This window comes from Dreissena polymorpha, chromosome 12, assembly GCF_020536995.1.
Source record: "Dreissena polymorpha isolate Duluth1 chromosome 12, UMN_Dpol_1.0, whole genome shotgun sequence".
Classification (NCBI taxonomy): Eukaryota; Metazoa; Mollusca; class Bivalvia; order Myida; family Dreissenidae; genus Dreissena; species Dreissena polymorpha.
Window position 1 is genome coordinate 43291229 of NC_068366.1, and position 144179 is coordinate 43435407.

General features: G+C 35.0%; 3 protein-coding genes and 1 long non-coding RNA gene across 9 annotated transcripts; 3 read left to right on the forward strand and 1 right to left on the reverse strand.

Annotated features, from left to right (window-relative positions):
* Positions 1–2290: 2290 nt before the first annotated feature.
* LOC127853250 (uncharacterized) lies at positions 2291–5570 on the reverse strand. Its single transcript, XR_008036541.1, has 3 exons — positions 5491–5570; positions 4721–4825; positions 2291–4152 (listed from the first exon to the last, which is right to left on the reverse strand). It is a non-coding gene; the product is annotated as an uncharacterized LOC127853250 (long non-coding RNA).
* Positions 5571–5770: 200 nt separating this feature from the next.
* Positions 5771–55596, forward strand: LOC127853234 (epidermal growth factor receptor kinase substrate 8-like protein 2). Of its 6 annotated transcripts, none has more exons than XM_052387555.1 (19): positions 5772–5946; positions 6364–7224; positions 13164–13328; positions 14675–14923; positions 15936–16111; positions 16883–17018; positions 18245–18333; positions 20393–20631; positions 21572–21704; positions 22023–22429; positions 22681–22710; positions 25013–25111; positions 39614–39689; positions 40843–40953; positions 42456–43323; positions 43469–43533; positions 45247–45299; positions 53920–54006; positions 54508–55596. In XM_052387555.1, the coding sequence occupies exons 2-15, from the start codon at positions 7170–7172 to the stop codon at positions 42573–42575; spliced, it is 2085 nt and encodes a 694-aa protein (XP_052243515.1). In that variant the 5' UTR covers positions 5772–5946; positions 6364–7169; the 3' UTR covers positions 42576–43323; positions 43469–43533; positions 45247–45299; positions 53920–54006; positions 54508–55596. The 6 variants fall into 6 exon arrangements, with proteins under 6 accessions (XP_052243520.1, XP_052243515.1, XP_052243516.1 ...); XM_052387556.1 differs by having other exon boundaries at positions 42456–42899; XM_052387560.1 differs by lacking the exon at positions 42456–43323 and having other exon boundaries at positions 5771–5946.
* An 853-nt stretch (positions 55597–56449) lies between these two features.
* Positions 56450–59658, forward strand: LOC127852554 (uncharacterized). The gene is made up of 4 exons (XM_052386508.1): positions 56450–56486; positions 56735–57280; positions 57566–57699; positions 57875–59658. The coding sequence occupies exons 1-4, from the start codon at positions 56450–56452 to the stop codon at positions 58877–58879; spliced, it is 1722 nt and encodes a 573-aa protein (XP_052242468.1). The 3' UTR covers positions 58880–59658.
* An 81259-nt stretch (positions 59659–140917) lies between these two features.
* LOC127852555 (uncharacterized) lies at positions 140918–141475 on the forward strand. The gene has a single exon (XM_052386509.1). It carries the CDS (start codon positions 140918–140920, stop codon positions 141473–141475), a length of 558 nt encoding a protein of 185 aa, XP_052242469.1.
* The last annotated feature ends 2704 nt before the right edge of the window (positions 141476–144179 follow it).

Here is a 144179-nt window from a genome sequence, read left to right on the forward strand (position 1 = left end):
TAAAGTCAGTATCAATTGGCTTTTTGTTTTTATTGCATTAATATAAATATGAAATATACGTGTTTACAGTGTGAGCAGTTTTACGTGTAGCCCCTTCTGTTAAAGCATACATAATGTTTTTTTAATAGTTAAAAGTGTTTGGTAAATAAAGTACTACAGGAGTTGCTATATACCCGATGGTATTTTCATACAAGAATATACAGCACCGTCTGAACAGGCAGCAACTGTAGTTGAAAATATAACGTGTACATACAGAGCAGATAGTTGACAATTATAATAAGGGATGTTGCAATACGTGACTTAGAGATTGCGCTGCTGATATGTCATTCGTATTTATTGATGTTTAAGATGCCATCCTATAAATACAAAAACATTGTAAATACATTTTGATAATAATCTTATCGGAAATACAGCGTTATACAGTTTGATACCATATAAAGAGTTTCTGACTTCCACTGATGTCCAATATCAGTGATAGTAAGACCACTTGGCATGTGTCTTATAGTATACGAAATCAACTCGTAACCGCCAATATGCATGCTTTGAAATATACTATGGTATGACAATGTGTATGGCAGGAACAAATATTTAATATATTTCGCAGTTTGTTTGTCCTCTAATTAAGTCAATACATTGTATACAAATCTTATATCGCCTGTTCTTTCAGTTTTCAGTTGTATACCATATTAATAGTCAGCAATAGAAGCGCCCTACGTATGTAAACTGTTTAACAATAACTGCGACATTTAATATTGATGTAGTTTCCTAGTTGCCCTGTTACAATACTATAAAACAACACAATACTTTGAATACTAAAATATGGCAAATTAAATGCATATGAATATGTTTTCATCATACTTACAAAACAGCTTATCTTGCCAGAAGGTATAACTAGCTATAACTAGCTATAACTAGCTATAACTAGCAAGAAAATATATCAAATAATTGATTGCTACACGATGAAACTTATGAGGAGTGCTTCACTCGGGGCAAAATACCCTATCATTTGGTACCATGGCATCTCGGGTCGTTCGTCGTACAAAAAACAGTACACACTGTACTTTAGTTTCAAACAATTACCAATAATAGTCAACAATGACCAAAACTGATATGACAAACTCATCCTAAAAGTCCCGAAATATAAATAAGTTTTCCAACAGATGTGTTAATAGATATGGGAACCGATTGTTAATATGTATTTTCGGAATCGAGTTTTAAATATCAATGAGTTGGATTAATTATTAAATAAACGTTATCAAATTAAAAAAAAGCAAACTGACCCGATATCAAAAGCGATATGTGCGTGTCATAATTCATGAAGTGAAAAAGAATCAATGGGGGAATCACGTGGTCAGAATTGAGAAAACATGGCCGCCGATGCCTCGCTTAGATTGAAAAATTGAGTGTTCAAACAGGTACATCTTCCTTATTACTTACTTGTTTTTAATCGGATTACGCCTATCATATGGCCAGCCGGAAGCGGTTTCATAGAGTATCAACCGTTTCCCTCTGGTTGGTCGGAGTGTGGAGATTTCTCATGGAATATTTTGCGATTTCTTGAACCGTCAATTACTGTTGTACACGCACTAACAATAATATCACTGTTTTTACAATAATTAGCACTGTTTAAGTACCAGTTGTGCATGTGGACGCATTGAAACTTACAAAAAATGGATACATCGATTGCTAATGGCGTTATTTTCAAGGTAAAATTGAGTTTCGATTGGTTTTAACGATTGCTGTTGAGCACGCACATGGCTGTTGTACACGGACAACATTGGCATGTTCTGATACATGTAGCGATACATATCTTATGCAAACGCACTGAAAATGTTAATTCGTATACGAAATTGGCAATGTGGATCATCAAATTTTTTATTTTCAATAGGAATTTTATAGCTAGCCTCTTTCGGTGTAGTTGCCTTTTGTAATGGCTTGCGAGTATTTGAAAATGTTGCTTTTCCTCCAGAGAGTTTTATTTATATTTGTTTTGGATTGCTGTTTTTTGCTTGAATAAATCAGTTTATGATATTCAGAACAATTTTTCATGCTAAAGGGACAAATACATATAAACTTTATAAAGACAGGATTACATTTTACCCTATTACTATACAGTTTGTGACCAGAACATTAAGGATGAATATGATTTGGAATTGGGCATGAATTTTAACAACTTGAAAATGTATTTTATTTCCTACAGATTGTGTGCTGTGTTTTACGCTTTCAGAGATCAATTTATCAAGTATTTTTGCCCAAAGCATATTTATTTCGAGTGAATATACTTAACACATTTGATGATTAGTAGCATTTTTTTCGTCCCAAGTTAGTATTATTAAGAATATTTTTTATTGAAATGATAGTCTTGCATTGGTCTCTTTTCAGTACTCGTTTTACATGAGCCGGATAGAGGACAGACTGTACATATAACCTCGAAGCGGACATGAAACCTTTTAGCTACAGACACCAACTCAGACACATTTCAATTTACAAGGTAACTAGTTTACAACAACAATCATCAATAAGCTTTGATCCTATAACTTCATTACAGTGGCAATATAAAGTTTAGGCCAGCGTGACCGCAGGTAAGTATTTCTGTAGAACTTTGCTAAAAATGCTATTAAATTATGAATAAGTACTGCAAATTAGCCATACCAGACATAGAATAACGTTTAATACGTATCAAATATGGTTTGGACACGACATTTATTGTCAAAATAGCAAGATGGATTATTATGGACTTGGAAGCTGCCATCGTTGGGAAAATCAAGAGTGGGGTACAATTATTTAATCTACGAAACAAATGGTTAAAAAGTTATGTTTGAAATTACCGTTGTTAAACAAGTCTGTCATACAGTCTTAAGCCATTATCTGATCGAGCTGTTATTGTGGTAACAATCAGAAAATTGTATTGGTTTGACTGTTCATTAATTTGTCAAGATTTGGCAATATAACACTTAAGCCTCCCGCCAGAGGTGTGAATACATACTGAATGAACACAATGGGCTCATTCCGTGTGCATATCCAACCCTCTGGCGGGGGGCAAAAGTGGTATTTTGCCCAAGATTTTATTATGTTTAGACTAAACTGCGATTATTGACGATTTTAACAGTGTAAGAATCAGTTTCCAAGATTATATCTCTACTGTACCGCATGTATAAACAAATAAAAACTTCAAAATATCTCTTGCTTTAACAAAGTTGACTCAATGGAACAAATAATATCTTAACATAATAGATCTATAACTGTGTTCTATAATGTATGTTCATCAGAGATCAGGCAAGATGTGCATCAGCAGATACAGATGAACACCCAAGTTGCAACAGTAACAAGATAGAGCCTCAGACTAAGTATGTATATATGTATGTATATAACTAATCTTGGACCTTGTTTCATTTATATAAGTTAAAAATTCAACTTTAAACTATATAATGACAATGTCATATTCTTTAAATTGAAATTATTTGCTAACAATGAAACGGACATACTGAACCAATAGAATCAGATCATTGTTTAACAATAACCATAATAAAATAGCTGATGGCTCTCAATAATCAAAATCATTCAGAACAATGCTTATCATTTGTGTAAGTAGTTAATAGAGTAAACCAAGAAAAACAAAAATATTTAAACATATACAGGTCACTGAGTGAGATGCAGATGGTGTACTATGCCAAACAGAACAGCTTGGCACAAACATGAAAAGTTCTACGAAAGAATCACAGTACAGACTGATATTCTCATTTAAAAAATTCCAAAGATGAGTGAGTACAAATGAGGTTATTACCTAAACATTGTTTCAAAAATATTATATAGGCATTGGAATAATATATTTTGTTTTGAATGGTTGTTCCAATGCTGTTAAACCCATATAAACAAACAAGGAACCAAACTATCAGTGTATGACTCCGAGATATACAAGCACAAATATAATGAAAACATTTATATTTAATCTGTTAATTTCCTAAGTAAAGTAATTTGCGACAATGGTATCTCTAACTCTTCTCCCATCCGATACAGCCTGAAACATATCTCACTTGGCAACCTCTTCTAAAAGCTCCGGATCCACTGCTGATTCCCCCACATCAACCGCAGATTATGAAGAACAGCACAGGCAATGATGATGCGGCTAACATTGGCAGGCTTCATTCTAATCTGTTATAAACAGAAATTGGAGGAATAACATTGAAAAATAATGTTACATCAAAAGTCATTGTTAAAAATGTTGTCAAATTTGTCCCCAATGCTTGATTGAGAGTAAACAGTAACAGCTACTTTTTTCCCGAGTGTAACAATTTACTAATATCTTATGTATTTCTTATGAGCTCTAACAGATACACAAAAACATATCTAAACATGTTTTAATTGTTTTAGCTGGCATTCAGTAATGTATCAGTACTTTACAGTAATACGAGAAAGTTGTGTATACTGCTGTTACATTGACTTGTTCAATATGTCAAAATCAGTTACATTTATTAATATTTAGAATATTCAGCATATTTTCCGTCTATAAGTAAGTTGAATTTAAGAACTGAAGTGTGTCTATAGCATGCAAAAATAACGTTAAGTTATTTATAACTTTTTTCCAACTCTTAGACTTGATATGCCTAGAAATATATGATGATGTCAATTTCGATTAACAATCTTTGTTGATTAAATACATTTTATTTTATAATCTTAAATAAATTTAATCATTAATAATATAAACAATGTCCTTACATACCTCACCATGAAGGACATGAAAGGTTCGCTTCCAAACCCCGAAGGCCCTTTCAATACTGTTTGGTGCCTATTTGAGCAGTTTTGTACTTTTCCTGAGCTTCTGACTCTGTGAAAACAGTTATAAATATGTTGATAGTTTTAATACTGAACTATTTTATTGGAAAAGTGTTGGTACTTGGAGAATCAAGGAAAATCTATTTCATAATTATATGTGTTGAGTATATGCTTAGCATACATGAGTGTCGTTTTGTGTGTTTCGTTTTGTTTTGCAGTTTATGGGGAAAAAAACACGGCAATTTTCAACCAAAATGTGTGTTTTGCCGGATACATAAGATATGTATCGCTACAGGTATTAGCGGAGAAAACGGTATTCCTTGACATGTGCGTGCTCAACAACAGTTGTTCTAGAAGTTGTCCGTGTACAACAGCCATGTGCGTGCTCAACAGCAATCGTTAAAACCAATCGAAACTCAACTTTACCTTGAAAATAACGCCATTAGCAATCGATGTATCCTTTTTTGTAAGTTTCAATGCGTCCACCTGCACAACTGGTACTTAAACAGTGCTAATTATTGTGAAAACAGTGATATTATTGTTAGTGCGTGTACAACAGCAATTGACGGTTCTAGAAATCGCAAAATATTCCATGAGTAATCTCCACACTCCGACCAACCAGAGGGAAACGGTTGATACTCTATGAAATCGCTTCCAGCAGGCCATATGATAGGAGTTATCCGAATAAAAAAAAAGTAAGTAATAAGGAAGATGTACCTGTTTGAACACACAATTTTTTAATCTAAGCGAGGCATCGGCGGCCATGTTTTCTCAATTCTGACCACGTGATTTCCCCCATTGATAGTGTTTCGTGAGTGATCCAAATTGTGCTATCATTTTATGTTTTAAGAATCATATCTTGTGTATCATGACTAGCTACTGCGTTCTTAAATAGCATATGCTATTAAAGCATTATGTTGTCTATCTGATCGAGTATCGATCGATACAAACTTTCGACCCATTAATTACACTTCCTGGTAGATTATGATTGGTTATTAACAAAGCGCCTATGTATCGAGCCGACGCGGAGCTTTATAAGAACCATATAAAACACACTTATCGTATCTAAATAGGCACGTCGTACATAGGCATGGCATTTAATATTTGGATGGTAGTCAGGTGCTAGTGACATTAGGCCTTTATACAGTGAAATAATCAAGAAAAAGATGTTAGGTAAGAGATCATGCATTTTATTTATTGTATATGTCTTAACTATTGTATATATTGTATTCAGCTATGTACGCGTTATAGTTAAATCTAAATAATTATGTGTACTTTGTAATTGATGTTTCCGTCCACCACATGCGCTTAAATCACTAAGCGTATACAAATGTGTCCAATTTAAACATAAAAGTCGCAATAGTACGCTGTTTTTAGGTCAACCTATAATCAGAATCAATAATCTTATATAGGTTTAAGGCCAATAGTTCAGTTATCTGAAATGGTATGTTCTTTTTCCCATTACCTGATCACAGACAAAGCTCGCGTTTCTTTTTAAATGCATGAACCTGTTCAAGAGTTGAATTGGGTCTGGATTACGCTTTGAAACTGCATTTGATTATTCCTATTCCCACAAACGTCTCAAACCAGGTCCGTACTGAGAACCAATACTACTTGCCTTCACCACCACCACCACCACCACCAACGACACCACCACCATGGGCAGCGGAAATAATGCAAGATATAAAAAGCATCAAGCTATCTGTTTCAAAATTAGACAAACTCGAGAAGCTTGTTGACAAAATAAATGCGCGCGTTGAAAAATTAGAAAATGATTCTAAAGCAAAAGACGTGAAAATGTCCGACTTCGAAAACGCAGTGCAATTCGCCAGTAGCGAAATTGAAGACACCAAAAATAAAATAAAGGAAACCAGTTCTGAAATAAAAGTGATCACTAATCAGTACTCAGACATCAAAACCGCTTTATCAGACATTAAAACCAAAACGGACGAATTAGAGGCAAAAACGAACGATTTAGAAAGCAGAAGCATGCGCGAAAACCTGTTATTTTATGGCCTCAGTGAATCAGAACAGGAAAATTGCCAACAAAAAGTCATACAAGTTATATCAGAGCGTCTGCAGTTAACAGACGATATCGTTCTGGATCGTGCTCACAGACTCGGAAAACCTACACATGGAAAATCGAGACCCATCGTTGCCAAGTTTCACTACTATTCACAACGAGAACTGGTCAGAACAACGGCAACATCGAAATACGACGTCCTAAGGAATGCAGGCCTTGGCATAGGCATTCAGCAAACCAAGGCAGTCCTAAACAAGCGGCGGCAACTGAACGACGTATTCAATCGGGAAAAATCAGCCGGGAAGTAAGTCAAGTGGGCTGGCTCCCGACTTATGGTGCGCAACAACAGCAGCGACCAATTCCGTGAAGTTACATGCTAGGACCAAAAGGAGGAACTAAGAACTCTCGTTTGGAACGTGAATGGACTAGTAAGAAAAATTAATGAGGAAGATTTTTTAAACTTTATTGCAGAACATGACTTGATTTTACTCTCTGAAACATGGACACACTCAAAACTGAATGTTAAGCTAGAAATAAATGAATACATCTGTTTCCATCTTTTCGGAAACAAAAGTCACGGAACAAAGAAAGGTCGTTATAGCGGCGGCCTTAGCGTTTATTTTCATAAAAAACTAAATAATAAAATATCAGTTATTGAACACAATAAAAATGGCATAATATGGATAAAGATAAGCAGTGAAATATTAACTACCGACCAAGATGTATTCATTTGTTTATGTTATATTCCACCAGTTACCTCGAAAGTGTTAATAGGCCATGACTTCGATTTTTTCGAGGAAATCGAAAAAGGTGTAGAACATTATGGGCCACTTGGGGCCACATGTATTGTTGGTGATTTCAATGCTAGGACTGGAAATTTATCAGATATTATTAGCAATGATATATACTTAAATGTGACGGGAGACCACGTGCAGGATAACAAAAATGTTGACAATCTAAACGTTCGCCTTAACGCTGATCGCATTATAGATAACTACGGACAAAAATTGATTTCACTATGCAAATCTACAGGTCACATTATAGCGAACGGACGATTTAAAAACGATAAAACGGGACAATATACTTTCTTATCAACACGAGGTCTCAGCGTCACAGACTACTTACTTATTAATATAGAACATACTCATATTTTCAATGACTTTAAAATTCTAAATTGGAATAACTTTTCAGATCATGCTGCATTGTATTTGTCATTAAAATTTAAAAATCGCATATTAGATACTGTTCAAGATAATAATGCGAAAAATGTAACGGAAACGAAATTAATATTTAACCAAGATTTAATTCACGTCTATCGAGAATCATTAAATGCAAATTTACATAAACTTCGTGATTTAAATAGCATGGGTACGGTCGATCAGGTAAATCTGCTCACGAACTTCATGCATGAGCAAGCAACGCGAGTTTTTAGTAAATCGTTTAAAGGGGGTAATCTGAATTCACATAATCGCAGTACACAGCAAAAACCACCGTGGTTTAACAAAGAGTGTCATGAATCGAAACGCGAATTCAATAATGCACGAAATGTATTCAACCGTTGTAAATCAGACGAAAACAGAATTCATTTTTCACAACGGAGAACTATGTATAATAAAATTAGAAATAGAGCCAAATATCTTTATAAAATCAACCAAGGCAAAAAACTCGAAAATATTGCTAAATCCCAGCCTAGAAAATTTTGGAAGACAGTTAAACAAAGCTACACAAATAAAAAGAAAAAGAAAAACAATCTGCAGATAACGGACCTATTTGAACATTTCAATAATCTATTAGGGGAAACGCAACCCACAAATGAAAATTTTAATAACGAAAATGCAGAAAATACATTAATTAACGATGCAGATTTAGACTGCGAAATAACCTTAAATGAAATACATCAAGCAGTGTTTAAACAACAAAACAACAAAGCGTGTGGACCAGATGAAATATCAGCAGAACTTATAAAAAACGCATTTGATATCATATCTCCGTACCTCTACACACTTTATAACAAATTGTTCAACAACGCCGAGTATCCAGAAAGCTGGGGACTAGGTTACATTGTACCTATATTTAAAGGGGGTGACTCGAATTCAGCTAAAAACTATAGAGGTATAACATTAAACAACATTCTTGCCAAGATATATTCGCAAATTATTTTCAACCGACTTACAAAATGGACAGAAAAAAACGAAACTATAATTAAAAATCAGTTTGGTTACCAAAAAGGAAAAAGCACTACTGACTGCATTTTCCTATTACATGCTATAATAGCAAAAGTCATTCATAGTGGACATAAATTATATAGTGCCTTTATCGATTATGAAAAATGCTACGATAAAATCAATCTTCCATTCTTATGGCAAAAACTCACTTCACAAAATATAAGCACGAAAATTATTAATGCTATTAAAGCGATGTATTCCACAGATCTGTAGTGAAAAACAATAATGAGCTATCGGATATCCTATACTCACACCAAGGAGTAAAACAAGGTGACTGCGGCTCATCGCTACTGTTTATGATGTTCGTGAACGATATATTAAACAATATCAATTCGAATATCGACAATGTATTTTCCATCAATGAAATAAAGTTATTTCTAATACTCTATGCAGACGATCAAGTTTTATTTGCGACTTCACCCGCCGCGTTACAATCTATGCTAAAGGACATTGAGATATACTGCAATACATGGAAATTAAAGATAAACACCTTAAAAACAAAAATCATGATATTTGAAAGAAGCACCAGATATACGAATATAGATTTCTTCTTAAACAACGAAAAGCTCGAAATTGTCAATTCCTTTAAATACTTAGGGGTCAATTTCTTTAAAAACGGAAACTGGAACAGAACTCAAAAGAACATCTCAGAACACGCATCAAAAGCTATGCATACATTATTTTCCGTGTTCAATCAATATGAATTTAAATTAAAAGAGAAACTCAAATTATTTGATGTATTAATATCCCCAATTCTCAATTATTCTGCTGAAGTTTGGGGTAATCATATGGCAAAAGACATAGAACTAATACATTCAAAATTTTTACGCAAATTATTGTGTGTAAAAACATCAACCAATCTTGTAGGATTATACGGAGAACTAGGTAGGATCCCGATGCATGAACACAGAAAAATTATTATGTTCCGATATTGGATAAAAATCTTAAATTTAAATGAAAATAGTATTATAAAACAAGTTTATCTCCTATTGAAAAACGACGCCGACAACGGAATCAACTATAACAAAAACAATTGGGCGTCACAAATAAAAGAAATGTTAGAACAATTAGGGTTAACAAATTTATGGATTAATCAAGAACGTATTACTATATCATTAGAGAGCATAAACATTAGAATATTAGATCAATTTAAACAAAATTGGTTAAGTAACATTAATCAATCTGGCAGACTTAGCACATATTGTATTTTTAAAACCAAATTTGAATTTGAACCGTATTTGCACATAATCAAACAAAATAAATATAGAATAGCACTAAGTAAATTCAGACTATCATCGCATAATCTAGAAATTGAACAAGGACGTTACTATAATATAGAGAGAGCAGAACGAAAATGCAAAATATGTTGTACAAATTTAATAGAAAACGAATATCACTTCATGTTAACATGCCCACTATACTCACATCTAAGAAGAAAATACTTCAAATCATATTACTGTAGATGGCCAACATTAACCAAATTTAAATCGCTCATGTCAACTACAAATAAATGTGAACTTCTTCAAATTGCAAAATATATTTACGATGCAAGTAGACTAAGAGAAGAACTCGTAAGCATGTAACTTTCTGACAAAAAAAAAATAATCATCATTGCTTCAAACGTCAATGAAAATTGAATTACTAATTGACTTAACTAATTGTCTGTATATATGTACATTATTCAACTTTTCGCATCGATAACATACATCATTTTATTTGTTGAGAGTGTATGTGAAATACTAGTTTTACTATGTTAATGTATATATATGTACATTAGTCAACATTTTTCATCGATAACATGTACCATTTATACTATGCTGTATATGTGAAATATTGGTACCATTAATACTACATTGTATATGTGAAATATTGGTTTTACTATATCGATAGTAAAAATAGTTTTCTCATTATGCCAAAAGCATGCACTATTGTAATATTTATATATTCTAAATAGTTTTCTCAATATACCAAAAAGCGATTTCTAAATAAATATTTAATGACCATCAAGCATTAACATTGCATTCACGATCTTTGACCTGTAATACTAATATCTTTCTTCCTCTGTATTCAACTAACAATCACAGCAATCTTTACCTGAAGAATTACCATTTGCTTTATCTAATTGTAGGCTAGAAGCTTATTTGTAGCTTAATTGCCGAAATAAATGTTGTTGTTGTTGTTGTTGTTGTTGTTGATTATATTAACAATTCAAAACATTTAAAAATGTGTTAACTAAAGAATCTAATTCATTAATACGTTTTAAAACTTACTATAAAATAACTATGACTAATGCGCAGACGGGTTAACGTTGGGTGTGATCAAATCTAAAGTATAAGTTGCATGATCTATAGTGCTATTCAACCTTTTTGTCGTCATATACCTTCATCTTAATATTAGCAATACCAAATATTATACAGCACACAATTATAATTCACTTTGACAAGTACGGGCGTATACTATTTATGAATAACTGACAGACGGAGACCATGTAATCAATCTACTTATTTACCTACTTATCGATTTACTTATCGACCGGTAAACCTACGTCTATTATCTCAACTGCGTTATGAACACCTTATGACATTTGACTCCAGTTAGTTTTTGATAACTTAAAGGGGCCTTTTCACAGATTTTGGCATGTATTGAAGTTTGTCATTAAATGCTTTATGTTGATTAATGTAACCACTCTGCCATTCGTGCTGATACAATGAGTGATGAATTGTATACTGTATATAAGCAATCCTCGTAGTATCACAAATTTAACGACAAAAACGGATCCTCCAAATTATTCAATTTTTTCGCGTTGCAACGCTTTATAATTGTCAGGTTTTTAAATCGTCAAATATGCAAATTATGGATATTTTAGAGCATGGGGAATGTTCAGTATTACTGTTTCCTCACAAATATCAAAACTACAACGAACATTTGCGAATCCGAAACAAGTTTGTTTAATTTTGTCAATTTACCAAAACGTTAAAAGGCCATTTAATTCATGAATAGTTTAATTAGTTATTTAATTGAACCTTGTTACGCACCTTTATTAGCAATCAATTCGTCGGAAGCAAAATATCATATTTTCTTTGTTTATAGAAAGAAAAATCGTGTGTAGACTTAAAAAGGCATCTATTCCAATATTTGAATATAGTATATATGTATATATTCACATGACGCATTTTAAGGGGGAAAAAACATATTCAGAAAATTTAGAATTTACTTTTTTGTCAGTTTATATTTTGCCTGATTTATTTCCTATTTGTTAACATTAGTGGCTTATATGCTCATCAGTATTGATTGTTCACATTGGGTAAAATCTCAATATGCTTCCATTTTTAACTTTGTAATACGAATGTGTTGCTGTCAGCAATCTCAACGTCAGTTTTATACCGAATAACATATTCAAGTTATCATGTTAAATATAAATTTACTGTATCTTTTCCGAAATATGTTGATATATTTTTTTCGAAAATGTATTAATTTTGGCACTGTTCCTCAATCAACAACTTATGAATAAAAACCTAATGACAATACTGAGACGTTTGAAAATAAAGGGGAAGAAAGGCTTTTCAATATTAAGATACTGAATATGTATCGTTTTCCGATATTTGTTGATATAAAACAAACTGATTGTGCTATGCTTCACAATCCGCACAGTGTGAATAAATCAATATTGACAATATTGACAAGGTTTTTAAAGGGAAGAGACAGCTTTATAGGAAAAAAAACGTTGAAGATGTCTTTGATTTTGTTTTAAAACATTTTATAATTCCACTTAGCATAATTCTAGACTCAGACACACAGAGATTAAAAGCTCAAAAGGCATTTTTAAGTTTTCGGGTTACTTCAAATCATTTACGAAAACAATATGTTAAAATATATCTTCCTTATCTTTTTGCAAACCAAGGCTGTTATTTAACAAATTCAGCATATTTTAACATGCGCGATTTTGTTCTTCCAAAATGAAAATTTAACAATATTTGAATGACATTTCAGAGACAAATGTGTTTTCAAACGGTTACACATTTTTTATATTAAATATACTTTCACTTTACATCTAATGCAAACAACTATGATAAAACAGAGATGAAACTGAGTTATTGAAAATAAAGAGTAACACATTTTACTTTTCCAAAACACTTTTTCAGGTGAAACAACACGTGGCAAATTTATCATAGTCAAATGGGAAAGTAAGCATGACATAGATGAAGAGCGGTTAAAGACATTTGTCGAAGTAAAAACGAGAGAATGTCCGACGATTGTGACAGGGAACATTAAACATGCGGCGCTCCTCGTGTTTAAAACAGAACAAGGTTTTCACCATAATATTATGCATGCTTTTTACAGTACATTTTATTAAATTGTTAACTACAGTTTTGGGTGTCGTATTTTCAATCAAAGTGCGCGCAACACTCTTACTTCATATTTAATTCACTTTAGTATAACCTTGAAACTGCAGTTAAATGCTCACAGTTTATCCCATTAAATATATCTTAACATATTGTTGATGAAGCCATAAAACACAAAAGAAAAATTGTGTTCGTTGTCCAATGTCAAATTAATTATTGAAACATATGTATTTATTTTGATGCACCAATAATAATAAATACAACGGCATGTAAATTCAACCATAATATTGTTGGGAAATGTGCCACCTGTCATAAAATACTGGGAAACCTTTATTATTCGCCAGGCATTAATTTCGCATATTTTTGTCAGTGGACCGATTGACGAATGTAAAATCCTAACGAATAATCATGTCCAACGTTGAAACAAAATTAAGACTGAATTACCGTTGGCACGAGGCATTAAAATCCAACGTAATCCACGCATACATACTCCGTCTGTTTTGTAATCAAGATAAATCCGGTTTCGACACAAAGGCGTGTAAATTATACTGTGTACTTATAATTGACACGTGACATTGCTGTAAAACGCGAATGCAGTAAAGCTTTATCGAATAAGTTGACTTCGTTTAGGTAGCATAGTAATGATAAGCGCTGATTGTTAACAAATTTATTACCCATTGTGTATTGTGTATTTCGAGGGTGTCGCAGATTATAAAGCCATCACGCAGCGGATCCGGATCAAAGACAATAAACGAAATAAAAAGATAACGATGTGTGATCAACACCTGACTTAAATTGATTCTGTGCATTTATTACAAAGCAATTCAGAACATATTGATTTGTATTTGGTTGTTTTCGTTTTTCTATGATAGTAATTGAACATAAGACTTATTGACGATTGGCTTCGTTAACGGTTATTCAGTCCCACTAATCCGCTAATCATAACAATGAACTAGTCAATTGCATAAAATAATAAGGGCCCATTACAAAATACTAATTAATAGGCATGTGACAAACAGGCCACACCTCCTGCAAGTGACTCCCAAGTGTCCTCCCCCTTTGTCGGACATGTATAACCAACAAATAGGATATTGACTGACGCATTTTTGTATTTATAAAAAAAAACTTAAAAAAAATTAAGTGCTGACGAAATAGTCAAATTTTTATTACGAAGTGTCGTGCTGACGAAAAATAATGGTTTCACAGTATTATGATAAAATTTCTCTTTTGCTGGAGTTTCACATTTTTATTTTATTTTAACTGAATGCATTTAAAGGCATCTCTAAGCGAACTCATGACATCATTCACAGGAACGGACATTCTTCAGTGCCAATTACTGGATCCGTACTTTTGGAAAGTACATAGCATTAGCGTTGTCGACGAATCCACATCCCTCTGGGTTACCAACATTCCGGTGAAGTGTGAGGAAAGGGATCTGTTCAAGTTTTTTACTAATTCAAAAAGTCTCGATAATCTGAAGCTAGACACACCAAGGGTCGATCGCAACTACTTTTCACCTGAAGACGGAGTGGCAGTGGTGCATCTGAAAACGTTAAAAGGTAACGACCTAATTATATAACTTTAAAGTTATAACTTATTCTCATATCAAAGAATAAGAACTGATTAAATAAAAAGTAGGAAGAGTAAAGTTTAGTTTATACGGCTTCACAAATTTAATCGTAAGCATCGGCGATCATTCATATTTACGTAATGTTAGAATAAAACAAATCTCAATTAAACAAATCTCTTATTATTCTCTTTATTTCCCAACAATTAACGCCTCTATTTCTAGGATTTATAAAATAAAAGAGGTTAAAACTGTGCAGTGATAAAGACATAAAAAAATGGGGGTTAGTCTCTATTCCGCGATGTGCTGAAAAGCTACGTATTTCCAACTAGTCAATCGTCCAAAATTACATGTTTTTATATCCATACATGCATTTTTATTGTGTTTAAATATAAAAACGCATGTGGTGGGCTTGATTCCTGTATAACATATAACAATATTTTAAACTTTATACACCCAACAAAAGTTATAACATGCAACGGACTTACTTGTCCTGTAATTTAAAAAAGGAATAAGAAACTAAATTTAAGTTCCTTATTGAATCGGTCGCCTGAACAACCATGTTGTTTTATAGTATCGTAGGTTTATTAGTGCTTAAGGGAGATGGCCGCAAACTCCGAATTACAAAAAAAATGATAAAAATCACAAGTTGCATATTCCTCATACTTCATAAAAAAACAAAAATTTATTAAATCTAACAATAATCAAAACACGTAATAATAATTTAAAAAACAAACATTTTCTTTTTTCAAATCAATATTTCTTGTTACATTAGGGTATGGGTTGTTATAGTCGAACAGAGTTATACTGATATGATAATAACTTATATACATGACATCTTTTATTTTCAATTTTACCATGTTCTACAAAAACAATTGATGAAATGATCTACTTGTGATGATGTTTAATATATATGTATGTACATGATAGTGAAGCTGAGAGACATTTTTGTCCACTGCACACAATATGTTTTGTTTAGTTTACACGTTTTTTTTAACTTTCAGACTTGAATGATGCCTGCAAAAAGCAGAAAAAATTCAAAAAGTTTAAAGATTGCCAGTTATTACTAACGCCGTTTTATAAAGATATCAACGGTGTTCAAAAACCAATTGATGAAACTCCATTCACGATGGATATAAAAGATGAAACAAAGCTGATGTACATGGTGGAATTCTGGAAAGTTTGTAGTTTTTTATTAAACCGGACCCAGGGGCGGGGCATTTTTCCTTATATGGCTATATATGGCTATAGTAAAACCTTGTTAACACTCTAGAGGCCACATTTATTGTCCAATTTTCATGAAATTTGGTCTGAAGGTTGGTCTTAATGATATCTTGGATGAGTTCGAAAATAATTATGTTTGCTTGAAAAAAAAATGGCTTCCAAGGGGCGGGGCATTTTTTCTTATATGGCTATAGTAAAATCTTGTCAACACTCTAGAAGCTACATTTACTGTCCTATCTTCATGAAACTTGGTCAAAAGATTCATCCCGATAATATCTTGGATGAGTTAAAAAAATGATGCCGGTTTGTTGAAAAACATGGCTGCCAGGGGGAGGGCATTTTTCCTTATATGGCTATAGTAAAACCTTGTTAACACTCTAAAGGCCACATTTATTTTCCGATCTTCGTGAAACTTGGTGAGAAGATTTGTCCCAATAATATCTTGTTATCTCAGGTGAGCGACTTTGGGCCTTTCAAGACCCCTTGTACTATATAGGTGTGGTCAGTTTTACAATTGATGTATGTTAATGTTGATAAATGTTGATACATAGCCATTGTTCTTAGCAAACAATGAAAATGTCATTGTTATCATTATAATTTTATTTATGTTCATCAGAATTGTTCAAAAAGATTATTATTGATTTTAACAAGTAATTTATTAACTGTTTTGGTGATGTTTGTGAAGTAACTTGCAAGCACTCCATGATTGTTATACCTGCCCTTTCAGCAATTACTGAACAACTGTTTTGACGACATAGAGAAGTTTGTGTCCCGCCTGCAGCAAGCGGCTGAGGCTTACAAGGAACTGGAGCGAAGACGTAATGAGAGAGGTGGGGGCAAGAAGAAGAAAGCCATTAGCGGAGGTGAACAAAGGATGACTGCATGTTGTTATTGTATGATTTTCGCATTTTTCTGGATTCACTCAGGACGCCTGTTTGTCTTTTTGTCCATAGATTCAAACAGGCCTGACTACTTATTCATAAACTTTAAACGACTTTATGAATTGTTCCTTATAATACATTTTTTTTCACTTTTAGGGGAATGGTGGCGGGGCCCGTCCAAAGGGGAAAAAATGCGTCGTTTTTTTAGGAAAAGGGGAAAATTAAAAATTCACTCTTTTATATGTAATGATATTTATTATATGAATACACATGCTTGAATGAATATAATATTCACTGCAGAATGTCTCTGTCCTTTTTCTGAAATATATATCAATGATTTTTTCAACATTTGTTTCAGACAGTTCAGCCTTCATGCACAGTCTCAGTTTTCTTAGCCATTTTGAGTCTAATTGAGTTCTTTTAAATCGATTAAATGGCAAATTTGAGCATTTTTTATCAATAAAATGGACCAAATTGGAATGTTTTTATCAACAAATATTGACACAATATAGATACATCAGGCCTTTTCCTGGCCATTTTGGGAGAAAAATGCAACTCATGTGAAAAGTCCACTGATTTGGGAAAAACTAACCTAATTTAATATAACACTTTACAATAATTAAAAATCATATAAATTATAGTTATTTACTTAGTAAGTTATTTATGAAATAAATTTGAGATATATTAATCATGATTATGAAACAGTTCTTTCTTAAAAAAAAAAATAAATATTATTTTTGTTTTTTTTTAAACTTCTGGAGGGGATTTTTTTTACAAAATGGGGGAAAAATAGATACTCTTTTTTGAGGGGAATGGGGCCGAATATCGGCCCTGAAATTGCCATTAAAAACACTGTAATATGAAGTGGTTCATATGTTACTTTCAGTTCACTTTTAAAATATTGAATTTCTATAATATTACTACAACTCGATATAGATTATGGCATTTTGGGCTATTTTTTCGTTAAGACAGACTCTCGTCTAAAAGCAAGACCTTGGTCATGCAAAAATGGGCCTTATGCCATATGTAGTCAGTCTAGCTATAGACATGTAGTCTGATCAGGATGTCTGCTTATACACCTGAAACCTTGCTTGACTTGACAGGGAATCTCCTGACCAGACTGTACCAATGTGCAGACTGTTCAGGAGCTGTGCTGGCTACATTCGGCGCAAGGCCCATTTTTGCAAGATGTATAACTTGTGTTTCAGATGGCATGCTAACGATGAGAGCCAGGCCTCCGCCAGCAGACGACTTTGTAGACATCTTCCAGAAATTTAAGTTTGCCTTCAATTTGCTGGTAGGTTAACAAATACATATATGTTCCTTTTTTAGCTCGACTATTATATATGAAATATATATAGTGGAGCTATCCTACTCACCCCGGCTTTGCCGTATCCGTTCCCGTGTCCGTTTGCGTGCAAATGTTAAAGTTTGCGTACTACCCCAAATATTTTCAATGTCCGTTGACATATTGCTTTCATATTTTGCATACTTGTTTACCATCATGACCCCAACCTATAAACAAGAGAAGACAACTGTATCAAGCATTTTGACAGAATAATTGCCCCTTTTGTACTTAGATAATTGAACATTTTGCTTAAATTGCCATAACTTCTTTATTTATGATCAGATTTCAATAATCCTTTGACAAAACAACACTTACCTGAATACCACAATGGATTCCACCCAAACAATACTCCACGCCCCAACCCAGAATCCCTGCCCCCCCATTCCCCCCCCCCATTTTTTTTTCTTATTTTTTTTCCTTTTTTTTTTTGAAAGATCGTCTAATAAATGACCACACCCCACATTATACCCCCCCCCTCTCACCCCCCTTTAACCCCCCCCCAAAAAAATTAAAATAATATTTTTTTTTCCTTTTTTTATTATTGAAAGATCGTCTTAAAAAATTATTGAACAATTTCCCCATCACGGTTTACGTTATACTGTCAAGCACTCGAATACTCGAGCGCGCTGTCCTCTGACAGCTCTTGTTTCTTTCAATTTTAAGTTGACTCAAAGCAAGTTAATCTACAGATATTCAATAATTCAATAATTTAAGTTGAAGTTTGTTGAAAGAACAAGTTTGTATCTCTTAATCTGCTACAGATATTCAATAATTTAAGTTAAACTTTGTTAAAAGAACATGTTTGTATCTCTAAAGAACATGTTTGTATCTCTTTATCTTCTACAGACATTCAATGATTCAAGTTGAAGTTTGTTGAAAGAACAAGTTTGTATCTCTTAATCTGCTACAGATATTCAATAGTTTAAGTTGAATCTTGTTAAAAGATCATGTTTGTATCTCTAAACAACATGTTTGTTTCTCTTTATTTGCCACAGATAATCAATGATTCAAGTTGAAGTCTGTTGAAAGAACAAGTTTGTATCTCTTTATCTGCTACAGATATTGAACTTAAACTTCACACAAATGAGGAATGTTTTCATGGTTATAGCATCGAAGGTTCCCATAACTTTAACCTGCATTTAGCCAAATTACAGTAATTTCTCAGTAAATATGTAAGTCATTTTTTACTCACCATGACTGTATTTCTTTTTTCCCTATTTTTTCTGTACTGATGTGACCGAAATCTCCTCTGTTTTTTTTTGTCTTTACACAACTAGCTGAAACCTCATTCACACCTACTCTTGAGTTGATTTACACATTTATACTATGCAGACAACAAACTGTTTCTTTGAATAAACTAGTAAATATCCTAACATTCATCCTAACATGTTTAACATTCATCTGGCAGCTCATTGGTTATTCAAAGGTGTTGACCATAAAATGGTTTAAAAAAAAACAACACGACTCCTTTGGGATACAATATTCTAGGAATGAATACCTTAATTTATGAATTACCATAGCTAAATTCTATAAACAATGCTTAAATATTAGTTGATGAAGTACAACCATAACTCATAACGCATTCCACAACAAAATTATTTTTGGTTGCATCAAGTTAATAATAGGAAAACGACGTATTTTGCTCTATTTAATTTTTCATTGAAAAACTTTCTTCTATTTGGATTTCATTTGTGTGTCATAGACCTAATGGTATCTTATGCTAGAGAAATTACAAAAGATCAGTTTTGTACTGGACAAAAAATGTCTTAAATATTTAAATCCATCTGTTTACACCTGCTACAGATAATCCTATTTAGTTACATTATGTAAACCAAGGCTAGTGACAAAGATGTTTGAATAATCAAGTGTGCCGGCATGAGAAAGCTCTTGTATCTTGGGCAACCAGAATTGTGTTCTTGAAATGTCAAAGCCTTAGCCAAATTCCTACCTTATACTTGGATATTATGAACTCATATGAATTTGAAAATATATATACATGTTATTTCAGGCTAAACTGAAGGCCCACATTCACGACCCAAACGCTCCCGAGCTTGTGCTCTTCCTGTTTACCCATCTGAGCCTCATCTACGAGGCAAGTCGTGACCCGATTCATGGAGGTCGTGACCTCGGTGTGGAGGCTGTGGCACCGTTACTTCTACCAGAGGCAAAACAACTCCTCACCAATTGCTTGACGTCTAAGGAGCTTAAACTGTGGACCAGACTTGGCAGGCCCTGGACACTGGTCAAGTATGACATACCCACACATTAATGGGATACAGACATTTGTAGCCCCATTTTTTAAGGATGATGGGGAATATAAATTATTAATGTTTATTCTTAGATTTTTCCAGGCAAACTTGTTGAAATATTTGTAATATACTCTTTATGCACGTTCCTTGTTTAGATAATCTGTAAAAATGCTATCCATTACAAAATGGCATTTCTATTCAGTAAACATGTTCAATGACATGTATCTGAATACTGATCAAACAGACATTAAATGGATTCAGCTATGCCAGAACAATTTTATGTGCGATCATGTAAATTGGAATAGTGGTTACATGGGAGGAAAAGAAGAAACAATCTGATTTTGAAGTCACCTGGTCAAAATTCATATGAACCTTCATCTAGAAATGGGTCTCTTCATGATATTAACAGAGTGCTTTGACCTAAAATTATCTTAAGTTTTATACTGGTTACTGGTAATTTGGGAGAAAAAAACCGAATCATACTGATTTTGAGATCAACAGGTCAAAGGTCAAGGTCATAAGGGCTTGTAAGGGGATATTTGTTTCCACCCAGAAATTTAAGAGCTATTTGATTTACGATCCTGAAGTCAAGTGGTTTGTTAGGTTACTTGGGTTGAAAGTAAAGCACCTAGTAAAATTGTGGTCATCACATCAAAGGTCAAGGTCACAGGGACATGTAACTTGAACATTTAAATCAGTATGCTGGTTAGTTTATATTTAGAATGACCCCAAATGATTTTCTATGTAATAAATATAAGGTAATTCATTTTTTTCAAACATCACTTGTCCTTTAAGAGTCGAAGAGCTCTATTGCTTCTATGTTAAGTAGCCTGCTTGACTCTAAAAGGAAAAGTCGTAACACACACAAATGTATAGGTAATATTTTGGTTTTATGAAAAGACATTGATTACAAATGAGCCATTCGTTGTCAATTTAAGAAATGAATGGAATGGACCAGTCCCCAACTATAATCCTCGATTTTACAACGGCTGGATGCCGTCGCCACAGCTTGTTGACGAGGTGAACGCTCCTGGTGGAGGCTTCAGGGAAGACCAGATCCTCAGAACAAGCGTAAGATTTGTGTTCCTGTTTTGGATGATGGTTCTTAGTGCCAAATGGTTGTATAAAGGCATGCAAAGAAGGTTGATAAGCCCCTTTGGCTCTCAAAGGATCTTGTAATATTTATTGAATAAATGTGAACTGAAGGAATCAAATATCTGTAAAATTACTGTTTTGATTGTTTCACCCATTCAAACAGTCTTTTTGTAGCAAATATGTATTTAACATCAAAGTGACGTCTATACCTGTCTTTGTTTGTACACCTCTATTTTTCCAGAATAATGCATTACAGATTCTTTTTGCAACACTACCTAATGTTAATAATAATAGGAACGAGTACCATACCTTGATGCCAGACGTGACGATACACGTAGAGATGACCCACGCAGAGATGACCCATACCGGGATACCCGCAGGGACGACCCATATAGCAGAAGAGAAGAGCCCTTAAGAGACACCCGTAGAGAGGACCCGTATAGGAGGGAGGACCCATACAGAGATACACGCAGGGACGACCCATACAGAGATACACGCAGGGACGACCCATATCGTGACACGCGTAGGAAAGAACCTTACCGTGACACTGCAAGGGATGACCCATACAGCAGGGACATTCGCAGGGAGGACCCGTATAGAGACACAAGAGAGCCTGCAGCATATTCCAAGTCCATTCCAAGGCGTGATGAACAGGAACATGACAATTACCCAACACCCACACCTGCTCCCTACAGAGTCGAGTAAGAAGGGATAATTTTTACATATGACAGATTTATCAGGAATATTTTGTTAATCAAATTAATGTTAAGGTTTGTTTATTGCATTTGGCTTTCTTGACAATATTGTGGGTAACTCCTTTCTGTATTTAAGACATCCATTTCTATGCTTGCATTCTACCTATGGACTCCCTGTACCTAATTTAAGTGCCCTCAGGTAAGGGTGCATATAAAATAAATTTTGAATTTAACAATTCTTTTTTCAAACTCTGCAGGGAATCGAAAGATTTCTATTCCACATTTTGGTGAGTAGTTCAGCTCCCTTTAAACAACAAACCCATCTTTGCCTCTTGTAGGATAGCATTTCCAAAAAAGTGTGATTTCCTTAGTGACCCAGTTTATTCTGGAAGTTCTGAAAACAAATAACAATCTAGAATTGACTTCATTAGGTACTGTGTGAAAGAACTAACACATAACTCAGATGAAGCAAGTTTTGAAAACTTTTTTCATTACATTTGACCTTTGGGATTTTCAGTCAAAACACTAAACAGTAAATCGCTATGCAACAAAATGATGGGATACAACCAATAAGGTTGTTCTGCATATTGTATACCAAACTAAAAAAGATAAGATGTAACAAAAGAGCATTTGAATAGAAAATGTGATTTAATGAATGTATTGCTTGGTCACTTTGTTTAATTACCAATTAAAAGTTATTGCAACGTTAGGAATAGGTTTGCAATCATGGCTTTTCACTCCGTTTTGAGAAGATATCCACAGCTGACCAAGATAGCTTTGTTTGACAGTTTGCTTCATCATTTTTGAGCATATGAAATACTATAAGATGTTTTGTGACAGTTGACTGGTTTTACTGTTGTAGAACAGTGTATTGTCTGTAAATTAATGTTTACGTGTTAATTCTAGTATAAGATGCGCCACTCTTGAAAATATTCGTTTTATGATCACTCGTGAAATATCCTCTATATATCCCTTGACTATTTTGCGTTTGGACTGTTGTTTATTTTATGAATAAAAATCATTTTGATCATTTTTGTTTAAAAAGTAAATTTGATACCTGGTTAGCTGTTATTTCTTGTTTGTTGGGAGACTGAACAAGTTTACACTGGTTTCAATTGGATTGAACTGGTTTCCTTTTACCAGTTGCTGATATTGTTTGTGCACTTGTTGTTTTTAATGTTGAAGCATTTAACTGTTCATGCATTCAATAGCAATAGTGTGTTAGAAAAATAATACTAATTAGCCTTACTATGTTTTTTATACATTTTTTTTCCAGACATTTCCAATAAATATGAACTTTTTCCATCATTCACCATAAGAACTTTAAGACACTGTTAAGTTGTCTTTGTTTTGCAAAGACAATCATGGTGTAAATATTTAGATTTTGAACGTTTAATCATTTCTTAACAATGTTGTTTACTAAGGCTAAGCTTTCCCTAAAATTGATTTGAGTTATTGTTCAATCATTTCATAAACACATGTGTCTTACTGAGGCTTAGCGTTTTCCTAAACTTGATTTGATTTTGATAAATCATTACTTTCTACAATTTTGTTCACTGAAGCTAAGCTTGCACTAAACTTGATAAAATGATGAGTTATTGTTCAATCATTTCATAAACAGATGTGTTTTGCTGATGCTTAGCTTTCCCTTAACTTGATTTGAGTTTGATAAATCATTGCATACAACAATAGTGTTCACTGAAGCTAAGCTTGCCCTAAACTTGATTTGAGTTATTGTTCAATCATTTCATAAACAGATGTGTTTGACTGACGCTTAGCTTTCCCTATAAAACTTGATTTGAGTTTTTGTTAAAGCAAAACTTACAATTATTTTGATCTCTGAAGTTTAGCTTGTCCTGAACTTGATTTGAGTTATTGTTTAACCCTTTGCATGCTGGGAAATTTATCGTCTGCTAAAATGTCGTCTGCTGAATATCTACAGTTAGCATTTCTTCGATTTGTTTTCAAAAAATACTATCAGAATAGTAAACAGTTTGGATCCAGATGAGACGCCACGTTCTGTGGCGTCTCATCTGGATCCGAACTGTTTGCAAAGGCCTTCAAAATTCGGTTCCCGCACTGAAAGGGTTAATCATTACATGACTAGTTAACATCTATTGCATCGCAATAAGGTTATTGTTCATTCACAATGTTATGTTAACATAAAGCATGCTTACTTAAGTTTAACGTGTTTTTGTCAGTTTATCATTAATGTAAAGGCATTTATATCACTATAATCTTGAGATCAAATAGAGAATTTACCGGACGTTAAACTATACCTTAATGATTGTTAATATCATGGAGATATTAAATGATCCTTGTTATCCAAAACAACAACAATTATCTTCACATGTAAGGTAGATGTTCCTTTTACAATTTTACTATTTTGATTAGAACGACTGACACATATTCCTTTCTACTGTCAAGTGTGTTAAAAGCAGTCAAAATGTTGTTGACGTTTCCAGGAATGTGATATATTATCCATCATTTCGGCATTAATAAGAAAAAGCAATGTATACAATAAATATTTCTTCAAAAAATGTAAGACAGTAAAATCTAAATACTTACATTTAATATTTCATGTTGTAGGGAGAAACGAACACCGCGGGATGTCGCGCCACCAGCACCAAAAACTCGTGCAGAACTGAACCTTGCCTTTGCGCAGGATCTTAAGCGCATGGGAGCTACGTAAGTGTTCACTCTTTTTGGATGTGTTTGAGTGTTCGAGAGCTGGCACCACGGTAATTGTTTACCCAGCATGAGTAGCTCGAGTAACAATAGTGTATTTGTAGATTTTCTCCATGCTTAATATTAAAATATAGCTTATGAACATGTATGCATATGTAAATGCGTGTCTTCATATAAGAACATCTGTAGTTAATAACATTAAATGATAAAGTCTTATAATCTAACATTGTTCAGATAATATACATTTGTTTCATTTAATTTTTATTGAAATCACATTGTATGGGTTTGCAAAATCTTGCATATTCATTTGATCTTAAATTTGTGGAATCATATTTTTTGGTCAAAATCTTGACAAGTAAATAGTCTTGTGAGTGGGTCTATTCTTACACCCCTTACGGCTTTCATACACTGAAAAAACATTGTGTCAGTTACAGTGTCTGATTCCTGTAGTCTTCATATCGCTATAACATGATCTTTAATGTCTATTGTAACATCCAGTTAGTGGAATAAACCAGTGGTACAATATTCCAGCATCTTTACAAACAGCCAAGGAATTATTTTGCTAAAACCATGGCCTAACATTAAAACTCTAGTATAATTCTAATAAAGAAATTATATTTTTGGCATAACCTTTCTTATTGATAAATTAGGATTGTAATAACACTTGGTCTCATTTTTGCATAAACAAATTATTTGTTTTATGTATGACACTGTTGTGCCCAAATGTTTCTCACATAACAGTTGTTACTTTCATGAATAATTCGATAAAGTGCACTTAAACATTTATGTTTTCTGACACCAGTATGTATAATAGTGGAGTATATAAAAACCCAGATTAGGTGTAGCTTTTGTATTTCTTGCAGTAGCTAATCCATATTAACATCCTGCATGTAGCCTGTGTCTTATTTTCACGCACTACCAAAGCATTTGGCCTCTGAAAATGGTTTTAAATTATTTGTGTTCTGAGAAAACTGGGTATAATGCATGTGCATAAAGTGTCGTCCCAGATTAGCCTGCGCAGTCCGCACAGGCTAATCAGGGACGACACTTTTCGCTTTTATGACATTTTTCGTTTAAATGCAGTCTCTTTTTAGCAAAAATCCAATAAAGGTGGAAAGTGTCGTCCCTGATAAACCTGTGCGGACTGCACATGCTTATCTGGGACGACACTTTACGCACATGCATTATGCCCAGTTTTCTCAGAACGCGACTCAAATTATTGAGATCCCAAGGCCAAACAAAGTGATTGCACCTGTGTCCGACTCACACACTAACAAAGCGTTGCTTCTTTGAAAATAATTAAAAGTCATTGATAACAGTTTGCGAATTTTATAGTGCCACAGTTTATAGTGCCTAAGTGAAGACGATGATGATTAATCTATGCATGTTGGGATCTTGTTTTATATCATTTCAAGTGTGCTTCCACAGTTTTTATGCCCCCTTTCAAAGAAAAGGGGGTATAAAGTTTTCGCACTGTCCGTCAATCTGTCACACTTTTCGTGTCCGCTCTCTAATTCAAATAGTTTTCATCAGATCTTTACCAAACTTGGTCAGAAGTTGTATCTAGACAATATCTGGGTCAAGTTCGAATATGGGTCATGCCGGGTCAAAAACTAGGTCACGGGGTCACTTAGTGCATTTCAAGGATTTAGCATGGTGTCCTGTCTCTAGTTTATGTGGCTTTCTGATTTATTTTGATATTCTAAGACATTTTTATGCCCCCGAACGAGGGCATATAGTGATCGACCGTCCATCCGTCTGTCTGTCCGTCACACTGCGTTTAGATTTCGAAAAATGCTTATAACTTCTATGTCGCTTCAGATAGCAATATCATATTTGGCATGCATGTGTATATGGACAAGGCCTTTCCATACGCACAAACATTTTGACCCCTGTGACCTTGACCTTGAGCTAAGGGTCCGCGTTTAGGTTTCGAAATCTGCGTTTAGGCTTCGAAAAAAGCTCATTACTTCTACCAAGCGTTTATAGGAGGCATAAGTCATCCAATGGTGACAGCTCTTGTTGTAACAATCATTGTCCAGATATAGTAATGTTTTGAAGACTTTTCTATCAGTTATTATTTAAGATTATTCCGTAGCATGCTAAACAGACTATATATAATGTGAGCATTAGTTGTTAAACTATAGATAATTTTAGCAGTTTTTTATGGCCCCGGATCGAAAGATTGGGGGTATATTGTTTTTGGCCTGTCTGTCTGTCTGTCATTCATTTATTGTGTGTGTCCCATAACTTTAACCAAAACTTAAATCTTCGTTAAAGTTTTGTCATAACTTTTTGAATTTTGAAAATAGCAACTTGATATTTGACATGCATGTGTATCTCATAAAGTTGAACATTTTGAGTGGTGAAAGGTCAAGGACAAGGTAATTCTTCAAGGTCAAAAGTCAAAAAATACAATCCAAGGGAAGTGATAAGCTTTAAAAGGAAGATTATTTGTAAACCTGCCAAATGATATATTGACATTTTATTTCAAAGTGGCGCAATAGGGGGCATTGTGTTTTGACAAACACATCTCTTGTTGTATAGAAAGTATGTCTCTATGAATTATTTTCTTAAAGACAGTAAGTCCCTTTTGTTGTTTTTTAGCTCACCTGAACACAACGTGCTCATGGTGAGCTTTTGTGATCGCCTTTTGTCCGTCATCCGTTGTCCGTCGTGCGTTGTGCGACGTCAACATTTGCCTTGTTCACTCTTTAGGGGCCACATTTATTGTCCAATCTTCATGAAATTTGGTCAGAAGATTGGTTTTAATCATATCTTGGATGAGTTCGAAAATGGTTACGTTTGCTTGAATAACATGGCTGCCAAGGGGCGGGGCATTTTTCCTTATATGGCTATAGCAAAATCTTGTTAACACTCTTGAGGCCACATTTATTGTCCGATCCTCATAAAACTTGGTCAGAAGATTCATCCCAATGATATCTTGGACGAGATCGAAAATGATGTCCGTTGGTTGAAAAACCTGGCCGCCAGGGGGCCGGGGCATTTTTTCTTATATGGTTTTAGAAAAACCTTGTTAACACTCTAGAGGCCACATTTATTTTTCGATCTTCATGAAACTTGCTCAGATGATTTGTCCCTATGATATCTTGGATGAGTTCAAAAATGGTAACCTTGGCTTGAAAAACATGGCTGCCAAGGGGCGGGGCATTTTTCCTTATATGGCTATATATGGCTTTAGTAAAATCTTGTTAACTTTTTAGTTTGCTCAATCTTCATGAAATTTGGTCAGAACATTGGTTTCCTTGTGTAGTAAAGTTTGGTTTTATTATGTCAATATTATGTGACATTAACTGTGTTATGTAATTTTTCATAACACAGAATTTTCATAGTTAACATAACTGTTTTAGTCATTAACACTTATGATAAGTCTTTCAACTAAGAGATAACTGAAAGATTTCTTCACAATTCGCAGATGATACAACACTACTGCTAGATGGAAGTGAGGACACAGTTAATAAAACCTTCGATATCCTTTATCACTTCTCTCAATTCTCAGGTTTAAAAATTAATTTCGATAAAACCCTTGTTATTTGGATAGGTTCCTTAAAATATAGCACCCGTTCGATAAAAACGAAATGGAAGTTGGATTGGGGAAACAACAATTTTAAACTACTGGGCATACAGTTTCATATTGACTTGGAAAAAATGGTGTCGTTAAATTTTAATGATAAAATACAAAGCATTGCAAATTGCATCAAATTATGGAACAGAAGAGCGCTAACGCCAATTGGTAGAATAACAGTTGTCAAATCTTTGTAATTATCGCTGCTAACAAATTTATTTTCTACATTACCAACCCCAAATCAACAAATATTAAATAAAATAAATGGCATGTTTTACGAATTTGTTTGGCAAGGTCAGCAAAGAAAAAAAGTAAAGTACTTATTAAAGATTATGACAATGGGGTTTTAAAATGGTTAATGTCTTTTCGTATGTTAAAAAGTTAAAAATTCTATGGTTAAACAGACTTATTACATCTTATAGTAGTACATGCTATGGATTTGCACTTCAAAATATACTTGTATTAGAAAAAATAGTTAACTTCGGAAAAAATTATATTGAGTTATGTGTAAGACAGATGTTAAATCCTTTTTGGAAAGACGTATAAGAATCATTTACAGATTTTATCAATTATTTTTCAATAGATGATATCATGAAATTTCAAGAACTTCCATTATAGTTTAACCATAAGTTTTCAATTGGACACGGACATTTTTATGTTCCTAGTTGGTATATTTAAGGAATACGATTTGTTCAAGATATCATGATATACTATGGAACATTTTTAACTAGAATGGAATTTGAACAAAAACTAGGCGCTAGTGTGAACTTTCTACAATTTGAAGGAATACTACAAGCAATTAAAAAATACTTAGGATTGCTTTAACTTGATAAAATCTCAACAATAAATAATGATTATTGTTTCCCAACCATCCCGGGATATATTAAGCCTATATTATTGCACAACAAAAATAACTCAAAAATATACCATATTAATACACAACAATGAAATTCCAACAGGCCAAGTAAAATGGAACAGCCTTTTCAGTATTGAAAGCTCAGAATGGAAAAGCCTTTATGCATGGGTATTTAAAACCACAAAAGACTAATACAACCAATGGTTCCAAGTGAGACTGTCTCACAACATACTAGCCACAAATAATTTGTTGAAGAAATAAAAATTAGTTACTCAGACAAATGTACTCTCTGTAAAACAGAAACAGAGACTCTCGTCCATTTATTTTGGAGTTGTAATGTCATACAAATGTTTCTACATCACATCACATCTGCTATTAAAAACATTGATAACAATTTTAGTTTTGATTGTAAAACATTTATACAAAAATGTACTGGGATCAGTTGGTAACCAATCTGAAAAGTATAACGTTTTATGCCTCGAAATAAAACGCTTTATTAATAACTGTAGACGAAGAATGGTAACACCTACAATTCATGGTCTTCGAAGTAGCTGAAAATAGCCTCTGCAGTTATACAAAACACGCATTTAGCCAATAGTTATAAAATTTCGTGGGAATTGGTCGAATCTCTTTGTAATACTAATTTACCTTCATAATTATCAGTATTTTTGTGTTTTATTTTTATAGAATTGGCTTACATTATTGTAACATGACTGATTGTACTTTAATTCAATTTATTACTATTCCATGTTTGTATTTAACGTACAATGCATATTGGCGAATAAATAAATAAATGGAAAAAAAAAGAAAAAAAAGAGATAACTGAAAGAAAGACAACGTGTACATGATTTTGCATTATTTATGCAGTATTTATCCCATTTGTAGGGTCCGGTTTAATAACAAACTACAAAACACGACTGTAGTCGCGCGACTGTGCGGTCGACCGACGGTTGTTGGCCGCCAACTGACAAATTGTCGCGTTCACGGAGAAATTTGCCGCGACTGTGGTCGCATGACTGTGTGGTCAGTCGACTGCGGTCGTTGTATTAGCTATTTTTAGAAAATTGTCACTTCCGCCATCAACATTTTTTTTTTATTGTGCGAAAACTTATATCACGAAAAGTAAATCTTAAATTTGTTAAAATAGTATGATATTATTTGTTTAAACAGAATTCGCTTGCGGATTCTTCGTCAAAGGTGTGTTTGTAATAATATTCATTAAGTGTTCAAAGTTCAAATACAAAATCTGACGCAATGAAATAAAATCTACTACTATGGTTCACGCGTCTCTGGACAATGTCCTTTCGCGTGTCAAAATTGCAGAACCTCAAACATACTTTCCAACGCAGTTTCAAGATGTTGGTACTAAAGACCGTACCTTTATATGAATATTAACCATATACCAATATGAATTAGTGCGCTCGACAAATCGGACGGAAGGACGGATCGAATGAATAATGCGCGTAGATCGAGGAAAACGCGTGCAAAAACTGCATTGTGGAGTCTGGATGTCTACGGAAGTCTTTAAAACCAAATAACGGGTTTGCAATCAGCTCTGGAATTCACTTATGATTATGGACATACTGCTGAGACATTTTTGTAAAAATGTTCTTTTATATCTGGCTTCTAAATCTGCACAATAATTATTGCACTTAAAGGTTTGATACATTGAATTATCATCTGCAAAATTCGTATTAATGAGAATCTATCTAAATAAGGTTGATATTTCTATTTTATAGGATTGAACTTATGATACTGTATCTGGGCAATGATCGTTTTGTTAATTATTCATATTCCATTGTAAATTTCACTTCAACTTGATACACATACTCGAATAATATGTATGGGACTTTTCTAAATAAATCTAGGTACATGGTGCTGAGAAAATTGTATTTCGGTGAGTTCGTTCCTGCATATTTCATAATACTGTAAACATATCTGAGATTTGCTTTATTGATACCATGCTGTTTTGTCTAAATTAAACGGTATTTTTATACAGGATATATTTCACATCTTATCTGAAAAAAAAACGTCATGATTCGTACTGTCGGCACTAGGAGATTAATCAAATGAATATTTGAAGCATCTGTCAGTATTACAAAAAAGTTTACTTACACTTATCTTGTCTGTATTTAAGATATTAGTCTGGTTATTGATGGCTCAAAACTGATCTAGTAATCCGAGTGTTTTTTAGCATTATTTTTGTGATTTAATTTTATTATTGATGTCTTTATCAATATATCATTTTTTATTTTTCAACCTACAAAAATGACGTAATGATTCATGAGGGAAAATACTTGTCCTTTATTTGTTGATATTTGTTTCTGTTTTTCCCTTCATTCGTTGTAACCACAAATTCCTTCTTCTAAAAGCCATTATTCATTATTAATATTGATGTAGGTTATATGACTCATGCAATATTGTTATTACAAAATTAAATTGGTACTGTTTCTTATATATAAACACGAAGTGATGTAACTAATTATTAACACCATTTTACTTTACACTTTACTGCATGTATAAATCATTTGAGCGTATGGTATAAGTATTGCCGTTTTTTATACCATGGTGTATTTTTACAATTTTAAAAGAATGCTATCAATATACATGTATGTTGTCATTCCATATAGTTCAGCATATATATGAGCCGTACTCTGTCAAAAGTGGGTTAAATGCATGTGCGTAAAGTGTCGTCCCAGATTAGCCTAGGCAGTCCGCACAGGCTAATTAGGGACGATATTTTCCGATTTTATGATATTGTTCGTTTAAAGAAAGTGCCTCCTTAACAAAAGTCTATTTTAGGCACACAGTGTCGTCCCTGATTAGCCTGTGCGGACTACACAGGCTAATAGTGGACGCTACTTTACGCACATGGATTAAACCCCCTTTTTACAGAGCAAGGACCATATGTAGAGTAATGCGTCAACGGGACACGTTGAATGTAAAATCAGTGCCTTCAACTGAATTCATCTCAACGTACGTGTACAATTTGCGAATTATAGGCCAAGATAAGTTCCAAAGAAAGTTGCCCTTAATGAGCAGTGTATTTAATGATATTGGTGCACATAAACCCGGGATTATTTGAGCATTGCCTTCCTGTGGGACTAACCTTTAACTTTCAGTGAACAGTTTGCACTCCTCTCTTGTATTAATACTACTCTTTATAAGCCGGGAGAAAAATAAATGACGCGACGTTTAGCATCATAAAACATATTTATCCCATTGTTATTAAGGTAAATCAATTAAGTGCATTTCTTCTAAACTACTGATATGTATTACTTTCCCTTGCTCGAGACATCCGTGTATTGGATGGGAAATACGCATATTGATGATACAATATTGTATAAATTTCGGAAACGTATTCTAGATCTACAGCAAAGGTGTCTATGAGCTCCAATAGCTCTCTCCTTGGTAAGCGAAATCGACGGAAAAGTTCATCATCATTGTACATGTCTAATGGATTCAACCTATCTCTAAAAACTCGCTCTCTTCGATAATGTCTTCGCATTCGATGAACAAGTCGCATTGAGGCCGCCATGATTAAACTCGAAACTATCCGCGTTCATTTTGCACGGGTTTTCAATGCCGACAAAGCGTCAAGCGACGAGCAGTCGTGGTGATAGGGGTAGACTGCGGTCGCTCGACAATATGTCGAACAACGCGCGGTCGATTGACGACCGTCGCTCTCCATTAAACACGGCTATCGTCGCACGACGATTATTCGCTGGTACAACCATAGTCGCCCGACCATGGTCGCTCTCATTAAACCGAACCCTGGTTCAGTAATCTATTTTAAGTTCTGCTCTGGAATTTGGGAAGATATTGATCATTGATAAATGCACTGTTCTGAGGGAAAATTGACTACTCTGCCATTGATCTCTTCTGAACTGTATAAAATAAGCTGTTTGGGCTGATTTTAACTCCTCTTGATGCTTTCTTGAAAAGTTAACAGCTCTTGAAAAAGGTTGGAATTTTGAAATAATTAAACTCTAAATTATTTTTAACACCAGCATCAAGACATTTTGGCATTATTTTCTAAATTATTTTTATTATTTAGATTATTTTTATTTGGCATTTTCTAAATTAGAAAGACTCTATTCTATTTCAATAACTGTAGTAATTTTTTCTTATTTTTACATTTGATTCACTGAAGTTTCCTAATCTCCATAAATATTGTTCTTTAGATTAAATTAGACCTTTTTTGTAAACTTGATTTTTGAAGCACTTTCTAGACTAACAGTAACGATACGTAGATTCTTTAGACTTGGCTTGTACCTGTTCTTAATTTTATGTCATTGTTCTTCATTTTCCGAGTTCTTGGAATAAAAATTAGTTATTTTTGTTAAAGCTGCCTTGGTTTTCACTTATAAATAAATTCTTTGAGTGAATTTAGGCGTCCCTGTCTGAACGCCTTTAGTTAATTGAATTACAACCAGTCAGTATATTCATCCTGACCGGATATAAGAGTTAGTCAAATATTTCCGCATTACATATATGCTAACAACGTTACAAAACTTGTAACCGTTCTGTGACCGGTTCATTTGCGTAAGCGAAGGAGACTGCACTACCACACCTGGATAGGACAGTTGAGTTCCATAATGGTTTGGATCGGTAAAAAATCAGGGCCGCCAGGGGGGGGGGTCTTTTTCCTTATATTTATATAGAAAAAGCTTCTGAACACTCTAGAAGTCACATGTTTTGCCTAATCATCATGAAATTTTGTCAAAACATTAGTTATGTGGATGTCTCGGACGAGTTTGAAAATGGTCGTGATCAGTGAAAAAACATGGCCGCCAGGGAGTGGGGCAGTTTTCTTTATATGTATATAGTGAGAACCTGTGAACAGTCTAGAAGACACATTTTTCCCCAAAATTTCATGAAATTTGGACATATCTTGGAAGAGTTAAAAAATGGTTCAGATCTGTTTAAAAAGCATGGCCGCCAAGGGGCCATTTGTTGTTCATTCTTCATGACACTTGGTTAGAACATTTGTTCCATTGATATCTTGGTCTGCAAAGAACATGTCATTTCTTTTTATCTCAGCTGAGCGACTTTGGGCTTTTCAGGCCCTCTTGTCTAATATATATGGTTTTCTACACTGAACATTCTGCTTTCCATACTAACAAATGCCTTTAAGAAAATGACTTGGATTAAGTGGTTTGCAAATTATATGTTCAAAATGCGCTATGAGTGTCCATCTGTGATGTTTGTATGGCTTTATACATAGTGCCATTTTGTATGTCAAGCATTGAAGGAAGTGATCAAAAGTAAGTTTTTAATTGGGCATATCATATTGAAAAATAATGACGAAGCAACGCTTATATGTATCCTTGTGATTACCCCATGCAACAACTTTAGTGTTTTAAATAAGAGTGGTTTATCAAATGAATAGGAGCTGTGCTCTGTGAAAAGGGGGTTTAATGCATGTGCATAAAGTGTCATCCCAGATTAGCCTGTGCAGTCCACACAGGCTAATCCGAGACAACACTTTTCTATTCCGGGACGACACTTTCCGTCTTAACTTGATTTTGCTTAAAAGATAATATGTTGAAACGAAATTAGCCTGAAGCCTGAAGCCTAAACTTCATTTTACGCACATGCATTAAACCCATTATTCACAGAGCACGGCCCATATAGAAATGAAATCATAAGCTTTATGCTTATATTTGTGGTTTACTTCATGCTTTTCAACATTTATATAACTTTGATGTAAATGAAGTTGAATGAGAATGATACATTTAACTTAAATGATGTAATGCGACACAATTGAGAGACTTTTCCCTTTGGCATGTAAATTTCCCATTGAAATAAAAAGTTATAATTAATAATACAACATTTCTGTATTGTATGCTTACAGACACCATTTAAAGTGATCCTTTACTGTTTGATTTAATCCTTTGTCTGTGATTAATATTTGAAGTGTTGTATTAATTTCATTTTTAGCTCATCTATTTTTTGAAGAAAAAAAAGAGCTATTGTCATCACCTTGGCGTCGGCGTCCGGTTAAGTGTTGCGTTTAGGTCCACTTTTCTCATAAAGTATCAATGCTATTGCATTCAAACTTGGTACACTTACTTAGTATCATGAGAGGACTGGGCAGGCAAAGTTAGGTAACTCTGACTTGCATTTTGACAGAATTATGTGCCCTTTTTATACTTAGAAAATTGAAAGTTTTGTGTTTAGGTCCATTTTATTCCTTAAGTATCAAAGCTATTGCTTTCATACTTGCAACACTTACTAACTATCATAAGGGGACTGTGCAGGCAAAGTTATGTAACTCTGACTGGCATTTTGACATAATTATGTGCCCTTTTTATACTTAGAAAATTGAAAATTTGGTTAAGTTTTGTGTTTAGGTCCACTTTTTTCCTAAAGTATCAAAGCTATTGCCTTCTTACTTGCAACACTTACTGACTATCGTAAGGGAACTGTGCAGGCAAAGTTATGTAACTCTGACTGGCATTTTGACGGAATGATGGGCCCTTTATACTTGAAAATTTGGTTAAGTTTTGTGTTTTGGTCCACTTTACCCCTAAAGTATCATAGATATTGCTTTCATTCTTTGAACACTCGCAAACTATCATAAGGAGACAGTAAAGGCCAAGTTGCATAACTCTGGTTTTCATTTTCACGGAATTATGGTCCTTTTTTGACTTATGAACTATGAATATATGGTTACATTTTGTGTTTAGATCCACTTTACATCTAAGGAATCAAGGCTATTGCTTTTAAACTTCAAATACTTTCATGCTATCATGAGGGTAATGTACGTGGCAAGTTGAATTTTACCTTGACCTTTGAATGACCTTGACTCGCAAGGTCAAATTATTAAATTTTGCTAAAATTGCCATAACTTCTTTATTTATGATTCGATTCGATTGATACTTTGACAAAACAACTCTTACCTGACATACCACAATAGACTCCACCCCAACAATCCCCCACGCCCCCGAATCCCCCCTCAATCGCCCCATTATTTTTTTAAATTAAAGATTATCTAATAAATGACCACCACATCCTCACACTATTCCCCCCTTCCACCCCCCAAAAATGCCCCCGGTAGGTTGGCATATAGCAGTTGAACTGTCCGTCAGTATGTCAGTCAGTCTGTCCGTCCGTCAAAAAAAAACTTTAACATTGGCCATAACTTTTTCACTTTTGAAGAAAGCAACTTGATATTTGGAATGCATGTGTATCTCATGCAGCTGCACATTTTGAGTGGTTAAAGGTCAAGGTCGTCCTTCAAGGTCAAATGTCAAATATATGTCGTCTGTCCGTCCGAAAACTTTAACATTGGCCATAACTTTTTCAATCTTGAAGATAGCAACTTGATTTTTGGCATGCATGTGTATCTCATGGAGCTGAACATTTTGAGTGGTGAAAGGTGAAGGTCAAGGTCATACATCAATGTCAAATGTCAAATATATAGCGTTTGTCCGTCCGAAAACTTTAACATTGGCCATAACTTTTTTAATATTGAAGATAGCAACTTGATATTTGGCATGCATGTGTATCTCATGAAGCTGCACATTTTGAGTGGTGGAAGTTCAAGGTCAAGGTCATCCTTCCAGGTAAAAAAAAAACGGCGTTCTCATGAAGCTGCACATTTTGAGTGTAGGAAGTTCAAGGGTAAGGTCATCCCTCGAGGTCAAAGGTTAAAAAAATATTGAAAAAATCAAGTGGCGTTATCATGAAGCTGCACATTTTGAGTGGTCTAATTTCAAGGTCAAGGTCATCCTTCAAGTTCAAGGTCATCCTTGAAGGTCAAAGGTCAAAAAAAATATTTAAAAATTCAAAGTGGCGTAATCATGTAGCTGCACATTTTGAGTGGTGGAAGTTCAAGGTCAAGGTCATCGTTCATGGTCAAAATAATAATTAAATAAACAATTTGAAGCGGCGTTCAAATGAAGCTGCACATTTCGAGTGGTGGAAGTTCAAGGTTCAAGATCAAGGTCATCCTTCAAGGTCAAAGGTATAAAAAATAATTAAAAGTGGCGTTATCGTGAAGCTGCACATTTTGAGCGCTGGAAGTTCAAGGTCAAGGTCATCCTTCAAGGTCAAGGTCATCCTTCAAGGTCAAAGGTAAAAATTTTTTTTTTGCATTTTTTTGCATTTTTGGACGATAATGTAATAAATGACCACATCCCCACACTATACACACCTCTCCACTCCACCCCTCCCTCCTTTGTGATTGAAATTGAGAATGGTCCCTACACCTTTTAAAAGAAAAATAGATGAGCGGTTTGCACCCGCAAGGTGGTGCTGTTGTTCTTACTTGATTATCACAATTATCTGTTGTTTTTTTAGTTTTTGCAAACTACTAAAGGAACAAGGCCACATTACCAATATGCCTTCCTTTGAATAAAACATCATAAAGCAGTCAGACCTTTTGTCTGCATATGCGAGCATGTGATGACAGTCCCAAAATTTCTGTCTAAGTCCTTACTTTGCCATATATTGATAGACTTAAAAATAATAAAGCACACATGTAAACCATCAAAAGGTCATAATGATGTGTCATGTGTGACACCCACCTCCTTTCTTGAAAGGTCAAGGTTATACCCAGAGATCAAAGGGTCCAATTTGGACATAAAACAGCTTGAAATTTTTTTTCTCAGTGATATTAAACTGTTTTTTCCATTTAGTGATGGACTATATATATTGAAGTATATTGGTGTAAATGAAGACCCAGAAAAAGAGAAGAGAAAGTGATGTTTATAACATGGGTCTCCCTCCTATGTCAAGGTCACACTTAAATTTCAAAGGTTAAATTTGGCCCAAAAACATATTTTCTAAACTGTTACATTGTCTTTCATCATGCTATTTTTAGCTCGACTATTATATATGAAATTTATATAGAGGAGCTATCCTACTCACGTCGGCGTTGCCGTTTCCGTTGGCGTTTGTGTGCAAATGTTAAAGTTTGCGTACTACCCCAAATATATCCAATGTCCCCTGACATATTGCTTTCATATTTTGCATTCTTGTTTACCATCATGACCCCAACCTATAAACACGAGCAGACAACTGTATCAAGCATTTTGACAGAATTATGGCCCCTTTTTTACTTAGAATATGCATATTATTGATAAATCTATGTTAAAGTTTGCGTACTACCCCAAATATATCCAATGTCCCTTGACATATTGCTTTCATATTTTGCATACTTGTTTACCATCATGACCCCAACCTATAAACAAGAGCAGACAACTGTATCAAGCATTTTGACAGAATTATGGCCCCTTTTATACTTAGAATATGCGTATTATTGATAAATCTATGTTAAAGTTTGACAAAACAACACTTACCTAACATACCACAATGCACTCCACCCAAACCATCCGCACGCCCCCCAGAACCCCCCCCCCCACAATTTTTTATTTTTTGTTTTCTCATTTTTCAAAGATCATCTATTAAATGATCACCCACCCACATTATACCCCCCTCTCTCCCCCCAACCCCCCCCCCTATTTTTTTCTTATTTTTCAAAGATCATCTATTGAATTATCACACCCCTCTCCATGATGGCTTACGTTATACTGTCAAGCACTCAAATAGTTGAGCGCGCTGTCCTCTGACAGCTCTTGTTCAATAACTTACCACCATGGGGAAACATCTGTCCCCTACCTGAAAGGGCATGGTCACTTTTTAAGGTCAAATATCAAATCTGGCCATTGAACAGCTGGACTTGGTAATTCATCGTGCTTTTTAAAAAGTTACCACAAATAACCATAATAAGGGGACTGAGTGTGGCATGTATCAGCTATCTCATAAGGTGAATGGTCAAAGGCACACAAAAAAGTTAAAAAATATTATGTTTCTATAATCAGCATGTTAGTGACATAAGTGGAGTTTAAGGACATCAGTGGAATGTTGGCGCACCTCTGGCCTATGGACATGTGTCTTGTTTTCAAATATCTCCACTGTAGTATTACAAGGACACATGAAATATTGTTTAAGTAGTTGGCACCAATATTAGGTTTAGGGTAACAGACTTGTCCTTCAATGTTACACTCCACTTTATGGCTGGTTTCAATGGAAGCACTGATGTCTTTTGCAGGATATACGAGGCACGCCATGAGAGGCAGGGCAAGAATCCCAAGGAGTTGACAGTGGAAAAGGGAGACATTCTGCAGGTTGGTCACCAGGATCAACTTGGTTGGTCTCTGGGATATACTGCATTTGTCACTGGAATATTCTGTTTGGTCACTGGAATATAATGGTTGGTCATTTGGATAAACAGGGTGGATCATTGGAATATACTGGTTGGTCATTGGGATAAACTAGGTTGGTCATTGGGATATTCTGGATTGGTCACTGGGATAGTCTGGATTAGTCACTTGGATAATCTGGGTTGATCACTGGGATAGTCTGGATTGGTCACTTGGATAGTCTGGTTTGGTCACTTGGATAGTCTTGGTTGGTCACTGGGATAGTCTGGATTGGTCACTTGGATAGTCTGGGTTGGTCACTGGGATAGTCTGGATTGGTCACTTGGATAGTCTGGATTGGTCATTGGGATAAACTAAGTTGGCCATTGGGATATTCTGGATTGGTCACTTGGATAGTCTAGATTGGTCACTTGGATAGTCTGGATAGGTCGTTGGGACGATAAACTAGGTTGGTCACTGGGATATTTTGGATTGGTCACTGGGATAGTCTGGATTGGTCACTTGGATAGTATGGGTTGGTCACTGGGATAGTCTGGGTTGGTCACTGAGATAGTCTGGGTTTGTCACTGGGATAGTCTGGGTTGGTCACTGCGATAGTCTGGGTTGGTCACTGGGATTGTCTGGATTTGTCACTGGGATAGTCTGGGTTGGTCACTGGGATCGTCTGAGTGAGTTAGTTACTGCGAAAGTCTGGGCTGGTCACTGGGATAATCTGGGTTGGTCAATGGGATATTCTGGTTTGGTCAATGGGTTTTGTATGTACTTGTGTAATTACTTAAATTTAAAAGGGATTAGTTGATGACGCTTGAATATTATTAAAACATGTTGCAATCTTGACTTTAGCGGATCAATAATGTTTTGTGCTATCTATTCTGTCATTCACTTTTGTAAATTTGATTGTGTTATTTTAACTTTCTATTATTTACATATTTAATATTTATTGGTGAATTTTGATATTAATTTGGTAATCAAATAAAATCTGATTGCTTTATTATAAGAGATATTGAGTGGTTCCAATAAACTCTGATTGTAATTGCTTGAATATTTTATATGTTGATATTGTATATTATATATGTTTCATTGATAATTTAATTCCTCTAGTCATTGTTTGATTCAGGTGTTAGACAAGTCCCGTAACTGGTGGAAGTTGAAGAACTTCAATGGAGAAAGTGGCTACGCACCATATACCATTCTCAAGGAGTTCCAGGGAGGTGATGCATATGACCATGTAAGTATACCACCATCCTGTGACCTTGACCCATGACCTTCTAGTGATCTTGAACCATGACCTGTCTTTGACCATAAGCCTTACTGTAACATTTACCCATGACCTTCCAATATTATTGAGTCTGGAATTCTGAATCATAGTTAAAGAAAACTCATTGTTATGGATTCACTTAAACATTTACAGTTTTTTTTCATGTTTTGTGTTTTTCAATAATGTTCTTTTGTGTAATGTGGCTGTTTTAATCTAGCAGGTTCTGAGAAAACTATAACAAAAATAAGTGTTCTTGTAAGCCTATAATACCTGGCTGTGGGTGACTGTTATATGTATTCCATCTTTGACAAAACTTTAATAGTTTCATTCAGTTAATGCTCAAAAATAGTTTAATCCAATTAATGCTAAAACCTTAGTATCTTGTAGATCATAAGTATGGGATACATAATAATTATGTTGTTAATCGTATAAACTGTGAAGACATTTTGTTGCAGTTTCTTTAAAAAAAATAATCTTTATAAATCATAATGAAGTGACAGCATTATGGCACACTTGTGATAGAGCACTTTACTTTTTATGCTTTTTGCTTGTGTGCTTTACCATGTCATAAAATTTGAGCACATATGAGGCAATAAATGGCGAATAGTGAACATTTAAATTATGAACAGGCGTAGATATATTTTAGTTCCTCAAACAATTAATTATGCTTTTTTTTAAGTAAAGTTCTGTTGATATATTACCCTGCTTCATATTTATAGAGAACAGAATAGAGGATAGCAGCTATTTTGAATTAAGTTCTGTTAATATATGACCATATTTATAGAAAACAGTGAAGTTACATTAGAACAGCTACATGTCTTGTCTGGTTAGAATCTATGTTACGTAATTGTTCCCCTTTTAGGATGTGTTCCGTCCCAACTAGTCGCAACCATTGACCTTATAGTGAGTAAGAAATATAGTTGTGACGTGACTCATTATTATCTGAAACTGAATAATTCCTGTATTGGTTGTAGTTTGAACACTGTAGTATGAGATTGCGAAAATGATATGCCAATTGCGGCCAGTGTAGCTCCAGACCACATCTGGTCAGGACAGGATTTGCCCAGTTGGCTATACAGTCAGGCAATGTTTAGTGAAGTTATTAGTTGGCAGCATTACTCCTGACCAGACAGCATGGCTGGCCGCATATGGCATACAACCAACTTTTGCACCAAGCATTTTTAATGATGAATATTAGTTATGCGCTGGGAAATCAATGCTTTATGCATCTGCGTAAAATATTGTCCCAAACTAGCCTCTGCAGTCTGCACATGCTTATCAGGGATGACAGTCTGCACATGCTTATCAGGGATGAAGTTAAAAAAAGGTTGGTATGGCAATAATTGGCTATTACTGTGATGTTGGGAAATGGTGTCAAGTTAAAAAAAATCTAGATCATTTAGACTCACTTTTGTAAACAATTTTTGTGTTATAAATTCATCATTTTATGACATGATGTTGGTGTTTTTCAGGCACACAACATTGTTGACGAGATCCTCAGAGCAAAGGGGGACAGTGCCGCTAGACGAAAGCCAGAGCACTTTACTTTTTATGCTTTTTGCTTGTGTGCTTTACCATGTCATAAAATTTGAGCACATATGAGGCAATAAATGGCGAATAGTGAACATTTAAATTATGAACAGGCGTAGATATATTTTAGTTCCTCAAACAATTAATTATGCTTTTTTTAAGTAAAGTTCTGTTGATATATTACACTGCTTCATATTTATAGAGAACAGAATAGAGGATAGCAGCTATTTTGAATTAAGTTCTGTTAATATATGACCATATTTATAGAAAACAGTGAAGTTACATTAGAACAGCTACATGTCTTGTCTGGTTAGAATCTATGTTACGTAATTGTTCCCCTTTTAGGATGTGTTCCGTCCCAACTAGTCGCAACCATTGACCTTATAGTGAGTAAGAAATATAGTTGTGACGTGACTCATTATTATCTGAAACTGAATAATTCCTGTATTGGTTGTAGTTTGAACACTGTAGTATGAGATTGCGAAAATGATATGCCAATTGCGGCCAGTGTAGCTCCAGACCACATCTGGTCAGGACAGGATTTGCCCAGTTGGCTATACAGTCAGGCAATGTTTAGTGAAGTTATTAGTTGGCAGCATTACTCCTGACCAGACAGCATGGCTGGCCGCATATGGCATACAACCAACTTTTGCACCAAGCATTTTTAATGATGAATATTAGTTATGCGCTGGGAAATCAATGCTTTATGCATCTGCGTAAAATATTGTCCCAAACTAGCCTCTGCAGTCTGCACATGCTTATCAGGGATGACAGTCTGCACATGCTTATCAGGGATGAAGTTAAAAAAAGGTTGGTATGGCAATAATTGGCTATTACTGTGATGTTGGGAAATGGTGTCAAGTTAAAAAAAATCTAGATCATTTAGACTCACTTTTGTAAACAATTTTTGTGTTATAAATTCATCATTTTATGACATGATGTTGGTGTTTTTCAGGCACACAACATTGTTGACGAGATCCTCAGAGCAAAGGGGGACAGTGCCGCTAGACGAAAGCCAGAGTGAGTTGTGTCCCTTGAATATTATCTGTTTTTATGCCCCCGAAGGAGGGCATATAGTGTTTGCACTGTTTGACTGTCCGTCCGTCTGTCCATCACACTTTAGGTCCGCGTTTAGGTTCCAAAATAAGCATTTATGTTTCGAAAAATGCTCATAACTTCTATGTCGCTTCAGATGTTGCCTTCATATTTGTTATGCATGTGTATAAATAAGGCCTTTCCATACGCATAACAATTTGACTCATTTGACCTTGACCTTGAACTAAGGGTCCGCGTTTAGGTTTCGAAATCATTAGTTGTGTTAAGGTTTCGAAAATTGCTCATTTAGTCATTGTCATCCCTGATAAGCATGTGCATATGCATATAGTGTTTGCACTGTTTGACTGTCCGTCCGTCTGTCCATGACACTTAAGGTCCGCGTTTAGGTTCCAAAGTAAGCATTTATGTTTCGAAAAATGCTCATAACTTCTATGTTGCTTCAGATGTTGCCTTCATATTTGGTATGCATGTGTATAAATAAGGCCTTTCCATACGCATAACAATTTGACTCATTTGACTTGACCTTGAACTAAGGGTCCGCGTTTAGGTTTCGAAATCATTAGTTGTGTTTAGGTTTCGAAAATTGCTCATTTAGTCATTGTCATCCCTGATAAGCATGTGCATGTGCATATAGTGTTTGCACTGTTTGACTGTCCGTCCGTCTGTCCATGACACTTTAGGTCCGCGTTTAGGTTCCAAAATAAGCATTTCTGTTTCGAAAAATGCTTATAACTTCTATGTCGCTTCAGATGTTGCCTTCATATTTGGTATGCATGTGTATAAATAAGGCCTTTCCATACGCATAACAATTTGACTCATTTGACCTTGATCTTGAACTAAGGGTCCGCGTTTAGGTTTCGAAATCATTATTTGTGTTTAGGTTTCGAAAATTGCTCATAACTTTTATCAAATCCTTTTTGGGGGGCATATGTCATCCTTAGGAGACAGCTTAAACAATCAGAAGATGAGAATGTGATAAAATTAGCATTTTGTCTTAGGAAAAAAATCAACTGGTATATGTTATGGTCAGAGACAAATAGGCAAAGGTAAATACAACATACATGTATCTGATTATTCTAATAGGAATTTGTACTATTACATAAATGCATGTTTAAAATAAAAATAATTTTTGAAGTGGAAATAATTTACAATTATGCAGATTAATTTTCAGAATAACAAAGAAATGCTGGACTCATGGCAGGACTGCCACATATCGAATTTGGGCTAGTTAACAGAAATGCGTATTCAAGTTCTAAATTACACATGTAAACAAAAGCTTGTAATTGCTGCAATTTTGCATTGACATTAAAAAAAAGCATTCACAGGAATGTTTTGCGCAACAAATTATTTCCTTATTTGCCAATTTCAAACACAATTTAGTTGATATCACAGGTTCTTGGTTATTTGCCCTCTTCAGCTATTGGTCCTCAACCAGTACAATGAAGTATACTTCTAAGTATATAGTTTCCAGTTCTATGTATCTGGGCTGGTGAAAAACAGTGTCTGTATTGCCCATACTGATACCTCACCACCCGTGAATGTGAATTTATTATGATTTTTCATTTGTGAAGTTTATTAAAAACTATGTGAAGTTTTTGTTTTAATGATATCATAAGTAACATCATTTATTTTAATATTAGTATTTATCACGCATAAAGCATTATCTGCCTGTTATAGAGCGTTCATACCACTGCCGCCATGAGTGCCTGCACCAGAGCCTCCATATATCGGTAACAGTGCACACAACTCTAGCTTTGGTGAGCCTTCCGGTCCTTATCCCGGGCCGGAGGTTCTTCCAATAGAGGCTAGCCTAAAAACAAACCCGTATAGGTGACAACAGTTTCAGTGAATCACGCAGATTCAACAATGGCTTGTAACATTATCATAACGGTCAATGCAGCTGTCTTTTCAACAACCAAGTTTGTTTTTTCTCTATGTTAATAATTGCTTGGATTTGGAATTTTCAAGTGTTTTGGCTTTGATAAAAGATTCTAAATTGATGCTTTGGTACATTTGATACTTTTCTGCTTTCAAAAGTGTGATACTGTGTGGCCTTTTGTTTTTTAAAAGTTTATGGTGTGCATTTGAAATAAAATAGTTGATTTCACACGAAGACCGTATAATGTTAAGAAGTCATTAAGGAAAAGTCAACAAAATGATTTGATTATGATTTTATTTTCAGAACATAAAATTTAATGTTAATCAAATTTAAGCTTATAGGATCAGTAATTGAAAATCTTTGTTGACTGGTCCTTCACTGAACATATAAAGAAGTGTGCAGCCTAGCCTTATCTGGTGTATCTAACATTTTTATATTTTCACTGTATCTCAATCTTTCAGGAATCTTTTAGTCTTCTCATGTAAATTGTTTAGTTTTTTTTTTATTTCTTGACCAAATGCTTGAATTGAGCTATTGTGATCACCCAATGTCTGGCTTTATGCCATTTAGTTGTTACTTCTCTAAAGGCCACATATTTGTATCAATCTTGACGCAACTTGTTCAGAATGTTTATTTGAACACTGTCTCAGGTTACTTGAAATCTTGGTCAAATGTGACCCAAAAATGAGGTCCCCAGGATAATCTTATACAAACGTAGTTACTGCTTTAGGGTAACATTTTTTTTTACGCAATCTTTATGAAACTTTGTCAGAATATTTTTCTCGACAACACAAGGGTTTAACTTCAAATCTGGATCATGTACCTTCACATACAAGATCCCCTGGTCAAATCTTAGATAACCCTTGTTTCCACTTTAGATGAAATGTGTTAGACTTTTTCTTTATGAGTTTTAATCTGTCATGTGTGTCCAAAAACTAGGTCCCCAGGTCAAATCTAAGAAAAATCTTGTTACCACTCTAGACAGGGGCGTCAATTGTCCTGATTATTCCAGAAATCTGTATTTGAACTGTTCAGTGTTGATGTTGAGACTTATGATAATCTGTGGGGGGGGGGGTGGCAAAGTTGTTCAATTTTTTATGCCCCCAGTAGGGTGGCATATAGCAGTTGAACTGTGAACTGTCCGTCAGTATGTCAGTCAGTCTGTCCGTCTGTCCGAAAAAAACTTTAACATTGGCCATAACTTTTTATATTTTCACTGTATCTCAATCTTTCAGGAATCTTTTAGTCTTCTAATGTAAATTGTTTTGTTTTTTTTATCTCTTGACCAAATGCTTGAATTGAGCTATTGTGATTAACACATCTCTTGTGTGCAGATCTTTTGAGAACGAATATTGTTATAGCTTCCTCTGCATTCCTGATATTGGTGCTTGGAACGGATTTTTTATTTATCAATTTCTGATTCTGGTTAGTGGATGTCAGTGATATGAATGGTAACTGACGCAAAATCTTTGCTTATTTCTGAAAAAACGTTGCAAATGTCAGCCATCTTAACATATTTTTAGTGATTGATTATCAAAGTAAAGCATTGAAATATCATATTGTATAGTTTGGCAGTACCTAGGCTTTATGTGAATCTGGGTTGCATGCATATAAACTCATGTTCTTATGGACAAATCTTAGAAAATGCTTGCAACCATTATAGAGGCCACATTTATTACTCGATCTTTATGAAAACTTGGTAAGCATGTTTACCTTTACAATTGGCCATGAATGAATCTGGATCACTTTTTTTCTGGAAACAGTGATCAACATTAATGACTCAGGCTTAGTGAAACTGGTATACTTTGACAATATCTAAGTTTGACTCTTGGTTAGAGGCTTCTATGTCATCAGGTCAAGTAAAAAGAAACTTGCTACACCTCATGGAACAGATTTATGACTCAGTCTTGAAGAAATTTTGTCAGAATGTTTATCTTGACGATGTGAAGACAATGTTATTATATGGGTCAATGGTGTTAAAAAAATTGACCACCTGATAAAAGTTTTCACTTTATGCTGTCCGTGAACTCTAGTGAGCTTTTAACAGCCATAATTGCACACTGTCATCTTTGAATAGAACAAAAAACAAACAAATGAAATGTAATAAAATATATTTTGAAATATTAACATCTTTGGTGTCACCAAGATTTTGCCAGATTATTAGGATTCCTGATAGATGACTGTCTCAACCAGTTATTACGAGACGCTTTGTCTTTCTCACATTTGTATTGTGTTTTACCTTATTCCAAGACAAGTATGTTGCCTTTGATTACAGAAACATACAAAATTTTAGCAAACCCACCACAGGACTGAGTTATAGCATTAAAATCTGTTAACAAATAGATGTTTTACATTTTATAAATCATTGAAACTATGCAACTGAATTTAAATTGAAATAAATGATAACTGTTCTCAAATTAAAATCCAATTTTATCAGTAATATTCTGACCTCTCTTGCATTTGATAACAGCAAGCCGTATGATTTACAACCAATACTTCACCAATCCCATGTATGTTGATCGTGTGTACCGAACTGCGCCTCCAGGGCACTTGCTGCCCATTGACTACCCCAAAACCATGGGAGACAACCCCTATCAATATGCTGAGACCATTCACATGGAAAAAAGAACAAGAAGGCTGCTGGAAATAACTTCAGCACCTGGAGCGCAGGCGCATTCAATCAACAGAATGGAATTGGAAAGAAAGGGAAAAAGAAGGGCAAACAATGGTTCCATTTCACCTTGCATAAGAATGCAAGCAAGCGCAAGCCACCCATAGAAGATGGAGCCATGGAGTAAGGCAGCTCTACAATGCCTGCTCTTTATAGGTCAAAGTCAGCGTCTGCAGGGAACCTGTTCACAAACACGCTTAGAGAGATACAGAGACAGCAGTTGATGCTTGAAAGGGAGAACTGAGACCAGGCAACTAGGAGGTCATGGTTTCGATCCCCACTGTGGGAGCGTTTTTCAGATCTCCCCCATAGACCTGAAGTACTGGTTCTAGTCCCAGGAAATTAATGTACTTGAGAGTTTTAAAAAGCCTTAGGTAATCGAGCTAAAATAAAGAGGTTAAATATAACCAGGTGTAAACAAATAAAAAAATAATGACTACTAAAATTGAAAATTTTCTATAAATATGATGGCATTGTTGGTAGCTATAATTTTAACTAGAAATGGCGCGGCAGAGGCCGACGCGTATCCCCACGCCGCATGTTTGACCCAGTGGCGCCCCATGGTTGGTAATGGACAAGAAGATTTTTATAGTTTGCACAAAATGGGCCCAATATAAGCATATGTTCAAATTTGTGACCCCTGTGGAACGGTCAAATTTGATCCCAGGGGCTTAATTTGAACAAACTTGGTAGAGGACTATAAGATGTCATTACATACCAAATTTGGTAGCCCTATGCCATACGGTTATGGACAAGAAGATTTTTAAAGTTGGTCTTTAAAATAGGCCTTATATAAGCAAATGTTCGATTTTTTGACCCCCAGGGCAGGGTCAAATTTGATCCCAGGGGCATAATTTGAATAAACTTGGTAGACGACTATTAGATGTCACTACATACTAAATTTGGTAGCCCTAGGCCCAATGGTTATGGACGTAAAGATTTTTAAATTTTCACAAAAAAGGCCTTATATAAGCAAATTTTCAACTTTTTGGCCCCCCGAGGCAGCGTCAAATTTGACCCCATGGGCATAATTTGAACAAACTTGGTAGAGGACTATAAGATGTCACTACATACCAAATTTGGTAGCCCTTGGTCCAATTGTTATGGACAGTTAGATTTTTAAAGTTTTCACAAAATAGGCCTTATATAAGCAAATTGTCAATTTTTTAACCTCCCGGGGCAGAGTCAAATTTGACCCCAGGGGCATAATTTGAACAAACTTTGTAAAGGACTATAAGATGTCACTACATAGCAAAGTTGGTAGCTCTAGGCCCAATGGTTATGGACAAGCACAGATGGTTAGCGTGTTGCTATGATATTAATTAGTGAAAACATCATTTTGAATGATAAAAAATCATATTATAACGAAAAATTATCTTTTCTGAAAAAAAAATTACGACCAAATATACATATAACTAAAATGGAAAATTTAATTAAAAAAAAAAAAATCACTATCAAATAGTGATTTTTTTTCAAAAATTAAATTTTCCATTTTAATATGATTATTTATCATTCAAAATGATGTTTTCACTAATTAATATCATAGCCACACGCTAACCACTTGTGATGGACAAGAAGTTTTTTTAAAGTTTGCACAAAATAGGCCTTATATAAGCAAATTTTCAATTTGTTACCCCCCCCCCCCCCGGGGCAGGGTCAAATTTGACCCCAGGGGCATAATTTGAACAAACTTGGTAGAGGACTATCAGATGTCACTACATAGGAAATTTGGTAGCCCTAGGCCCAATGGTTATGGACAAGAAGATTGTTAAAGTTTGCACAAAATAGGCGCTATATAAGCAAATTTTCGATTTTTTAACCCCCTGGGGCAGGGTCAAATTTGACCCCAGGGACATAATTTAAACAAACTTGGTAGAGGACTTTAAGATGTCAATACATACTAAATTTGGTAGCCCTACGCCCAATGGTTATGGACAAGAAGATTTATAAAGTTTGCACAAAATAGGCCTTATATAAGCAAATTTTCAATTTTTTGACCCCCCGGGGCAGGGTCAAATTTAACACCAGGGGCATACTTTGAACAAACTTGGTAGAGGACAATAAGATGTCTCTACATAGCAAATTTGGTAGCCCTAGGCCCAATGGTTATGGACAAGAAGATTTATAAAGTTTGCACAAAATAGGCCTTATATAAGCAAATTTTCATTTTTTTGACCCCCCGGGGTAGAGTCAAATTTGACCCCAGGGGCATAATTTGAACAAACTTGGTAGACGACTATAAGATGTCACTACATACTAAATCTGGTAGCCCTAGGCCCAATGGTTATGGACAAGAATATTTATAAAGTTTGCACGAAATAGGCCTTTTATAAGTGAATTTTCAATTTTTTGACCCCGGGGCTAGGTCAAATTTGACCCCAGGGACAAAATTTGAACAAATTTAAAAGAGGTTCGCCACATGAACATTCCTGAGAAATTTCATCAGAATTGGACCAGTAGTTTAGGAGAAGAAGCTGTTTAAAGAAAAAGTTAACGCACGGACGCACCGACGCACACACGACGGACACAGGACCATGACATAAGCCCCGCTGGCCTGTGGCCAGTGGAACTAAAAAAGCGCCAAATCGATTACGCTCCGATATAGAATCGCTTCTAATAAGTCACGCATAACTGGGAGGTGAATTCACGCTCATTACACCGACAACAATATACACGGATTTATTACCATACCCCTAAGCGGATATATGCATAACAGGCACCAGGTGAAAACCAAAAACTCACACCCTTGCACCTGGACTTCGACCGACTTGACCTCAATTTGACTTGCTCCTAAAGGCTCCTAACAAAATGGCCGCGAGATTCTTCATTCTCTACTAGTAATTAATCCAGAATACGAATCTTAGTTATTGCAATCATTATTCCAGATGCTTAAGTTAATGTAATATGTCAAGTATAACGAGAAAGCCTTACTTTTCTGAATTGAAGTACAATATTTTTTTTATTCAATGTCCAATAACTATTGAACCTGAAACTATAAAAGAACAAGAGCACCTTTAGTATACTTGAACGTTCACCTGAGAAACTGTAGCTTAAGGTAAAATAAAAGTCCAGACCATTGGTTTGGGGTTGCATTTGACGGAAGGGCATAATTTAAACATATTTTACCACGAAAGTCAATATAAAACACACTGGCACATGGGTGTGCTCAAAATGATGGCTCTAAGGTTGATTTTCTTTTACACATTTAGTTGAGGACCACTGTCTTATGTCACATATAAAATATTACACAAATGGACCTTGTCCTTTAAGATAATAAATGTTTGAAGCTATTTCACAAAAACTTAAAAAAATTACACCTTGGCAAGGTGAATTAATAAACTGGCTGCAGGGTGAGGCCAATTTCGACTACAGGGGAATAATTCCCAAACAACTTTGTAGAAAACCTTTGATGAAGGGCCAGACAAAATATGTAAGCCTTATGTTTTGGGGTTAAATACATGAGTAGCTGTAATGGATTTACTCTTTTTGAGGCTATATAGAATGTAAAGTTGGTGTGGCCAGTTTTGACCCCAGGTGCATGATTTTACAGTACCTCTAGAGCATGTTACATACCAATTATGACAGTTTTCAACAGGAAGATTTCCGACTTTAAGCTGGAGACCCTTGAGTAAGGCCATTTTTAATCCCAAGGGAATAATTACTACAAACTTTGCTGATGACCAAGAAATTCTACATACGAGATATGAAATCTCCAGACCATGCAGTTTGATAAAAGAAGACCTTTCAGTTTTCATTTTACTACCCTCTTTTTGGGTCCTACAACTTCCCTAATCGAGGACTATTCCTGTGAAGTTTTAAAGATGCAAGGACATGCTGATTGACCGGTTTTTTCTTATCCCAATAGCTGATAACAGTGTACTTGACTATTACGAAACTAGACCCAAATACAGCCAAGTGGTGGATATGCATGTAAGCTAGAGATAGATGTTGTTGGACACACACTTATACCTGGAAACAAGTACAAACAAAATTTATAATTCTGCATTATTGCAGGTCAAAGTTAGGGGCCTTGGTCTTTCACGCCGCATGTCATTTGTGAAGTTTCGAATATCATAAGTAGTTACGGAAATGTGTATTTGTTGAATGCAAACTTAAATCTGAATTTCATCTTACATGCAAACTTTAGCTTCACTTCAATCCATGGAAGACATAGATCCAACTTGAGATTTGCTGATGACATTGACCTCATGGGTGGCACAAGCAATTAACTTCAAGATGTCACCAACAGACTATCAAAGAGAAAGAGCATATGGGATGGAGATCAGCACGGAAAAGGATCAAATAAGAATTGCCATGGCGATCACAGCGATGGCCAGACTGAGCAGGTTGTAGACAAGCAGTGCGATTAGCTTCCCTACCGAGTACAGGCTTTTATAAGTCCCTGGTAGTCTCCATCCTACTCGATGGCAAGACCTTGATGCTTCATGCGGACACAGAACACATTTTAACATAAATGTCTACTAAGACTGCCCCGCATCTCCTCCACGAAGCACAAGACCAATGAATACTTCCAGAATATAACTGCAACACGTGTTGGTCCACAAAAGCCCTCATTGGCAACCGTGAAACAACAAAAGCTGGTTTGGTTTGGACACGTCACAAGGCACAACTCTCTGTTTAAAACTGTTATAAATGGCACGCTTGACAGAGGTCACCGTCGAGATCAGGGCCGTCAGAAGAAAAGCTGGATTGACAATTTAAAAGAGTGGAATCCCTTCCCATTGATAAATTACTCTCAGCAGCACACATACGATCTGACTGGATGAAAATTTCTGTATCGTTGTCCCTCATTTCCCCCCAACAGCCAACCTGGTCAAGGGATTAATGATGGTGATATTGATTACCAAAGAGGTCATAATCATGCTAGTTTAAATTCAAGGACTTGGTCAGTGAATGTTTATTAAGATCCTGATCACAAACTTTTTTTTTCAATATATGCAGCAAATATGGAGATATGAAGTTGCACATGCAAGTCAATCATATTTTTTTAGGTAAAATAAGAGGCATAATTCTACTCAACTACAGGTCATGTTATGAAACTTCACACAATGACCCCAAAAACATATGCAAAGTTTCCATTCAATGCCTGTAACAGAAACCGTCATGATATGGATATATTGCACATTTACCTTAAAACCAAATCTGTTAGTACGGTACAAAAAGTGGCATAGTTTTGGTTAATTGCGCGGCAGAGTTATATAATTTGATCAGTGACCTCACTCAATGACCCTGTACACATGTGAAAAGTTTCAATTGATTCCTACATTACTTTATACAAATCCTGACAAATTAAAGTACCAAAAGGAGTATAATTGTGCTACATTTCAAGAACGAGTAATGAAACATGGCCAGTGACTTCACACAATCACTCCAAACTTATTTGTAAAGTTTCAATTGAATATCTGTATTATAAACAGTGATATGGCAAAGTTGCACATTTACCTTAACCAGGTCATTACGGGGATAAAAATGCTCACATTGTGGTGAGGAGTAAATTATACCATGAGTAGTTGATGAACAAAAACCGAGTAATCAAGTTTCTTTTACACGATGATTTGGTCGCTAACAAAGGTAGCAACTTCAAGATTTAGGTTTTAAGGGAATATTAAAAGTATTTATCTAACTATTTAATATAATTTAGACCAGAATACTGCGACCAATGCTCATACCTAGTTTTACAATCGAAGTACAATATTGAACTGGAATAGATGGAATTAAATATATTTTAAGACTCTAATAAAATACTACCAGTAAGTGTGTATAGTCTTTTAATTTTCAGTTACATCTTCAGCAGCCAATCCAGATGGAGATAACAAAACACTTGAGTTGTCACAAGAAGAAATATTTAGGACTTTATTAAAAAAAGGTAAGCATGTTAAGAAGATTTACATTTGAATTATGAACCAAATAGTAGCATACACTTGAATTATGCAATCACCAATATAGTTGTCTGCTAACTGATCACATGCAACTGTCAAGAAGATCAATCAATTCACATTATCATAATTATTGGAATTGACATATCAAGCAATGTCAGTAGAAAGCAGAAATTGAGAACATTACTATTATGACCAAACAAAATACCCCATTATGATTAATTAACATAATAATACAATCAATTGACCAATTAAGTTCACATACCAGTAAGCATACCATATGAACTATTAAAACATGTTTAATCCCCATAACTAATTGAACTTAAATTTGCAACCAATGCATGGTATACTTTTAAATTTTCTTTCTTTTGCAATGGTCTAAAACTAGAGCTGACTACTAGTCTATCAGCCAGATGGGTTGGGGTGTACCACTCAGGGGGGGGGGGGCAAAACAACACATATCTTACTTGATTGTATACTCAATATTGTAGACACATCAAGGGAGGCTGTGATGAACTGTATTCGTGAAACAGATGCATGATGGTGACACTTTGCTGCATCGTTAACCATAGAGAAGGGCGACTTATATAACGCAATAGCCGAGTCTTATGAAGATTCAGTGAAAGGCATTACGGACAAGCGACAGTGGGGTTCGATGGCTACGAAGACGGTGATTATAACAAAGACAAAACGCACCGGAAACGTTAATCATATTGTGAGTTTCAAGAAAGAAACAGAATGCTCATGTAAAAAAGGAAGACTTTTTGTCTCGTGACAGAAACAAGGCCGGCATGATTGCTCTGATCAGCACACCTCTGACTAAAATGTGATGCTATGTGTTCTGTCTTCAGGGGATGCAGACGTTCAAATTCTTAAATACAATATAACAATCCCGTCGTAGCACCACACCGTTGGTGGGCGAGGATGCATATTTGCTCATCTTGATTCTGCATTACTCCGAAAGGGACAATAAGACCATCTACTTACGCTTTTATGTAAATAAATAGTCAAAGGAACGCAAAGCGTATAATATTAACCTTTTGAAAGAACACGTGCTTATTTAGGCTGTTATAAATCGTAAATGATTTTCAGCAACGGTAAAAAATCAAGTCTACAGAAGTAAGTTAAACCTGATCCTATCATGAAGTCATGTGCTGGTTCATTCTCTCTTCCAAGTGTCGAAAATTGGATTTCATGAGTATTGAACTCCTTAGTGATGACCTCAGTTCCATTAAAGTGTTTCCTGTCACCTAAACTATGGCATTTTACATAACAACCATAACGTTTGAGTAACAAGTTATGGAATTGTGGTCCTTCGTTTTGTGTTGAAGGCCATTTTGGACGCCGTGTTGGATTTCTGTATAACATAATTAGCTTACATTTTGTCTGATGATATAAATGTGATATTAATGTGTTGTTTGCTCTCTGAAACCTGTGTATAAACACCAAGTTCATCAAATTTGAGTGGATAGTTACATAGTTATATTTTATAATCATAAATATGTTTTGGCGGCCATCTTGGCGGCCATTTTTGACGCTGTGTTGGATTTGTGCGTAATATGATAAACGTAAACAATGTCTGATGGTCTTAATGTGTTCTTTGCCCCCTGAAATTTATGTATCGACACTAAAATCGTCAAATTTGAGTGGATAGTAACATAGTTATGATCATTTTATAGGTTTTGGCGACCATCTTAAAGGCATCTTGGCGGCCATTTAGGACGCCATGTTAAATTTCTGTGTAACATAATTAACTTACACTCTGTGTGATGATATTAATGTGTTCTTTGCCCCCTGAAACCTGGGTATAGACACCAAATTCATCAAATTTAATTATGTTGATAGTTACATAGTTATGATCATAAATAGATTTTGGCGGCCATTGTCGACGCCATGTTGAATTTGTGTGAACTAAATTAAACGTAAACAATTTCTGATGATCATTATGTGTTCTTTGCCCATTGAAACCTATGTATAGACACCAAATTCATCAAATTTGATTGGATAGTTACATAGTTATGATTATTAGTAGGTCTTGGCGGCCATCTTGAAAAAAAACACAACTTTCCGAAGGTCCGATGGTGGTAAACTTTTAAAATGATTTTAAGGGCCTTCTACCCTATTAGGATCAGATGCAATACGGTTTGTAGCAATTTTTGTGGGGTCAAAGTGTATATTTCCCATACTTCGGTTCAATTTCTCCCAAACAATTTATGAAAATTATGCTGATTGAGGCCCCATCTTCAAAAGAGAAAAAAATACCAAAAGCTGCCAGTACCAGACTGTTTTCAACTATTTTCATATGCTACTGGTATGTATCTTTCAAGATATATAGGTGTAGTTTTGCCCCCCTTACTGGTAAACCCCACCTCAATTTTGGGTACTTGGCTGAAGGACTAACCTTAGTTTGTAGAAAGAGGAACTAGAAAACCAATGATAGCAGGTTTGATTCACAGCCTGGCCACTCAACGTTTGTGTGGATTGGGTATGACATTATTGTACTGTCCTCTTATTCAGTTACTGGCAAAGTATTGGTAAAGTATCTATCATAGGAAAAGTGTTATTGCATTATTATAATGGCGAATAAATCATTATAATGCACTTACAAAATCAGCTTAGTTTTTGTTAACTTTAAATCTTTAGGGAGTTTTATCAGTTCTATTACATGTAAAAGATTTGCTTGAGGTCTCACTGAAATGTCAGATTAAACTGTTGCAGTCAAGGTTGATGCATTGTCAGAATACCCAAATGACTCCTTCCCAGCCTTCTGCCATGGTCGTGCAGCCATTCCGGCCATTATTACCAGGGGAAAAGACATTCTGGACATGCCAGTGTTTAGTGAGACTGAAAACAAAATGATGAAATCTGAATGCATTCAGATCTACACAACTTCTGCTTCCATTGGTGAAATCAATGCATCTAATACTAAGCAGATGGATCCTGTGAAACATTTCTGTCTGGAGGAGCAGAACATGTCTTGCCCTGTTATTTTAATAGTAGAACAAGAAAAGAAGAACATTATAGAGGAATGGATTGAAACTCAAAATGACAATCTTCATGGCGTATGTGTGCTATTATTTAGCAAGGGACGAGAACTAGAACAGCAATATTTTTCCCCAGAGAAGGGCATATGTCTAAACAATGCAACATTATCCGACATCATGGCGGCTGTAGATGATATTTTAGAACGCTCCATATTTTTAGTTTTGAAGCATTTGCTGGAAGTATATGTGGAAAAATACAGAGCAACAACAGATTTCTCAGGTAAGCTTTTAATAAGTCATGATAGTCAACTATATAAAGCCATAACCAGTTTCTAAACAGATCACCATTATCTAAAGAACATCAAATCAGAAATGGAATTAAATTTCATTAAGTTTAAAACTGATTAGGAAATGCAGTATAAGAATACCTTAATTGGTATAAGGTCTATTAAAGTTGTTATATACCTATAAGAAACCCCTTAAAAAAATACAATAATCACATGGCCACATTTTGATATTACGAATTATTAATGAGAAAATCTTCAAGGTCATTATGAACTTTCAGATGTGGAGACAGAAAGCACCTTACAAAGTGTTTATGCCTTTGCAAGAGCAGCATACCAAAGAAGTGAAGTACCTGAGTGTGAAAGACCAAATATCCCAGAGAAGACTTATAACTATCCAAACAATATTGATGAGGTAAGTACCGGTATTGAATTATTTAATTTTTTATCCATTGACAACTAATTATGAAGTGTCCTGAATGAGGTTACACAGGATAATACCCATTAAATGGTGAATATCAGATTAGTGAGATTACAATACATTCTATTGGAAAAAAATGTTATCCCAAACATCTCTTTTTTTCTGTCAGGTCATCACAACACTTCTTACGATAGAAGGAGTAGTTGGCTGTTCTAAGAAACTTGGACGCCTAGAAATCTCTATTGATGACACAAAAGACAGAAAGACAATTGTTGAAAAAGTAAAACTGCTCCTCAAGAATGAATCAATCAAAGCTACATTTGTATATGGTAATTTCACATATTTCCTTTGTCCTGGAGACCAAGTCCAGGGCAAGAAAGGGAAAAAAGGGACACTTGGAGGCTTTGCAAAACGGTTTGCTACAAAAACCAATATGGAGTTAAATAACAGAGCGGAGACAGGCAGTGCAAATCAATTAAGTCCAGTTGAATCAACAGGATGTCTTGTTGAATCTACAAATACCACTGTTGAGTTAAATAACAGAGAAGAGACAGGCAGTGCAAGTCAATCAATACCAGAAGAATCAGCAGGAAATCTAGTTGCACTTATCTCAAGACATGTTGCTTATGCTAATATGGAAATGGGCATTATGCATCTTCTTGTTAACAATAAAATTATTGGACATACAGACAATATTCATCCGCAGACCCTTCTCGACATTATTCCAATTGACATTTATGAAAATTTAATTGGTGATTGCAACACTAGATTTAAAACAGAGCAAAACAAGTTTATGCATGCACAATTGATTGATAAAGAACACATATCAACATTAATGGGAACTAAAGTTCATATATGGGGAGCAGTGTCATCCCCAGGTTTGGGTACACTTGTAGACATTGATTTTAAAATGACAGGTGGACTGTGCATCAAAGTATGTGATTGCATCAATGGTAAACCATTCAGCTACCCAGGTGACAGTGGGGCTATTGTATGTGCCTCAGACAGCAGGGGGCGCAATTTGTACGCCATAGCCATGCTGATTGGAAAGTATGAAGGAATTAAGATCCAACCAACATATATGGCTGTTCTTCTCAGTGAAGCATTCCAAAAATTAAAAGAATTATACAAGTCAGAGTTTCTGCTGTGTGAAGACGATGGAGCCACTTTATAAAACCATAAATATTGATAATTACAGTCATGCGAGATATTCTGGTGAACAATATTTACAATTTGAAATAATAAATTGAGCTTAGTGCATGATACCTCTCCATGAAATGAGAGGTCATGTAACGATAAATGGTTTGTAAATAAGACTCATTAGTAAATTTATAAATGCTTGCTTAGTAGTACATTTTGTGCAATGCACTGGGATATTCGCATTTAGCCATTGCCCCTAGAAAACTTTTTAGTTGGGTTAAAGAGGATAGTGTGGATTGTCCCATACCACAGACTATAATTGATATTTTAGTGAAGCAACTAATGCATGTTCCCTGTCAATGATGAGTTATAAGATGAGACTTGAAAAGAGGATATGTTCACTGGGACCTCTGAGTTCTGGCACCAGTTTGTTAAAATTATATCTGGGGTCGTATTCCAAAAAAATCTAAGTCATTTCTTAAATATTTTCACTTAAGTTCAAAATCACAATCTTTTGTATTTCTTTACTAAATTAAGGCATGCATGTTTTTTGGGGGTTTAACTCAAATTACATTGACATAATGATGTTATTTTGATATTTTTGATGTCTAACTATTGCAGTATGAAATGAAACACTTAAGTAAAATTCCCAATTTAAGGATAAAAATAAAATTTAACTTAAGATGCTTCTGGAATACCACCCCAGGTCTTTAATTTAGATAATTATGGTATGAATGGGTTACAAAGGGCGCCGGTTTGTATAAATATTTTTAAAGTTTGTTAAATGATTTAAGATGCATGCTTATACTGTGATTTGGCTGGAAATATATTAATAAACATTACCAGGGAGTTTCTTATGCAATAAAATATAAATTCAAATGCTTAAAAGCCTCTTAGCATTCAAAATCAACAATCATTTTAGTACAAAATTTCAAAAAATAAAGTTAACACATACCAAATGAGTGAATTGACAGAGATTGGCCTCGGGCAGAATTGGAAACATGAAGTAGTTCCTCTTCTGACGTTGCCAAAGTCTTGTGTTCCCTCGTGAATGTTCGGATATCATGGCACAAATGATTAAAATAAGCATTTTGTTTATCGTTAAATCTTTGTTTACATACCACATCAAGCATTGACATTTTTGATATAGCTATAAGGAACATAGATTTTTTATGGGTTAAGTTGATTTAACGAAATATTTTGCTTTAATATTACCATTGTGTTGTAATTTGGCCTCATCAATATTCACTAATAATTTGATTGGAAAGTGAATTCGTACTTATCTATGCTATAATAAAAATAACTTGATGATATCCTTATTTCCGTGATAAATTCATTTTGCGATTTAAAAACATACAATTCAATGATATCATTTTAATGCTGAATCTGAATGACTGCAGTGTGCATAAAATATATTTGGCGTGCAATAAACCTATGATTTGAATAGGAATACGTCATGAATCTATTATTTTCTATGACTTCCTATATACATGTATACTCAAACATGTTAAATATTACTTTTCTTAAAGATTCTTACATTTTTAATAATGGTATATAACACACAAATGTATGTTATATGTATTAACTAATAATATGTATTTTTATTCCTGCCTTAATGAACTTACACCCTATCTGATAAACTTGTTGTATTCAACATTAATTAAAGTTAAACATGCGGACCATATTAGTGAAGATCCTTTGCTTTTTTACATTATAAAGATTATGCTCATTTGATGTTTCATTTTTTTATTTTATTTTTACTTTCAAAATGAAGAAAGACAATTAAATAAAGGGCCATGATGGCTCAGAGTGCTCACTTGTTTTCAAGGTACACCAAAAATTGTTAATTATAACTAAGTTCCAAAATTGACGCATTAATGTGCCATTAAGAGAGGTAAAAAGGTTTTTCTAAGTTTTGACATGGTGACCTAGTTGCTGAATCCACATAATCTAGGTTTAAACTAACCTATGTATTGTCAATATAAACATCCTGACCAAGTTTCATTGAGATTGAGTCATAAAAAGGGCTTCTAGAGAAATAAGGTTTTAATAAGAATTAACCCATGACCTTGTTTTTGGAAGCAAATAACCTAGAGTTTATTCTAGATATTGTAAATATAACAAGAAATATCTTTTAACTAGAAATGGCGCAGCAGAGGCCGACGCATATCCCCACGCCGCATGTTTGACCCAGGGGCGCCCCAGGGTAAGTAATGGGGTCATGCATAGTTGAGATTGACCGTATTGTCATTAGCGAAGTTCAGTATCAATTAGAAGTGAATCGGTATTGAAATGAAGAAGTTAAGTTAAAGGCAATTTTGGGTGGGTGTGGCCTATGTGGGCGGGGCGCCCCAGGGTTGGTAATGGGGCTATGCATAGTTGAGATTGACCGTATTGTCATAAGAATAGTTCAGTATCAATTAGAAGTGAATCGGTCGAGAAATAAAGAAATTATAGTAAAAGGCAATTTTGTGTGTGTGTGTGTGGCCTTTTTGGGCGGGGCGCCCCAGGGTTGGTTATTGGGCCATGCATAGCTGAGATTGACCGTTTTGTCATAAAAGAATTTCAGTATCAATTAGAAGTGAATCGGTGAAGAAATAAAGAAATTATAGTAAAAGGCAATTTTGTGTGCGTGTGTGGCCTTTTTGGGCGGGGCGCCCCAGGGTTGGTTATTGGGCCATGCATAGCTGAGATTGACCGTATTGTCATAAGAGAATTTCAGTATCAATTTGAAGTGAATCGGTGAAGAAATGAAGAAATTATAGTAAAAGGCAATTTTGGGTGGGTGTGGTCTATGTGGGCGGGGCGCCCCAGGGTTGGTAATGGGGCCATGCATAGTTGAGATTGACCGTATCGTCATAAGAGAGGTTCAGTATCAATTTGAGGTAATTCGGTGCAGAAATGAAGAAGTTAATGTAAAATAACAAAAAATGAGTGAAAATCTCTACCCGGCCCCGCCCCAACCCCCATAACTTTTGACCCAGGGGTCAGATCAAAATTCTAAATAGTGCAGGGTCGCACATATGCTCATAGCTACCATGTTAGTAAGTTTCAAGGTTCTAGTTCTTATAGTGTAGGAGGAGATAGTGGCCAGGACGGACAAACAGACGGACAGTTCGGTGTTGATGAACGATCAAAAGTAATATTTATGAGATCAAAAATAGCGAATGCGCAGTTCTTAGCTGCATCTCACGCAAATAAATTACAGGGTGTTGTGCCAGCATTCATGGCTAATTTTGCTTTATTAGATATTTATCAGATATCTATATGTATAGAATAGAAAAACAAGAAGAATGAAAATAAATAAAAGCATAAAGGTTAGCCGGCAACACATGAATTATCCATATATACATATTTTGAATATTTATATGTGCATACTTTGAACAGACCTGTGTTTGTGGTTTGTCAGACATTGTTATTTTATTCCATTATTAATAGTATCTTGAATCATTGCGCTCATGCTTAATAAATTGGTCTATGGTCATTTTGCCATTTACTAACAATCTAGGCGCCGGCTCCAAAAAATATTAATTAAAAATGGCGAAAAAATGCAGAAAAGCTGTTTTTGGGGGACATATTTAAGGTCTTTTATAACAATTTGGGAGGAAAACTTTTACAAATGTAATACTATACTATTTATTGATAACCTTTTAATGTCTTTAAGTTCCACTTTATTTCAGTTGTTTTTCTGCGTGACAAACAAACCGTATTTTACGGAGTATAAGAAGCAACTTTTAACCAGGGAATAGTTCTCAGATTTTTTTTCCGGTGCGTCAAAATAGAAAAATGTCAGAATTGTAAATGTTTCAGGTCAGAATTTAAAACATGCGAGAGTGATGATAATTACTGGTAATTTGTTTGGCTGTTTTCATTAAACAATTTGTTCTTACACCAAATTTCACCGTGGGGTTAATTAACATTTAAATTTAAAATATATATATAAGTTCTCATTTAATATGGGGGGGGGGGGAGAAAATCTGTTCATTAATGACCAGAAATAGATATAAATAACATTTAAGATGACAATAACCATAAAATACAGCCATAATAATTCAAATGGTGTTGTTTTTCCTTAAAATTGCATTTCATTTACTCATACATTTGCATTTTCAAATTGACAATACATAAATATGATAATGATCATAATCAATTCAATAAACTAAATAAAAAGGGATGCAGAATTGAAAATACAAACCTGTTACAACAGACTATTCTTCAGTATTCCAAAAATACAGACAGATGCTGGACTAGACCATATCACTTTAACCACCCACTTTGAATCTCCTTTGCAAAAAACATATTGTTGATTTACACATTGTAGTAAATACACATTGTTTTCATCACACAATACTTCATGCTGAAAGTATTTCAAGACAGTTTACACTACAACAAGAGGGCCATGATGGCCCTGTATCGCTCCACTGTTTTTTCTTTGCGAAAAAAAACGTGCAATGCGCATGGGTTGAAATGTACTCAAGCATGTTACTTTCTCTTTGTATCCCTCGTCCCACTGGGGGTTTAAAGTTGGAAGGGTGAGCATTTTTATATATGGAAAAAGTTACTACCGTGTTAACTAAACAGACTTAAAAGCCCGGGAATTGTTGCACAGGTCCTTTGCTTATAACTTAGGTACATTTATCTCTCCAAAAGATATTGTTGTTCTTTCTATTTCACATATTTTTAGAAGCTGAAGATCAAATCTACGCATTTGATTTGAAACAGATTCACAAGACCCATAGGAATCAAAATGCCTTCACCCTTTACCAAATGACACATTTTGGACTTTCCAAATTTGAAAGAGGTTGCAGACGTCAATTAAAATAAAATGGAATATAAAGGAAATGATCAAGTAGGGTAGAAATAATTGTGATAAAAGGAGAAATTGCTCATCAACCCACACATCCCTAAGACCAACAGACCTGAGAATATTATGATAATCTAAAGATTATTTCTTTATATTTATAAATGTGTTTAATTAAGTAATACATTTGGCTTCTAAGATCAATTCATAACTTATATTAAGAAAATTAGAAATTGGTCAGAAATATATATGGATTGTTGAGCAATTGACAATCATATCCACAATTCATGGGTCACGATTCACAAATGGAACAATGAATCCTTAGTTATTAAAAAGCAGCATATACGATAGTTATGAACATTGCACTTCATTAATTTTAACACTTTCTCTTAGATACAAAGTTTGAGTTTACTGTGCAGTATCATATATTGACTTTTCTTGAAATAATAATGTTCATGGAAGTTGTGTTTTTACAATCAATAATATATTATTAAACTGGTTTAAACACTACAAAAAAGACATGAAATTAACACGTCATCCAAAATATTTTCATCCGGATATATGGTCACTTTCGACATATTTAAATAAAACCTGACTTTTTTCAGTGTGTAAGAAAAACATTCATAACACATGTTCTTACTTCAATGCCTTTGTAAGCAGTCACCATCTGACCTAAAATGGCACTAAATGACAGGGTTTTATCTCATGTTTACAAGATGTCGATGTTGTTGTTGGTCACAGCCAAACGGCCGCAGTAATCTCCACTGGTAAATGTCATATGTTCAGTTTTGTGACCTCCGGGCCCGGTCAAATTTGAGCCCAGGGGAATAATTTGAACAAATTTGGTAGAGGACTATAAGATATCACTACATACCAAATTTAGTAGCCCTAGGCTCTATAATTAAGAACACGAAGATTTTTAAAGTTTGCACACAATAGGCCTTATTTAAGCATATGTTCATTTTTGTGACCCCTGGCGCAAGGTCAAATTTGTTCCCAGGGGCATAATTTGAACAAACTAAGTAGAGAACTATTATATGTCACTACCTCCCGAATTTGGTAGAAATAGGCCCAATGGTTATGGACAAGAAGATTTTTATAGTTTGCACAAAATGGGCCCAATATAAGCATAGTTCAATTTTGTGACCCCTGGGGAACGGTCAAATTTGATTCCAGGGTCTTCATTTTAACAAACTTGGCAGAGGACTATAAGATGTCACTACATACCAAATTTGGTAGCCCTATGCCAAACGGTTATGGACAAGAAGATGTTTAAAGTTTGCACAAAATAGGCCTTATATAAGCAAATTTTCGATTTTTTGACGACCCCCCCCCTAGGGCAGGGTCAAATTTGACCCCAGGGGCATAATTTGAACAAACTTGAAAGAGGACTATTAAATGTCACTACATACCAAATTTGGTAGCCCTAGACCCAACGGTTATTGACGTAAAGATTTTTAAAGTTTTAACAAAATATGCCATATATAAGCAAATTTTCAATTTTTTGACCTCCCGAGGCAGGGTCAAATTTGACCCCAGGGGCATAATTTGAACAAACTTGGTAGAGGACTATAAGATGTCACTACATACCAAATTTGGTAGCCCTTGGCCCAATGGTTATGGACAGTTGGATTTTAAAATTTTCACATAATAGGCCTTATATAAGCATATGTTCAATTTTTTGACCCCCCGGGGCAGGGTAAAATTTGACCCCAGGGGCATAATTTGAACAAACTTGGTAGAGGACTATAAGAAATCACTACATAGCAAATTTGGTAGCCCTAGGCCCAATGGTTATGGACAAGAAGATTTATAAAGTTTGCACAAAATAGGCCTTATATAAGCAAATTTTCAATTTTTTACCCCCCCCCAGGGCAGGGTCAAATTTGACCCCAGGGGCATGATTTGAGCAAACTTGGTAGAGAACTATAATATGTCACAACATAGCAAATTTGGTAGCCCTAGGCCCAATGGGTATGGACAAGAAGATTTTTAAAGTTTGCACAAAATAGGCATTATATAAGCACATTTTCAATTTTTTAACCCCCCGCTGCAGGGTCAAATATGACCCCAGGGGCATAATTTTGAACAAACTTGGTAGAGGACTATTAGATGTCACTACATAGCAAATTGTGTAGCCCTAGGCTCAACGGTTATGGACAAGAAGATTTTTAAAGTTTGCACAAAATAGGCCTAATTTACATAAGCAAATTTTGAATTTTTTATTCTCCCGGGGCAGGGTCAAATTTGACCCCAGCTGCATAATTTGAACAAACTTGGTAGAGGACTATAAGATGTCACTACATACCTAATTTGGTAGCCCTACGCCCAATGGTTATGGACAAGAAGATTTTTAACGTTTGCACAAAATAGGCCTTATATAAGCAAATTTTCAATTTTTTGACCCCCCGGGGCAGGGTCAAATTTGACCCCAGGGGCATAATTGGAACAAACTTGGTAGAGGACTATAAGATGTCACTTCATACTAAATTTGGTTGCCCTAGGACCAATGGTTATGGACAAGAAGATTTAAAAAGTTTGCACAAAATTGGCCTTATATAAGCAAATTTTTAATTGTTTGACCCCCCGGGGCAGGGTCAAATTTGACCCAAGGGGCTTAATTTGAACAAATTTGAAAGAGTTTTACCACATGAACATTCCTGAGAAATTTCATCAGAATTGGTCCAATAGTTTAGGAGAAGAAGATGTTTAAAGAAAAAGTTAACGCACGGACGCACACACGACGGACACAGGACCATGACATAAGCCCCGCTCGCCTTAGGCCAGTTGAGCTAAAACAGGAGCCAACTGCACCCGTGTTTTTTTAGAGTCAAAATGAAAATTAAGCGCTCTATATTGAATTTACAAAGTAATGCATGTATTTGATGTATATCATTATTTTTAAATCATTTAAAACTGCAACTAGCTATTTTATTAAAATAAATGTTTATTAATAAATAATTCAGAACAAACTTTACCATTTGTATTTGTATTTCACACAAAAACGACCTGCCAAAAAAAACCATATTGTTTATGAAATATTTTACTCTATTTACTTATGTAAAACAACTTTTTTTATAAATACATTTAACCGTGTATTCAGTGACTTTTTTCACTTTATATTTTATAGCCTGTGCCTTTTTGATTGGAAAAAAGAACATTTATATCAACATAAATAACAGCTTACCAATTGTTTATATGTGCATCTTAAAGGGACCGTCAACCACGAATGACGAAAAAAGAAAAGTTCTAAAATACCGTATTTTTTTTACAATAATTAGTTTATAATGATTAAAATATCACAACTGGTATATTACATTACTTGAAAAAAGTTCGTATATTCCGAATATTCTGTAATAAATTTTTGCGAAAGTACATCGCGAAAATAGGTGACATAACGATATACACACAATAAATAACGCAAGTAGATTGATCATTTCATATATAAAATATATACAATTCACTATCATGCACAATTTGCATTCCTGGGTTTACACGTGACGATGATGATCAATTTGCTTGCGTTATTTATAGTTAACTGGTAGTTACCTGGTACATGTACACAGTAAAATTTAGTACCAAACATACTAAAAATATAAAAACTTGTTTCAAGTAATGTAATATACTAGTCATGATATTTTAATCAATATAAACTAATAATTGTAAAAAATACGGTATTTTAGAACTTTTCTTTTTTCGTCATTCGTGGTTGACGGTCCCTTTAAACTGCTTTTTAAAATTAATATTTTCAACCAAGTGCTAGGGAATTAAATTGCTGTGTAGTAAACTCAATTAACTTGTATTGAGTTTATTGGAAAAGATTGGTATATTTTAGGGACAATTTTGATCAGATTGTTGGGCAAAATTGTTCCTTATTTCAATTTGGAAACAGCCTTTTCTTACGTTTTGATATTGATAAACAGCCTTTCAGAGGCTGTAATTGTGGGCAAAAAAAAATCGCTGATATGTGTTTCCTTCTCTACCAAGGCATTATACTGCCCTAATGCAGACTCTTGATGAATGTAAGTGATTTTCAAAATAAAAACAGTGTCCAATCTTGAAAAGATTGTGAATAGCTAAAACAGATTTCCTGATAAACACATCAAACATTTTCTCAAAGACAATGAGAAATAGTCCTACAAAATGTATATCTCTTCTACGGAAATATCTAGCAATCAACCAGAGACATGTAAAAGCTAAAACTGTGACAAACAACACCAAACCATTTAAACTAGCTATCTGGCAACACTTACAACGTCACAACAGGAACAGAGCCCATTACCAATGGAGCAAAGCAAACTGGAAAACACTGCTAAACAACAGGGATGTGAAAAACCCCACTCCAAAAAACACTGTTGCAAGTGTGAGGTCCCCTACCTATTAAGCTGACTTGTTTGACCAACTGATCTGGCCGATGCTGCATATCCCGAACGAGTAGAGCGAGCGTAGTCGTAAACATTAGAGCGACTACTTTGCCCAAAGTTTTGGCGAATGTCACTGAAATAAGCTCTTTGTATTAATTGTGGTACATATGGCGATGCCAGGTGTTCAGTTTCTTTTGCAGCTAAATTGCAACAAATATGGGACATAAAACTTTTTTCAACTCTATCACAGAATAAAGATATAGAAGATCATCTTTTTGGGGAATGATCAAGGCTTTTTCGACTAACCTTTTGACACTACATTGAATTATATATTCCTGATATACTTAACTGAGGTTACTTCCAGTAGTATTAACAATACTATGATTGCAGTAACTTATTTCTATACATTACCATCAATACATGTACCACTGCTGCTTTGTGCTTAGACTTTGCATTAAGTAGCAAACGTTTGCATTCAGTTAAAAATGACAAAACAAAACAAAGATGTATCTAAAAGCAGTCTTGTTAAAAAAGTTTACGAGTGTGTTTGCTTACATGATGAGTCTATAATATTATGCACGTTTACGGACGGATTGCACATTCCGTAAACTACGTATTGGGCAAAATTCAATATGGTTTATATAACATTGAAATAAGAAAGCAATGTGCACATAAGACGGAGTCATATCATAATAGAATACGCATTCAGGTTTTGGCAAATATTTAATACCAACGGGTATACAAATTTAAACTCGCAACGCGACATAAAATTTTACTATATACATATAACGTCCGCATGGATGTAACTTCTAGGTAATCCGGTTACTTTTCACGAGACATAGATGTATCTATTTGTGTATAATACTTATTAAATCAAATAACCTTTTCACTGGGTACATATTCTGTAGAATTTTCAGGACATGGACCACCGACTGAGACCTCAGTATTCACAGCAATCTGAATTTACAAATGTAAATAAGTCCAGAATGATAAATGAATGAGATGTATTTATATTAAACGCTAAAGTGTGTTTGCGACCAGTATTGTCGGCACTTGGCAGTATACAAATGAATGTAAAATGAAAAATAAATTATCTTCATTCTAATTAGTGTGCATAAATGCATATAATTAGCTATTACGAACGGAAAGTTTTGCCAATAAATTTAACCAGTTTTAATACTAATTAAGTGCATAAATTTATTAGATTAACCTCGTCAGCATGGTCAGTAAAGCATGTGTCCTCGGGAATATAGCACCTGCACTTAAAGCCACACACCTTATTTAGCATAGTAAATTTAAGAATTAATAAGAAACATATTTTATATATGACAGTTAGAATATATCTGGTGGTTGCAAGGTAGTAATCCGTCTTTTTTGCGATTAACACCTTAAAAATAATCGCGTTTGTCGAAACGGACGTATACGTCCAGAAATCCTACTTTCGGTTTTAAAAGCGGTACCCTTTGAAAAATAATAAATTATTTGCTAACTAGTATATAGATTTAATTTTATCTAAGCCAATTATAATACATCTGGTGGTTACAAGGTAGAAATCCGTCTTTTATGAGCTTTAAAACTAAAAAATAATCACGTTTTTCGAAATTGACGCACACATGTATAAGTATGGAAATCCTACTTTCGGTTTTAAAATCCGTTTGAAAACTAATAAATTACTTGCTAACTAGGCTATCGACAATTTTGCACACTTACAAATTACATCCATATGTATTAATTAACGTGTATTTCATTTCAAGGTGTGTGGCTTTAAGATCCACACATCTAGAACAACTGAGTATTCTTGCACTAATCTTCAGCTGTTCAGTAGTTGTCACCTGAAACAACACAAGTTATTAACGTCATTATCCTGCAACGTTTAACCCTTTGCATGCTGGGATAATTGCCATCTGTCTGCTTAATGTTGAGTTTTACCAGTTTGGGCATTTGGTATCAAAATTTTGAAGTAATACTGTCTTATTATCAGTTACTGTAAGTGCATTGGTATCTAATCAAGAGCGTAGTTACTCTGCGTTTGGAAAATAGCTCCACCTTGTTTGCAAAGGCTAAGTTCAGTGGACTAGGGGTTAAAACGACAAACTACGTAACTCGTAATTAAAAAATAAAAGTAATTTAAATTATTGCAAATACCTGATGTATTTTCATATTATTTTTAACTAGCTTTATTTTTTCGGGAATCTGCTTTTCTATTTCTTCCATCTTTTCCTCGTTGACTTCAAAAAGCTTCACTGTTAATCCCATCTCTGCTAGACCTACATGTATATAATGATAATATGCAAATATTGGGAATGTCGTCAAAATAAATATATAATGTACTGTATAGTGCATATTGATTTTAAGTTTCTCTTTCTATATAGCAGTATACAGCTGCGTAATGCTGAAGGGTGCAATCACCATGCATCTGGATCATCCATCATATTCCGTATGTACTGATTACTGACTGTATAAAATATTTATTTATTTATTTATATTTATTTATTTATTCATCAAAATTATGATAAAACAATGCGAACATTATAAATTTTTATCAAGCAGCGTTGGTAAATAAGATATTGTTAATTACCGTAAAAGACATTATAAAACGTCTCCTATCTGATTTCATTTTTTAAGAAAACAATTATACATGTAACTTGTTTAGGCTAATTTCATTTTTTCCTTAAAAATGTCTGGGAATCGGGTGCAATATTCTATTTATGAATTTTAATATTGAATTGATTATTCAATATAGACTAGCTAACTACTAAATCTGAAACACCTATCATTTACAATGTCTGCGGCTTTCGTAATATCCCTTCCTCTAGTGTTGACCATGGTATCTGCTTGCCGTTTTTTTACACCGCCCCAATTCCATCAGGTGCCCCCTTCCCGTGACCGCTCTCCCAGAAGTTCCACGTGCCCTCTTGAAATCCATAGTCATATATTTTCTTTGAGAATAAGTAGAAGTTTGTCTTCGAACGGTACTGAGTTGTCGGGCAATCACTTACAAAATGGATACGCTTCAATTGCTTCAAGGAGCGTACATAGTTGATGATGGGATCTAGATGTGCCCGTATGCCACTGGGTCCGTGTTTCAAACAATCCGAAACAGTTGCGAAGGGAACCGTTTTATCGTTGGTATAAGCAACACCTGTATGTATTGATATTTGGCGCTTTGATGCACCGAAGTGCATACTTTGGATTTCTGACGCATATTTGCAGTTGTAATTTTCTGAAAAATCAATGTGCGCTAACACGTCGCCAGCTGACAGGGTTTCTTTCATCACTTTAAGCGATTTATATTGTGAATTAATGTTAAAAACATGTCTACATAGTCGTTCTAGGTCAGTTTGGAGTTCAGTAACTAATGTTTCTATTGTCCCAGTCTTTAACTGTCATCGTATGTTGTGTTTCAACTACTTCTCCTTTTTCATTAAGTCTTTCACGTGCGACTTTCTTGGAGGTCCACAAGAACCATTCTACTATTTTGCCTGTAAAAACATCATTGATTGGATTTTTTTTGTCCTTACAAGCGTTGCACGTGCGATACATGCACTGTTCATTGTTGGTATCGCATATCACACTTTCCAAATAAGAGTCTACATTGTTGGTATTGATAACCTTTTCTGAATATAGTCGGTTGATCTTAATCTTTGGGTTTTCATGCATTTTGCATAGACACGTCTCTCTATCGTTCTCGTTTGCCTTTAATAACCCAGAAAGGCTTCAGTTTACAAAACAAGCTGTAGCTAATTTTTGTATCAAATTCAAAGTAGAATTTCTTGTGTAAGACTTTTATCGAGTCATTTAAAAGTCTTATTTGCTTTTTCACTCGGTGTCGCGTGATTGTAGATTTTTTTTCCCGCCTTGACCCTTGAGTTATCGTCCCGTTAAAAAAACTCACTACCGTCTCTTTCAACTTTAACTTTGTTTTTCGGGTCTGAGTTTGCGTCTTTTGCTTGAAATCTCTCTTCCTTAACCTTATACCGGTCATCTTGGAAGCATACGAGCATAGACTGTATTTTTTCAGCATGATTTCCCGAAAAATCAGTGTCTTTATCATTCTACGTTCTTTTAGACTTGATGTGTCTCTTTTTTATTCCATTGATTATCATTTTGTATACGTTTGTGCGATATGTTACTTTTTTCTCTTTACCTTTACTGTCTCTATCTGCTGTCTTAAGCAGCCTGTTATACCTTCGTTTGAACTTGTTTTTATTCCTTCTTTCTTTATCTAGATCTACTCTAAGTTTGAAGAGTTCTCTGTAACACTTTGCTCTATCTTTCCTTACTTATTTTTTTCCCATTGTTTTTCTACCATTATTAGCTTGTTGCACTTCTGGTAAAGCATCGTCTGGTGAGTTCGGAGGGCTCATTGTGTTTTGTACAGCTTTTAATAGTGTTTGATCTTTAGTTCGTTTATTCCTTTGATTACGCCTCCAATTCTTTCTTTGTTTTCTATGCTCTCTTTCCGTCATGTTCTCAACAGTTTTTATCACACCCTTTTCTTTTTTTTTCTAAAGCGATCTCGTTCTTTTTGATTGTATTCTTCGTGTTTTGCGATATCATCACGTTGCCGCTTGCGCCAAAGGGCGCTTCTTTCACCGCTTGTAAGTTCCATAATTCTACGTGAATGAAGTTATATGCCCATCTAAGACTAAAGAGGAAAAATCTCTGTATTATATTGACATTTTGTCTATCTTTATATTCACTAGAACTGAATTGTAGGTAATTAAGCCGGAAAGTGTCGTCCCTGATTAGCCTGTGCGGACTTCACAGGCTAATCTGGGACGACACTTTACGCACATGCATTAAGCCGAGTTTTCTCAGAACACGACTCATATAATTGAGCCGTTCCACGACAAAACCTGCATTAGTAACATCAGTGATGACGTTGGGAAAATCACACTTCTTATGACGTCGTCAAATGCGAGTTTACGCAATGCATTTACGCGGAGGTTAAATTATATTTGTGATTTTCGGAATGGTTTTTAGTGTTATTTCTGTTCTGTGGATGAACGTACAATATGAAACTGAAAAACACTTAAAACATGATTTTTTTGTCATTAATGCAGGTTTTCTCACGGAACGCCTTAATTTGTTTTATTCTTTTTAAAGGATTATGCACGAAAAAATGCGCGAATCTATCTTTGAAACTTTCAAATTACGATTTTAGTAACATTAAATAAATAATGCATGTTAGAGTAAGCAATTGAAGTATTCTTAGTATACTAATAAAAAACTATTTTCAAGATTGCATGTTTAATGTCATCTCCGAAACGTTCTTGTCATTACCGCAACATTTTATTCGTTTCGGTAATGACCGTTTCGGAAAGGACATTTTTCGAAAAAAAAAATTCTATAAGCGTCTGTCGATTATAATCATGCTATTATTAAACATTGATAGTAAAGAGGTAACTAACGTTGATAGTAATATACATATAAAACGGTCAAATATGCATTTAAAGGGACATGAGTGGTCGTTCGGCAATGACGTGTAAAAAGAATGCGCATGAAAATGTGCAACTTACCATCGATAGACCCGCCATCTTCCATAGCGTCCTGGAGCCGTATTCACCAATGTACGTAAGTCTCAAATCTTAGACTCAGCTCAAGTTTCTGACTCAGGCTCAAACTCCGGCTAACAAAACTTAATTCACGAAACATAAAACGGTAAGTTTTAGACTCAGACTCAGTAATGTAAGTCTCAAATGCTAAGTCTACAATGTTTAGACTTACGTAATACAATCGCGACGTAACATTATACGCACGTAAAAATTCAAAATGGCCGCCGCACGAGGCCACTTGCGTTTTAATAATTATTTGAGAGTTGAAAGTGTTTATCGACCGAACGAATCCCTTGGAAATATTTCAGGACTTTGAATTATATAAACGTTTTCGTTTTACAAGACCGGGTATTATTTTTATGTGTAATCTGTGTAATGAAAAGCTGATCCGGAGTACAATGCGTCGCCTGTCAGTTCCGGTCGCCCTGGCAGTATGTACCTACCTGAGGTATGTGGCCAGCGGCGGGCTGCAGCTCACCACCTTCTGACGCTCCATTTCGCTTTTTTCAACTGACATGCACTCCATCGTAAAAGTTGTATCAGTAATGTCTTCTGAAATTTATGACACTATTTGGCGCGTTTTCTATACTAGAAAGTTCGCTAAGTCGTGACGTCATGAAAAAAAACGATCTTATTAAAGTCTTTTTCCAAACGCGTTCGTGAATACGAATCCTGGGTCTGTCTTTTGTAAGTCTAAGTCTGAGTCAAAGTCTGATTTTGAGTTTGAGTTTATTATTGGTGAATATGGCTCCTGTACAGATACCGCTTTCAAAATGTTCGCGCCAATAAATTCTTGAGTGACGTCATTTTCGCGGGGTTATAACTATACTTACTATTTTAATTATTGTTTTCATCACACATTTGTTTCGGTAATGACAAAAAACTGGATGACAAAAGAAGCTGTTGGATTTTTTATGTTTTGTGTATTTCATTGGTATGATAACGTGCTAATTTTTTTTATTTTAAACTTTCAAGAACATTTTGAAGCCTTACATTTGTTTGAAATATAATGACTCATACTTGTCATTGATAGTATTATGAGCTACCCCAGCCAAGTGACAAAGGGTTTTCCACCACCTTTAGGGTTTGAGATAATATTTATAAATAAAAAAGTGATATTTCACACCAATTCATACTTGTAGTATTTTTAAGGTATAGTGTCTCTAACAGAATACATGTTTGTTTGATGGTAAAATATGAAAATTGCGATATTATGTGATTTTATGTGCGGGTGACAACCTCTGCCCATTTTTTGTAGAATCACCCATTTAAAGCTGGCTAAACACTAGCGGCAAAGGATCTGTTTAAAACTCTGCTAATGTTGATGTAAAAGAAAATCATGTTGCAGATTAACTGTTATTGTTAAAGAAATGTATACTAAACAGCTTTGTTAATGGACATCTTATTAACAAAATAAAGTTTATTATGAAATTATTTTGTTGGGAATATTTTACTGTAAGGAATAAAGTTTGCCCTGTAAAAGACTAGGTAAAACGAAAACATATGAGTTTATTTCATCAAGTTTTATTTGCTATTTCAGTTTTTACTGTTGCTAGACATCATTGTAGACTTGATAGTAGGTTTTGCTATCATTTACCGTTCTCAAAGATATTATTGCATATGTTATATAATTTATGTTACCCAAAAATCTTGTTTCGTTTTCAGTAAAGGTTCAATCGCGTTGCATCTTTAATATCCTCTGATTTTAGGCGCAGTAATTTATCAGAAATGTCATCGCTAAAAACAAACAGGTTTTACAGGAAATGTCAAGTGTCAGCTAAGTACACAGTGTAAAGTATCTGGATGTATCGGAATTGCGGTACAAACGCATACGTGTGTGTGTGAATAGATATGTCAATTAAGCATCTTTTTTACGTAGGATGTTAATGTTTTTGCATACCGTTATTCAGTCTTTTAACAAATTAAAGCTGGGAATAGTTTGGAATCTTACATTCGATTATCTACCAAAAGACCAAGAAATCGACGAAGCCTGTCACACGATTAATAATGATTATGCGTCATGTCAACAATGAAAATGCATTAATTAGTGTGCGCAATATGTGCCCAAAAGGAATGCTTATGGTTGTGTGACGATTTTGGCCGGTATTTTATCCTTTAGGTTCATTATTCTTTGAGTTCTTTCCTATTATTTACACCAAAACGAAAGTACATTTCCCGCGAACAAGCATTCGACTATTCGGTACGTTCCACGCAAATAGCGTGTGTATTTTGGATTGATCATTGTATTTTTATGTACATAATTTGATGATTTAATACAAGTCGGTTATTAAGATGCACAATATGTATTTCATAATATAGCCACAGTATTATACATATACTGTTTGAAACGGTAGGGTTGTGTTTACATGAAATAGTAGGGTGATGTCTTTAGCAAGCGGGTCACGTGGTATATATATCAGTATATAAAGCGCTGCTCTTATGGGGAGCGAGCAGTCTGCGTTCGATCGTCGAACAGTTCACAACGTTAAATACGTTGTAATAATTAGAGACCTTATACCATTGAAATTATCTGGGACTTTGGATGCCTTTTGAGTAGAAGTGACCCAAGTAACTTTGCGCATTACACCATAGCTTGCTGGGTAGCTTCAATAGAGACTCATACCTTTGTCCGGGTCACAGGTTTTCTTTGGTAATATAAGACAGTGCACGTGTCAGGTCTCGTAGGTCAGCCTGAGTCTGTCAAGCTACTGAGTGTCGCTTGTACAACACTGACCGATTGTCTTCCTTGCATAAACGCAGAGGGGGGACATTGATTGTCTCCCTTGCGTAACACAGAGGGGAGACACTGACCGTTTGTCTTCCTTGCATAAACGCAGAGGGGGGACATTGATTGTCTCCCTTGCGTAACGCAGAGGGGAGACACTGCAGACTCGTTGCAATAGGTGTAAGACACCCGGGGTGACCCAAGTCACCCAAGACACCCGAGGTGACCTAAGTCACCCAAGACACCCGAGGTGACCCAAGTCACCCAAGACACCAAAGTCGACCCAAGTCGACCCAAGTCAACCCAAGTCGACCCAAGTCGACCCAAGTCAACCCGAGTCGACCCAAGTCGACCCAAGTCGACCCAAGTCAACCCAAGTCGACCCAAGTCAACCCAAGTCAACCCAAGTCGACCCAAGTCAACCCGAGTCAACCCAAGTCAACCCAAGTGATCAAAGCAATCCAAGTCGCACAGGGCATACGGAACCGGCTTGTATAGAGGCAAATTATATTATTTGTTTATCAAATCACACGGCTAAGGAAAGCCCGAGGAAAAGCCATTATATATATATCCCGAAGGAATGGTAGACACGTTACAAAAATTGGTGGCAGCGGTGGGATATATTGGGACGACCTTTAAAGCAATCCGACTCAGCCTCACGATGACTTCACATCAAGAACAAAGCGACTTGGATAGGATAAGAGCCGAACTTGAGCATGTCAAGCTAGAAAATGCTAGACTAAAACTTGAATCCGAGATCACTGGTATTGAAAGGGAATTGGAACTTGCTGCAAATACATCGACATCGACGTCCACACCCAAACCGTTGTTTGCCAAAGCTCCTAGGTCAGTAACTGTTAAGTGTACTGAAACCCCGACTCATGGTGACAATTACCAGCCTGACGAAGCGATGTCGCCAGAGAGGTTTATAACCACCCGAAGAAAGGGTATACCAAGGGCTCTTGATGAGACTCAGGGAAAGTCCAAGCCATCAGTCATGATGAAGCCTGCCACGTACGATGGTACGGGGTCTTGGCAAGATTATAAAGCCCACTTTGATGCATGTGCTAAGATATACAAATGGACCGAGTCAGAAATGGGGTTGTATCTGGCAGTATCTTTGAGGGGACAGGCACAGGGTGTGTTTGGTAATCTTCCTGCAAAGGCACACGACTATAGTGCCTTGGTACAAGCCCTACAGGAAAGATTTCTTCCGCCGAACCAAACGGAATTGTACATGGTGCAATTAAGAGAGCGCCGACAGCGGGCCTCTGAACAGCTATCTGAGTTAGCTCAGGATATACGCAGGCTTACTAACCTGGCATATCCCACTGCCCCTGCTGATGTACGCGAGACACTAGCAAAGGAACAGTTCATAGATTCATTACATAGCACTGAGTTACGTATGCGTACCAAGCAAGCACGCCCGATCAGTCTCAATGATGCTGTTAGGCATGCCGTAGAATTGGACGCATTCTACAAGACTGAGAAGAAAACAGTTAGTAGTAGTTCGGTGCGAGCACCAACTTCGGAGGATACTTCAAAGAATCCAGTAGAGTGATGATTTTAGAACTGTTTACGTTAGCTGTGCAGTTTGTTTTGTTACTGTTGCGTTAATGTTTTTTTCTTTCCCCTTTCTATTCATTGTTGAACTATCAAGTTAATCTTTTTTCATCAGGTCATACTCATGTTTGTTTTTCTCATCCCATCAGGATACTAGTCATTCATTTAGCATTAGATATCATGTTTTGTCATAACATTTGCTTTTAACATGACTACCGGGAGTAGTATTTTGTTCGTCAATAAAAGATGTCGTTGACGTATTTGTTTCACACTAAGACAGAGTATTGTAAGCGGGACGCTTAAATCGGAGGCGTGGGTAGTGTGACGATTTTGGCCGGTATTTTATCCTTTAGGTTCATTATTCTTTGAGTTCTTTCCTATTATTTACACCAAAACGAAAGTACATTTCCCGCGAACAAGCATTCGACTATTCGGTACGTTTCACGCAAATAGCGTGTGTATTTTGGATTGATCATTGTATTTTTATGTACATAATTTGATGATTTAATACAAGTCGGTTATTAAGATGCACAATATGTATTTCATAATATAGCCACAGTATTATACATATACTGTTTGAAACGGTAGGGTTGTGTTTACATGAAATAGTAGGGTGATGTCTTTAGCAAGCGGGTCACGTGGTATATATATCAGTATATAAAGCGCTGCTCTTATGGGGAGCGAGCAGTCTGCGTTCGATCGTCGAACAGTTCACAACGTTAAATACGTTGTAATAATTAGAGACCTTATACCATTGAAATTATCTGGGACTTTGGATGCCTTTTGAGTAGAAGTGACCCAAGTAACTTTGCGCATTACACCATAGCTTGCTGGGTAGCTTCAATAGAGACTCATACCTTTGTCCGGGTCACAGGTTTTCTTTGGTAATATAAGACAGTGCACGTATCAGGTCTCGTAGGTCAGCCTGAGTCTGTCAAGCTACTGAGTGTCGCTTGTACAACACTGACCGATTGTCTTCCTTGCATAAACGCAGAGGGGGGACATTGATTGTCTCCCTTGCGTAACGCAGAGGGGAGACACTGACCGTTTGTCTTCCTTGCATAAACGCAGAGGGGGGACATTGATTGTCTCCCTTGCGTAACGCAGACGGGAGACACTGCAGACTCGTTGCAATAGGTGTAAGACACCCGGGGTGACCCAAGTCACCCAAGACACCCGAGGTGACCCAAGTCACCCAAGACACCCGAGGTGACCCAAGTCACCCAAGACACCAAAGTCGACCCAAGTCGACCCAAGGCGACCCAAGTCAACCCGAGTCGACCCAAGTCGACCCAAGTCGACCCAAGTCGACCCAAGTCAACCCAAGTCGACCCAAGTCAACCCAAGTCGACCCGAGTCAACCCAAGTCAACCCAAGTGATCAAAGCAATCCAAGTCGCACAGGGCATACGGAACCGGCTTGTATAGAGGCAAATTATATTATTTGTTTATCAAATCACACGGCTAAGGAAAGCCCGAGGAAAATCCATTATATATATATCCCGAAGGAACGGTAGACACGTTACAGTTGTTCATGGTTTGTTAACCCGAGCTTGTGAAACTATACTATCCTGTTGTGATGTTAATATTCAATGGAAAGCAAGTTGGATCCTTTTTCCAAGTTCTTTATTCAGTCTAAAAGATTTTTAATGAAATTATAAACAATCCTTAAGTAAATTCGATACATGTTCCTGTTTCTTCTTCGCTCTTGAAAAGTATTCATTGTTTTATCAGAACTTGCGTTTTATCATATATATATATGTATATTATGAATACATTTTAGACGTCATATTCTATTTAAACCAATGTGGAAACAATATGTGTATCCCTGAAATCATCTTAAAGCTTTATCAGCTAATGTACATCAGAGACACATAACAAGAGTCACGAGGTCGTGTTTTTCTTATTTAACGTGGTCCGAGAATAGTGATCATTCGGTATGCAATTAAAAGTAAGAAACGTATACATGTACTTGTGTGTCACAGTAAAAGTTGTTTTACCATTTTTGCGATTTAAATTCGCAAGGCATCTACAACGAACTGTACATTTTGACGTTTTTTTCTGTATGAGTTTATTTGCTGTGTAAAACATGTTCACATTTGTGTCTTACATGAATGCATGAATCTGTATAATATACTACACACTAGCTGTTCCATACTTATAAGACATATTCACATGTACTAGATATATTGTTAAGTTTATTAACAATTAATATTTATTCAAAATAAATTCAAATTAATGTAAATTCACAAGATACATGTATACACACAAAATGTAACTATTTAAGAATGTAAACCAATAATGCAACATAAAAGCACATTACTATTTGCACTGAGAATCACAACTGTTTTGTGGAATAGATATCACAATTGAATGTAAGATCACTCAGACTCCATTCTATGTTTAAACCGATTGAACATTATATTATGTTAATAACTTATGGTTTATGTCATTTTTATGAAACTTAACTAACACTATTATTGCCGTAAATAGATTCTAAAACAACCGAAATCCATACTTCATAAAACCATTTGAACGAATTCCAACAAAACATATGTTCTGATGTATTAACGATCAATGTGTTTGCCGTAATCCAAACACAGTGTATACATACTGTTTTGATAATTCATGCGTCCATGTTTTATGATCACTGGAAAATGACCAAAATCACATATAATTGGTATATTCATATTGGAAAATTATAACAAACAACAACAAGTATACAAAAACAAACACTCACTTCCAGAATGTCAACTCTTAGTAAAGAATAAAATGTTAGATGACAAAAAACTTTTTAAAAATCAATTGTGATAGCTAAATTAGTAAAATCCATGTTTCCTTATATATACATTAGCATGGATGTAAAATACAGCCAAAAGTGTGACCTTAAACATGTAATACAGTGCAAGCATATACGTTTTAGATAATTCAAGAATAAAATAGCTTCAAAATGACCGATGATTTTCTGTTTACCGAAATTGAATGTATATTCAATAATCACAACTGTTTTTATTTTTACTTCTGTAAAACAGGTTGTAATAGTATCGATGATTTAAGGGTCATGCTGAAATTCAGATTTCATGGTAAAATCTTCGTGCCATTGAACGTTCAATATTTCTTGCTCCTAATTAAATATATTTGGTCAAACACATTGTCGTGAACGAAAATGATACCGACATATCAAAAGACATTTGAACGATGATAAAGATCAAAACAGTGAAAGGAAACATCGTCATTTGTAGTTGAATAGCAATTTCGTAAATTAAACAAAAACTTACACTGAACTTTAATTCGAGCAATTCAAACAATAAAATAATAAGAGTGTAAGAGTGGCAAACGTTGTAGTTTTACAGCAAATATAATTAGAATTTCTATTAATTTTTTCACACACACCACATTCCTTAATATGATTTTTAATGCAATGCTTCCATTTTAACATTTTTGTTCACAGACTTGGCAATAACATTTCGGAGCATCGTGTTTTTAAATGTGCTGTTTCAACAGCCTTCTTGTGTTAAACGTTGTGTCGCATGTTGAACAGGCATGCGTTCCTCTTTCATGGTCCGGAATTCTGCATATGTGCATTCGAAAAATGTATGGGGTCGTGTACGACTTCGAACATATTTCACAGGTGTATATTTATTATCAGAATGTGTGCTTATAGGTAGTTTTAGAACGTATATCGACCGACATGGCTTCGCACACAATTTACACGATTACTTCGATGCCTTGCCTAGATGAAGCTCATCCTGCTTGTTTAGCCAATAAAAGAACACCACCCCACACTGACTACAAACGTTTTGAATATCGGTGTGTGAACGGGTGTGACACTGGAGTGATTTTTTACACTTGAATGTTTTTCCGCATCCTGGAAAATCGCACACGCTGGTGGATCCATTTTGTAGCTGCATGTGCCCACGATAAAGCAACACCGCACACTTTGTATTGAATGTGATCTCCACTGAACGATGACGTCTGTAATAAAACATGAACGAATTCGCCTAAAATGATAAAAAGGCTCACCGATTTCGAAAATGACTTTGTTAGACTGCGTCGATTAAAAATGTAATGACTCCCACCGTATTTGTTCATGAACAATACTCGGTAAGTGTGTCTTAACTGTGTGTATTATTAAAGTTGATACAAATTTGCACGATATTGATTCACATGGTTTTATTGTTGTTGTTTGTTTTATTCAATATAATACATATAATGTATACATGTATATGATCATAAAACAAAGTGATACTATGTAGCAGCAATAATGTTCAAACATGTTACACACGATATGCTAATATAGATCTATACTTTTTTAACCTTGTGGTTTCCTTTTGATTGAAAAAAAGTTAATATGTATTTTTTTCTTTAGTTGTTTGTGATAGGTGTTTAAAAAAAAGAAACACAACAGAATAGTTTTGAATAACGATGAGTTGCATGAAGTGGGTAGAAAGCATACTGGACTTGTTTATGAAAGTTTAATGTTTTTCCATTTGTGTTCAAATATATGAAGTGTATGATTGTTTAGGGCAATTTCTTTTTCAATTTGAACCTTCAGTTTTAAATAATTAATGAAACAGTTCATTGTAGGTAGTTTTCTGTATTTCATGCTGAATATATAATATTTCATTAATATAATTATGTAATTCACAACGTTATTAACCTCTTGTATTTTGAAGGTATTTACCCCCAAACTGATGCTTAAGAGATATAGTTTAACATTTAATTGTTGTTTCTCTAGGGAAGAGGACAATTACATCGAGCGAGGCATGGTAAAGGGGTGATAACCCTGAGTTATGGTTAGGTTAGGGTTAGTGTAAGGGGTCGGGTTAGGGTTAAGGTATGGGTTAAGGCTAATCCTAACCCCAACCAGACCCCTAACACTAACCCTAACCCGAAACCTAACTCTCTAACCCCCATGCGCATTACAATACCATGCCTCGCTTGTTGTCGTTGTCCGCTTCCCGGTGGGAAGGTTGTCAATTGATTCCATAGAGGTTGAATATGTTTACATTGTTTGTTTACAATTGTTTTATTGTTAGGTTTAAACCGATTCATGGCGGCATAGAGGGGACAAAGGCATTTCGTTTTTGTTCACGTGCGCACGTAATAGTGAATATTATTCTTACAAATTTGATATAAAGCATCTAAGAAACCTCCAACAATATTATTTAACATTTATTTGTATTGCATGACTTTTAAAGTACCTTAACAAATGCATAAAGAATACAAGGTAAGCGTTGAATACAGAAAAGATTATGTTGCGAGGCTTAGAACGCCGGGAGCGCGAGCCTTGTAACCATGCGTAATGATATAAATGTATTTGTTCTGGAACGCAAAATAGTCTTTAAAAAATTCACACACAAACTGTAAAACGAGAAAAAATATCACCATATGGTTCGATTCAATTTTACGCAGCATGCGAATTGTAACACATTACGAACACGAAAAGAAGATATTACTTTAATATAATTCACTTTATTTTCGAAAGAAAATGATCAAAATCCAATATGGCGGCGATTGCTCCTGACAAAATGATGTCGATGTCAACAAACATGTACATGTAGATTTACACAGAGAGTCGTTCTAAACATAATTGTCAAAAGAACTATACTCGCCTTATTTTTTAATGGACGCTGCAGATTTTGATGGCGTCTAGATCTAGCCTTCACATCATGTAGTTTGTGACCCAACACAAGATAATCCGTCATAATTCTATTAATTTTTTAAACACTTGTTGCAAACGGGTTATTCTTACTGAATAGACTTTCCTTGATAAAATAACAAAGGCAAAGTTTATTCATCAAAGAAAATACCCTTACGTTTACTTATATCCAAAAGCAAAATAAATCGAATAGACTACTGAACCAAATTACACACCCATCAATATGTTCTACACACACAATTTCACATCCACATCGCACATGTGCTCGCACATTCTGAATATCAATAACACGAATAAGCTACATGTTGATCTTAATCCATCGTCTCACCGGTTCCATCCGAGGTACCGGTAAGTAGTCCATAGATTATGCACTTCATACTATAATTACATCCAGGATAAATGTACACGGGAAAATATCGCGTCTTCAATGTTTTTGTTCCCAGACATCGCATACTAGTTTCGTGTACACCAGAATAGGGCATTACATATTTTTGGAAAATGACGCAATAAGTAGCTCTATGTCATTTATTGATGCCATCAATCAGCTGATTCATTATACGGAAAATGTCCCTTGACAAGATTTAAAGGTTGAAGGTTGTATAATTTTGAAGCTAAAGTTTTCTCGACTCTAGAAATTTCTTATTAAAAATCATTCAGTGGTAAAGTAAAAAGTAGTCCGTGCACGCGACAGGTATATTCAACAAGGTGGGAGACAGGCGAGTTTATTTCACAAGGTATTATACCGTCAATGTCGTTATAAAAAGGGGAATTATAAAGATCTTTTCTACAAGACACTGATTTATACATTAAGTACGGTAATATAGAATGATCACAATTCAGAAAAGGGTCGAATAATCATAACATAAAATAAATTAACAATTTCATGTTCAAATACGGCTAACATGAAATAATCTCTGTTGTGCTACTTATTATTTGCTTATTCCTCGGCCACACTGTCACGAATCAGGGCTAAGAATGAGCTACGATTGAATCGGCTACGAATAACTACAAAATTGTCAAAATTCGTAGGCCGCTACGATTTCAGTACGGAGCACAACAATGTGAGTACGGAATTCGACGAATCTACCATCAAAATGTTTGAACACGAACAAGGAAAGGTACGGACTGCTACTGATCGACGCGATTTAGTACGGAGCGCCACGAATCGGTACGATCAAACTATGAATCCGCTAAGGTCTGGTACGATTAAGTACCATGCTACGCGAATCAGTACGATCTAACTACGTACCCGCTACGGTCTAGTACGGGTAAGTACGAACTAGAACGGTCCGCTACGAAGCAGTGGGAATTGCGAAGGACTGGTACGGACAGATAGGAACGAACTACGATTTTACATTGCGCCCACAGCCTCTTGTATTGTCATACACAAAATGCCTCCAATAGAAGAGAACATGCAAGCGGCAGCAACAGCGCGTAACAGAAATAATGGAATAAGCCGTGTCTGGGGAAGAGTCTTTGTGGCAGAATAGACATTAAGTATCGGAATCGCTGAGCGAAAATACCAAAAGCATTCTCCACAACTCTCCTGGCTCTAGAAGAGCGATAGTTTAAAATTCGCTCGTCCTTCTCAAGGCCTCGTCGTGAGAATGGCTTCATGAGCAATGTCCTCATCGCAAATGCATATCATCTGTGATGATATAGTATCCTATTGGTCTGTCGTCACCTGGAAGAGGTGTTGCTTCTGGCATGCCAATCAACCCCCTTTCGATTGCCAACTTTAGGTCGCTTTGATTCAAGATTTGTGCGTCGGAACATCCTCCTTGCGATCCAATATTTACCCATATGATTTGGTAATCGACGTCCATCAGGGCCATCAGCACAACAGAATGGTAACCTTTATAGTTTTAGCCACCGTTCTTGGGACATTGTACGGCTACATGCTTTCCATCTAGAGCTCCAATGGCGTGTGGAAATTGCCATTTAGCCGCGAACTGATCGGCTGTTGCCTTCCACTCCTCAGGCTCAGTAGGAGTCTGGATAACACCCCCAGCACATCAATCAATGTACGGTAACTGCCCCCCCCCCCTGTGGCCAAGAACCTTAAGGTAATAGCACTTCAAATCTGGATTGATGGACTGTCTGAACCAGGTGTGGTTCTTCGTGATCCTGGGACCAACGACCTGTAATAGCTCATGGAACATATCAGGTCCGATTCTGGTGAAGTTTCTAAATGCCGCCGGATCTTTAGCCATCAGTTCGGCCATCAAAGTATCGTTTTGGGCGAGAGCGGGTCGTCTTTAAAGCCAGTCCTTCATCCACCACCTCATTTTTCTTCTCTGATCTGATAAAGTATGTAATTATTGATGCAGAAATATAGATTATGCTTAGGAAAGTATGATTAATTTTGTATTTTATTATGCCGGCTATTAATTTAGCAAGTATTACATCACGTAAAAATTAAAGCAAGATTAAAAAGGCATATGAGGCAGACACTTACCTGAAAATTAAAAAAATGTATTACTCGTAAGTTCAAATTCTAATATTTTCTAAAAACGTTACTTTTAGCACAAAGCTATACTAGTTATACGATATTGAATCGTTATTACCTCTGCGAACTAGTACGGATCACTACGATTTAGTACGGACTGCTACGGATACGCTACGGTCGATAAATTCGTAGCAATTTTTTGAACATGTTCAAAATTTGTCAAGAGGTGCTACGGACATCCAAAAACTAATACGACTGATCACGGATCAAGTACGGAGAGCCACGGTTCAGTAAGGATAGCTACGAACTGTGCCGAAAAGTATTCGTAGCTCGTTCGTAGCTCTGATTCGTGACAGTGTGACCGAGGCATTACATCATATAAATAATTTATGATTAAAAAATAACAACAACACATTGTCAATATGAATCCCTTTGTAATGTCAAAGTCAATTTAAATCAGGCATTATAAAAAGGGCCTAGTTTGTTTTCTATCTAGAGTTCGTTAAAATCATTTGATGTTATGCCAAGTTTTAAATAAGGTAGTATTTTTGCTTCATTAACTTCGTAGTTTTTCCAAATGTACTGAACGCCTTTCGGAATTCCGCCGAAGTGGCTGGTCGTTGCATTTTTTCCTTTGTGCGGAGTCCTAACGTAAAACTCATGTTTTCTGAAACATTAGTGTTTGTATTATAAACAGAGAAATCCCAAACTGAAATTACTGATTTATGATGCTCCCGTAGGGAGGCATATAGCTTTTACAACATCTGTCTGTTCACAAATGTGTGTCGGGTCAATGTCTTTGTAATTAATATATAGATTTTAAACAACTTGGCACACATGTGTAGCACAGTAAGAGGAAATATCAAGCGCAAGACCCAGGTCACTATCTAAAAGGTCAAGGTCACAATTAGCCTTTCTATGGGATTTGTATTGATATTCGTGTCCGGTCTATATCTTTGTAATTAATGAATGGATTTTAAAATAACATGGCTTAAATATAACAGTATAACGAAGTGTTGCGCGCAGGAACCAGGTACCTTACGCAAAGATCAATGTCACACTTAGACTGTCAAGGTCATATTTCATGACTGTGCATTTATTGGTAAAACCGGATAATAACTGGCTATTAATGGATTAATCTAAATAAACTTGGCACAAAGGTCAAGGCAACACTTAGACTTTTAAGGAGTGTGTATTAATAGGTGAGCCTGGTCCGTATGTTTGCCATGAATAAATTGAACTTGAAATAACTTAAAACAAATTTGAAGCACAGAGAAAAAAGTGTCGTCCGTACGACCAAGGTCCCTACCTTAAATGTCATAACACCATCAGAGACATGTGTCATCCTCTACAGACTGTTCTTGTTTTGAATTTTTTAATTTTAATTTGACATACGTATCATTTAATATGACAACAGATGCCTTTAGAGAAAAATAAACAATAAGTGGTAATTATACTGACCAACAATCGTAATATCCTCTACGTGACCATTGTAGTGTGCCTACAGTTTCAATCGGACGCATCTTATCTATGCGTCATCAGCCGTCTCGTAGCGGCAAGCTGTGTCTGTCTTGATTCCGAAACGAACTTCCATGATAAAAATAATCTTTAATTAAAATATTCGCAAAACACCTTTCTTTTTTTTGTTCTTTCTCATTACTTATTATTTCGCTATTAACTGAGCAGAAAAAAATGTTGTCACTTCTTTCGAAATTGTTATAACTATACGACATATTTGCCGGTTATGTATTGCACATACTTTTTCAATACTTTTGTATAAAACAAAAGTAACAATATGTTATAGTTCTTATTGATATTACACGTCGATTACTGCGGGCTAGGTTTTCCATTTGACAAAACATCATGCTTGTGGATCAACATTTCTTGACTTTGGTTTATCTATAGATTAACTCATATACGTTTGTGTAACATTTATTATGTAAAATAATTATATTGTTATTTCTGTTATTGCTTTAATCGCATATCATGAAGCTGAGAAATCTTGCCCATATCTAATTCCAGCTATTTGTTGCCCTTTGGGCTAATTATTCCATGAAGTTCCTTGCCACCAGTGTAGAAACGTACCAGTTGTAGGCACTTCCTTCTACAAGTCTGTATAATAGTATATGAGCATCTATGCTACAAACAAGCCCCTCGAACGTTATTATGTGAATCCCTATCACGTACTGAGAAGGTGGAGGAAATGCCGATGAAGTCATACCTGTTCATTAACCATGTTTTTAGTTTGATTTATCTAACACCTGTCAAATTCCTAGAATACATGGCTGAACTTCTGCCTCATGCCACTGACGCAAAAGTCTACACAAGTGCTCTTACATTGCTGTGCGAAGATAAGATTTACCGCTCTGAGCTACTTGTTTTCAAGGATTAATTTTTAAATCACCATTTTTGCGGATGTGTTTCCCATCCATTACCGTTACTTCCGATTGCTGGCATCCGACAGAAAACTCCGGTGAATATACGGGAATAAATGATGTTGTATTAGAAGACGTACGTGTGAACATTTTCCTGGCCCTGTTGAACAAAGACCTCTAATGAAACGTGCGAATTCTTCAGCCATTTACTCTTTTTCGTTCGCCAACAACATCTTGCAAACGATATTGTTAAAGTTTCTTTCGGGTATTATTTTTCTCAGAAATTTCAGACAAAGTGAATGTAACGAAGGTACACAACAATGTTTCTCTCTTCATTTTTATTTAACACCTAACGAAGAGCACAGCATGACTTTTTTGTCTCCTGTAGGCAGAATTTTGCGGATTACAATCCCGGCATCTGATAATTTGATTGAAAGAAAATAATTTATTGAATTAATCTCGTCATTGTTAAAGTCGTTTTTCACTAACTCTGTGGACTTCGATAGTGTCTCAATAAATGTGGCATAAATCGTCTGCCTGTTTTGCGTTGAGTGTTCTGAAGAACTTTCAAAATATGTTAATAATCACAATAATAAAGCGTTATAACTGTTTTCTTTGCAACCCAGTGTGAATCTTCATCTGAGTTAGCTACAATAGTAGGCTGTTTGCGTGCATATTATTGCTCGTTGATGGAACCACCTGTCTCAGAATCTGTCTTTGCTGGTTGTAATATCATTAGATTCACCGGATGTGAGTGCTACGCTTTTAATAACTTTTATAACCTCACTGATAAAAACCCACAACATCTTCAATGCTTATGGTTCCGCAACAATCTATTTGTAGCATGTTCATTTGACCTTTTGTTTCGTTTCAAACTCGAAACAGCTGTTACAATAACCGGACAAAATTCGTTTGAACAATGAAGATCAAAGAACTGTCGGGTTATATGCAATTCACCGTTAGCCCTTACTTCCGCATCTGTTACTACCTCATACGTCGGGATTCGGAACATCTCATTGATATGATTGATAATTTGTGTCTTTGTCTGTTTTGTAATTTCGCAAAAAAATCTGTCTTTTTAACGCTAATAACGGTAGGGACTTATCATTGCTGTTGTAGTCTTTATATTTTAAAAATTGTTAAAAGGTAAACACGGCACATGTATGTCAAATGTCTTGAATTCGTTTAGAACTTTTGTCTAATATGCTCATTCTTGGCGGAATCGTCAAACTATATCCTTTATACAGGTATGCCATGGACAGGTCATGACCCAGTTCCCGGTACCAAAGTCTATTCATGTCGCTAAGGAGATACACGAGCACTTCAGAAGCTATCGACTTCTGATATTGATATTCTTCATTATAGTTGTATTGCTTTATGAGCATTTCATTCAGGTCGGTTAAGTAGCTCAAACATTGTGCCACGTTTTTGAACTCACTTTGCTGGTAATAGTACATGTCATGCTCATCAATATCTTTGTTCATTTCACAGAGAAGAATGTGATAATACGAAATGAATTCGGCTTCGTCAGCAACTTCTTTAATTTCCGATTTTAACGTTTTAGCCCGTTAAGAGTTATTTTTTTGTTTCATAGGCAAGTCTGAATAATATACACCAATGACTTCATCAATCGATGACATGACCAAATAAGTTTAGGCTTTAAACGAAACACAGTGGTTGATTCTTGGATCAACTTATGTGAATGTGTTTCAAGAAGACACTTGAAAATGTGTCTTTCTTTTGGTTTTTAAAACACTGGTGTGTTTCCGACAAATTCATTGCAATGACATTAATTTCGACGAATGCTATCTTATAATTGCATTGAAGTGCTCAAATCGGAGAAATAACAATAAAATGTGTACCTTGTTTATTTCGAATAATGGGTGCTCCTACCTTATTTGTATATCCGTGGTTTATTGCCAATTTAGAATCATCCGAAACCTTCTTGGTTTGCTCCAAACTTCGACTCAAAAAAGTCTTTTTGAACCTTTAAAGTGTTTACACCAATACTATCATGAGCAACACTTCTAGTTACCTTTACTTAATCATGCAATGTTAACCACTCAGATGACCTTTGCTTCATATATTCGGTAGGTAATACTACTTTTTCAAGTTTATTTCGCATTCTCTGTAACAGGTGTGTGCTGTTAAGTAACAAAGGTATTTCCTGTACAAGTATCGTGTCAAGCAGTCCTTTCATACAAATGCAAAAATGTTTTAATATTGTTAGATACGAACTTATACTTCCCAGCATGTGTTGCCGTCAATTTCGTGTCAACAAACTTAAGATACAATGCCTTTCTTAGAGTATGATTTGCGTAGATCTGTATTAACGCGGCTTAGTACATTAATAACTTTTGTACTAGATTCAATGTAATGCAGTCGAGTGTCGTCATTGTCGATTTGCGTTATATCAGCCTTTCCAGAATCTAAAATCTGTTGAAGAAAATATTGTTTGATTATTTTAAATAAGGCAATTTCGGGGGATCTTCCTGTTGTAGACTTCTGCTGACCATGGAATTATCATTTTGCCATCGAACGACACGGTGAAAGAATGTTTAATTGCATTTCCATATGTATACATATATTTTCCGTAAGAATTCCAGGATCAACAGTGTCCTTTACCAATATACCGTTTGGTTGATACTCGCGCAGGTAAAAAACCGATGGTAGGTTAATATCAGTCTCCTCGAGGTCGTAGTAACCAAGGTCACTGTGGCGTTCCTTAACTCTTCCTTCATGGGTATATCCTCACATATCTGATAAACTGTCCTCCGTGTAATCTCTGTCCGGTCAAGAATAAATCCTTTGTTCCTTCGGAATTCCGCATTAAAGAGGTATTCAAACAATCATACCATTTTAATGTATCGTTAAATAATTTATATGATAAAGAAGAGGTAGAAAATTTCCCTTCTGCTGCAAAACGACTGAGTCTTTCAATGCAATATCTAAATATGGGTACATGTATTCGAATTCCACAAACAAGAAGTATTTTAATTGACATTGTGGTATTCATTTTTCTCATATTTTCCGAATTGCAATTTCTTTTTTTTGTACTATCAGCAACAATTGCCCTTGCGGTGATGTATGTTGATTTGTTTTCAGTGCCAAAGGGGAGTTTAGAAAAATATCGCCAACTTGGTGTTTTGGTGAGAGGAATTGTTTCCGCTGTGAAGTTTTCAGTGTATAGTTAACCGTTTTGCATACCAAACTGGTGTTTTAACAACGCATAGTCGTTTTTCTGCAGGCTTTTTTTCGATCAGAGTGTACAACAAATACCCCATTGCATTTCGATTTATTTTGTACAAGCTTAGTCGACTCTTGGTTTTGTACCGTACCATTCTTTGAAAACGTCCCATTTAAAGAAAAATGTTTCAGAATTAAGATTTGTTTCCGGTCACACGACGTGCAAAACAAATGCTTCGACTTAAAAAAAACTTACTTGTGGTGATTTGTGCCCATTTGATTTGATACCGTCTCTTTAACAAATGTCTTATTATATACCCTTTTCACTATTTTCATTTTGTGTTTTTATCTCAGAGTTAATTATGCCCTTTATAAAATAATTAATGTATACCAAAGACCTATCGTACTATTTTCAAACCAGGAACAAGCAATCTTTTTCGCGTTAGTAACACTTAAACAGCGCAAATGAAAACATCCTGGTACATCATTTTAATAAGACGACACACAAGAAATAAACTAATTGTATAAAAAAAAAGAAAAACAGTGATGATAAACTATTATTCTTCCCAGACCAGATTTATCAATTTTATAGTCATGTTTATTTATAAAGTAATATAATACATAAACATTTAGGTAAATTTAAACTTATTTTTATGTGTAACTACAAGTATATGAGATAGTGAAATTTAATGCTTTTAATAAAAACACACGCTATATTCATGAACACTAGATTTGTCTATACATGCAACAAATAAATACATTTGCATGTACCATTTGACATCTTTCCATAAGTTACTGAAATCAAAATAATTATAAGTGCTAATTTATAGTATAAACGATGATATATTTAAAAGCAGAAAGCTAATATTTGAGAAATGGGATGGTAACAGCATGAAGGACCGTAGCTACAAACGTTTTAACGGGGCCTTTTCACGTTTTGGTACATTGACAAAATAAAAAAAAAGTTTCAGAATTGCAAATTTTCGTTGTAGTTATGATATTTGTGGGGAAGCAGTAATAGTGAACATGCTCCAAAATAGTCATTATATGCATCTTTTGACGATTAAAGAACCTGAAAATTAGAAATAGTTGCAACGCGAAACGATTGAATAATTTGGAGAGTTCTGTTGTTGTCGTTATATTTTATGACACTACTATTGATTGCTCATATTAAGTATAAAACACATCACTCACAGTATGAGCACGGATTTCCGAGTGGTCTAAGCGATAGACTTTCACTCGAAGGGTCAGTTGATCGAGCTCAGTTGAGGGTTACTTTTTCTATCTTTAATTTGTTTCCTTTTTTTACTAGAATTTTTTTAGATCTTATGTTTACTTTAATCAATATAAAGCATTTAACGCAAACTTCAATAACTTTGCGAAAATTGATCTTTCTGTAAATCACAGAGAGAGAGAGAGAGAGAGAGAGAGAGAGACGAGGAGAGAGAGAGAGATGAGAGAGAGAGAGAGAGAGAGAGAGAGAGAGAGAGAGAGAGAGAGAGAGAGAGAGAGAGAGAGAGAGAGAGAGAGAGAGAGAGAGAGAGAGAGAGAGAGAGAGAGAGGAGAGAGAGAGAGAGAGAGAACGGGAGAGAGTAGAGAGAGAGAAACCGCTAGACAAAAGTTTGTTTTTTTGGTATTTGGCATATAACATCATACGTCCCTAAAGTCTAAATTGGTCCAACTTGTGGCAGTTTGTTCAAGATATACATCTGCTTAGCTTTTAAAAAAGGATGCGTTATCCGTTGAAAGGCATTGCCCTCCGGCGGTGCTTTTTTTCTTGCTATGAAATAGTGTTTACAGTCTTATCGGTGCTGCTCAATCTTGTTCGGAACCATGAAAATGGATGCTCAGAAAAGTACATGCAACCGTTTGTTGCCCTTTTAATATTCAAATGATCTTTACCCGTACGAGTTGACGGCTATTAAATTTTCAACTTTAAAAGGGCAACGCAGTGTGTCTAGCATGTTAATATACTGTCTCTTCAGCTTCTTAAATGCTATATTATCATTATTATCGTATAACGAAAACTCGCCTATTTGCGTAGTCATATAGACGTCTTAGGTCTTTGCGTGGGCGACTTGCATGAACGCATTTCATCGATTTTTACAGAACTATTTTCATGAACACAGCTTATATTGTTAAGGTTGTTAACATTTCAATGTAAAAGTTTGATGAGCTGAAATATATTCGTCATGGTATTTAAAACTAATACTTAAATTCAAGGTGAAACAAGACCTTTTAATGTGAAAAAATTCAAACAAGACATTCCAAACTTGGCATTTAAGGTAAATTCAATATGGAAATATATGCCGTACGTTTGTATGAAATCCTTCAAGGGATTTAATCTAGGTCGATAAAAATGGCATGTTCACGGCTTTATATCATAAGGAACACATGATATAACAATTCAATTATTTGTCTTGCACGGAAATCTTAACCACACGCAGAAGTTCATAGTTAATGATTTCTTTACCTCGTCATGTTTTCTGTTTTCACTACCATAAGAAACTGAACTTACGCTGTAGTATATTTTATATTCATAGATATGTGTTTTGCAAAAAAGGTCATAAGGGAAGTTTTGTCATAATACCTCAGATAAAATATTGTTGGTATTATCGTCTAAAAATGTTCATTTTTCTTTAACAGGCCCTTGCCGTTCAAGATACAATACTTTCCATGCCAGAGAAAAGAGGTATGGGTTTAAATCCCAGCGGGGGACACAGAGGAGATGCAGTTTGGGACAAATGATTTATTTCACTTTATCCTAAACTGTAGCCAAATCACCGTCAAATTGTATTGAAAATAATCTTTATTTATCCAAGAATGAGAATGAATGAAGCATGCATTAAACATCGAACTTATGAATTGACTTACATTTTTTGTTTTGTAGTCAGTTTAACTATCAATTGATAAAGGCACAAATATCAAATGGCAAAATAATTACTACTGTGGTGTCAATAGACTCAATATGTTTGTTTATTCATACGTTCGACGTTTATTACATGATTCTTTCATTCTTAAATTATTAGACAATGTATAACTATCTAGTTTATTATTGTATTTGTTTAAACCTTATTATTTAAGCTCGATTTCATAGAAAGCCTCAAGTTTATTTGAATCATTTAGAGCTATTTACTGGAGAAGAATCAGTACCTATGGGTGAAACCTTAAGAGCGCTCCTGCAGAGGGGATCGAACCTGTGATCTCCCGGTAACCACATCCACTACACCACGGTGTTCCCAAATTAAATTAAATATTACACATGACATAAAGTGGATGTCAAGTTCCTTGTACTGATTTGTGAATAAACATTTTAATTTAAGATTGTGAAAAGTAAATTCTGAAAGTTTGAAATGATTTAGTATTAAAAAATTCAAATATAAGAAAGACCCAATAATGACTGGGGATAGTAGTTTTCTGTTTGTTGTTTGAAGTAATTGTATGAACTTATGCATACTTGATCTTGTGCCCTTTGGTATATATTTATCTCGTAAATCTTTATATGAATCGCATTCCATAATAAATTGGTATTCATCTTCAAGTTAATCACAAAAGGAGCATGTTCTATTTTCAACTAGTGTAACTACTGGTTTACTCCATCGGCCTGATTCTATATGTTATCTATTCTAATGTATTAATAATATCTCCATTACACGTAGAAACTGGTAAGATTTCGGTAAGCTTGCAAGCGTTTAAGAGTGTACTTACCGAAATACCGTTATAGCTAATTTTCTTAATAAACTAATATTTTTTACATTTGCATTAGTTTACCAGTGTTAAAGGCCAAAATATAGGTTGAAAAAAGTCCATACAAATCATCTGGAATTTCTCGTAATCTATTGGCAATTTATAAGCAAAGATGCCCATTTGATGTTAGCTTGTCTAGGTTTTCTAACCGCTGAGCCACGTTATTAAATGGGCGGAGCGACCATCGTCTTGGCAAGATGTGAGTTGTGTACTAGTGGCATAAAACAGTAATATATATCAGGCATCTTAGCATCAGGACGATATCATATTATGCGAAAATAATCAAGTGAACAAATTGACAAAATCTAATCGATTTACTTCAAATTCTTAGACAAACAACCCGGATAAACGAAGCCACTTTTTGTACACACTATCGCCTTAACACAGTTTTATCGAGAATAAACCTTCGTGCATTTATTTATTTGTGTTTTTTCATTACCTCACAATATGCCAAGAATATTTATAACACGCATCCATTGTTATTCTGCATGTTTCACGTACAAATCATGTTGAAACGTAGCGCCGGGTTCAAGTATTCGGCTTCAAATGTGCTTAATGTGTTTGAATTGTTATGCTTTGGTGTTTGTTAACGTTGTACAAGTGGTCAACATTAGGTCCTAGACTACGGCGAAATGTTTGCATGTTGTTATGACGTACCCTTTGGGTCAAAAGTACATATACGCCAACAGCTAAAAATAGATATCAAAGCGGTGACAAAATTGTCACCGCGGTGACATTTTTGTCACTGCGGTAATCAATTTATCACTGCGGTGATACATTTGTAACTGCGGTGATACTTTGTCTGACCCAAAGACTTTGATAAGAGCTAAATCAAACTGACCAATGAAATAACGTCTTGCAAAACGGCAAATCGGCGATTATTTACGGCGAAGTTATCAAGATGTCTGCCTCCATGGGTAAGGAGAAAGTCGTTTAAAACATTACTATTTTGATAACCAAGTAGAATTCTACCGCATGATAAAATATTTTTTTGCTCTCTGAACGAATTGCGCCGCCATTTTCTTCGAATATAGCATTTACTGCGAGGTCAATATTGATATTTCAAATTATTTTACTTAATAAAATCAATAAAGGACAAAAACACATGAATAAACTTATCAACTATCCTTATTCATCCGTATTTATTTTATTTTAAAATATTATTAAATATTTATTTATTTTTTTTAAAAATCTCGGTCGGTTTTTAAGGGGAAAATGATTGGTTGAAAACTAACCCAAACACATAAATGTAACAACAGGCATTAAATATACCAACAGTCATAATTTGTCACCGCTGTGACAAAATTGTTACCGTAGTGACAAAATAAATATCACCACGGTGACAAAATTGTTACCGCAGTGACAAATTGTCACCGCGGTAACAATTTTGTCACCGCGGTGATATCTATTTTAAGCTGTTGGCGTATATGTACTTTTGACCCAAATGGTATGAAGTCATGTTGCACATTAAGTCCTTAAGTACAAACGGTGCTGCAATAAATATTGAGATGTTCGTTTCAAGTGAACATAGAGGACGATGGCTAAATAATTTGTTACCAAAGATATAGAGGATCATTGTTGGATTTGGTGGAATATCGATTTTAATTCACGGGTGATCATAGAAAATTATATTTTCACGAGTTGCGCAACAACGAGTGAAAAAATATATTTTTCTATTATCACGAGTGAATTAAAATTGATATTCCACCAAATCCAAGAAATTGTCTTATTATTTTACGCTTACAAATGATAATTTTTGTTGTGTTTTTTTGCCATCAGGACAATATCACTCCCCGTTGGGCGCCCCCGTGTATTTTAAAAGGAAGCTCATCCGTATGTTTTTTTAACACCAATGCAGAGTAGTCCCCCTTGGTAAAATTGCCTTTAATTGGCGGTCACAATGGGGAAAACAACGATATCTAAAAACAGTAACTGTAAAACAATGAAAATTATCAATAATTGTCACTGTTATTTTTCACTGTTTGAAACAGTGAAATATCAGTTTTAATACACTGATATTTCTCTATTAACCATCGGAAAGCATACAATAAAGTTCGGTCTAAGCATACAAAACATCTCCATAGCTATATTATTTCATCACCCTATTAAAAAACAAATAATGAAAGTTCTTGTGCAGTATCAGGGCCCGTATTTAACAAACCATTTTTTAACTTAAGAACAAACAATAGACTAAGAATCAAGACAAAATATTTCAGAGTGTGACTTAATGGAGGCTACTGATAATGCTAATGTTAAAAAATCTAGAAATAAATAAAGATAGATGACATTCGAAGCGGCTTATTACAAGCTATGCCATTTTAACTATCAGACGTTATTCGACGTGACAGTTTTCAGTATATTTAATTTATTTATTCGAAAACTTAAGTTTAAGAATAGGTTGGTGAGTCGGGTCTATGGATATTTGACTACCATCGTCAGCTTGTATAGGAAAAATCCTTTTCTCCAGGATTTTTTCTAGCACAACGGCAAGACATCGCGGAAGGGGATTGGTGCGGAAGGTATGCCGCCTTTTTCGAGTCGATAAGTATTCACATTTTGATTTCCTTAAATTCGTATACACAGATCCGTAACATCGCGATTTGATATAACTGGTCAGGTCATTTATGCAAATATGTTTGCAAAAGCATAGTTAAGCGATCTAAAACACGGTATTTACCAACCGTTAAGTCGTTGCACCAATTGCATTGTTATGTCCGTGTGTAATAAATTCTTCAAATAAGACATAATTTCACATAAGTATTTTCGATTCATTTACTAAAATTGTTGATATCCGAAAAGCATTGCTGATGTTTACTGTTCGTGTGATTTTGACTATATGCGTCAATGCTAATAAACATTTTTCATGTATTTCATGTACATTACTGACCTCATTTCAGTGCCCCAGATAAGCTGCGTATCTGCGTCTTTCACCCTATTAAAATGTTTATAAACTCAAAGAAATACAATATCATGCGTATTGAAAACGCAACCAATTTGACTTTTACGCAAATTCTTCAAATTTGATGCGTACGATGAAATAGCTTCGATCGAAAATGCTTTGCTCGTTTTCGGAATTTTCTCTTTACTTTGGAATTATTATCATAACACTGCGACGCTTTCATTCAGCAAGCGCACGGATAACGGAGCAGTCAAAATTATTAAAACGCTCTGCGGACTAGATTTCACAGTTAAATAAAGCGTCTGACCAAATAATTGACGAAGACATACATGCGTTTTCAATCTGACATAATTCGTCGCTCATTGTGCATGTATTTGTAAAGCGTCTGTACGTTCAGTTTCTATAAGGATGCAAAATCAAAATGTTTAAGAGGTTGAAAGACGTCCGCGATTGTTGCGCCAAAATATCAGTCGAGGCAAACTTTTTCGAAGCAAGAAAGCAAGAGCCAATAAGTGCAGAATAATTCGTGTTATCGATTTTTTTTAAGTTTAAAGTCTATATTAAGGACAGTTTTAAGGCTTAAAGATGTTATGAAACTTCAGTTTATCAAAGTTAATTATGATAGTTTACAGTTTTATTGAATCAATACAAGTGTGCAGCTTCAACAAAAGTAAAGAAGCAATGATTTTAAGGTATGCCTTTTTATAAATCATTTCACCCTATTTCAAGTATGAAATCACCCTTTTTTTCAAAATTGATGGGTGAAAACCCTATTTCCCAACTAATTATCTGGGGCATTGCATTTAAAGCATCATCATCACACAGATAAGAAATAGAGCGAGGTCGATACCACAATATCGCTCGGGATAACAGAAAATGTAACTTTTATAATCTTAATGTTGTTGAAAGTGAATATCATTTATTATTTATATGCAAAATATACAAAGTTATCAGAAACACATATTTAAAGTGATATTATCAAGCATGGCCAACATTGAATAAGTTTGATATGTTAATGAGAACACAAAATAATCAAAGCGCTAAAGGCACTGAAGCTGTACGCTATTGCATAATCTTAGACGCAACTCAGTTTTCAAAATTATGTTATGGCTTTTTGTATCGCAAGTTTGAAATGAACACAACCCATTCAAATTTATAAAGAGTGTGTCTTAAAGCACAGGTCGAGATGTGGGTGCACTGTTTCTCCTCATATTTATGTTATAGAGATAACTTAGACAAAATAACAACAACATGTCACTTTCTTTTGCAATTGGTTGCTGCACTGGCAACCATCTTTAGAATTGTTGTTGCCTTGCTAAAGAATAACAAGCCTAGAATCATGAACATGTTGTGTTATGTGTATCTAATACTTTATTTATTTTCTTTAACTTATTGAGCAACAATTTTGCCGACATGACAGACTTTTAATGCTCTATGGCTTGTTGTGAGCCGAATTTGAATCATTTCCTAGGCCTAATTGATCCACAGTCGCCAATTTGTATTCTATGTTTTATTGGATTGATTTGTTTCAAGCTTTGAAAAAGAAGTTGCCCTGGGTTTTAGCCCAACTTGTGGCACTTGACATTGCAGACTACAGCAATAATTTCGCGCCGTTTCTAAAAACACGGGTTTTAAATTGCATACATGTATAGTGAATGGTTATTATCACGCGGCTGTAAAAAAGGTGTAAATCAGTTCTTTAAATATGCACGGTGAAGTATACATGCACTGGTATTAAATTGGCACCGCATCAAATTGTAAACGGGTATTGTCTTTCACAACTTACTAGCAGTGCTTTCCACAGGATTTTTATAGACGCCCCGGGGCCGTCATCAGTGGAGGGGGGGGGGGAAGGGAGATGAGCCCTCCTCTGTACGTTATTTATGACATTATTTTAACCCGTTATGACTCTTTGAGAAAAAAGCTATAACGTAATGGATAACGACATTTATTTCATTGCTGAACACTTTTTCTCCCGCATATATACGCATAATCCCAACTCGATCGATTCCCCAATGCATCCGTATCAGCCCAACTCGTATCAATTACTGCATACTTACTTCTTATCACGTCGCTTTTCATTGCGAGATTATCCCGTATATTCCATTTTTAATAGTTAACTCAAGTATTTCATAAACATAAACATTCGCCTTTTTTCTTAAGTAGCAAATGAATTTTGGCATATGTGACTATTAAAAGATGTGATGAAATAATGTCCAATCGAGACGGGGTTTTCCAACGGAACACACGTATGTCGCCTGACTTGCTGTTCAATAAATACACCCACACTTTTCACGTGACGCTGTACATGTCTGCATAGTTTTCGCGCGCTTTTTACTTAGACAAAGAAAGTTCAGCAGACGTACTCGTAGCACTGTTTATTTGAAGCTAGAATTTGTTTATGTTGCGTTAACATTAAAATTTAGAAGCGTGTTTTGGATTACAAATTTATTTATGCCAATTTGATAATTCGACAAAAATTTGTGGTTTATAATGAATTCCACTTTAATTTGTTAACATTCTTTACGCATCGTATAAATGATTTAACTGTGTTTTGCATGCAATGCACAATTTCCACGAGAGGAGCAAATGTGGGAGATTTCTTGCTCAGAAAAATTCCAGTGGTCAGGGCGGGATTCGAACCAGAGATCTCTCGATCACTGAGACAGCGTTCTACCATTACACCACTGTTTCCTACTCATTCCTCGTCTGCATAATTTCACTGGAAGTAGTGCAGGCCTACGAGTGTTGTCGCTCATGCAAAGTGTGCGCTCTCATTGGCCAATATCGATTGTATACAACGACGCTCCGCCTAGCGTAGGTAATCTCATACTGACTTGCAAAACTCGCTCCATAAGTTGTACTTTTAAAATAAATAATTAATCTTTCGAAATATATATATAATGCGAATTGTTTAAGGAACAGTTTAGAAACAGATTAATTCATCTCTGTATACTATTTTTCTCAGAATTTGATGTAGAGCAGTGTATTCTTTATCTCTTTTTTTTTAGAAACTGCCATTATATATGTTAAAGGAACATATCACATGTTATAAATCAGTTAAATCTGTGTTGACTTCTACCATTACTTATGTTACTAATTATTATCACCCATGTCGTCACACTTATGTTTTTTGCATTTGGCTAAAAAGCAATTGTATTTTTGTTATGCTTAACTGCTTATAAATGCTGTGGTTGTAATTGTTGTTGTTGTTGTTGTTAAGCGAGAGAAAAAACGCTTCGTGTACAACGTCGCCTAATGGAAAGCGTGGGTTTTAATAGTTGAATGGTGAATCAACATTTCGTAGCGCAGATACCGTTCAGGACTTTTGCGTAGAAATTTCGTAGTGCTTTTATATATATATATATATATATATATATATATATATATATATATATATATATATATATATATATATATATATATATATATATATTTCATGTTCATTCAACATATTGTTTTAAAATTAATAAAAACTAGTTTTTGCTGTGCACATTAAGTTCATTTTATTGAAAGTTATATTGTCAATAAAAACACTGGGGGTTTTAAGGGCGCAGAGCGAAACCTTGGGGTTGCAGGATGCTGCACCATTTTGTTTAGGCCTAGCTGCAGCACTGATTTCCACCAATGTATAACGGTATTTCATACGGTCCAAACTGTACATGTTTTATTTAGTTATTTAGCAGGAAATCTGTTATTAATTGGTTGCAATTTTTGCCGTTTTTCCGGTTCTTCAGACACGTCACGACAAAAGCGTATACCATTGTGTTCCTACGTATGCAAGTAACTCAGATACGCCCAGCGACCCTAATCAGAACAATACATTAGGGGGTAATTGAAATATTACATTTACATAATTATCCAATAAAATTATGAATATATTGCAAGGCTGAGATTTAAGCTCAAGATTCTTGCTTGACTGTCTAGATCTCTTTCAACGGAGCTAATGTATTACTTATTTCTCAACCAAGCGCAGTATCTGAACATGGGAAATTGCAAAATTACATCAACAGCTTGAGCAACAAATTTTTGTTAAGCGTTGCGTCAGCATGACATTAAAATAGATACTAATTTCATTCATTTATTCATATCTGCTCAACAGTTAACTACATTGAAATTGAAAATTAATTACAGTCATAATGTTCACAGTTTTTTTTACTGAGATACTGCCACATCGTCTTCACAGATTCACTCATTCTCACAAAATCTAGACAAATAGCATCGCTAATACTAAAACTATACTAAAACTATATTAACTGTATTATTAATGTTCGGATATATACAAATAAGCTTGCTATCAAAGTGAAACAGATATTATGTACATATGTATACAAATAGGATCTGATATGTTCCCGTTGATAAAACTGGTGTATAGTGTGTATTTGATAACACATTACTATGAAAAAAGGCCATATGAAACTATTTAGGAAGCATCATAATGCATTGAAAACATATGAATACAAACTTGTATCATTATTTTGAAGTCGGCCATTTGATACATATACAGTTGTATTCAATATCTATCATATCCCCAAAACAGGAAATATGGCAAGATGTTTTTTATAACTGAATTAAAGTAGCATTCTATAACAAAACACTTTTTATAAGCAATAAGGTAATCATACAAATAATGATTTTAGGTTCCCAAACACCTAGAGAAATTACGGTATTCGAAGAAAACTGGACAATTATGAATATCCCAGCAAAAAAAGATATCGTTATATGTTGGTTGAATACGCGTTGTGTTAAGAAATATAAGGAGCGAAATCCAGATTCAACCTTTTACTCGCATCTCATAATATCAACAACAAAATATGATGGGCGTGACGTCATGACGGCAAAGCGTGCATTAACGTTACGTAACAAATATCGCGTTATATGCATCAATGTTACGAAATTCCATCACGTTCAATAAAGAGTTCAAGAGAAAAACGTAAAGGTAAAACACATACAGAGTTAAGGAGAGACTGGAAGTCCTTGAGTGGATAGGGCAATCGACAAAAGAGTTTGAAAGTCATGCACACCGGGTGACAGATCAGTACGTGTATCAACCCTGATAAAAATGGACTTCAGTGAAAACTATACCCGCACAACTCTAGCCGAAATCCAGCATGTTTATTTGAATATAAATGAAGAAACCCAGCTTGAACAATGTAGTAAAGTGTATGTTTTAGACAAAAAAATGAACATGATCTGGACTAAGGTCATTAACACAATAACAAAATAAAATAGCAGAATCAACAATGGGCTATGAAATAAAATACAAACTAGTAAAGCGAATTGTTAAATCAAAGTACTGAAAGTACTGGTATGACGATGCTTTTGAAGAGGATGGATATATAGAGGATATTTGTTGGATTCGGTGGAATATCGATTTTCCCAGAAAAACAGCGAAACATATCGATATTTTCACTGTTATTTTTCACTGTTTAAAACAGTGAAATACCAGTTTATTTCACTGATATTTCTGTATAAATCACCGGAAAGCATAAAATAAATTAGCATCCATTTAAGTTAATCTACATCACCGCAATTGTGTAATTTTATTGCTTGTCATTTATCCGCAGGTCAATAGTTAATGGTTGTGGTGCAATCGTTTTCGTTCTTGGAGACTGCACTCCCTTCAATGAGATTTATTTACCTAAATATCTCATATTTGAACTTACAATTCTTTTGGGAGTAATGGTCCAGACAGCTTGATAAAACAGTAACAATATGCTAACCCATTATTTTCCGAGGAACACAATTGAGAATTCCTGTGCTAGCCCCCAATCACAGTATGTTGGGGTAAAATACAGTCAAATTTTGTTTTTCATCTCAAAAGATTGTCGTAGATTATAAGTTGAGGAATATATCATCAAAGACTACACCTTTTAGAAAGCAATTGTTTTCGTTTATTTTTATTGATAAACAAGGTTTTGTAACAATCTATACTATACATAGATAGCTTTAACAACACAATGTGGCTCACCGGAAACCGATTGTTTCCTAGTGGTGTTAACTAATTTTTTATGAAGATCTAGAAAATAAGGCATTGTGAGTATGAACAAACTATTTGCGTCTATCCGATCTAGTTGAGCCTTGTTACCGAGTTCCTGCTTTTATTTATTTTAACATTCTGATCAACTGCCATGAAGGGTTAAAATGTAAGTGTTAACATAGATTTTAATGATTTTAATTATTTATCAAATGCTTGGAAGCACATGACCCACTTTGGAACGTGACCTGTTAATCACTGAGACTAGACCTTGTGACCTAAATGTTGAATATGCTACTTTCAAGCTTGACTTTGAAATCATTTAAAATAATGTTCTAACCAATTTACACGTGGATCAGAGAGAGAATGTGACCACTAAAGTATTAACAGACATTTTCTTATATTTGACCTAGTGCCCTAATTTTTGAAAGAATATGAAACCCAAGATGACATAGAGGTGACTAGTTTCATAAGAATCTGGCAAAGAGGTGACACCCAAATTTTAACATTGTAAAATGATATCTTATGTGTTCACAATAAACTTTGGATAAAATACAACAGACAAAGAGTGATAACAAAAGCTCACCTTGTCACATCATAACAAGTGAGCAAAATAGCTATAACTATGACATCATATAATTGCTCAGTTACTTCCAATAACAATAAAATATTACTTTTGGAACAAATACAATACCTTCCCTTTCTTACTACAGGCTGTTCTAAAACAAGAAAGCCCTGTATCGCTCACCCAAAACACCTTCTATAGTGTCAAAAACTTGTGTATGATTTGACTAAGTTGTAACCTAGCTTTAGCCTGCACATGACCAACTTGCAAATTCAGCTTTTGATTTGATTAAGATGGACATTGTAAGCAATTTTCATGAAAATCAGGAAGATAATGTGACCTGTAGAAAGGTAAAGGAAGTTTTCTATATTTTGACCTAATGACCTAGTTTTTGACAAACTACCAACTTTCAAACTGAAACGTTATTTCATCGAGATAACATTCTGTCCAATTTTCAAGAAGATCTGGAAGAAAATGTTACCTCTGGAGTGTTCACTAACCTTTTCTGTGATTTTGTTAGTTGACCTAGTTTGGACCACATATGACCTACTTTCAAACTAAACATAGAATTGACCGAGATGAACATTTACCAACATAAGACAAACAAGGGCTGTTTGTAAAACATGCATGCCTCCCATATGGGCTGTCAGTTGTGGTGGTAGCCATTGTGTGAATACATTTTTTGTTACTGTGACCTTGACCTTTGACATAGTGACCTGACAATCAATAGTGGTCATCTGCGAGGCATGATCAATGTACCTATGGAGTTTCATGCTCATAGGCGTAAGCTTTCTTGTGTTATCATCCGGAAACCATTTGACTGTGTCAAGTCACCGTGATCTTGACCTTTGATCTAGTGACCTGAAAGTCAATAGGGGTCATCTGCCAGTCATGATCAATTTACCTATGACGTTTCATGATCCTAGGCCTTACTATTCTTGAGTTATCATCAGGAAAACTTTTTACTGTTATGAATCACTGTGACCTTTGACCACGTGACCTGAAAATCAATAAGGGTTATATACCAGTCATGATCAATGAACCTATGAAGTTTAATGGTCCTAGGCGTAAGCAGTTTTTAGTTATCATTTGGATACTATTTTACTGTTTTGAGTCACTTTGACCTTGACCTTTGACCCAGTGACCTAAACATCAATAGGGGTAATCTGCAAGTCATGATCAATGTACCTATGAAGTTTCATGATCCTAGACGTAAGCATTCTTGAGTTATCATCCGGAAATCATTAGACTGTTATGACTCACTGCGACCTTGACCTTTGACCTAATGACCTGGACATCAATAGGGGTCATATGCCAGTCATGTCAAATGTACCTATGTAGTTTCATGATCCTAGGCCTAAGCGTTCTAGTCACTGTGGCCTTACCCTTTTATCTAGTGACCTGAAAATCAATAGGGTTCATCTGCCAGTCATGATCAATGTACCTATGAAGTTTCATGATCCTAGGCCTAAGCGTTCTTGAGTTATCATCCGGAAACCATCTGGTGCACGGACCAACTGACGGACTGACCGACATGTGCTAAACAATATACCCCGAACAAGCCACATAAGAAATGCAGCATAACATATTCTAAAAGTAAAAGACATCTGTGCAATGATATCTTTTCTTCAAAGGGTAAGATGAACAAACAAGAGGGTCTGAAAGGCCCAAAGTCGTTCACATGAGATAACAAGATATTATTGGGATAAATATTGTGACCAAAATTCATGAAGATCGGAAAATAAATGTGACCTCTCGAGTGTTAACAATGATTTACTATAGCAATATAAGGAAAAATGCCCCACCCCCTGGCAGCCATGTTTTTCAACCAATTGTAACCATTTTCGAACTGATCCAAGATATCATTGAGACTTATATTTTGGCCAAATTTTATGAAGATTGGAATATAAACGTGGCATCCACAGAGTTAACAAGGCAAATGTTGAAGGCTCATGACGGCCATAAAGCGATCACAAAAGCTCACCATCAGCACGTTGTGTGATTACACTCAATGCGTTCAAATTTTTCTCACAGGCTTTGCCATTGACCTTTAAGGTATGGATGGCTTTGTTATTATTTATTGCTATCATGTACCTGCAATATTGTGTGTATGTATACAATACACAAAGCATATGACATAAATAGACTAATTGAGCTAATAATAATCTGATTACTATAGCCAGGTCAATTAAGGACTTAAAAAAACATTTTTGTTGTCCTGATTTCACGAAGACTTGAGATATTTATGCACATAGAGTTTCAAGATATGGGATTATCTACAAATAAAAAGTATTTTTGATCTGTGTTGTGCAGGCTCTTTTTCCATGACTGTCAAAGTGAAATTTCCATGTGAAAAGGATGTCAATTTTTTCATTCAACCATTGTGTATAAAGAACGGTTCTGCATATAATTTGCCATTTTGATAGGAGATGACCAGGGTGACAGAGAAAAGGGATATGAATTTGAGATCTGGTCAGGACTCCATATAAAAGTGGTTATATTTCAAAATATTTAATTACCACATGGCCACGGACTCTAGATCTCCGTGACATGACTAAGGTTCTAAATTAATCTAGTATGAACATTTGAACTATATCTTTTTAAAACAATTAAAAAATAATATTTTATGTACAAATTTAATCTACCAATGTGTACAGATACTACTTAACATATATTTGACTGTATTGAATGTAGTAACTAATTAAAATATCCATTAGAAAAAGAGATTGAGGATATGAAATATTCATTTCCTGAAGCAAAGACCCTGGAGCTATGTTTATATATCTTTAAACACACTGATTAAACAAGTAAAACAATACATTGATACAACAGAGGTAAATTCATCCCCTCTGAACAATATGATACATAATTATGTATCATATCTTTTTATCTGGATCTGGATAGGTACACAGCAGGATGTTTAGGTGTGCGCGCTGCGGGAGAGATATAGGAGTTACTTATATTTTGGATTTAATTTAATCTCATTTGATATAGATGTACATGATTGTATCAAGCAAAATATATTAAATCACTGTCATGATTTCAGTATCATTAAAATGATTTCAGTAAATTCTATCATTCATATGCATCAATTTTGTAAATATCAATATAAGTATACTACATGAAAACATTTTTTAAACAAGGGCTGTTTGTAAGCATGCATGCCCCCATATGGGCCGTCAGTTGCAGTGGCAGCCATTGTGTGAATACGTTTCTTGGCACTGAGACCTTGACCTTTGACCTAGTGACCTGAAAATCAATAGGGGTCATCTGCGAGTCATTATCAATGTACCAATGAAGTTTCATGATCATTGGCAGTAAGCTTTCTTGTGTTATCATCCGGAAACCATTTTACTGTGTCAAGATACCGTGACCTTGAACTTTGACCTAGTGACCTGAAAGTCAATAGGGGTCATCTGCGAGTCATGATCAATGTACCTTAGAAGTTTCATGATCATAGGCGTAAGCATTCTTGAGTTATCACCCGGAAACCATTTTTTAAAGTTGAGTCACTGTGACCTTGACCTTTCACCTAGTGACTTGAAAATTATTAGGGGTCTTCTGCAAGTCATGATCAATGTACCTATAAAGTTTCATGATCCTAGGCATAAACGTTGTTGAGTTACCATCCGGAAACCATTTTACTATTTCGGGTCACCGTGACCTTGACCTTTGACCTAGTGACCTGAAATTCAATAGGGATCATCTGCGAGTCATGATCAATGTATCTAGTTTCATGATCCTAGGCATAAGCGTTCTTGAGTTATCCGGAAAACATTTTACTGTTTCGGGTCACCGTGACCTTGACCTTTGACCTAGTGACCTTAAAAGTGGTCATCTGCGAGTCATGATCAATGTATCTATGAAGTTTCATGATCCTAGGCATAAGTGTTCTTGAGTTATCATCCGGAAACCATTTTACTATTTCGAGTTACCGTGACCTTGACCTCTGACCTAGTGACCTGAAAATCAATAGGGTTCATCTGCGATTCATGATCAATAAACCTATAAAGTTTCATGATCCTAGGCGTAAGCGTTCTTGAGTTATCATCCGGAAACCGTGTTACTATTTCGGGTCACCGTGACCTTGACCTTTGACCTAGTGACCTCAAAATCAAATTAGCGGGATCATATGGTGCTTGTATTCAGTGAAATTGTTCATTTTTTGATAAAAGCAACAAACTTGGCACATTTGTAGATTTAAGTATTTTATTCAATTTTAGCTATGGACCCATCTCCAATTTTCAAGATGGCCGCCATTAACAAGATGGCCGCCAAAATTTAGGAAATTACATGTTACTGCCATATTTGATTAAAATATTCTGTTTTTTGGCATTGAAGTTAGCTGTTTTATGTTATATATTAATTAAATATGTTTCTACATGAAAAAAAAATGAATTAAAAATAGCATATAAGTCAAAATTGCTTCCAAAATGGCCGCCTAAAGTACCAAAAATAGGATTTTCCTACTCCAATCTATAATTTCAATATTCATTGAACGTATGTTATATAAGCAAGTGTTGTTCTTTTTTGTATTTACAGATACCTTAATTTGTATAATATTCTTAACATATTGTGTTCTTAAATAAAGAAATAACTGCATTCAACGAGTTCACACTTCCAGACCTTAAAGCTGCCTTAAAATCTAACGCGGTCACATCCTCCACCACATATCGTGCTTGTAATCAGTTTAACTGTTCACTTTTTGATAAAAGCAATACACTTTTCTCATTGGTGGTTTAAAGTATTTACGACAAAATAGGCTATGGACCCAATTCATATTTTTCAAAAATGGCCGCCATTTTCAAAATGGCCACAATTTTTTAAAATGGCCGCCAACTTATCAAAATAAGGAGAAAATATCGAGGTGCTGATTTTTTGTTGCGATATTTTACAAATCAAATATAAATATTACAATACTGTATTACTAATTATGCTGATATCAAAAATCTTTGCAAGAAAAACATTTATTATAAGTATTTTGTTAATTTTGTAATTTTTGTAAGGTAAAAATATTCATTTACTTTAATAATAAATAAATCCATAAAGCAGATTATCATGGTCCGAGAGCCCACTGGTGTTTATTGCAAGTTTTGAGGCCAAGAATTTGTGTGTATATTTGAAAAGAGAATTTTATATCCTTCCAGAAAACCCATTTCATAAGTGTCACAGCCTTGCATATCTATGTTTTTTTTAGTAAAATCACTCAAAATCGAAAGTATTCCCTCTGATTTCTGTAATAATTGAATAAAAAGACATTTTCGGTCAAGGGGTTTTACCCAGGGTTTCAGTTTTGGGGCATTAAATAGGTATCAGAAACCTTTCTAATATCATTCATTCATTCAATCCTCTCTGCGCCGTCTGGTGCTTGAGGCGACGGCAAGGGAGCGCCACTTTGGTCTGTCAGCTGCTGTTGCGGGTGCTGTATGCAGAGTGACGCCTCTGTTCTTGAGCTCTCGCGCAACGGTTCGGCGCCACGTCTCTTTCGGTCGTCCACGGTTTCTTTTCCCCTGTGGCGTCCATCTCAGTGCCACCCTGGGTAGCGAGTCGGGTGGCACTCTGCAGACGTGGCCAAGCCATCTCCATCTCCTCAAAGCGATGGTCTCAGCGATGCTGTTTGCGCCAGCTCTTCTACGCAGTTCCATGTCCGTGATCATGTTTGACCAGAAGACTGTCATGATCCGTCGTAGGAACTTGTTCTGGAAGACTTCCAGTTTGCGCTCGATGGTAGCAAGGGTCTTCCAGCACACTCAGACCCATATAAAAGGACGCTCAGCACGTTGCTCTTGAAGATGCGGAGCTTGGTGTGCATGCTAAGACTTGTGGTCCTCCAGATGGGCTTCAGCATTGCGAAGGCTTGGTTGACTTTTCTGATTCTCGTGTTGATCTCCCTTGCACAGTCTCCATCTGTGGTGACCTTGCTGCCCAGGTAAATGAACTCGTCCACATCTTGCAGAGGCTGGCCATTGATGGTAATTGGGTCGCCCACTCTGGTGTTCTTCCTAATGATCTGAGTCTTTCCAATGTTGACCCTGAGACCTATGGTGCTTGCTGACAGTGCCAACTGTTGTGTCTAATGCTGGATGTCCTGGTTCCTGCTAGCACGTAGACCGATATCGTCGGCGTAGTCCAGGTCATCTAGCAGCGATGTCAGCGTCCACTGTATTCCTTGCCTCCTTCCCTCTGTGGTGCGGCGCATGATCGAGTCAATTGCCATTAAAAAGAGGAGAGGCGAGAGGATACATCCTTGCTTCACTCCAGTTTCCACCTTGAATGGTTCAGTGAGCTGGTTGTTGTGGACGACTCTGCACTCAAAGTTTTCGTACAGGGACCTGATGATGTTGACAAGTTTCTGAGGGATGCCTTTATGTCGCAGAATCTTCCAGAGGGAGTCTCGGTGTAGGCTGTCGAAGGCCTTCTGAAAGTCCACAAAAACCACGTAGAGGGATCCATTCCATTCATGGGACTGTTCAAGGATCTGCCTCAGGACAAAGATGTGGTCGATGCAGGACTTGCCTTTCCTGAAGCCTGCCTGTTCCTGGCGAAGGATACCGTCCACTGCTGTTGAGATGCGTTGGAGGATGATGCAGATGAAGATCTTACTGGTGAGAGATTGTAAAGTGATGCCTCGCCAGTTGTTACAGTTCCCCAGGTCTCCTTTCTTGGGCAGTTTGACGATGGTGCCGGTCTTCCATTCGCTTGACGCTTCTTCACTGTCCCAAATCTTTTGAAGAATCTGGCAAAGAAGCTGCGGTGTCACTGTGTCTTCTGCTTTCAGCATCTCAGGGCACACTCCATCGTCGCCGGGCGCCTACCCATTCTTCAGCTTATGGATGTGGCCCTTTTTAATGATGGATCATTTTAAATGTTAGCAGATAGATATCGACATTTGTAATCGTTGTATTAAAACCGCACAAATAAATCAGGTGAAATGACATAAAAAGCAAGAAAATGTAAAAACAAGTTCGTGGATTAAAACCTACATGTACACTGTACTTATTTGAATGTTTTATTTTGAGCTATGTTATATGCATATGTACAAAGACGAACAGTTTTTATTATTATCGTAATTACATGTGTTATAAATCTAACTATACCAAATTATTCCAGAAATCAGCAGTTTTGTGTTTGAGGAACGAAATTCTGAAAAATGACCGACTAAAACAGCTAAAATAGTTAATATTTAGTGGTTTTTAACTGATTAGACAAATATGTTGGAAATTGTTAACTTGGTAAAACAATTCGCAGATTTAAAATTTGAAAAATGGGCAAATTTACAAAAATAAAATGCGAAATTTGGTGGTTTTTAACATAAAAAATACATGGATTTTTTTAACTGAATCATCAGAAAGGTTTCTGATACCTATTGAATACCCCAAAACTGAAACCCTGGGCAAGTTCCCATGACTGAAAATGTCTATTTATTTAATTATTCCAGAAATCAGAAGGAAAACTTTCGATTTTGAGTGATTTTACCCAAGAAAATCATAGATATGCACGGCTGTGACACTTCAGAAATGGGTTTTCTGGACGGATATAAAATTCTTTTTTCAAATATACACACAAATTCTTGGCCTCAAAACTTGCAATAAACACCAGTGGGCTCTCGGACCATGAGAATCTGCTTTATGGATTTATTTATTAATAAATTAAATGCATATTTGCCAAAAAAGCATAATTTCCCCACAAAAAAAATACATTTTGACCTTACAAAAAGTACAAAATTAACAAAATGTTTTTCTTGCAAAGATTTTTGATTATCAGCATAATTAGTAATAAAGTATTTTAATATTAAATTTGATTTGTAAAATATCGCAACAAAAAATCAACAAATCAATATTTTCTCCTTGTTTTGATAGGTTGGCGGCCATTTTGAAAATGGCGGCCATTTTGAAAAATATAAATTGGGTCCATAGCCTATTTTGTCTTAAATACTTTAAACTACCAATTAGCAAAGTGTGTTGCTTTTATCAAAAAGTGAACAATTCCACTGAATACAAGAACCATATGTGGTGGAGGATGTGACCGCGGTTAGATTTTAAGGCAGCTTTAAGGTCTTAAAGTGTGAACTCCTTGAATACAGTTATTTCTTTATTTAAGGACACAATATGTTGAGAATATTATACAAATGAAGGTATCTGTAAATACAAAAAGGAAAACACTTGCTTACATAAAATACGTTCAGTGAGTATTGAAATTATAGATTTGAGTAGGAAAAAATTTATTTTTGGTACTTTAGGCGGCCATTTTGAAAGCCATTTTGACTTATATGCAATATTTAATTCATTGTTTGCATGTAGAAACATATTTTAATTAATTTATAACACAAAACAGCTAATTTCAATGCCAAAAACAGAATATTTTAATCAAATATGGCAGTAAACATGGTGGCCATCTTGAAAATGGCGGCCATCTTGAAAATTGGAGATGGGTCCATAGCTAAAATTGAATTAAATACTTAAATCTACCATTGTGCCAAGTTTGTTGCTTTTGTCAAAAAGTGAACAATCATTTCACCATATGACCCCACTGATAGTGGTTATCTGCGAGTCATGATCAATGTACACATGAAGTTTCATGATCCTAGGTATAAGCGTTATTGAGTTATCATCAGGAAACCATTTTACTATTTCGGGTCACCGTGACCTTGCTCTTTGACCTAGTAACTTCAAAATCAATATGGGTCATCTGCGAGTCATGATCAATGTACCTATGAAGTTTCATGATCCTAGACATAAGCATTCTTAAGTTATCATCCGGAAACCATCTGGTGAACGGACATACGGACCGACATGTGCAAAACAATATACCCTCTCATCTTCGAAGGGGGGCATAATAATACAGTAGCATGAACCAACAAGGGAGGCAACTTGTTATGTCACAATTCGGCAGTGTATAAAAAGTGGTACTTAATTATCTTGCAAAACATGGGTCTTAATTACGTTTAAAAGCTATTTTCTGATTGGATGAAACAGTACAAAATCATCCAATAAATAAAGTCGAGATATTTATCTTGCGGAACATGCAATGCCATGCCGCATGCAAGCTATTTATAAAGAAAATATCGTAAATCAAAAAGTTTTTATGTTTTTTTTCGCGGTCATTGACAGTGTTCCTGGCTGAAAACGATGCAATATTACTTTTAAATCATTCATGCATTCGTTTTTAGCAAGAAAGAGGTAGAATATTAGTGTAAAACATTATTTTTTTTATTTAAACTTGTGTCTGCTACAATTTAACGAGTGGTTACGGAAATTACCGATTATACAGATGTATCGACAGACATATGCGAAACGAAAGAATGGCGTGCATATTTCAAGTTTATCAGCCTTGAAATTACCTATTAATCAAATGAGAATCGAAATTATTAAAATATAAACCAGTAATGTTCATTAACACCAAAATCTTTGGGCACAACCATCATATTTTTGGAAACCGTGACGTATTGTTTTTCGGAAACCGACGATCGGTAATTTCCATAACCATATGGAAAATTGTATCACTGACAAGTTTCGTTTCTAATGTTTTTCTCAAATATTCTACCACAAAATTATTGTATACCATTACACAAATGACTGACAAGTAATAATTCCTTGATTTGGGGGAGGGACACTGTCTATACATGCTTATAAAAACGCATTAAGACTAAATTTAAGTGCATAAAATATTGAAAAATAAATCATAATTCAAGTGTAGACAAGTGTTCGTTTTATCCGATATATTCATTCATCCACATTGCTCAGACACTCAAATATAATGTAAATTATTACGAATATCTGATAAAACTTGCATTATTTATTTTTATCTTTAAACTTCCATTTCATAAATGTTTTTTTTTTTGATAAACGTCGTCAATTATTAATTGTATATAGATTTCTCTATAGTTTGAAAAACCAAATAGGCAAATATTTCTCATGTAAGATAACATGCAAATAATTAATAAAATATTCCTTTTTAATCAGTATGTTTGTTTATCGGTCAATAACAATATCACTTTGAAGATTGAATTATTTAAAAGTTATAAAAGTTATAACAAACATTAAATGTTCTCCGAACAAATGATTCATAACACATATAACAGATTGATAGGAAGATATGAACAAATCAAGGTTGCTAGGTTGCCCGCCTAGAATGGTCCTGTTAGTATGGAAGTATTTGATATATCAATTTATTAGCCTGTCGGTGTTGTAAAGACATAAATATTTTATGAATGTCTCAAAGCGTAGAATTATTTTGCATTTAGTAAAAGAAAGGCAACATATAACCATTAAGTTGCTGGCAAGAACTTGTGGCTGAATACAACTAAAAAGAGGCATTATGCTTCTTGAAAATAAAAGTAAACATCATTATATATGAATTTTCTGATAAAAAGTGTTATTTTTAGTGAATAGGGGAAATACATTTTCAAGAAAAAACAATATAATTATAAATGTTTTGGCAAAGTGCATCATAGTATTATCATAGTACCAGTTTTGGTCTAAAAATCCAGTAACATTTTTTTAAATTTCATAACCCCTTGTTGCAAAAAAAATCATGAAAAATAGAATTTTCAAAGTAACCTATTAATATAAAATTAAAAAATGCTTTATTAGACCCTAGATATTATTTTTGCAATCATTTTTTATCAATTACAAATGTTTAAAAAAATAATTGTTTCATACTACTCATGGTACCAATTTTTTGTCAGAAAATTAATTACATTTTTTAAAAATGCGTTACCCCTTGTTTCCAAAAAATTCATAAAAAATATCATTTTCAAAGATATCCTTTAAAACAAAAAGAAAATGCCTTTTTAAACCTTAAATATTATTCCTTCAAGCATTTTACATCAATAATTATTTATGTTTGAAAAAATCATTGGTTCATGCTAAATACTGTTTGATATACTGTATATAATGTAACTACACATCCAAGTAGTGAGTCCATCAAACTATTGCAACCGAAACACCTGGTGTGCCAAGGCACCAGCCGAAGTCAAATGCCTTCTGACTTAGTGCATTTTACTATTTATATTTGTATGCATTTGTATGTGTTTGAAAAAATGTATAATGTTAAATGACATCTTCTGACCAACGTTAAACTGTTACCAGGCTTCTGAATTTTATTAGCCAGGTCACAGGAAACGGGCAGTCTAATCAGTATCCAATTAAACAATTTGTCATTGTCAGAAAACCGCTCTTAAGCAAACAACTTTCAAGCAACTGCATGCTGAACTGGATCTAAACTGGCCACAATCGCCTTAATGTCTCTTTTACTGGGATACAGTTCATTTAACTTTAAAGAGATCTTTTCACGTTTTGGTAAATTGACAAAAATTGAAAAAAGTTGTATCGGATTCGCACATTTTCGTTTAAGTTATGTTATTTTTAGGAAACAGTATTACTGAACATTTACCATGGTCTAATATAGCCATTATATGCATCTTATTACGATTTAAAGATTATAAAGCGTTGCAACGCGAAACGTTTGAATAATTTGGAGAGTTATGTTGTTGTTGTTTAATTGTGTGAAACTACGAAGGTTGCTTATATTAGGTATAAAATACGTCAATCATTTATACTTGGCAGAATAGTCGAGCAGGCTAATGCGTTTTTACTCCAGGACTAAGGGGGTCACTGGTTCGAGCCCTGCTGCGGACTACTTTTTTAAAAAGAATTTTATTCTGGATTTTTAACTGGACGTTTCAAGATCCAATGTTTACATTTATCAATATAAAGCATTTAATGACTAACTTCAAAACATGTTAAAATCTGTGAAAAGGCCCCTTTAACATAATATCTACTCCTATAGATATGAAGTCGATATACATGGACTAAACGGTAAATTACGTCTAATTATTTGGACTATAATGATATCAACAACTTAATTTAAATAGAAAGAAGAAAGAATTCATACAAACCAGTAATTTGAGTAAAGAGTTTGTAATCAATGTTGTATTTCAGGACAGCTTGGTGATATGCAAATCCCATATGACATGTTGATATCGGGTATCATAGCCATTCAATAAGTCGCAAAATGCTCGAACAAAATTTATAAAGCAAAATGTGACTTATCGTTAAAGTACCTTTTCTCGAACCTCACCTCTTTTTGAACCCTTAATTTGTTTACATTTCATACGCATTCGCGCACACGCACTTCGTCACCGTTTTTTTTGTATAAGTAATTTGCTTATGCCGACTCGAACGTAGCGGCAAATCAATAAAAATGCATCAAAAACATGTAGAATAAGTAGATTAATCATAAAACACGTGAAAGTCATAGTATTCCATAAAGCTTTTTATATATCTAATGATTATCATTAAAAAAATGGTCTTATATTCGTTCTCAACTTTGCTTGACAATTTACACAAATTTGTTGCTGTAATAAGTCAAGTGACCATGGTCAAATCATGGGGTTTCTTTATTTATAATGGTGTACACTGAAGGGTTCGAAAGCAGGTACTAGATGTTTGGGTGGCATTGAAATTTTTACATGATATGGTGGTGCTAGAAACTTGCAAAATATCTGTTATCAAAAGAGGATTAACCTAACAATTAAAGTTGACAGCCATGTAGAAACAACTTATTTATCAAAAAGAGTTCCTATGAATATGTTTCACTATTTTCAATCTTCTTGTCACTATATTTGACGTGTCAAAAATTAAGAGGTTCGAAAGATGGTTCGTCCATGATAAATTGATAACTAAAAATACCAGTATCATCAGTATGCCAGTTTTGCCTTGTCAAGCTGTCGAGATCCAGAAAGTGCTTCATTCACATTGAATATATCCTTCGAATTCCATTTATTGTTGCATTACTAAATAGCGAAACAAGCCGATTTAAGCTGAGAAGCTTTAAGAAAGTTTTGACACGAGTGTTATCAAGTGACAAGTCTCTCATGGGCGAAGCCATTGTTGTAGAAAGTGATCCATTCACATCGAATATATCCTTCGAATTCCATCCATTGTTGTCATTGGCGGAGATTAAGTGAATAAATAATTCATATATGATAAATGACGGCTTCTAAATAGCGAAACAAGCCAATTTATGCAGTAAGAAAGTTTTGACTCGAGACTCTCATGGGGGCGGCCATTGTTGAATGTTGAAACACGAACGACAACTCTGCTAGGAGAATGTTATCAATGAAAATCAACGAGGTCGAGGTTTTTCGATTAGAAAAATCGAGTTATCTCAATCGGACTGGCTCGGTCATTTACATAGGTCGCCATTGTGAAGAATTTTTGATGGTTATCATACCTTAGACGATGCTGTTCCAGCATCGTCAAAAAGTAATTCATTCACACTGTTTGACGGATTGACCTTCATCTTATTATCTTAACAAAACGATATTCTATTTAGTAAGCAGATTTAACAGCCATTAGATTTGACCACATCATGGCACAACTTTGCAAGTGGTTATGAAAAAGGCTCAGGCTATAACACATTGGGAACCACAAAGCTCAATGATAGTGCCGTGTAACAAGGAATAGTTCTGATTAGATACACACATTATTTCTTTGTCTGGTGTGCCATGCTTAAACCCATGACAGTGCAAATAATTACGAATTATTGACATATGGGGATGATGAGACCAATAAAAGTATAGTTGACCAAAGGAACCTGCGAAAGGTCCCATGAAGCTTCATGCTGTAGTTAGGATATAATCTGGAACCACTGTATGGGTGCGCAATACAAGTTATGCTTGTTCTGACTGTTTTTAAAGAGGATATTTTAATATAACATATTAGTGAACAAAACAATTTTGGGAAAGCAAACCGATACTGATCATTCCGATGATTTCACAATAGAATGGGCAAAATTCACAGAGACACATGTGGAATTAGAAAAGGTTTCGGTAACATAGGTCCATTACTGTTGGTCAGTTCATTGTAACTCAGTACGAAGACGAATGACATACGTTAGGCCTGTGGAATTTATGATAATGACAATATCTATCATACATGTAAACGCCATTACCAACACTGGGACATGTACTGATCAGTTCAACTGGCCAATAAAGCAGATTAAGATTTGGATTGAGCCTTAAGATATCATAAAAATAATTCTTTCCCCACAACCAACAGGTAAAACCACCGGATGTTTTCTATTCCAAATGATATGCGCGCTTATTTATTAAATATCTGTGTAAAAAATTATGATATAACCACCCACATACCCACTATCATGGTCCATCCACATAACTAACCCGCATGGTCCACCCACAAACCCCAACCTCATACTCCACTCACTTGCTCCACCCTTATGGTCCTCACATATAAACAACCCTCATGATCCACCCACATAAACAACCGTCAAGCTCTATCCACATTTCCCGACCTCATGCTACAACCCCATACCCCACCCTGATGCTCCACCAATATCTCCACCCTCATGCTTAACCTTGGATACAATAATTGGATATATTTTCTTATATTATACCTCACATAAATTTGTTTCTTCTTTGCGTATATAAACTTCACATGTCCGTTATTTGGAATAGTGTCCTGTAAAGATGCGCGCGTATCTAGTCAGCGGCGCTATTCATAATAGCGCCCGCTAATTAGATGCGCGCGCATCTAATAGTGCCTTCTAGAAGAGTTATTTGTAACATTTGTGCAAGTTATACGACAATGAGATTATTTTTTTTAATCAGAGTTTATTTACAGGTCCTACCGGCCTCTTCACGAGGTCTTTGAGGTCCGACCTGTCGACAATGAGATTGTTGCTTTATAAAGTTTATATACATAGGGTAAACGCACAATTCGTTTGGCAGGTCACAAGTGTGTGCCTTTCATTATTAATCACATCTTAATAAATACAAAAATTAAATGCTATATTTGGGATCAATGTCTTGCAACATGTTGTCTGTAATAAAAGCAAATATTTTATTATAAAATGTATCTCAATATGTGAAATTCTTAACAATAAATATGAATTTTGTATAAAGAAGCGATTTTTTTCCGTGTCAAACTTTCACAGGGAGACAACTCGCGCACAACAATAATACGTTGCATATTATTAATAGTAACTGATAATATTTATGGTCTTTATATTGTGCTATTTATTTTTCGGCGTGCTGTATTAAGCCAGCTTTTCACCTGACCTGACCTTTGTAAGTGTCCAATAATATTCAAATAAAATTTCCCGCGGCTAGGTACGAATGAATACACTTCATTTATTCCATTGGCTGATTTGAGTATAACACCAAAACATTGGAAACATACTCGCGTCTTTGTAACACTGTGATACTGCATGAAACAATTTTATTTCTAATGAAAAGGCTCAATAGATAGAACAGTTTTACAATCAATTCTCGACATAAATACAGTTTTTCGTTCACCTTTTATTTTCAAAGAATTACCAGCGCAAAAGCGTTTATACTAAAGGCTATGTTCTCATATTTAGTACTTACTTCCATATTCATGTCAACATGTTAACATGTAAAAGTATAAAGAGCAGTGGAAGCGAGGCCTCACTTTAATGCATTGCATTTCAACCCGCGAGGTTTCGGGTCAATTCGCGGCCAGTGTGTGAAAGTAAGAGTTTATATACAGTTCATCACCGGAATTCGCAGCCAGTAAAATAATCGTTATATAATAAAGACTCTATCCGTGAACTAGGTGACCTGGAAGTTTCTTTAGAATAGAAAAATGTTAAATGAAGATATTCAGCAATATAATTAAGATATGTCAATAATAGATTATTAATGTGTTTTCAACAATACAATGATAAATATTATTTTAGATTAATTTAGCAATAATTATTCCACCATACTGACTATTGTATTAAGCATGAGCGCGATGATTCTCGAAACTGTTAATAATCGAATCATATAGCAATGTCCGACAAACCACTAAAACAGGTTTGTTCGAAGAACGCGCCTATAAATACGGATACTTCTCGTGTGGCCGATTGACTCATATGTTTTAATTTCACTTCCATTCTTCTTTTGGTTTTCTGTTTTGCATCTAAAGGTTTATGACCAGCAATATGTAATAATGTAAAATAAGCCGCGAAAACTCCGCGTAACATCCCTTACTGCGTGTGATGCAGCTAAGAACTGCACAGAAAAAGACATTCGCTATCATTGATCTCATTAATTGAACTATCAACGCCGTTTATCTTTTTTAAAGATATTTCTTGTTATTTTTATTGACATTTATCTGCACACAAATGTTCGGTAAAATTTAAGAAATAGAAAACCTCACTTCAGGCCCAATGCAGAATAGTGACCAGCCAGGCTTCGGCTTCGGTCCATATACTTTTTGGGGCTGCCTGGCTGGTCACTATTCTGCCATATGGCCCTCAGTGAGGTTTTCTATTTCTTAACTAATGCTACCATCCTAAGTCAGTATCCTACTTATAGCATATAGTGAATTATACCTACAGTGTAATCCTGCAACTTCAACCCAGTTGATGTAAACAGCAATACAAATGGAAAGCCGATTGTCACGGGCAGCAAGTGGGTGGATGTGGGATCGCTTGTTTCATTATTTCCGCGGTTGAAAGGTCGGTGTACGGGTCAACTGGGTTCCGCTTGGACGACCTGGTCTGGGTGCTCTTAAAGGGGGGCAGTAGAGTCTGCGCATTGGAAACTGGAACTAGACAAAATAGACTTTGATAACGAAACAGTGGCAGTTCGACTTCCTACTACTTTTCCTCTCCAGACAATACAAAACAATAAGCACCCAATTCATCATATCATGGCATTATAGTTATCACATATTTGCGGTCCAAGGTAGTATAGATAAACAACTCAAGGGCCTGGAATATTATAACTCACCTGACTGTTTTCAAGAGAAATCCTTCAAAGAAGACAAGAATCGTTGAGATAACTGGGTTATTTTTAACCCAAAGTATGCAAGAAATATTGCCTTGAGTCTTTCGCGAACCTGCTTGTAAACGATAGCATAATAAGTAAGCTTTATTTGTTGAACAAGATGAACAGTTTGAAATTTAGCAAAAAAAAAGTCAATGTGCATGTTTTACGGCCATAAAACCATATATCCAAGTAAATAACATCGCATTTTCTAACACAAAGTATGCAAAAATGATTGCTTTTAGTATTGTGAATGCTTGATTGTAAACAATAACCTTCTGAATAACCAGATCTCATGCCATGATGTTTTCTATAAAGTCAATTTTAGGGCATTGACGCCGAGATAAGTTAAGTCTTTATCACACAACGTATCACTATTGTTTACGTATTGATATAAATGTAGTACATGTTATTTTATATTGTTGTTGCTCTCATTTCAGGTAAACAACGGCACTTTTGGGTTAGGTTGTTTCCGGCCTACGATACCGTAAAATCCTAGCGTAACAATATTGAGTATTGAAACAAGTCTGTATTCTCGAGTTCTTGATATAAAACATAAACCAACCAAAACAATAACACAAACGCAAATAAAAAAAAAACATTCTGAAAACATCAATAAGTAAAATTTGGCAACATAAAACATACATAAATTGAAAAAAAATCATGTTGCTATTAACTGAAACACTTCCAGAAAGATATTTTATTTCAACGTTAGTTTGCTCTATTGAAGCTGCATTTACGACTTTATAGATAAAAAATATGCAATTTGCTTTTAGCATAAAGCAGTTTGCCAATGAAATACACAATATGTGATTCACGGAAATTCGTCTTAAATACCAATTTACATTAAACATATTTTATTACAAGATTTAGCAATTTAAAATGTTTTATGTATTTAAATTAACAATAAATTATTAGCAAATACACATTCCATTGTGTTAAATTATCACAACAATATTTAACCAATCTACTGCGCGTTATATGTTTTGATCTGCTTATTGTTGCTTTTATTAGATTAGTGTTGATATTGCCTATGTACATTTGTAACGTTTTACAATAAAATGTAAGTGTTTGTTTGTTTTGTATTTTGTAATTGTGTTATCCCGCGGCCACGGAAGAGGTATATAGAATTGGGTTTATTCGTCCGTCTGTCCGTCAGTCTCTCTCAAAACCGTTCGTGGCTTTATCTCAGAAACTATATACGATATAAACATGAAACTTCATGGGTGTATAGATATCAATGATTAGAAGTACCATGCACATGAACTATAACCATACACTTTCTTAAATAAGAGTAATTGCCCTTTTGTTTGTGTATTTAGTAACGTATCAGGGTCTCAGACACGCTACTGGATTTTAAAATGAAACTGCATGAGTGTATAGCTATCAATGATGAGAATGCAATGCATAAAACAAATTACCCTACACTAAAATATTTTTTAGGATTCATCATATATCAAGGGATTTGCACCCATCCATAAACAAACTTTATTTTGAGGGGGATATCAATTCAACGAATGTACATGCCCCACATTGATTTGGGTCAAACGTTGAATTTTTATTGCAATTAGGTGGGGGCGCAGCCAAATTTATTGGCACTAAAAATATATACCGTTATTTCACAATTGTTAACTCAAATATGCTCCAGACATACAATGTTGTTTGAATGAGGACAACACAAGAACAAGACAATGTCCATAACTTGTTAAATTATAAACATTTTAAATTGACTTGAGCGGAACAATGTTCCATTTATAGTATTAAAGAGCTTGAGTTGATACTTTATGTTATGACAGGTAACAGTGAAACCTTGAAAATTTACGTTATGACAGGTAACAGTGAAACTTTGAAACTTAACGTTATGACAGGTAACAGTAAAACCTTGAAACGTTACGTTATGACAGGTAACAGTGAAACTTTGAAACTTTACGTGATGACAGGTAACATTGAAACCATGAAACTTAACGGTATAACAGGTAACAGTGAAAATTTGAAACTTTATGGTATGACAGATAACAGTGAAACCTTGAACATTTACGTTATGACAGGTTACAATGAAACATTGAAACTTTACGTTACGACAGGTAACAGTGAATCTTTGCAACTTTACGTAATGACAGATAACAGTGAAACCTTGAAACTTAACGTTATGACAGGTAACAGTGAAACCAAGTTTAAGTTCCAAGAACCATACATCTTCATTAGTTAAAAAAGTTAAAGAACTCTTTCTTTTATCTTCATATTGCTTAAACAGAACATGACCCCATATGTTTAAAATTATATCAAATTTATTATAATATTACAAACACATGCCAATATGATGAAATGTAGAATACAACCAGAAAATAAGCTATTTTCAAACTACATTGGTATTGAAGGGATCTACATGCAACGTAAACTACTGAAGTCACATTGACATATTAAGTCATGACACAGTTTCTTCTTGGACATATACTAATAACGCCTTATAAGTTTGAGGATACTGAATCAAAACAAAGTTTGATTGCACAACCTTTTGTAATAATATGTTACACTTTGCCCAAGTTTATATGGACTTATGTACTATGTATTATATACCTGTATACAATACGTGCAATAACTAAATACATTCTTCGTCAATGTATCAATAATTAAACGTATGATAATATAAACCGAATTCGAATGTCATATTTCATTTAACTGATCCATTTTACTAGCACTACCATACTTCTGTACTACTTTTATGACTTCATCAAAGAGAAACATCCAGTTAATAGACAATCGAGTTTATATTTAGTATGTTTCCAAAATTATTGTTGCTGAATATTTGAGAGAGCAATGGATTGAAGTTTTGATCTTTTTGAAAAAGGGTTTAGTTATGTACTTTAAAACATGATTTGAAATGAGATTTCTACATTTAAGGCAAAATAACTGCCAAGCCAACTCTAAAGTGTAGTGAAAAACAACACGTTACAAAGTTGTATTTGCATGATTAATTACATTTTATGAATATTCAAATATAAATTCTATTGTTCAGTTGGAATAACAACATATGTCGATACATTTGAAAACCATATCAGTAGTAAGATCAGTTTATGCTTATTTACAGCTGAGCGACATATGGGGACTTTATTCGAAATGATGTAACTTTTGCATTTACAATAAAGATGGGGATTGGTTTTAAAATGTGATACGACCAGACCAAAGTGTGCAAAACAAAGTGTGTTAAGTTTGTTTTATGTTTAATGATACAAATTGGTATTTAAAACTATGCATACATTGTATCCTGGTCAAGCGAGTTTCGTGTAGAGAGCAAAAAATAAAAGTGTATATATGTGTAATATGGCATTACTACAAAATATGGAGATACAGCGTGATTCGTGTTTTTAAATCATCATCATTGGAAGCAATCCTGAATGTAAACGCATCATATGGAATGTTTTAATAAGACCATGGCTTGCATATTTGAGTATCTATGAGTATCAATCTTTGCAGCTGTCAGAACAGGATCGATGGCTCAGACATGTTCTTCATAAGTCATCAACCGTTTACGGTAACCTGATCGAGGATTTTGATTTGCTGAACAGCTGTGGGAATTTCTAGTTATGTCATTCAGTGTGGAAGGGGAACATGCCCAAGGATTTTGATTGGCTGCACATCTGTGTAGTTACATGTAATTTCATTTGGCTATAAAATAGTGAAACTTAAGATGAAAAAAGTTGTCACAACTTGTGTTTGCGACACTCGAAGAAGCAATAGGAATTCTACGTGTAAGTGTTTAACATTTTATATTACAATTGTAAATATTAAAATGAAGTTTCTACTTTAATGGCATCGTAATCATTCATTTATCAATACTTGGACCACGGTTCAAAATACCAATATTTAGAACGGTATATACGAGATTTACTAGCATAGGTGGTGAGCTCATTTCATGTTTGATATGTACTGAATGTTATATTCGCCGAATGTTGTCCCACGCAATTATATATTTCAGAATCTAATTAATTATTCGTATGCAAACGAATCTTGTGTTCTTACTTAAATGAACTTTCTATGTTCATTTTTTGCGATTTAACATTGTTGTGGGTTTGTGTATATTAACCATATTAATGAAAAAATGCAATTCGTTTCGAAATTATTTATAAATTTGATGGCTTTCACGGAAAAATGAAAGAGTCATATTTGTGTAAAATCGCTTTAAAATACTTAACGTAATTAACATCATTACGAAAATGCAAATGCATCAAACACATGATAATATGTTTTGATGTTCTTAAAAAAGCATTACCGTGAGGTAAAACATAATATTTAATCGATATTTGATTTTAAGTGATTGCGTAGCTTTATTTTGCTCGTTCCGAAAGTTATTAAAGTAAATTAATGTTTGTAATTCTTGGTTAAAATCAATGTTTCAAAAAAAAAATCTGCGTTAATATTTTTAGCTATCGAAGTATATAGATGAATTTCCTCGGCCTATAAAACAAGACTTTAATTAAAATGGAACATAAACAATCGATGCTGGTTACGAATGTAGTAAACTTCCGCTCAGAGGCTCCATTGGCTTTGAGCTAGTTAAGGAATTACCCGTTATATAAGTAACCATTGCGAACAGTTTGGAAATGAATGTTCAATATGAATTTGATTACTTCAAATGTGTCACAGTCTATCGTATGTTTAAATACACTCTGATTAAATATTAGCGATCGTTATGATTTAAATTGTGTCTGTAAGGTTAGTAACACAACATCTGCATATTTATGTTAAAATACAAGGTATGATTTTTAAAAGACCATTGTATCACAAATAACCGTATCAATGATTCGACAGAAATTGACAAATGTCCTTTTTGTCATATGTAACAACAATAAATACGGCAAGCAGCTTTTCCAACAGTTTGTTTGTTGCGAATATAAGTATTCTTGCTAAATGTGTTTACATTTTATATATAAATTTGATTTATTTCAATTATCTAATTAATCATTGAACGTCATTGTTACTGTGGGGCTCGTAATACTATTGCGCCAGACGAATGTATTACTTACATACATTAAGTGTTTTCGGTTTGTTTGATGATAATTGTCGTGTCAATATTCAGAATCCGTAATGCAAAAATTATACAATGATTCAAACAAACTTGTTTTCGATGATGAACCTTAGTCATGTTTATAAACTCAAATCGGATACATTTTTATCGATGCAATTATGCTACATTTCAAAATTAAACGCGTGGGTGTAATAATTAATTTGTTTAACATCAAAAGCTCTTTACAACCCGCAGACCAGATATCTTTCAACTGTAGACGCAACTGTAAATTTGTTTGAATTTCAGGCAGAGAAAATTTCACCTTATCTGAAATGTGTTCTCGTGGCCGCTGCATGCTGTGTATATTCAGGTATGTGTTGTTATACTCTATGAATAGGGATGCATGAATTTATGCTGTTATATTATCATTTGTGTATAAAGTCATCATTGTACACATTTTGTACTTCAGATTGTATTTGGATTCATACTATTTCGAAACATATTAATAAATATTTTGAAAAGATGACGCTTTGAAGAAATCGTTTTTGGACTTTTGGAAATAGCAGTGACCAAACAAAAACGCGTTTTAAATACTGGTAGCTTAAGGCCTCACCAAATTGACCAGTTGGCACCAAAAATTGAAGCGAGTGCAATGCATGTTTGCTCTAGTTTCAATTTAATCGACTCTATTTAACTATTGTGTCCATAATAATTGAACATTTTTGCAAAGGATATTCAACTGCTTATATATTGCCAATAGTGACCACTGTATAAATATTCCAGCCAAGTTGTCTTTGAATTGTGTATGTGATTCATAAATGCTACCCAATATAAAGAAGTGAAACTCCAGCTGCTGGAGCAGTATTGAATTTTCATTAATAACAATTAGTTGGTCCAATATAAAGAAGTGAAACTCCAGCTGCTGGAGCAGTATTGAATTTTCATTAAAAACAATTACAGTCCAACCTGCCCGAGCGACCGCCTGTTAATAGCGACCAACAGTCAATAACGACCACACCGATTTCCTCCCGAACGATTTCACTATATATTGAACCTGCGAATAAAGCCCACATGTGAACAAAGACCAACGACCGTCCTTTTACATTCCCAAATCTCCATTTTGATAGCTTACAACGACCACTGCAATCATAAAAATCAACGATTTCGCAACTTTCAAAAAACAAAATGGCCGCCAGGACGCTGCGTAGTCACGTGATACACATCTTACCAGTGGACTCGTCGGTCGCTATGGAGATATTGGCAATTGACAGTTTATTGCACCCGATAGCAGTTGTTTGTTTATTTAACATGCATTGCTAATTGGTAGTCGCCTGCTTCTTTTATGCATTTGACAGTTGGTCAAAAGTGTAAAAATTTGCCTTTGTATTTAAGTGACTCGCGATTAATGTACTAATTGCCGAAAATATCAAAGACAAATTTGGGGCTTTCATAAACTCATTAAGGAAATTAACGGTTTCATATCATTTACGATGCCTATTAAAGACAAACATTTTGATAGTCATTCTCTTCTTAAATTTCTCCGTAATAAGACGTTCATAGATTATAGAAAAGTAAATTGTCAGTTCAAGTTAACCATCATGGCTTCCAAGCGTAAGTTCTTGACGTTGGAAGAACGCGTTAAGGTCATTAGTTTGGTAGGTAAAGGACACAGTTGTAGACGAGTGGCTAGTGGTCTTGGTGTAGGAAAAACTCAAATTCAGAGCATTTTAAAGCGTAAACATGAGATTATGGACGAATTCGAGGAGAACGTAAACTGTGAAAGTAAACGCCCTAAGCGTGAGTCGGAATTCGCGCCAGTGAATGACTTAGTGCATAAGTTGTTTGTTGACGCAAGTGCAAGGCTCTTGCCTGTTTCTGGACCTATGATCCAGGAGAAAGCGTTGAAGTTTGCGTGTGAGTTAGGATATTTGGTCTTTAAGGCTAGCAATGGCTGGCTCGAGTCTTTTGTAAAAAGAAACAGAATTGCATTTAAGATTTCCAGTCTTATATAAATATCAGATGTCATTTATTGTCCATTATTATCAACTGGTTGTGTAGTAGTGATTCATGTATTTCATGTATAAATGTTTGCTATGTTATGTGTATTTTGTACTTTGTTCTTTGTAGAATTACATGTACATATACGTATACATGTATATCAATAGTTATTTATACAGTATATGATAAAATAAATAAATAATAAAAACATCAGGGAATAGAAATACAACATGTAATAAATATACAAATGTAAAACAAAACTGTGTTTTCAATCCTTTATTTCATTATACATGCATACGTATTCAAACATTTAAACAATAGACCACATAAATAGATAAGGTACCTGTTAAAAAACTACTAGCATATTTTGCAAAGTTTCTATCGACCCTGCGAATAAAGACCACCTGTGAACAAAGACCACAACGACCAAATCCATTGAGTGGTCTTTATTGACAGGTTGGAATGTAGTTGGTCCTTTATTTAAGGCAAGTGACCGATTGCCCAAACAGTACAAAACAGCACAATACAGCACAATACAAACCAACATAAACACAAAATATGAATAAAGCTGGGGTCACCGCCTTGGAACGGTCAATGCAAAGCATTGGGACTTGCATCCATTCGAACGTAGTAGAGGATAACACAATGCGGACAGTACGTATAGTGTATACCAGTTGTGCAATTTGCCAGCTTTAATAACTGGAGGCATATTGCCAACATACTCAGCCAATATTTAATTGTAATGAATACAAAACAGGCTATTCTATGAAAATAATCGAGTTCAAGACAAAAAGAACATACACAGTTTATCTAACGATCGAAATGTGCTGCAAATCCGATCGAAAATCATATCAACTTGGTGTGGTCTAATCACATAGTTCTTGTACATGCAAACGCTAGCGGTGACTCATACCTAAATCGACATGTATATACTTCGCTGCCAGTTTGTGAACACAAACATATGCACTTGTATTTATAAGCTCTCAATATTCAATGAAATAACAGTCATAATTGTCCAGAAGTAAGCCAGTATTACCGCCCAATTTAGAGTGGGGAATATGTTTAATAATGATTATAACGTTAAATAACGTTTTATGGTTTATATTATAGAATATAAAAGATCAGAAGAAAGGATACCAAAACACCAACACAATTAGAGTTTCATACAATTGCAAATAATGATCGTTTGATCGAAATTTCGTTCATGTAAAAAAAAGATGGTAAGGACACCCGCCTCATTCTGTTCAGAGGTGTTCATACGATACAGTTTATTGCTCTACAATATATACGGCTTACCGTCGGTCTCTATGAATTTCATTTCAAAACAATCATTTGACTAATGGTACCATAACATACCATACATACATTTTATTTAACTTAATTATGTTTCAGCACTGGGCAGCATTATCATCTGTGAGTGGCAGTCCGCGTACCTGGCATGTCCCGCAGGGGAGGTCCTTGACGTGACCTCTGGGGTGTTCGGGCGAACTAGAGGGAATAGCATCTGTCCATCTCATTATGTCGAGATTCAGACCTGCACGTCTCCAACCTCAACTGGCATCGTACAGGGACTTTGCAACGGCACACCCACGTGTCAGCTCTATGCGAGCATTTACATATACGGAGATCCTTGCCCTGCCACATTCAAATACCAGGAGGTTGATCACGATTGTGTGTAATAAAGCATATTTTCACAATATTGAGTCCATTCCATTTATTTAGAAATGAAAATTTTAAGGAAAAAGGTCCATTTATAAACTGACGTGTGTAACAAACTCTGTGCAATTCGAAGTTTTATGTATCACAATAATTAGCCATATTTGTAGTTATTCTAGTACTTTTAGACAATATCCTCCAATTTATGTATCAATGGTATCAAATACTGATGTTTAACCAAGGATAGTAGAACAGTTGAGATTCAAACACGTTATATATGAAAATAAATGGTAAAACTGAACCCTGATGTTATTCCTAACTGCCACAATTAGCATCAATAATTTAATAAACGAAGAAAAACTATGTATAGTATGTATAGAAAGTTCTGCAAAACATACACGTTACCTAACATCACACAGTACAATTTCACACACAAGAAAATCAAGTTGAATAAAATGGGGGGGGGGGGTTCATATCGAATAACGTACATACAGTTAATAAAAATGGTTAAGCTAAACATCGATGCTAAAGTTTAGTGAATGTTTATATAATGCGGTTAGAAAAAAATATTTTACATGTTACGAATTACAGAAATGTATTACGCTCAATATCATAACTTATCCGTCTTAATAAAACAGCTTTATGTTACATTGATTGTCTTTTCGGTTATTTGACTTTTTTATTTCCTATTTGCATGCCGTCAATATGATATACTAGTATCTGTTTTTCAAACACGTGTTCCTTCTTAGGCGAATATTAGTTACGTTTCGCAAACAAAACAGATTTTTTTAAAGCTTTTTTTCTCGTTGAACGTATTATAAAACAATAAATCCTGTCAATCCTAATATTATGAAAATAAAAGTTTGCACGTTTAAAGTGATATTATGGGCATCTAACAGTTTATATGTGTCTATCGCAACCGTTGTTTATTTTTGTGTTTTCACTTCATATACACATATATTTGTTAATGCAGCATCAACATACTTAAGCAATATCCCGGAAAGAGAAAAGTAATGCATTTGAATATCAACCGTACTTTCGTTTGATAACTAATTATGCATGTACGATGTGAACCTAGTTTTAGTGCAGATTCGTTCATACGACACAAAGACATAATTTTGTTTTACGGATCATTTCGGCTTAGAGGACTGGGTGTGTCAAGTAAAATATCGAATATAAAATATATTTTTATAAACAACTGGTAGCAAGATGAGTTGCAGATAATTGGTCAGTAACCACATTTTAACTAACTTTTTTGACCTGTTAATTCTTTTCAGCTCAATTCAACAGTAAACAATGCCCATAATATCACTTTAAGTAAAGTGTGGGATCCAGTTTACCATGTATGATTTGAAACAGCGGAAAACGAAATACCAGTGACGTTACTATCTGGGGACCCTGTCCGAGGTTACTTATAAAAAATGAATGACTTGTTGTGCGCATTTCTCTCCCTTACAAATTAAAATGGCACTATAATTATGTCAGCATGGAATCATTCGGATAGGGTTGTATAATAAGGATGTTTTACAATCGTTTTTATAGAACTTAATTGATCTTTACGAGCATCAATATTTTATTGAAAGCTTAACATAGTCGCTTACAAACCACGCCAAATTATGACGACATTAACGTAAAAAAATACGGCGACTATTAGTTTTTACTTTCCACCTAGATACAATTTTTATCATTTTAAAATTGCTGAACGGAAATAAGCGACCGGCGGAAAGGTGAAGTTTTGTTATGTGTGTATTTACATATTCAAACACATACATATATGTAATTAAAAAACCCACATTGTTTTCAATAATAAAGGATTGGTTGCGCGGCTCTTTGGATGAAGAATATTATGAAAGCATGGGCTTTTTTTATTTAAGCATTTCTACTTTGTAATAAAGCATTAATACAATTTGCTACATATGTTGATTATAATCAAACTTGGCTTGAAAAAAGTGTATGATTATTAAAAAAAATGCATTTATCCATTGTGAATCTGGGCTATCATCAGCCTTACAAGGTGTGTCACAAGAAAGAGTTCAATCATTTGTAAGAACTGTTTGCAAATAAGCAAACACTATTTTGTATGCAAGTACCTTATTTTGTTCTAGTTCTGGGAATGTCAACATGTTTGCGGAACTCTTGTTGGGCCGAGTACCGGCCATATTTACTATCGTGTCTTGTAGTTGTAATACATCGTCCTCTGCATCACGTTATCTAAAGCCGTGTTTAAACACAGCATTAATCAACCTAACCATCTGTCTAATCATTGTTATCAAGAAATGATTGGTACAACATATTTGCCACAAATTGTATGTCAAGTCCTGATCTTTATAATACGATATGTTTTGTGTACACTCCCCATTTTGATTGCTAGGCAATCTGTAAATCTTTTCACTCATTAAGTAATTACAAATCCATGTAGTCAAGAAACACACGCTTCAAACACAGTAAATTTCAGACAAATGCACATTATTATAGCAAATAAATTGTGAGTATGTGTTATTATGTTCAAATAATAATTGCTTATAAAAACACGTGATTAGAGATCCGACAATTTCTATTAAAAAAAATAATATTCAAAAGCGACAAATTGACAGTAACAGGAAAGCGATAGGCAACATTATTTTATGCGTGCCTATAGTAAAAAAGCCTTTGAAGAGTTAAATGTTATAATCGTGGGCCAACATATGATAGGGCATTTACCTCGTTTTAATATTTTTGTATGAAGAGTTTGTGATTTTTTTTTAAATTTTAATGTAAACCTTATTTTTGCTCGATTACATCGCCTTGGACTAATAAAGTCATTAACGAGTCCTTTTTCCGGAAGCTTCCAGTACTCAGTATCTTTTAAAGGATTTTAGGGATCGCTCAGTAGGTGGATAACCAACCGAGACCTCCAATTTGTTTTTTCAAGAAATTTATGTTTCCACTAACAAAAATGACCCTTATTAATGGGTGAGTTCTTGCTTGTATAAGGATTGGCATAGTAGATTGGAAAATTCATCTCGTGCGATATTCTATAACACTTTCTGTAATTTCCAATTTTGACCATATCTTAAACATGTAAATGTTAAATGCTAAAGAAATGCTCTTACAAAGTTACGAATGTCATCACATAGATTAAATATTGAAACAGGTAGATGGAATAGAACGCCAAGGGAACAAAGGCTATGTAACAAATGTAATGAATTAGAGGACGAATTTCATTTTCTTTTTGAGTGTAAGTTATATGATAGTGTACGAGGAAAATATCTTAAGCATTATTACTGTCATAGACCAAATATGTTTAAAACTGTCGAGCTGATTACAAATGATAAGTGTGAAATATTACGAATATTACAAGTCTCATCACCTTAGAATTACTGTACTTATGTTTTCGTAATATAATATGAATATTACATCATGTTATGTGAATATTACATTATTATATGTGAAAAACATACAGCTTGTTAAAAAAATTATTAATTTTGAAACAGTAATTTTTATTAACACTTTTTATAGACCATGTTTTTCAAATAGAAATATTTAAATATCAAATAAATAAATGCTGTGTAAATACTGTATGTTTCTTTAGAAAATTGATTTTGAATCTCGAGTGGATGCGATATGTAGTATTTGTATCAGAACATTATCGTTTATTCAACCATAACGTTTTTTATGCAACACCATGTATTATGAATATATGAATGATATGATATGTGTTGATCAAGGACCATAACGGCCTATTTCAACTGTGTAAATATGTATATGTATTTGTCGAAATAAAAGTTCTTCTCATAATCTAGCAATGTGAAATGTATTGTGTTTTTTTTAATACAACATAAACTGTATTATAATTAGAATCCGAAAAGGTCTTGTTCACCTAAAAACATTGAAAACATATTGAGATATTAATTGACTTACAAAACTGTAATATGTGTTGTTGTTTTTTGTAAATAATTATAGTAACACGAAAGGAAAATAACAAAAAAATGGGCCTGCCATGTGGAACGAACCCGGGACCTCAAGACAAAGACTAAATCGTGTCCACTACAACACGCAGTCTTTGTAATTATTTACGCGGTTAAACCGCATCTTTCTTAAACACGTCTTTGATAAATTATCGATCAATAGCGTTTATAAACGCTTAATAATTTTAGAAATTGCGTGTGATTACTATCGATTAACGAACATATATCTTTAACACATTTCTTATTTAAGCATATATTATTTTTGAATCTATATGTACTCTAACTGATTCTGTTTCTGCTGCTACTACTGCTTCAGCTGCTACTGCTGATACTTCTACTGCCGCTGCCACAACAACTACTACTACTGATACTGCTACTACTACCGCTACAACCGCTGCTGCTACTACTACTACTTCTGCTACTACTTCTACTACTACTACTACTACTACACCTACTACTACTACTACTACTACTACTTCTACTACTACTTCTACTACTACTACTACTACCATTACTACTACTACTACTACTACTACTACTACTACTTCTTCTACTACTACTTCTACTACTACTACTACTACTACTACTACTACTACTACTACTACTACTACTACTACTACTACTACTACTACTACTACTACTACTACTACTACTACTACTACTACTACTACTACTTCTACTACTTCTACTACTACTTCTTCTACTACTACTACTGCTACTGCTACTGCTACTGCTTCTGCTACTGCTACTGCTACTGCTACTACTACTACTACTACTACTACTTCTACTTCTATTACTACTTCTTCTTCTACTTCTACTACTACTACTACTACTACTACTACTACTACTACTACTACTACTACTACTACTACTACTACTACTACTACTACTACTACTACTACTACTACTACTACTACTACTATTACTTCTACTACTACTACGACTACTACTACTACTACTACTTCTACTACTACTACTACTACTACTACTACTACTACTACTACTACTACTACTACTACTTCTACTACTTCAACTACTACTACAACTGCTACTACAACTGCTACTACTACTACTACTACTACAACTACTACTATTACTACTACTACTACTACTATTACTACTACTACTACTCTACTACTACTACTACTACTACCACTACTACTACTACTACTACTACTACTACTACTACTACTACTACTACTACTACTACTACTACTACTACTACTACTACTACTACTACTACTACTTCTACTACTACTACGACTACTACTACTACTACTACTACTACTACTGCTACTCCTACTCCTACTCGTACTACTACTACTACTACTACTACTACTACTACTACTACTACTACTACTACTACTACTACTACTACTACTACTACTACTACTACTACTACTACTACTACTACTACTACTACTACTACTACTACTACTACTACTACTACTACTACTACTACTACTACTACTACTACTACTACTACTACTTCTACTACTACTACTTCTGCTACTACTTCTGCTACTACTACTACTACTACTACTACTACTACTACTACTACTACTACTACTACTACTACTACTACTACTACTACTACTACTTCTACAACTACTACTACTTCTACTACTTCTACTACTACTACTACTACAACAACAACTACTACTACTACTACTACTACTACTACTACTACTACTACTACTACTACTACTACTTTAAGTTGCACATTTGATTTGTAAATGTATGATATTATTTAAAAACAAGTTGCTTTGTTGGATCACTATAACCTGTTTTCAAACGAGGATTTTCCTTCAAAACAATCTGTTTTTGATAATATAAGGTATGCGCATTAAAAGCAAGGCGTGATTTGGATTGCACGGAGACTTTTCAGCCAGGGATGTCACTGGATTTCATTTATTCGTCATTGAACATGTATTAAATAGTATTTCACGCGCGTCCGCTAAGCAACTTTACTATTTTGCAATAAATATCGTTTTAATGGTGCGAAAAAGTACGATGGTTATCGAAGCTTACCGATATCATGTTTTCCGGAGCGCATTTTGTGATTGCACTTTGTTTTTAATAATGATGATTTTTGAAACGAAATAGAAAGCCTTGTCTGTTTAACTATAAGGCATGATTTATTATTTTGTATACCCTCACGAAGGGAGAAGACTAAAGGTTTGCACTTGTTCGTCCAGCCGTGCGTAGGTAAATCCCGAAGCTTGCGTTCTGAACTTATGTGTTAGTAAGGCTTGGTTCTCGGTCAAATATTCTCAGTTGTTTGACATATTGTTTAGCGCCTATTTTGGACAAAATTATGTTCATTTGTCTCTTGTTCCCGTCAAACAAAATATATATGCCATTTTGCCCAGAAACTGGGTTAATCCGAACAAACGCATTCAAAGTATATTTGGTTTGGATTTTTAAGGATCAGAGGCGTAAAATAATGAAAATGGAATTTTAAATTTACGATACATCGTGCACAAACTTGCGAGTTTTAATGCAACTCTTTGGAACTATTTTATTGCTCATTTACGCAGATGGAATCATTTCACGCACTTCACAAATGTAAACAATTAAACATAATTTTTATTGAGTGACGTTAGGCATTGCTTCGACGTATGTATGTATGTGGGTTTGTTAACATCATAAAGGCATATCAATTTTATTATAATGAATTAAGACTGATAAAAGATATTATGGTATGAGATGTGTTTTTTTTAATGGAGTGAATGTAATGTCACCGTCGTGCAAGAGATTGTTTAGAATACTAACCTCCATGATGAACGCTTGGAATGATCATGAACATGAATGAGACGCTTTCATAAAAATAGTCCGTTCTGAGCCCATCACAGAGGTGAATGTAATGTAACCATCGTGCAAGAGATTGGTAAAGTCGATCAATATCGACCATTGTTAGGTACAAACATCATTTATCCCCCTAAACAAACCGTCAAGCGTTTACACCTCTTATCTCAGCCATTTATGCCCAGATGATTGGCGCGTGCTTGTTTTAGTTGGTCGTTGACAACATTTGGACCAGAGCTTGCTAGCGCTTGTGAAATTTTTATGCGTCGCGGCGACATGATCGGAAAGCGAAAACTAATGTTGTTACTGAAAATTTAAAGTCGGTTCGGCTTATCTACGGAAAGCCTACTACGCGCCACCCACGCCGTATCCGCGCGAGAAAGAGTTGTATAATTCATGTAAGAGGTTTGAGTTCCCCAACCATATTCATTCACAAATGGAAACATAACATGAATATCGTGTTAAAAGTAACAGTTTCGAACGGAGCTTATATAGAAAAGAATCAATTAACAATGATTGCATTATACCTGTCGCTGAAGCGATTGTTTATGAATGATTAAAATTGCCCACATTTTGCTGCGTCTTCATGACTTAGTATTTATGCTCAGCTCATTCATAATATGAGGCTATTAATAGATGCGGCTGCCGATAAACAAGGGAGAGTCCAATTTCACGGGTGATAAAAACGCAATAGAATAAGGTTACGCTTGTTTATATTTTCAATTTATAAAACGTTGAACATGAGTTCAACTAAAACTTCAGTGATACGATAGACAACAACAAAAATGCTTCATAATCGCTAAAACCGAATATAACAAACAATTAAATATAACACGAATGATCTGTTTCGTAATATCGTTCATGCTTCTACAGCGGGGATTTCTGTGATACGTTCTTTTGTTCTCAAAAGATAGAGGCGATCTTTTGTATTTACGGGTGCTAACAACGCAATAGTAGAAGGTTAAGCTTTTTTATATTCACAGTTCTCATTTTATAAAACGCTTTACTTGAGTTCACCAATTACTACAGGTATACTATAGACAACCTCAAAATGCTTTAAAATCGATAAAACCGAAAACAACTAAATATAAAAGGAAATACCTTTTAAAATGTAGTCGGCGTAAACGCTGACTTTGAAATAAAGTTTGCAATTTACTTTTCTAAATAAATAAATAAAATAAAAACAAAATTTTAACTATTTTGTGTTTTTTCACTTGTAAGTTGCATATTCACCGCATGAAATGTGTGTTATCATTGTCAAACCACATATTAGTGTAAGAAGATTTACTACGGGAGTGCACATCATTTGTGTCCTCATATGCCTAATTATGAGTATATTTCTTCACCATCGAAATATATCGTATGCTAATATTTGATTTAAACGCAGTTTTCTTCGACACATTTAAATCACACTTTCATGGCCGCGTCATGCGCAAATGGGTCTTATGCGTTTCGGCTAGCCTTTTATTAAACCCAGCATGTGCATTTGCGCAGTCAGGTCAGAGGCGATGATGTTAGCTATAAAATCACTGAATATGCTATGGTATCATTATGTATCTCCTGACCAGACAGAGAGATGCGCAGGCTGAGTGGGCTATATATAAATAAATATATATGATGGGCGCATATGAAATAAGACCCATTTTCGCATGCAGAGAGTCATTAAAATTCTCATTTTCAAATTGTAAATGTCACACTTTAGCGCAATGCTTTTCGATACAAAATTGAATTAAAAATAACAAACTGTTAAATAAGGGCAGCCTAATCAGGCGTTCATGAATGATGTCCAGACGTGCTGACCGAGTAAGGCAAACACTATGGTTAGATAATTAAACGATTTTGCTCTTATCGTGACACTCCTATTTCGGTTATAATTGTTTTTTCACCTTGAAAACAAAACTGAAATTCTTCTAATTGTAACTGGGCCGCAATTGGTGTCGTTTGAAAGTAGTCCGGAATTTATTACACTGAACAGTGCTACATCCTTTGCGCTGAGCACAGACACAGTGATGTAGCCAAAGTTCAGAGATTTCATCTCTTATCAGCCTATGAAATATTCGAAAATATTCATGCGTGTCTGCTGGCATTATGTAAAATTCATTAAGATGAAAAGTTGGGTTAAACAGCAATGCCGAAAAGCGCATTAGTGCTCTATATGTTTAGGTCCGACTTGTTGACACCGTGTAAACTTCTAGGGTAAAAAGTAATGCATAAACATAAATGAACGGGTCAACAGCGCTGTCTTGATGACTACCTAATTCGTGAGTAAAAACTAAAATGTATTGCTCACAGATTTATTTTTCATTTATTTTCATCAATGATCTTATTGTATATTTTGAATTTGTATATTGTGTCAAAAATCAAAAGTTTTGTACAGGGAATTTTCATCATGAAATTATATTCTTAGTGAGATAGGTATTCGATATTCCAACAATATTCATTTAATATGATGGTGAAAGCAAATTGTCTTTATATTCAAGTCTCATTTCCATTTTCACCATACTATCTATGCTTTCAGAATGTCCAAAAAGGGCCATGTTGTTGTTATTTTGTCTAATTGATCTCTTTGAAATAAAAGGATGATGAAAAGTGCACACAAAGCTCGACCCGTGCGTTATGACACACTCTTAATAAATTTGAATGGTGTTCGTTAATTTTAAACTTGCGATAAATTTTGAAAAATGAATTGCGTCTTAAATTATGCAATAGCGAACAACGTCAGTGCCTTCAGCGCTTTGATTAAGTACAGGCACCGTGTTTACAATAAAGTAATAATAACTTTATCACAAACTAATATAATCGTGTTCTGTTCCCTTGTTCTTTCTTTTTACTTTTCAGTTACATAATGTTCAAAACAAGATCCTGACTACTTTATTATCTACAATGAGCATGTATAGGTCTCATCACCGATGTTCTTACTTACATATTAATACCTTCAACGAAACTGTGAATTCGAATCCTTATAAAGACGGCGGCTTAAGAATAAACCTGGGAAGAGGCAGTTTGTTTTGAAGCACCAAGCATCTATCGCAAAAAGGCAAGTCATCTGCACACACTCGTGTAGTTTATGCGACTTTAAAAATTGCTACTGGATGAAACGGCCTTAAAGGGATCTTTTCACGCTTTGGTAAATTGACAAAATTGAAAAAAGTTGTTTCAGATTCGCAAATTTTCGTTTTAGTTATGATATTTGTGAGGAAACAGTAATACCGAACATTTACCATGGTCTAATATAGCCATTATATGCATCTTTTGACGATTTTAAAACCTAAAAATTATAAAGCGTTGCAACGCGAAACGATTGAATAATTTGGAGAGTTCTGCTTTTGTCGTTAAATTCTGTGAAACTACGAAGATTGCTTATATAATGTATAAAATACGTCCAGTAAGTGTACTCGGCGGAGTAGCTCAGTAGGCTAAAGCGTTTTTACTTCAGGACTCTGGCAGGACTCCAGGGGTCACTGGTTCGAAACCTGGTCCGGGCAATGTTCTTTTCCTTTTTTAATTTTATTCTTGATTTTTTACTGGAGCTTTTACGATCCAATGTTTACATTTATCGATATAAAGCATTTAATGAATAAGTTAAAAAATGCCAAAATCTGTGAAAAGGCACCTTTAATATCTACAATAGCAACCTCATTTTCTTTCTTTTTTAGGACAGCGACAGGATAGCTATGGAACACCCGGGCTCTGAATTACCGTAAGTACATATACATTGATGTTGATATTTATTGGAATACACATATTGAAATGAATTAATTTATTGTTGAGTTTGAATTGAACCCGCCAAAAATATAATTAATTCATTTATAAACTGTACTTGTATGTCAGACATGTTTAGGATGTTTTATGAAAACTAGTCCAAAACTTTCTTTGTAGTTATGAACTGTTGTGTAGCAAAAAAAGGAGAATATTGTGTTTCGTAAAATCATTCTCTATCGTATTATCTTTCGTTTAAGAAACCTCTATAACTCCTTCCGGCGCCGAGCCATGACGCAGCCGTGCGCAAAGACGCGTATCGTTATCCTAGGCTCGAAATTCGTCGGCAAGACTACGATTGCCGACTGGTTCGCACAGAAGCAAAGGGCGACTGAGCTGCAGTCGACGAAAAGTCACCAACATGTTCTTAAGACGCCAGACATAATCGTTACCGAAGTCACGAAGCTTTCGGCGCTCACCAATATGAACATCCGGCGCGCCGACGCGTTAGTCCTCGTCTACGCCGTCAACGATTCAGACTCTTTCGAGAACATGTGCTTTATGCGCGACACAATAGTAAATATACACTCCTCCGACTTCCCGATTGTCGTCGTCGGCAATAAGAAGGACATCTTGGAGCGAAAAGTGCACCCGGTCGTCGCCGACTGCTTGGTCACCATAGATTGGGAGCACCCTCACGTTGAGGTTTCAGCGAAGAACGGCGACGACGAACTGAAAGCCATATTCGACAAGCTGTTTCTACATCTGGCTCTCACCAGGAAGTCTCTCCAGACGGGAACTTTCGGGTGTCAACAAACAATGACCATAAGGCGGAAAACCATGAGTTAGTTTCCAAATAGGTGAATACCCTGTGTTCTTTGCCGTACGTGGTGATTGTCCTGAATTCGTTGTTGACAGAGGTTCCACATTTCAATTCAAAGAGAAAGATGTGTTTTCAAAAGTCGTTGTTTCCTGTATGGGTTTTTGTGAACTACATCGTAAACAAGTCAAACGGGGACATATGCATGTATTTGGTCTCAGATGACGCTGGAGACAGTGAATGGGTTACGTGTACTTTAATTAAATGTAAAAGTGACATAGACTTGGGTGGTGTATTTTTGCTGATTTATATGACATTATTATTATTATTATCTACAGCTATTAGATTAAACCAATGTATTTTAGCTCGATTGCATCGAAAGCCTCAAGCTTATTGAAACGCTTTCGAGTCTGTGTCCTGGGCCTAGAAGGGAGGGAATCAAACCCGTGACCTCCTGGTCGCTAGGCCCATACCATATTACACCACGACGACCCTACAGCTCAAAAGCTTTTGGTGAAGATATAACTGTTTTTAAAACTAGATAAGGCTAAATTTGGTTGTACTTGCAGTAGGTGTTGCTGTTTGTGTTGCTGCTGTAGTGTTTCAGTAATTTATGATTACAATCAGAAGAATCAATATATTGGAAATCGATTGTATTTTTATAACATTAAAAGGCATGTATCATTATTAAATTAATTTTTAATATACAGTTCGTATTGTACAATATTTTTCTTATAAACATGCACTTAATAATATGTAATCATCTATGAATAAATGTTGTGTCAGATATAACAGTGTGTATCTTGTCTATCAAACGTTTTTCTATAGGACTAAAGCATCCCAATTACATTAACAGTCTAACCTGTGTTAAGAAGCCATTCAAGGAAATTGTTAAATTGTACCGCATATGTCAGGCGAACACTTCTACCATCGTTATAGTCATCCCTTTACCGCAATCTCCACGCAGAGTTGTCGTTCCTTGCTCTCACATACAACTCTGCATAAGGCTCAGCACGCCATTTTGTCTACCAAATAGCTAAAACCGAACAAACGCATACCATGTATATTTGTGTGGATATTTAAGATCGCATGCATTTAATTAAGAAATATGACTTTTAAATGTACGATAAATCGTGCAAAAACTTGTGAGTTTTAATGCAACTCTTTGGAACTATTTTATTGCCAATTTACACAGATGTAATCATTCCACGCACTTCACAAATGTAACAATTGTACATATTTTTATTGAGTGACGTTAGGCATTGTTTCGACGTATTTATGTATGTTGGTTTCTTAACATAAAAAACATATCAATTTTATAATAATTAATTAAGACTGATATAAGATATCTATGGTTTTCTTTAATGCAACTAATGCAATGTAACCGTCGTGCAAGAGATTGTTTAGTATACTGTAACCTCAATGATGAACGCTTGGAATGATCATGACATGAATGAGACGCTTTCATAACAATAGTCCGTTCTGAGCCCAACACAGAGGTGAATGTAATGTGACCGTCGTGCAAGAGATTGCCCTTTACCGGTGCAGCGTGAACTTCGTCAGATCGTGAAATCCTTCAGATAACTCGGAAGTCTTAATATTATAACAGTATGCCCGTGAAATTTATCAGAAAAGTGGTCGTGAAAAATGTTAGATTGATGCAAAATAATAATTAACGCTTTTTTTGTTCCAATACAAGCCAATATCGTGATTAAAATAGCGTCATTATAATCTTGAAGTAATGTTCGGATATCTGTTTGTTTCGGATGTTGAACGTAAACACATTTTTCACAACAAAAAGTTAAAATCACAACTTTTTCCTTACTCCATGCAAACCATGAACTTAAATTAATTATTGTGACATTTTATTAAATGGATGGTATACATGTATTGCATTGTAAATACATATTTTAATTTGTCATGTACAATGTTGCAGTATTTATTCTACCTAAGCCAAATAATTTTTACAGCTCATTCACAAGTTAACATAATGTAATACAACGTACTATATTATTTGCAGATAAACACATATTAAAATCTCGATCTGATTACAAAACAATTTCTGTTTCAGAAATAAATGTTCACAATAACCTTAATCATCATTAATTAAGCAAATTCACATGTACACCAAATTCAGGAAAATTATATTCACTAAGCATAAGACATTTAAGTTATAACACACCTTCCTGCTACCAATATCATATTTTATTCAGTATTTCAATAAGTTATTATTCAAGCATTACGGATCTTCAACCAACCAATGACATTGTACGGACACCACCTTATTGGTGGTGTTAATTGGAAAGTAAGTTATGTTAATTCAAGGGTGATGCTATGATAGTTATCCCTTATTCTCATAGTTTCGGCCCTCCTCATTGTATCGTGCCCTTGACGAAAGCCCCTCAAGAAGTACTGCACAGTAAATGTTTTTTTCCATTTCTAGAAGTTTTAATTCATTTGCTCTATTACGACGATCTTCCTTATGATTTTCGGTTTTCATTTGAAAGTAGGTCATGCTTATTTCAGGCCTATAGTATGATTACACATAATTGTGGTAGTTTTTGTTGTTGATATATTTAAATGTTTATCAAATGTTGTATAAGCCGTTTTTTTGTGAGAAAAAAAAATCAATTAAAGAGAAACATAGAGTTTCGTTTTTCCATTAAGAAACTATTTATAGAAAAAGGACGTGCGCATAGTAAAAAACCTTAGCAACCGATCAGATGGGCCGAT

Excerpts from the sequence above, each read along its gene's own strand:
- LOC127852554 (XM_052386508.1), top strand. The coding sequence starts at position 56,450 with ATGATAGCAGGTTTGATTCACAGCCTGGCCACTCAAC. Across the intron at positions 57,281-57,565 it reads AGCAACAACAGATTTCTCAG|ATGTGGAGACAGAAAGCACC; the intron begins GTAAGCTTTTAA and ends ATGAACTTTCAG. Across the intron at positions 57,700-57,874 it reads ATCCAAACAATATTGATGAG|GTCATCACAACACTTCTTAC; the intron begins GTAAGTACCGGT and ends TTTTTCTGTCAG.
- LOC127853234 (XM_052387555.1), top strand. The coding sequence starts at position 7,170 with ATGCTAGGACCAAAAGGAGGAACTAAGAACTCTCGTTTGGAACGTGAA. Across the intron at positions 18,334-20,392 it reads AGTTTGCCTTCAATTTGCTG|GCTAAACTGAAGGCCCACAT; the intron begins GTAGGTTAACAA and ends ATGTTATTTCAG. Across the intron at positions 40,954-42,455 it reads GAGGTGATGCATATGACCAT|GCACACAACATTGTTGACGA; the intron begins GTAAGTATACCA and ends GGTGTTTTTCAG.
- LOC127852555 (XM_052386509.1), top strand. The coding sequence starts at position 140,918 with ATGACGCAGCCGTGCGCAAAGACGCGTATCGTTATCCTAGGCTCGAAA.